At 39.0% G+C, this 113,197-nt stretch overlaps 7 protein-coding genes across 8 annotated transcripts; 3 read left to right on the top strand and 4 right to left on the bottom strand.

Moving 5' to 3' along the window:
- Window positions 1-3,156: 3,156 nt before the first annotated feature.
- Window positions 3,157-4,091, bottom strand: purbb (purine-rich element binding protein Bb). The gene has a single exon (NM_001315545.1). The coding sequence runs from the start codon at window positions 4,089-4,091 to the stop codon at window positions 3,201-3,203; it is 891 nt and encodes a 296-aa protein (NP_001302474.1). The 3' UTR covers window positions 3,157-3,200.
- Window positions 4,092-7,029: 2,938 nt separating this feature from the next.
- On the bottom strand, window positions 7,030-8,900 carry ved (ventrally expressed dharma/bozozok antagonist). Its single transcript, XM_005929033.1, has 3 exons — window positions 8,657-8,900; window positions 7,737-7,990; window positions 7,030-7,401 (listed from the first exon to the last, which is right to left on the bottom strand). The coding sequence occupies exons 1-3, from the start codon at window positions 8,898-8,900 to the stop codon at window positions 7,030-7,032; spliced, it is 870 nt and encodes a 289-aa protein (XP_005929095.1).
- Window positions 8,901-19,207: 10,307 nt separating this feature from the next.
- Window positions 19,208-32,354, bottom strand: polm (polymerase (DNA directed), mu). The gene is made up of 11 exons (XM_005928961.2): window positions 31,837-32,354; window positions 31,480-31,654; window positions 29,623-29,721; window positions 29,355-29,525; window positions 29,202-29,273; window positions 26,751-26,871; window positions 24,956-25,088; window positions 24,632-24,734; window positions 23,346-23,696; window positions 23,156-23,239; window positions 19,208-22,593 (listed from the first exon to the last, which is right to left on the bottom strand). Exons 1-11 carry the CDS (start codon window positions 32,031-32,033, stop codon window positions 22,507-22,509), a joined length of 1,593 nt encoding a protein of 530 aa, XP_005929023.1. The 5' UTR covers window positions 32,034-32,354; the 3' UTR covers window positions 19,208-22,506.
- A 1,818-nt stretch (window positions 32,355-34,172) lies between these two features.
- gnsb (glucosamine (N-acetyl)-6-sulfatase (Sanfilippo disease IIID), b) lies at window positions 34,173-47,152 on the top strand. The gene is made up of 13 exons (XM_005928960.3): window positions 34,173-34,515; window positions 35,861-35,920; window positions 36,511-36,714; window positions 37,096-37,161; window positions 37,238-37,336; window positions 39,623-39,790; window positions 40,605-40,687; window positions 41,849-41,967; window positions 43,770-43,873; window positions 43,992-44,093; window positions 44,167-44,277; window positions 44,854-44,964; window positions 45,073-47,152. The coding sequence occupies exons 1-13, from the start codon at window positions 34,324-34,326 to the stop codon at window positions 45,226-45,228; spliced, it is 1,575 nt and encodes a 524-aa protein (XP_005929022.1). The 5' UTR covers window positions 34,173-34,323; the 3' UTR covers window positions 45,229-47,152.
- Window positions 47,153-48,567: 1,415 nt separating this feature from the next.
- Window positions 48,568-52,570, bottom strand: mrps24 (mitochondrial ribosomal protein S24). Its single transcript, XM_005928959.3, has 4 exons — window positions 52,315-52,570; window positions 50,894-50,971; window positions 50,500-50,611; window positions 48,568-49,097 (listed from the first exon to the last, which is right to left on the bottom strand). The coding sequence occupies exons 1-4, from the start codon at window positions 52,354-52,356 to the stop codon at window positions 48,814-48,816; spliced, it is 516 nt and encodes a 171-aa protein (XP_005929021.1). The 5' UTR covers window positions 52,357-52,570; the 3' UTR covers window positions 48,568-48,813.
- Window positions 52,571-53,381: 811 nt separating this feature from the next.
- Window positions 53,382-58,413, top strand: nudcd3 (NudC domain containing 3). The gene is made up of 6 exons (XM_005928958.3): window positions 53,382-53,736; window positions 54,098-54,405; window positions 56,224-56,356; window positions 56,445-56,588; window positions 57,412-57,600; window positions 57,882-58,413. The coding sequence occupies exons 1-6, from the start codon at window positions 53,539-53,541 to the stop codon at window positions 57,990-57,992; spliced, it is 1,083 nt and encodes a 360-aa protein (XP_005929020.1). The 5' UTR covers window positions 53,382-53,538; the 3' UTR covers window positions 57,993-58,413.
- A 3,283-nt stretch (window positions 58,414-61,696) lies between these two features.
- LOC102297714 (calcium/calmodulin-dependent protein kinase type II subunit beta) lies at window positions 61,697-113,186 on the top strand. Of its 2 annotated transcripts, XM_005928955.3 has the most exons (17): window positions 61,697-62,036; window positions 70,622-70,716; window positions 72,125-72,184; window positions 73,637-73,691; window positions 74,235-74,300; window positions 84,327-84,399; window positions 91,213-91,315; window positions 94,486-94,569; window positions 94,655-94,749; window positions 94,850-94,972; window positions 96,315-96,398; window positions 98,156-98,198; window positions 101,215-101,286; window positions 102,435-102,472; window positions 108,432-108,500; window positions 111,655-111,699; window positions 112,309-113,186. In XM_005928955.3, exons 1-17 carry the CDS (start codon window positions 61,975-61,977, stop codon window positions 112,381-112,383), a joined length of 1,242 nt encoding a protein of 413 aa, XP_005929017.1. In that variant the 5' UTR covers window positions 61,697-61,974; the 3' UTR covers window positions 112,384-113,186. The 2 variants fall into 2 exon arrangements, with proteins under 2 accessions (XP_005929017.1, XP_042079431.1); XM_042223497.1 differs by lacking the exons at window positions 108,432-108,500; window positions 111,655-111,699 and having other exon boundaries at window positions 61,698-62,036.
- Window positions 113,187-113,197: the final 11 nt, after the last annotated feature.

Here is a 113,197-nt window from a genome sequence, read left to right as displayed (position 1 = left end):
AAAAAAGAAAGAAAGTTGTGTTTTTGAAATTGGAGTTCAAGTTATTTTTACTTCCAATAGTCTTAACATGTCAATGACTAGATTTTTTTTTACATTTTCATTGTACGTGGGCTAAAGTAGTTAAATAAAGGTATTCTAACATAAATGTAACTGCTGTGATTTGATTTGATTTTAATAAACCATTTAACTTGGATGGATTCGATGCTGGCATCACCACAGTGCACACGTCTGATGTCGCTCACAGTGGTCCAAGGGATTGCTCAGGGAGTTTGTGTGTTCGCTCAGACACATGAAAAATTAGAGGGAACATTGGCTCTCTCCCTGGATTTGTTGGATTCCCAAGGCTGTATTCACAACTCTTTTCTTTCTTGTCTGAAAGGCAGCAAAGTTTAAGTTTTGAACATCCAAGAACAAAATAGTTGATATGATTTGTTTAAAAAAGAAAGCTTCAGTGACTGTGTTTTAACCAGTCAGAAGTGCTAAATGTTTTAACCCTTTGCATTTATGACAAAGGAAACCACAGTGTCACATCAGCAGCTTGAACCAGAAGATATTTTTGATGAATTATTCATCAGTGATCAAACCTAAATGCCAATGAGTAGTAGGTCATCCAACTCCTACAAAGGTTTATGTCTGTAAAATAGCAAATGGGAACTAGTTGTATAATTACATTGTTCATGTTGTATGTTAGTTTGTAACTTAAGGGACTGAAGTAAAGGTTTTAAGTTCGCCAAAGTAAATATGGATTTCAAAAGTACTCTTAAATGTCAAATGTGGTTTTAGCCAAATCAAACCAAATGTATGAAATGAAGCTCAAAGTGGTGCCAAGTAGTACAGTTTAAAAGTGAAACTCATCGACAGAACATTAATCAGATATTTACAGAGCTGTTTCTTTTTTAAAATAGATACTTCTGTTTAATAATAATATAATAAATGCCAGTAAATAATGAGAGTAAACATTACCTGCACATGTGAACTAAGTCCTAATAAGTAAAGAACTAATAAGTGTCATCACTTTAATAGTCACATGAACCTCTTAAATGAATGCAAACTGTATCTTGCTGGACTGATAAATCACTAGCAATATCACATCTGCATTAGGTGATATTGCTGGAATGAATTATACTCTTTAAGGTCAATATATCAGACAAAAGGTTTTATTTTGGCATTTTTCTGTTTTAAATCACGTTTTCATTATTTTGAATATTGACAGTATTGACCAGAAATTGCATTCTAAATAATAAAGCAATTTCTAAACAATAAAACAAAATCTTATTTGATTTAGAATTACTTAAAATTATAAATAACTAAATAAAAAGACGGGGAAATTTAATGTTTTACTAGTATTAAAATGATTCATTTTGGGGGGTGAATCAGACCTGGATTTGTGGAAAGATTCTTCACCATTGTGACATAAGGCAAAAGTGGGCATTTTCTGCCATATACAAAAAATATCCAGCAGAACTAGCTGAGTGGGTAGACCGGTGTGGCACTGGAAGAGAAACTGCATAGTGTAGTCACAGCCTGGTGGCCTGGTCTCTAGATGGACATCTGCTGCGCATGGACTCTTACGCTGGTCTGGGACATCTTTATATAATTCTACAGTAACTACACTTACATAACTTGAAAAGGTAAAATGTTGCAGGAAGTTGTATGCAGTCTCAGACTGTTCTTGTACATATTTAACCAAGAAAATAAACAATTCACCCAATTAGTCTGCAAAATGAATAACCTGATTTCAAGTACATAGTCACAACATCGAGTCTTTCATTTCAAATTGTTTAATAAATGAAGTGTTATACTTTCACTCTAAGAACATGAAAAAATTACCTTGAGATCGAGTCACAATTCTCTTTTAAGAAATTAACTTTTTATTTTTAGGATTGAAATATGTTTTCCTTAATAAGTATCTGAAAATATCTTTTGCTGGTTTGTTTGGTAATATCTTTCCTACAAGTTGAATCTCATTTCAATATAGCTCTTTTTGTGGGGGGGAAAAGAAACAAAAAAAGGAAAAACAAAAGAAAACATCCATCAATGTGTTTCTGTCCAGGGTCTTCATAATGTGTTGGAAGGTGCTGTCAGAGAATGGCCTGTGGCTGAATAGGACAGCTGTCCAGTTCTGAACATGAGGCTGATGAGAAAACTTGTCGCTACATGTAATGCAGCACTCCTCCTCCAACTGCAAGACATTTGGACCCCTGTTAGCAAATTATCGTCTGAAAAGTCCCATAAAACCATATCTGTGTTTCCTCCGGTGGCATCTGCTCCCCAGTTCCAAGCGGTTGTTCTCAAACACCAAGGATGCTCTGGTGTGAGAAGAGTCACCACCCTTCCTCACAGAGTGAATCTTCTTCAAAACAATAAGAAGTACGCTTTGCTAAGATTATATGTATAACATAAAACCCAGCTGTTCTGCACTGTAACTGACTACTGGAGTCAAAGCATTTAATTTAGTCCACCAGGCCCTTTTTGTTTGGGCTTACAGATAATCCTCTTAGTAACAACCCCCCCCCCCCGGACATTTTGGGTAATCTTTTCGATTAACAGCCTGCAGATGCTGCAGCAGCAGTTGTGCGGTTGTTTGACAGCTCTCCAGCTGCTGACATATCTAACAAATAAAATCCATAGAGTGACAGCAGTTCTGTCTCTGCATTGCTCTCAGCTTTTCCTGTCTGACTTGCAAAAATCCCGCAAACTTCCCACAGAGGAGAGTCCTGGACTGGAACAGGATGGATGCTAGCTCTCTCCTTTGACCAAGAAGGGAAAAACATCTTGAACAGGTCTTCACTCTTTAAATAGAAACTATGTTGCACATAGGAAAGCATTCAATGGCTTCACCTCTAGTTATGAAAAACCAACTTGCTCCTCTTATTTTTTCCAACGATAAAGCATAACTCACTTTTTTTTTTTTTCAGCCAATGAGATACATCTCATTCATACATTTTCACTTTCAGAAATTCAAACCACCACTTCAACCTCAAGCCCAACAAACTTTAGGATAATACACCAAAAATTCCCTGCACATGTACTTCTTTTTTTAAAACTCCACAATACTTTAGTAGGCTATTACAGCACGATTTGTCATGCACTTTATCTGTCATTTCTGCTTCTTTTTTGTTTTGTTTTTGTTTTTTCGCAAAATAACCCTATAGTGTAGATCTGCCATCATGTAACTTGGCTGATAGCTTTTTCTTTTCTCAGTCGTCATCCACATCGTCCCCCTCGGACTCGTCTCTCTTCTCGTACATTTTATCCCTCTGCCTTTCCTGGATCTCCTTCATCTCCTCTGCATATCTGCAGAAAGCTCCTCCAAATTTGCTCCAGGCTTTGAACGGGATGGTGATAGAGTTCCTGTAGCTCGGCTTAACCTCGCTCACGCGCAGGAACACGCCGTATTTGTTGGACCCAACGTCGAAAAAGAACCGTTTAGAGTCCACCATGATGGAGGTGCCCTCGGGAAGCTCGCCGTAGCCCCCGGCGGCCATGCCCCCGGTCATCTCCTCGTCGTCTCCCCCGTAATCATCTATGAGCTTAGCAAGGGCGTCTCTAAACTCTATTAACCCCTGTGCCGGAAGGGCTATGGTCTGGCCGGCCAGCATGCCGCCCACTGGGCCCCCCACTCCAAAGCTAGGTCCGCGGTTTACGGTTTGCCGTATCCGGAGGAACCTCCCCCGCTGGTTCTCTTTCAAGTCCAGGTAGTACTTGCGATTTTCCCGGACAAGAAACTCGCTCTTAAGAGCTCGCCTCGGCCCACCGTCTTCACCCGCGGTAGCTTGTGCTATTTGCTCCGGACTGCTAGGGCCCAGCTGGGCGTAGTGCTCGATGAAATCCCCGAGATAGTCACGGAACTCCGCCGCAACTGACAGCGAGAGGGTCAGGCGACTTTTAGAGCCCCCAGCCCCGACCTCGGCGATTTTAATGAACCTGCCCTTGTTGTTCTGCTTGACGTCCAGATAGAAGCGCTTGTTCTGGATGTCCAGACGCTTTGACGCCAGTTCTTGGGTTTCCTGGTCCCTCTGGAAGTGTTGGAAGCCACCTCCTCCCCCGCTACTACCTCCGCGCTCACTCCCGCTGTCGCCATCCGCCATCTTCAGCTCCACCATTCGGCTTCTGCCCCTCTCTCCTGCGTAGCTGCTTTCTGCGTGCACTCAGCCAGCGCGGGCCTCCTTCCCGTGCATCATGGGTGCCCTTCGGGGGACGTTGTGATTGGTCCAGCTAACTGCCTGTTTCACTAGTTCACACGATTACGGCATTCCTATTGGTCCGCCGGTATTGTAAGCCGTGCCCACCTGTAATATTTTTCTCTAGCTATTGGTTCAGACTGAAGTTCCGTTTACGTCTTGTAAAACTTTTTTAATCCCGATTGTGAAATCGTCTTGGTTAGAACATGATGAAATCTGGGTTGTTGTTTTTTTCACAATTATACTTTTGCATTTTAGTTAAATTTCGAAATGGACATTTCCAAGCTATTTATATATGTGAAAAATAGCTAGATAAACTAGTACAGTACACCACATAATAATAATCGTTCTTTGTTGAGATGGATCTCATGTTGTTTCACAAGTCTGTGAAAATACACTACCCTTGATAAGTAGATTACATGTTTTGTGTGCACAATTTTACATAAAATGAACAATACCTCATTACAACTGTTCAACATCCACATTCTTACTTATGTACACCAACAAAATAAAATAGCAAAGAATGACTTTGGAAAACAAGGGGGGAAGAAAGAAGAAACAAGGGGTGAAGAGGAATAAACGGAAGGCTGGGGAACAAGAGAAAAGAATATGAAGGGGAGAATTAAGAGGAGGGAGGTGAGAGTGAAAAGAAAAGAAAACAGAGAGAAGATGGAGAATAAGAAGAAAATAATAATGGTGAATTCTACTCTACAGCAGCTTGTCACGTCTGAATGTTTCATTTACTCCATTGTTATTGCATTTCCCGGACCTGCCAGAAGATGTCAGTATAAATCCTAAACAAAGACTCTAATCCACCCCACTGGAAAGCTTTAGAAAATGGTAACGGATGCAAAGATTTTGAAACTTTTAACTGTATTTTCGTAAGTTTTACGGCGTTTTCTATAGATAAAAACTGTTCACCGCATTGCCATTCATACTTTGCCAAAGTTATTGATTAAGAGATGTTTGATGTTTGTTGTTGTAAATAACAGTTTGTTTTTTGGTGAATTCTCAATAAATGAACTTCATATTTTATAATCACGGGACGGCCTGTGCAAGCACTATCATAACTTTTTCTGCAATCTTACATATTTGTCATATCATTTCACGACACGATCAAAGTTGGCTGTATGTGGCCCATTATGTAAAATGTGTTTGACATCCCTGTTGTAACTGGGTCTCAGTCATCCAAGTCGTGGCAGTCTTAAGCATTTGAAATAAGTAAACCATAGTTTGTTTGTTTGTTTGTTTTTATGTCACCTCAATCTTTACTTATAAAATAACAGTTGTGCCAGTGGAGCCTGTCAGAAAAGGATTATAGCAAGATAGCAATCAAGATGTCAAGGACGATAGGTTTTTAAAAATGCGGCCACCAGGGAGCATCATTAGAATGTTAAACCCTTTGCGAAAATAAATGCATCTGATCTTGTTTCTATATAGGTGTCTGAGGTCCTTTAACAAGAAATAAATGACATATAATGTGCTGTTGTCTGCTATATAAACATGCAGCGTAGCACATCTAGACATTAACTTATCTTTCTGTCAGCTAATTGCTTAAACACAATGCTCAGAAATCAATACTTTTGGCAAAAAAATCCAAAAGCATAAGGTATCCAAGGGAATATTGTGCTGTCAGGCACGCGAAAAGAATGTTTTTCTTATGAATAACTCAAAACAGTCCAGTTCTGTGGAAAAGAAGGAGGGCTTCAGTAATCTCAGTCGGGTGGGAGGTCTGCCATTTTGGGTACAGTAGGAGTGGCCCTACTCTGACAGTCTGGGTAGGAATTCTGGTGGTGTCTTTAAATTTTGCCAAAGCATATAGTTAAGGCTCCATCAAGTGACCCTGAATCCTCTCTTAAAATATCTATAGGCTATAAAATAGTTATAGGCTATAGGCTAGGACTATTTTAGCCATGGTCTGCTCAGAAATCAATACTTAAAAAGAGCAAAAAATCCAAAGGGCTCAGTATTTTACAACTCTTAACATATTGCTCTTGCCTGCTATACATTTTGTATACGATTCAAAACAAACTCACAAAAGACATGTACTTATTCTTTAACTCCCACTACACGATGAAACACAAACCTGGAGTTATCAGGAACTTAACCCACAGAGCAGAGAATGTTCCCTCTAAGGCAGAGGGTAAAAATAGGGGGAACACGCACACAAATAGATACCACTTAATAATCAGCTGAGATCCATAGGAAAGAACCTCAAAGATTAACCAGGGAGAAACAGCCAGGATGTCTTTCCTATTGTCCCCAAGTCACTGTTGGTCATCAAATAGTTCTAATATTATAGGATGTTACCCTACAATATAAAGTGCCTCGAAGGTCACTGTTGGTGCTTATAATGAAAGTCCTCCTCGTTACTTAGGTCTGCTTTGAGTCTTTTATTTTAATCTAGCCACTGCATGCCATCCTATTTAAATAAAACTGAATGAAAATGAAATGGTTGGTGTGAAGTGGCTTTGTATACACAAAATTAAACTGAATTAAATGTTTGACTGTTAGATGAGAAAAAAAGATCAGATAATCTGATAAGAATCTAATCATTATTATTTATTTGAATAATATTTACACTGACATAAATCCAACAGTGACATAACAACAGAAATTTAAAAAATGAAATTTAATTACATTCAAACTATACATGAATTACAAACAGACGTTATTGCACACTGCCCTGTTTGATTGTTGATTCAAGCTTCAAAGCAGTATTTTTGCCATGTTTCTAATAACGCATTTTATTTTATTCAAAAATCAAATCAAAAACTTCTCCCTTTGTCTAAGTCAAAATATCACAGCTGAGATTACATTACAGAAGAATGTCTGCATGTGATTTTCAGTAATATGGAGGATAAGTTGGGTAGGACTCTCTGAGGTGAGATGTGGCAGAGGGCACCATGACTCCTGAGAGGCTGCTGTACTGGTAGAAAGAGTCCATGGGCAGAGTGGCGACGCTGGGCAGAGGGGAACTGAACTGCACATGACTGCGTGGATAGATGTAGGAGGTGGCAGCCGGGCCCTCAGGTGCTACTGCTGCTGCTGAGTGGTATCTTGGGTATGGCCCTGGCCTGTATGCCTGTAGCTCAGGGTAATGAATGAACTGTGGGGCAACACTGGCCTGGCAGACATTAGCCTGGCATGCCTGAGCCAGAGCATCCTGCATGGTTCTCTTTACCTTCATCCGTCTGTTCTGGAACCAGTTTCTGATCTGTGATGAAAACAGAAAATTTAAGATATAAGAAACATTTTTAAAATACAAGACATAATGAAATAAAACATAAGTAATGTTAATTTTCTGTTAGTGAACAGTAGAGCATGATTATTTTAGAGTACTAATTATTTTTTTAACTGCTAAAAGTAGTACATGGTTTTGAAGGTCAGTAGCTGCTATCATATAGGTGCTCATGAGAGCTGATCTCTTGGCAGTTTCTTTTTGAAATTTGCTGCTGTTTCTGATTATTATAGATTTATCATAAATTGAATATCCAGCAGCACCAGGTTCATGAATTCATGATGTCAAGTATTGATACTGGGGGTGGTTACCTGTTTATCAGACAGGTGGAGTTTTTTGCGGAGTTCTGCCTTAGATTGCGTCCCCAGATAAGCACTTATGCTGAAAGCCTTCTCCAGGCTACTGATCTGCTCTGCTGTGAAAGCTGTCCGGGGCCTCCGACCCACTAGAGGAGATGGAGGTGATTTTGAGATGGCTTGAGCTGAAGGGGAGAGAGACTGTCCACCTTCGCTCTCATATCCTGAGGTCTCCTCCTCTGTCCCACTGCTGAAACCAACCTCAGTCACTGGAAACAGAAAGTGAGAAAGAAAGAAACTTAAAATCTGTTCTTCTCATTACGTCGATTTAGACATATTCTGGTATTTTACTTGAGTAGTTTACAAAGCACTTTATTAATTTCAGAGTATTTAACCACATACTGTTAACTGGATGGAAATTCAGCTATAAAAATGTCCAAGTTTTTATTGCAGTTTATTTATAGGTTACGAAACACATCTGCATTGCATCACTGATACATTTATCAACTTATATTCTTCTAATTAATACACGAATATTAGTTAGGTAAAAAGTACTCTAATAACAATAAAGCTGCATAAATGGTTTTTTTCTACTAAAGTAAATAAGATTTTAAAAAAAAAAAAAAAAGATCAAATAATTAAGACAACTAAAGTAACTGTGTACCCAGGAGCGCTAATATGCAATGAAAACGTAAAAAATTAAAATTAAGAAAAATATTTTAAAAAATGATCGATGTTCTCTGAGATGTTCATATTTGCATTCAGCTGAAATGTAGTTAAATGTGAAGTTATGTTTAGGAAAAAAATTCAAAATGCACATTTACACAGAACTAATAGCTGTTTTAATGTAAATGCACTTTTTTCTGTAATTCACTTTTAAATAGACTTTACATTGAAATTGGAGTCTGGGATTTTGGCTCATTATGAACTCTTACCTTGGCTATTGGGAGCGGTTTGTTGCTGGAGAATACTCTGGCTGTATGCTTCAAGGGCCTGACTCCTGTTTTCTTGCTTTTTCTGCTTAGGGATATTCTCTGACTTCTGCCTGCAATAAAAACCAGGCAGACTCTCAGAAAGCGTCCCACAGGCTGTAGGTCCGGAGACAGTTATGGTGCTGGTCTCTGATCCTTCTTGCTGGCTGCTCTGGGCCATCCACTCAATAGAAAAATGTCCATTCATGGCTGCTGAGGAGGAATCCGTTTGTCCTGAAGCTTGGAGAATTATGACTACCTCATCTACAACCTGCTTGTATTTATAGAAGACATCCCACCTCATATCAACCTCCCTCAACCCGAAGATCAAAGCACACATCCTCCCCTCCCTGCAGTCCAGCCCTCCTTTAGTTTTCACAACTTGAGTAATTAAGACGTCCCATTCAGTCTCAATGAGGCTGTTACAACAAGGCTCCAGTGAGTCTGGAAAGGACCCCCTACCCACCCTCTTTCCCACTCTTCACATAGATAATACAGTCACTTCGCCCCAAACTGTCTCCATCTCTTCCACAACCATATCCACCCTATTAAAAAATTAACCTTCTGCAGTTTTTTAGGGAGTCGTTTTTTTCCACTTGGGGTGAGTGAAGAACTTTAAAATACTAGTGTCAGCCCTCATTTCTTTATATTTTTCCCCAAGAAGCAAGATATTGTTGTAAATCTTTACAGTGGTCTTGATCAAAGATTACCTAGGCTTTCTGAAGGCTTTTAAACATTAAAAAGACACCTACTTCAAGGGATGAACCAGTGTTCTGTCTACATATAAAAGACAACTTTGCAATAGACAACTTTGTCTTTAGGCACTTTGTTACTGGCAGCTTGTCACAAAAATACACCATTTGTTCCCATTTCTTTAGCTGAATTCCCAAAACAACATAATTTGACAGACATAAAACAATATTTTTGCAACAAGGCAAATCCAAAGATTTAGCAGCTGTAAATTTGACACATTTGGCAATGGTGTGCAGTGTAACAATTGAAGGATTTTCTGCTTTCTGAATATCTTGATTTATTGTGTAAAACAGTCTGTCTCAGCCAATCTCAGTCTAAAAATAAAGGATGTAGGCTGGATTAAAATTCAAACAATTGTATACATATGCTTGTATCTCCAAATATTACCCATTCCTGCATTTACCATTTGCAGAGCACCTTCCTTACACATATAAACGTAGTGAAAGAAATTACTGCCTAACAACTTATCATAAGATAAAAGAACAAAAAAACAAGAAAATTGGATCAAAGCTGAATAAAAACAAGAAGAATACAATTGCCAAATGTAACAAAATATTTGAGCATTATTAATATCCCGTTTTTGCTGATAATTTTGTAATCTTTGCTTCTTTCTTTCTTTCTTTCTTTCTTTCTTTCTTTCTTTCTTTCTTTCTTTCTTTCTTTCTTTCTTTTCGAAGAAACGTTCATGGCCTTTAATCTCCTCAAAGGTTGTATGCTAAACTGCTCATCGTGTCCAGTAATTTCAGATGAAGCACCAACAATTTAACTTCTTTGTTTAAAAAGCAGCTTTTCGGGTTTCAGGTTAATAATCATGACAATGAGCTGTGAGTGACTGAAAACGGGGACAATGGCTTTTTCTGGGATGATCCCAAGATAAAAGAGTGTTCACACAGCGCACTAACAGTGATCCTTTTATAGCTTATTTCATCATGACTTATCTGTAGTTGATAAAGAACTGATGTTGTAATGTTTTTAGACCATTTTAAAAGTTTAATTTAAAAATATTCGCTCTTTCAACTGTCAAATGATGAGTGAAAAATAAGCTCTCATATAAAAAGAGAGTAGCTAAAAGTTGGGGATATATCCCACTGAAATGTCTCGTAAAGTCACCAAACAAGAAAATACTTGCAAATATTTGAGGAAATGCACGTATTTGACAAAGCATAATATGCAGATACGCAGAGTGTAACTTTCCACCCCTGCTGATAGAAACTGGTTGGTCATCTCTTTTGTACCTCCTTAAATCACATCAAACTATGTGGGGATCAGTTAAGGTGGCTGATAATGAGTTGAAAATTATGATCCCAGCTGTGAAGTGGCTGTTAACATCAGCCCCGCCGCCCTGATAGACCCCGAGACTGACTGAGAGGAAGAGGTGTGTGTTGGGGGCGGGGGGATGTTTTATGTGTAAATGTTAAGTATTTTGTGTTGTTTAGAGGTTTTAGTCGATAACGTAGCACTCCCATTGATAAGATAATGACAGTGAGCTCTGGTGGTGATCACAGAATGGATTCGAGGCTGTGCGCTCAAGCTGACCCTCCGTCTGTGCGCGCAGTGGAGGGGAGAGCCGTGCTAATAGTTCATTACCTACTGAAACTGGAACACTTCAAAGGCTCTCAATGCTTTGATACCAACACACCCAACATGAAACAAAAGAGAACTAACACCTTAAAGCCTGTTAATATCTTCTGGAGGCTTTTCAAACCCAATAAAGTCATACTCGGGTAATGGTGCTGTCAGTGGCGCTAACAAGCACGAATATGCCTTCACTTTAACTCTTTAACTTCTCTGTAATGACTGTGGTCGTGTAAAGGTATTCGAATGGAGGACTTTTATTAGTAGTAAAACGATTTCCATGTGCACTTTTACTTATCTGAATAATGTGAGTAATTCTTCCGACACTACTGCAACAGTATAATGTACTGTTGTATTTTGCAGTGCTGTAAAGTAATGCCGGTGTTCCATGTACTCAAATACTTCTACATTACTTTTTTTAAGTGATACTGTGTTTTTTAATCCTTTATATGTATCGTAGTTTTCATATTCGGATTAATAATAATGGTTATAATTAAAAATGTCGTCTTAAATTTGCACACGCGATAATGTAAATACCTGTTAAAGCTGTCATGGTCGCACTCTGCCATAACCTCCCTTACATTCTTGAAGTTTTACTCATTTAAAAAAAAGAACCAAAACCCATATTATACAAAGGTTAACAAACAATTGGTTCTAGTGTCAAACAATAGTAAAATTGGTCAGTCTGATTAATTCACATTGATTATTTAATTTGCAGTAATATAGAGATCAATTGGAACTACCTCCCTGCATTAAGCACTTTTACTTTCATATCCCAAGTGCTTCTTGCTTATAGAGGTCTGAGTAAGTCTGATTATTGTTTAATGGTTGATTATATAGTCAGGTTTGTTTTTTTAAGGACTTTAAATGTGCATGTTATTTTACATTAAAAGCACAGGATCAACTCTTTATGAGCCTGATCACATCATTTAAAAACTAATCACTGTTAAAGCTCCATCTATGGCCTTCAACTTCAAAGAGTATCATTGTCCAAAGAGTAATTTACTATATTATAAAGATTTACTTTTTGTTCCTTAATCATCAGACATTAAATTTTTGAAGCTGAAAAATGTGTGGCCAAGAGAGAGCTGGAGTCTATCTAGGCTGCCACAAGGCAAGAGGGAGGAGACACCCTGTGAAGGTGCAGTGTAAAAATTAAAAAATCATTAATGGGAAAAAATGTTATAGTACTCACAAAAAAATGGGACTATGCACATGGTTCTGAGAACATGAAGCTCATTACATCATTTCAAACTTAGTTCAAAGAACAATCCAGTCATATGTCAGAACAGAAACGCCAGATTGAGGTGCATTTATTTATTGTCAGTTCAGCTAAACACTGTTTTACAGTTACATATATTTCTTTTGTTACATGTATCTGTGCGCTGATTTTCTCTGCAGTGTAAATTTGTTTAGTTTTGCTACATATGAAGCAAAATAAATAATATTTGTTATTGTGTACACATGTAGAACTATAAATGTTTAAGTACAGAACAGTTGTATGCATTTAAATATGTAACATGACCCCATAAAGTCAAAACATACAGTGTTTTGTATTTATTACATTAATATTTCTCCGACGCACCATCAATCCTGAGATTAAAACTGTGTGTGTTGTTTTTGTGAAGAGGTTTTGAGAAAAAATCTTTTGGGGAAATTACAACAACAACAACAACAACAGAAAAACTGTAGCTGGCTGATTGGTATTGTTAGGAGTTCAAAGGGGAGCTGGTCATTTGTTTTCTCCACTGCTGCCCGTCTGTCTGTCTGGATGCTATATGACCGGGTATCAGTGTCAGCTTGCTCCACCTCGTCACCTCCCTCCTGATCTGTCACAGGACGCAGTGCTTGACTTCTTTGATGTGAGGCCTGCTGAGGCAGACAGACCAGAAGCAGATGAGAGGCTAGGAGACGGGATGAAAACACAGCTGCAAGCAGAGACAGCGAGACATGTCAACAGTCTGTGTTTCTGTGACTCCAGCACTTAGAAACTCATTACATGATTCATAGGACTGTCAGAACAATGACAGACACACCTGTCTGACTACATAGTTACTTATGAGATATTAACTATGCAGTCAATGGGAGAGAACTTTGAGCACTTTAAAGTCAGTAAAGTAGCAGGAACACATCAGACTGTGTCCTGTTTACAGCCGGCTTTAGTTTTGGCTTAATGTTTGTATGTTTTATGTTTTGTTTTGTTGTTGTTGTTTTTGGTCAGATTAGAAATTAGAAAAAGATTAGAGGGACAGCTCCGGTTGTGTGGTTTGGAGTCACAAGGCTGAGATGTTTGGCAGATGTGCAGGGGACGGGTAATAATAAATAATAATAATGGATTGGATTTATATAGCGCTTTTCTAGGCACCCAAAGCGCTTTACAATACCACTATTCACTCATTCTCACATTCATACACTGGTGGAGGCAGCTACAGTTGTAGCCACAGCTGCCCTGGGGCAGACTGACAGAAGCGAGGCTGCCATATCACGCCATCGGCCCCTCTGGCCAACACCAGTAGGCAAGTAGGGTATATACTGAACAAAAGATGAATGTGGAGCTGCCAGGAAGGAGGGGAGGGTGAAGGAAGACATCAGTGAAGGTTCATGGATGTAGTGGAGGAGGCCATGCAGAGGGCTGATGTGACAGTGGGATAGGGTGGGTTACGGGTGTTCTAATATTTCAGTGAAGTCACTCATCTTTATTATCTGTTCAAACTTCAGCTGGGCCTGTTTTTTCCCTACTTGTTTCTTTAACAGGTAACATTAGTTTATTCAATGAAAGCATCTTCCTGCTCTCTGAACTTTAAGACCACTGGTCTCTGTTTGCTCACTTTAATCAAAACTTCACTGGTGTTGAGTCAGGTCCCAGCTTATTTTAACAAGATTATTATCTACCCAATTAAAAAATGACACAACAATACAAAATCAATTCTCTTCTTTCCTACTCTTTCCCAACTAATCAAAAGAAAAAAGGAACAACATATATATCTGCATATATGATTTGGAAAACTTTTACAGTAAATAACCTTTGGATTCTTGATCATTTTCGCTCTGACTTTCACAGATCTCGTTCTATGAAACAGCCCTTCTTGGAGTCTTCAGTCCATCTTAATATGAAGTGATGCAGGAAAATATTCTGTTCTGCTGATGTTGGACTCAACATCTGCCTTTGATGATGCTGACCAATCACTGGGTGTGATTGGTCAGAGACTGGGTGTTTGAAATGTTTCTTGTCATATCTGAGCAAACAATTCTTTTCTCTGGCAGGATTTTACAAGGTTTCCGACTGAGTATTCATATTTCACACTAAGAGTCTGAAACCTAAAGGAGAAAGTACCTTAGCAAACAGTGGCCCCGAGTCTCTGGAAGCCTCTGCTTGAGCTTGAGATCCATAGACTCAGAGGGAAAAGAAGGAAAGAACTCTTGGGTAACATTTTGTTTCAATCTTTTAGCATTTTTGTTGTAAATGTAACTTTTTGATATTTATGGCAAAGTATTTGTCATAAATATGGTAAATAGAGTTTTACTTATTTCTTCTTTTACTTTGGCTCCATGGGGTTTTACATGATCTCATCAGTCTCTGTTTACCTGTTCATGCTTTTTGTCCTGAAACACAGGTGGCAGCATGTTTATGAGGAGCATCACTAACTGAATAAAATGTTAAACAAACTGAAACAGATAGTAAGTTTTATTGTCTGTCAGTGTTCCTTATCCACGATGAAGGACTTGGTTATCCTTGCTGGCCCCAGTCTCAGACCACTGATGTCTGCTGGGGAACAGTCTCCTGCTGGCCCTGTCTTTGATTGACTCCATTCAGACCCTTTCATCTCTAATGGGCCTGTTTGCTGCTCTGTTATGGAAACAAACACACCTCGACCCACCTTCCCACTCCCATCCTCTCCTCCCCCGCAGTACCAGAGGGAGACTCATGTCCCAACAGAGCTGTTGTTCAGATCTCTATAATAAATATATGAGTCTTCATCATCCCCGGCCAAATCTCCAGTAAACTCATCTTCAGGACCAAGGCTTTGAAGATTCAAACTTCAAATCAAAAACTACAACACAGGTGTAAAGATCATAGGCATCACAACAGAGAATAAAGAGCTTTATGCACACACAGCATACTTACTGAATAATAATTTTGATAGTTTCTTGGAAATTACTGATAAGCCATAACTGATTGTTCTTTATAACAGATAGAGTGCAGCAGAAAATGGCTCATTATATTTCTGCCTCTTGTAGTAATTGGATTCTTCAAGGCTGTGATGACACCTAATAATCACTGAACTCTATTTCTGCCAGTCTCCAGTTGTTCCCCGCCCTGTCTGTAGCACAGTCAGCTAAAGTGTCCTTCCCTGTTCCATTGATCCCTATCAACCCCATCAAAGGCTCTGTGAGCTTTGAAGGGACCAGCAGGACTGGTCCTGGTGGATGAGCAGGCACTGCAACTTTTCTTATCAAACGGGGGATGCAGGGCAGCGTGGCTGACAAGTTTTCATTTCTCCCAAAAATCTATGAGCTGGAGCCAGTGTTCCGATGAAGCACACTTGAGACTTTTATGCAATGCTAGTGGGGAACATCCCTGCAACCATGAAATGTAAAAGAGAACAATGTGAGCCCTTTGAAATAAACTCCGTACTGAGTGGTGAAACAAACAACAAAAGTGACTGTCATAGGTTTAAGCCAAAAATACACAAAATAATATTTTTCAAGTCTGTGATAAGGTCTCATTATAGACCAGCAGCACAGGTGGAAATGTTTTAGAAGTGCTTCCCATAACTGCAGATCAGAGGAGTGCAGTGTTCCGCGGGAACTTTAAACACTGTCTGAGACAGTATTGTTTCAGATCAGCCACATTCTCATGAGGTCCACTGTTAATTCACTGGGCATTTCTGCTACATGTGAAATACTTGTGTGACAAAGTGAAGAAATGTGAGTAACTAAATAAATGCATTTTTTCTTTAAAAGATAACTTTCACCCCTCATTCCCAATTTTTCCCTGTACATGTTATTATCTAAATCCCAGCTAGGATGAGGATTCCATGTGTATACAACAATTTAATCCAGAGACAGCTGCTGTTACAAATTCTTTGTCATAATGCCTAAAATCATAAAGCCTATCATTAGGTGGCTTATGCTGCTGTGATATCACCGTCACTCATAGAAAAGTTTAAAAAAAAGATAAATATATAGATAGAGCAGACTACAACTAACAGTGGTTTACACAGTTCTAACATTGTCTTGCTGATCGCCCAAAATTAAGCTTATAGTACAAAAGCATAACTAATAATATGAACAGCTGACCATTTCTTTATCTTGATTAAATAAGTAATTTTACTAGTGGAAACAATGTTTACATAATGAGAAATGATCACTTTTAATGAGTCACTATTAAAAAGATCATTTAAATCTGCAACTAATAATTGATGTGTTGGAATACTTTCATGGTTTTAGTAATTTGTTGTAGTAACAGTAACAATTAATACGTTTTAGTAATTGTTTCAGTGACTTTATCACAAATTGTGTTAAATTGGATATTTAAAGGATGCTTTTTTTTAAAAATTCACAGACAAATAGATTCGTAACTGAGAAAGAGTCTGAAACAGAACTGTTGTTCTAGCTTTTTCCTAGTCACAACTCCTGCTGTTCCTACATCCACAGTTTCATTCATTTACATTCACAAATGCATGAACTCATCTGTTCTCACAGCAGCCCAGACTTGTAGTCTCCTCAGTGCAGGACAAAGTCATATCTCCTTTTGGTTCACACATACGGTGTCAGCAGTCACATGTTAACGAGGATTTATGGGAACATAAACTAAACCTGCTCCTCCCCATCTCTCTTTCTGCCTTTTCTTGCTTGCAGTAGCAAAGCTGTAAAGAACTGTGTTTGTATTTCATACTTCTCATGGGTCCCTTGTTTTAAAATTTATTTTTTTTGCATAAAATGTCCGTTCCTGGAGAAGTGTGCACATGTGGAGAGATGGACTTGAGAGAGATAGAGGTGTGAGCAATGACACGGCCTTTGATGTTAAAATGGTATTTAGAGGTTAATGAGGCTGTGAAGGAAATGCCACATATTCGCTTTTTTTGTTGCTGCCTCTTTCACTCACAGACACAGACAACAGACACACACACACACACACACACACACACACACACACACACACACACACACACACACACACACACACACACCTCTGTAGCTCATAAAAGGGTTGGATTAAAAAAAAAATCTCTATGTAACAATTAGAAAGTAGCAACAAATTTAAGTATACAGGTATGTGGGCACATATATGAATACTTCTCTGTTCCACGAAAGGAAGAAAGGAACGTTGAGGCAATAAATGATGAACGGACTGGTTTTTATATAACGCTTCTCTGCTCAAGCAGTCAAAGAACTTTACACAACATCTCTTATATACAAACATTTTTTACCTTTTTTTTCTGTGTCCCAGCGCTTTCTAACATTCATACCCTTATGCTAGAACATCAAATACTAGTTGGCCTTCTCTACCTCCTGAATTACAGCCACCCAGGAAATACATTTTAAAAGACCAAAAAAAAAAAAAAGTAAAGTAAACTAGGGCCCATCAGATCATATGTATTGCAGTGTTGCAGAGAGGTGCAGAGACTGAAGTTGTAGTAGAACGGGCAATATCCTTATAATTCTGTTTAGAACCACAAGATGGTGTAGTGAGTCAGTGTGGCTTCCAATCTGCCACAAGTCCAACATAAGTACTACTACTACTACTACTGATACTACCATTACTACTACTACTACTGATACTACCACTACTACTACTACTACTGATACTACCACTACTACTACTACTACTAATAATAATAATAATAATAATGCATTTTATTTAATGGCACCTTTTAAGGCACTCAAGGCACTGATCTTGTAAGCAACCCTTACAACAAATTAAATGCCCAAATCAGACCATGCATAAAATAACAGTTGAAAAAAATGTCAATACTGAGGAGGCTGAGGCCCGTGGTTCATGGTGTCATGGTCACAAATACCTACTTAAAGTAGGTTTAGGTCTTGCCACAGCGGCCATTGTTGTTCCTGCAGCTTGCTGGGCCATCTCAAAGCTTTTCGGCTGAAGTGAATGTCCTGCTGTTCTCTGTGGGATCATGCTTATTATCTACTTCAGCCCTACTGTAATTGTGGATGTGGACCAGTTACCTTTTAAAAGCAGTAATAATGTTTCCAGTTTTCCACCTGTCTTAAATATGCTGCGCTTTCCTTTATATTCAATTTTATTTTGCCCCTCACCCCCCAACCAGTCATGGCAGAAGACTGCCCCTTCCTGAGCCTGGTTCTGTCGTAGGTTTCTTCCTGTTAAAAGGGAATTTTTCCTTTCCATTGTTGCCTGGTGCTTGCTCATAGGAGATCACTTGATTTTTTTTTTTCGGATTTAATTTAATTGACTTGAAATTAAAAACCTAAAAATTCAGGTCATGGGTTCACATAGTAGAGAGCACTACATTTGTTAACTGCACTTTAAAAAAAAAGAAAATTGCAGTTTTTTTTAGTTCTCCCTACTACAAAAACCACAAATAAAAGCAAGGCAGTTAGCGGCAAATCAAAATAAAGATAAAATATACAAATGTGTGTTTATTTTATATATAAATATAAAATAAACACATTTTTAAAAAATCCACTACTACGCTGTGTATTTACTTCAGTGAACACTTGTATGTTTTTGTGGTAGAAGAATATAAATTGTCTAAATATGCGAGTTTTTTTTTTCTTTTGGCAGCACGGTGGCATGGTGGTTAGCACTGTTGCCGCACAGCAAGAAGGTCCTGAGTTCAATTCCACCATCAGGCCGGGGTCTTTCTGTGTGGAGTTTGCATGTGTTTGTGTGGGTTCCCTCCGGGTACTCCGGCTTCCTCCCACCGTCCAAAGACATGCAGCTTGTGGGGATAGGTTAATTGGATAAACCAAATTGCCACTAGGTGTGAATGTGCGAGTGAATGTGAGTGTGAATGGTTGTCTGTCCCTGCCTGTTGGCCCTGCGACAGACTGGCAACCTGTCCAGGGTGTACCCCGCCTCTCGCCCTATGACAGCTGGGATAGGCTCCAGCGCCCCCCGCGACCCTGAAAAGGATAAGCGGAAGCGAATGGATGGATGGATGTGAGTTTTTAAATTAGCACTGAAATAATAATACTGTGTACTGTGAAAAAAAAAAGAGACTCAAGTTGTTCAAATGCAAAAACGACTGACGGGTATGATGTAAGGTGAGAGTGAATTTGTAAATTTGTACTGCAACTGTTTGTTTTTCTAGAAAGACAAAGCCAGAGATTAGGGAAGACTGTATAATGTTAATTATTAAAGGAGCGAGAGAGAATAAGCAGAACTTAACCACATGAAAGTGGGTCAGGGTTACATGCAGCAGAAGGTTTAGATTTCTTAATAAATCCAGATCGTTCATCACACAGTGAATATTATTAAAACCCTAAAATTGTTACACTGCTCAGGGCAGTAAAACAGAGGTGGAAAAAATGTCAGGTAGTTGAAGGATGCTGTTTAGAGAAAAGGGTGATTTCCTTTTCTTTATGTTGGTGCAATTCTGAAGTAAAACAGTGAGAAGTTTTCAAAGGTGCAAAAGCATCCAGCAGACTGTTTATTCCATTCTAGTAGTAAAACCCTGTGATGGAGAATCATTTATCTATTCCTGTCTATCATCAGGAAGACTGTCAACTTCACTGAAGAAGCCAGTTATATCAGTGTTCTTAATGTTGAGGAATAACGCTAGAACAACAGATAAGATCGAGAACATTAGAGTTTCTCATTAGAGTTATCAAGACATGATGCAAGGACCCTTGTATAGTATTATAGTATTAGTATTAGTGATAGTGTCCATATGTATATTAATCACTCATCAAAATAACATTTGGGGACAAAGGATAAACTGAGTTAGCAAACTCAGGGGGTTCAGTCAAAGTCCTTATTTAGCTACCTACTGTAGCAAGTACAGTGGGTGGTGCTATTATTATAAATGAGTAATTTCACTGAAGTATTGATCATTTTTATTCCACCCCGGTCTACATAAAAGTCACATTATTTGGATTTTTGCAGAAAGTCTTCACATAAATTGCTCCATAGTGTTGCGTCTCATTTTAGTTAAGGCAGGGGTGGGGAACTCCGGGCCTCGAGGGCCGGTGTTATCCAAAATAACAGATGATTCAAATGGCTAAATTACCTCCACAGCATTTCTTGTAGTTCTGCAGAGGCCTGGTAATGAACTAATCATTTGATTCAGTTGTGTTGACCCACGGTGATATCTAAAACCCGCAGGACACTGGCCCTCAAGGCCTGGAGTTGCCCACCCCTGGGTTAGGGTGTAGGTTACAGAGTACCTGTGTAAAGAGGTTCCACAACACACTTACTGTGGGTGACATTACCTTGGTTTGCAAGAACACTGAGAAAGTTTGGAGTAACTTTTGACCGGGATATGACTTTCAGCATGCTCATTAAACAAATACCCAGGATTTCCTTCTTTAAGAGGAATTTTTTTTTTAATGAGAAACATCCTGCCTCAGTGTGATGCTGAAAATCTGGTTCTTAGATTTAAAACAACTTTATTTTTTTTATTGCAGGACTCTAAAAAATACAGGCTTAATTGTCGTTCCGGGAGTTTCAAAAAGTAGAAATAGAAACAAAGCCTGCTGTCAAACCCTTCTCCACTCCCATCTCATCCATTATCCAGAAAGAGCTCTGTTAGCTCCTCTTTAAGCCAACCTTCTTATGATTCCTCACAAACATGTGGTTTCAAACAGCAGGTGGGTGGGACTTTCCTGCTCACAGTTAGAGATATGTTTCTGAGATTACAATACTGGAGATAACCGTTGTCAGTGACATCTGGAACAGCTTCCCATAGTATGAGAGGCAGGGTACAACCTGGACAGACCACAAGTATGTCGCAGAGAAATTTCGCACCTATGGGTGATTTAGAATCACCAATTAACCAAACCCCACTAAGCGCACGTCAGGACCTTTTTGCTGTGAGGCAACAGTGCTAATCAAACGTTTCGAACAGAGTTGGAATTTCTTTACCTGAATGATTGAAAATGCATCAAGACATATTTATCATGAGAAGCATTACTGCAACAGTATATATTGTATATCAGAAAATAAAAACAAGCAGGTCTTCCTGAACCTTTTCTATCAGTAGTGCACAATGTATTGCACTAAAAACTGCAGTCTATCTTTAGTGTGGTTGAACAGAAGAAGAACTGATATGGAAACACTCCAACGCAAATGTTTAATTCACATGCGAGATCTCACACTGTATATTCTCAGAACAGCTGAGTGGGTTTCTTTTCAGCTATATGTACAGATAAGGTGATAAGGATGCTGCTGAATGTAGGTCATCGTGACACAGGTGTGGATGTGGTGAAATAAACCTAACAGCCATCTTGTCTTTACATAAAACATAACAGTTTTCAATCCTCTGAGTAAGGTTTATGTAAGCGGCACAAAAATACAAGATGTGTGATAAAATGCAGCATTATTGCATATCGTTATTATTATTATTGCCCCCCCCCAAAAAAGTCCAGGGAGGTAGCCAATAAGATCAGCTGTTAGCATTGATTAGGCCCCTATTGCCCTGTTGTAAAAGCTTCTTCACCCTGCTGCCATGTGGCAAGAGGTACCGGAGCATTTGGTCCCTCACTGCCAGACTGCAAAAAAGTTTCCTCCCCCAAGCCGTCAGACTCCTAAAAAATCAGTGACTGGACTGACACACACACACATACGTTTATACATGTCACTACCTCAAGCATTTATCTGTACAGTGTCATGTACACACAGACTTTCATACATCAAGGTTTTTTTGCACAACCTACTGTCATTGTTGCACCTTTCTATTGCACTGTTGTGTCTGCAATGTGTTGTATCTGGTGTTGCACGTTATGTAGTCCTGTGTTGATTGTGCCTTATAAGTTATATGTAGCAGCATAGTGTTGGAGGCGCACTGTCTCGTTTCACTGTGTACTGTACCACTGCACATGGTTGAAATAACTATAAAGCCACTTGATGGCTCCTGCACTCATAAAATCTATAAAATTCTATAATCATATGTTCCTTATCGCATATCAGTTGTTTGTGTGCGTTTTGTGGCCCAAAAATTCATAAATTATATGTAAATAGGAAGTCTGTAAAATTTCTGAAATTACACTGTGACTGGAAGCAAGGTTTGTTTTCACTCTTTCAGTTATAAATTTCACATTTATTAAAAAAACTAAACAGGCTCAGTTCTGGTTAGTGGATTTCATTAATAAATAAAATTCTGTATTCATGTAATAAGAAGATTTCAGTCAGCTGAGTGGGTGTCATCGTTGAGTTCAATCACATAATATTTCTTTAGTAGTTACACAGCAACTCCATGCCATGAGGCCGCCCTTCCAACAGACGCATTTATTCTGCCCTCCAGCTCTTGCTTGCATGCAGTATAGCAGCTGATCAGGCCACTTCAAGCATTTCTCTCTGATGGAGGGATGTACTCCAGACCAAGATAAGCAAATATCTCCTCCTCTGATGTAGCTCTCAGATATTTATTCTGTACAAAAGGAAAACAAGTATGATTCCATCACGCCATCTTCATTTAATTAAGCTGAAATATGGCAGGTATAATATGCACTTAAAGGAAGAAGTAGAAGTAGTTGGCATGGGGAAAAAAAAGGGGGGGGGGCGCTATTCTTTTCTCAAGGGTTCACATGAGAAACTGGAAGTGTAGTGAAGGGTTAATGCGTTTAAGAGAAAAGAGAAAATTAATACTGAACAGAACTGAGTCCCACTTATTGTTGTGGCCCTCCACAACAGACCCAATCACTCACGCAGCCACTTTTAACTTAAAAGACTTTCCTGTTAGAAGCAAAATATCTGTTGCTTCTAACAGTTTGTGGAGTGATTTCTATGTAAAGAGCATGGGACAAACTTCCTGCTGAAATCCAAATGTGTTTCTTAGTGCTCAGAGTACTGCCTTGCCTCAACAGTACCTCAAGAGCACTTCTGCTCCCGGCTTCAACAGTGAGCAAAACTAATAAAGTATATCTTAAAAATAGACTCTCTAATCGCTAACACTACAAAAAAAAGGCTTTATTTTTCTTTTTTCGATTTACCTGTGTATTATCAAATAGGGCGTGACTGCTCAGAGACATGTTCTTCTCGTGCCCAGCCCAACGTCGCAGCTCCCTCTCAAACAACTGCACAGACAGAAGGAACATTAAACAATATAACATAGAAAAGCAGGGGAAAAGAAGGAGGCAATAGATTTTTGAAAGAGGACAAAGGTCAGGCGTGAGCGATCACCTTGGATCCGGTCCAGCCCAGCACAGCAAAAGCAAATTGACTGATCGGAGAGACCACCAGGTCCACCCTCACAGCTCTCCATATTTTGTGTGATGCAGCTTCCATCTGGTAATTCTTACTGAGCTCACATAATTGTTGATCTGTGTCCGCCTGCATGTGAGGTCTGAGAACGTCCTTGGTTTTCAGATCATTTTGCTCCTCTGGCTGCGTGCTTTCTTGTTCCTTCCCTTTGGTCAGTTTAAAGATGGAGAAACACCTTTCAAAGCGGTCCATGTTGGAGGCAGGCCGAGCAGGGCCATCCTTCGACTCCAGGTATGAGTTTCTGGTAGTTTTCTGGTACAACAGAAATCCCTGAATAGACAACAACCAGTTCAGATCAGAAACATATGTCATATAGAGTTGTGAGGAAAGTTTATATGAACTCATCATGGACCTGAATTCACTGCAATTTAGAGCTTTCAATTACTGCTTTGAAATATTCTTTTTCCAGGGTGAATGATTGCATAGCATGCATTGGATGCACAAGTTTAAATGCATTTTGAATTTTCTAAAATCCAGAGGGACAGAAATTACATATACAGACTCAATATATACACACATACAGTCACTTAAAGCTTTAAATAAGTGGCGCTGAAGGTTATACAATTTCTTTTCATGACTTAACTACAACTGATACTTTCTCTTTGGAAGCATAAAAAAAGTTCTTGTTTAACATTATTTATTGGACTGAAAACAGTGAGAACAACCTGAAAGTAATATAAATTCTGAATGGAGAGTGTAGATTTCCACAGATTGTGAAGGTCTTTTAGAGCCATTTCTGAATAATGGCAGATTCCAAGATCATCAGTTCAAACAACTGTATGCAAGTACAAATTTTCAGGCGTGTCACCACTTTTCCAAGATCTGGAAAAGACAAAAAACTGTCACCAGGAAACTGTTTAGGATGATTAGGAACAATCCAGAAACCACTAAGGCTCAAGCCTGTCATTCACTGGAAACAGCTGACCTCTGACCTTGGGTTCAAGGTCACCAGGATTCAAACATGTCCCAGATATTTAGCAGATGCACCTTTAACATCAATTTGATACTCATATGTCACCTCATTATCAAGTTATCACATTCAGACTTGGGTGTGTACGCCGCCTGCACACCAGGGTGACAACAATATCCCAACAGCCCTTTACCACTGAGAAGTAAAAATCTGAATCAGAATAGTTTAACCCCAGAGGAAACTGTGTTGATTTGTTTCAAAGGATTTAATAAATATCAATTGTCTCAAAAGTTACCTGTGATTCCAACCAGGCGACCACTTTAGGCATCAGTCCCACCTCTTTGCCTTCCTCTGGGTGCGTTATCAGAAAGTCAACATCGTGGCCCGTCAGCTTCCCTCTGTGAAAATACCACAGTTCATATTTCTATTAAATTGCAGAGGGCAAGTTTAAAATTTGATTTGGTTCAAGAAGTGTTTACTTGTTGCTCATGTAAACTTTTCTTTAAACCGCATGTATAAACAATAATTTTGACAATATAGAGCTCATTGAGATATTTTAGGCTGTGAAGATTTTGAATGTGCTATCAGATGTACTGTGTGTGAATATTTGTGCTTTCACCTCCTGAATCCTCCGGTCAGAGCAACCTGTGATCCTGTTAGCACAGAATCGACGGCTTTCTGCACAATCTCCCCGATGGCATCTGCTTCTGCTTTAGTGACCGGCTCGTTGAGGTCATCGTAGTGCTCAAGACCTTGATGATGAGAGTGTATTTATTATTTTTTAACAATTTTATTTTATATAGGACACGAGGAAAGGCGAATTACCAAGCAACCAAGTGAACACATTATTTTTTTTAATGCTACACAATGTCATTAAAAAGTATTTCCCAACTTCCACACTTTCTCAGATATCTTTTTTTCATATTTATCATTAACAGGTGATTGCGACTGTCAAAAATCTTTAATATTAGACCCATCTCATTTTGTCAATTTTGATGATCCCCAAGACTTTTAAGACAATATTATGTGGACTGATGAGCTGAACTGTTTGGGGGTTTTCATAAAAAGATCAGTCAAACATGGAGGTGGTAGTGTGACGGTATGGGGCTGCTTTGCTTCTCCAGGACCTGGACTGACCAAAATTGATGGAACATGAATTCTGCTCTCTACCAGAAAACCCTTAAAGATAATTATGACAGCAAGTCTGTGAACTCTAAGCATGCTGCAGTGCCTTCAATCCAACTATTGTGTAAATTGCTACCAGATTATTTAAAAAAAAAAAAAAATCATGCAAAGAATTGCTTTTTGTTTTAAGATTAATGTTTAATTTGTTTCTCACCTCTCCTCCAGATTGCACCAAGCCTCCAGCTGGCCAGACAGGAACTTCCAAACAAGTCTGGCTCTTTTTGGCCTCCTTTTATGGTAAAGTTCCTGGGAGGGAATGTGCCAGGTGTAGTGTGAAGTGGGGGTGGGGTTTCGTGAGGTTAAAGAATCTGTTGATGTTGAACGTTTACGGAGTTGGGGAATTTTCTAAATATATTTGTGTTAATGTTCTCACTGTTAACTTATCATCATTATATTTGAATGACAGATTGAGCATTGTTATTAATTTGTTTAATTCTTAATTGCTATTTAATTCAAGGAGTGGGAGGAGCCACTGGTTATTTAGTCAGGGGTTGCAACTCCTCTTGAGGACTAGTGTGTGCCGAGTCACGATGGAGAGTGGACCATAGTGGCTTACATCAGGGGCCGTCGTTACAGTAGTTTAGCCCACTGCAGAGTTGTTTCTATTTAGATTAGGATCATATTTCAGGTGTTATTTGTTTCTCAGTAAAGTCTTTCTAGTTTGAGTTTTTATTTAGTTGGCTGTACTGTATTTGTGACACATTAGATCACGGATGTGAAAGAAAGAATAAAAAGACTGGACTGTCAGCTTTCAGAACAACATATTGCTGCCTCCACCACTCGGTCAACCCTCGGAAGAATGTCTAGCCACACATAGTGTCATGCCCTGCAGCTCAAGGTCAGTTGGGTTATGCAGCTGGATAAAAATTTTAAAAAAAAGGAGTGTCCTAGTCAAAGTCTGGACTCAAGTCAGATTGAGAAATTCTGGCTTGACCTTAAAACAGGCTGCACATGCTTGCAAACCCTCCAATGAGGCTAAATTGTTTTTTATTTTGAAAAGACATGTGACCCAAAATCCCCCCCCTCATGTGTCAAAAGAATTACACATGATGACTTTTTTAAGGCCCATTCAAAAGAGAGACAGACACACAAAGACACAAGAACTCACCTGACATGCTTTAACTTGGACACCAGTTAAATAGGAGACAGCATACATACGCCTGCTCTGATCATTATAGTAAGAAAATTATCCCCATTCAAGAATGCCAAGAAAAACAAAGCTAACAAACCTGATTTTTGTGCTCGATTCAGTGTTTGTCCTGAATCTCGTAACTGCTCAAGGTTGTATATTCCCTCTCTAATCCATCGGTCAGCAGTTTTGGCTCCAACTCCAAAAATACCAGTCAAAATCTGAAATACATTTATTTAAAAACATTAAGGACAACAGTACATTTGTACCACTTTGGCGCAGGGCCTAAATCGCCCTCCACCTATGTGTTTGCACATGACCCATAGCACACTGATGAGCTAAACACAGTTTTATAGTAAACGTTATTCTTATTTACAGCCCCTCCAAAGAACAACAGAAGGCTCTGTCACCATCTTGCACGTAAGAGATTCAAAGTTTACATGGTTTCAGGACGTACTTATGGTGTGTGTCATATCATTGCTAACTCCTGATCATAGAACAGTGATAAGAGCAGGAAAGTTTAGAGCAAATCAGTATTTCCTAGATTTGAGTTGCTTGATACAAAATCTTTAAATAGTGGATAACATGTTGTGTTACAGGTTGCATAAATAATACTAAGAATGTTAGCCATTAGATTTTTGCTTGCGATTACAAGCCAAATTCACGATCTGTGTACATTAAGCAAAACTGTACAGTGAAAGCAGTAAAACAGTTGATATCATAACAGAAAGTAGCTAAATGCATTCCATTAGAAAATGAAATAACTATATTTTCCTTCAAAGTGGGGTCTATTAAGCTTTTCCTTTTCTGTCATAAAAGCATACAATTACAGTAACAAATTCCATAATATTGTCATCTCAAGCACACAGCTCTGGCTATGAGCACTGCTGAAGCCCCATCCTCCTGCTGTTCAAACCTTCTTTGTGAGGGATAGCCAATAAGAAGAAAGTTGGTCTACAGGAGATAAAACTGGGGTTTTTTTGGCAGAGAATCAAGTATAAAACATTCAATGATAAGTGAGAAATCTGAATTATTCAAAGCTACTCCGGTAAAGTAAGAAAAAAAAAAAAACCCCAAACAAACAAGTTTGCAGCAAAGCAACTGCCGATGCCTGCCCCCAGCATCCAACATCAGCATGGCAGGGATGAAGGCACTTATATTGCTTAGTTATGACAACAGCATTATCATCCTTCCAGTAGAAAAGGGTGCATGCATGGTTTTGCTGAACCAGAAAGACTATCATGAGAAACTTATGAGCCTCTGAAACAAGACCCAGGAAGTGGTTACAGGAAGAGGGTGATAGACTGTCTGAAGCGGTTAGAACAAGAGAATGCTTTTGACCAGACATCATACCACAGGTTGCCAAGGGTAAGCTATGCAGTCTGTATGGTTTACTGAAGATACTAAACAGGATATACATTTAAGATCAATTGTCTGTATGATCAACTCGGTCACTTGTAACATCTCAAATTTTCTGGTCTCAATCCTCAACCCATTGGTAGGCAGACCACCGGGTAGGATATGAAAAATGACAGGTTAGCCTTCTTAGACTGTAAGATTTCCATCAGTAATGGGGGACATTTAAAAGTTGATGTGTATCATAAACCAACGCAAACAGATCAGTATTTAAGGTTTGACTCTCATCATGAACTGGAGCACCTAGTTGGTGCTCCAGTTGATGATGTTATTATTAGTAGTATTATTAGTATTAGTATTATTATTACAGGACGCTAAAACACAGAGCGAACGCCATCACCACAGACAAGCAGCCAGGGAAGCAGAAGAACATCATACCAAGAAAGCCCTGATTAAATGTGGTTATCCCAGCTGGACATTTATCAAAGCTGGAATGTTGTCTAAAGAAAGCTCCTGCCTGCGCCAGAAACTGGTCCACCCCAAGGATTGGGTCCCCCGACACAAACACAGTAAAGTAGTCTACACTGTTAAGTGCCAGAAAGGTTTGCCATGATTCTGAGAAACCAAACAACTTCTGGCTAAGCAGATGACACAAACAGAAGAGCTAACTCGTCAGGCCAGGACTCTGCAGTCTATTCACACCTACAGACCAGTGGACATTGTTTCAATGATGAGGATGTACACATCCTGGACAGGGAGGAATGCTGGTTTGAGCGGGGAGTCAAGGAGGCCATTTACGTGAAAAGGGAAGAACCATCTCTGAATCGAGGAGGGGGGCTAAGGGTCCATCTTTAACCATCTTGCAATCAATGACTTTGATCAGTGTTTGTTGATCAATGGTCATGACAGTTTGAATAATAATTATCAAGAGAGCCCATTGTTTGCCAGTGGTGCTAGTTTCAGGTACTGTGCAAATGTATTGTTTGTAAGGTTGACTTTTTGAGTCAATTGGATGAGTCCGAATGAACAGAAACAACCTTTTGGGAGCTTGAGTTAAAAAGTATTAAGTTAGAAAGGAGAAGAATAATTTTATTTCCTAGTGATAGCTAAGGTGGACCTATTCCCTTTAGATTTTTAACAGCTGCTTTTGAACAAGGGGACACACCTGCAGCAGATTTTAAAATGCCTGAGATACCTTTAGTGCTTTGTACCGCTTTGACTGCTTGGTGGATTCAACCTCACTTGACACTCCATTCTCCAAAACATCCTGCAAGACCAGAGAATTTAAATGAATTTAAACTACATCTTGTTAGGGGGTGAACATGGAATGCTAAAAATTTTCACTTACTTTTATAACTCTAAGCGAGTGTTCTCCAAGACAAGGCAGACCCCTGAGCTGTGACATGCTTATCACCTGTGTGGGGAGCGCCTTCATCAAGGCAGCAGCTCGTCGAAAGGCAACGCCTCGTCCGTCCTCATTATTGAGCTCAGCGTTTTCAGCTAAAAGCGACAAGGCATCCTGAGGCAGAAAATGCAGTTCTGACATATGTGTTAGCTAACATGGCACCTAAAATCAGACTTCTGTGTTTGCTTGGGGTGGGGGGTAGAGGGCTTACAGTCAAGTTGCTGTTATGGTTGTCCAGAGTGGTTCGTCTCTGACAGGCATAGCTGGATACTGAGAACAAAGCAACCTCTGCTTCACTGATCTGCTGCTCCTGGAAGACAAACATAAGGACTTAAAGTCTTCAGTATAACATGAAACCAATGCCTATTTGGTTTAAAATACATGTTGGTTAACTTAAAGCTAGCTTTGGAATGGATAGAGCAGGAATGATTACAGCAGGGTGATGTTAAACTTTTGCAAAAGCCGAACCTCAAATCTGTGGTATGTGCTAGGCTTCATGTCAGGAAAAGCCAGCTTCATGTTTAAACCAAGCCTAAAATGTCAAACTCTTACCAAAAATACATTTTAGGATTATACCAAAAACTCATTGGCTAATAAACCAAATTATCAAACCAAATTGGTGAGGGACATTTAACCAAGTATAGGGTTTTCTGACAGACCATTTTCTTGCTCCATTATTCACTGTTGTCTGAGTGTAAAAATTCTTTGTGGTTCCGAGCTATTGTTCCCATTGCGCTCCCAGAACACTCACAACTTTGGAAATTCTCACCTTGACCTGAGCCTCCCCTGGCTGAGGCCTACAGAGTTTCTCAAACATGCACACTTGCCCAATTTCTTCTTACCATCATACGTGGAAGAAACAAAAATGAGTGAGTGCATCAGAGACATACAAAGTTAAGAGGCTTGTACTCTGTTAGGAAACGCAATTGCCTGCCTGCACTGCTAAACCAGAAAGCATTGCAATTTCTGACTGAGGAAACTTACAACAGTTTCTGAGGAGGAAACCAGGGAAGTCCCCAGGAGTGACAAAGAAAGCAAGAAAAGCAAGAAACAGTTGATTCAATTTTCCTTCAATTCAATTCAGTTTTATTTAGCATCACAACAGTAGTTGCCTCGAGTTAGTGAATGAGTAAAAGAGAATGCCAGATGATAGGCATAAGTGGAGGACAAGAAAAAACACATCTGTCAGTCTGAGACGGGAAACTCGCTACAGTTATTTTTTAACAAATAAGTGTAATAGTAAACTTCAATGCAGATGGAAGCCTTTTTAATGAATGCGGTTTATTAAAAGTAGCTTTGTCAGGAGTAGTCACTAGATGTACCAGTTTCTGCTCATTTTGAATTTGATGGCAGCAACATATGTCAAAAAAATTTGGACAGGGCTGTGTTAACCTCTTCCAGCAAAAGACCAGCCGATGGACTTTTGTAAGAGGAGTGTTGTTGTATTGTTGTGTGACATAGGATTCTACCGACTCAACAGTCTCAGGTTTTAGATTCGTTTCATGTGAAAATGTTTTCAACCGGTGAAAGGTCTTGACTGCAGGCAGATCAGTTCATAGCCATGCTGCTGTAACTGATGCAGTATGTTGTTTAGCAGTCGAATGTGAACTATGCAAGACCTTCACTGAAAGTAATTTTACCATCTCACTGCTTTTTGTCCTGACATAAAAAATAGATGTGAGCCTTTCTAAATTCTATTTATAACTTACCATCTTCTAGGAGTTCACTCAGCTAATGATGAAAAGCTTAATAGACCTCATAGTTACTGATCACAGACCAATGAAACAAAAAGTCATTTTTGGCAATTTAGTGCCAATAGACAAATAAAGCTGTATAAAGACTGATGGTGTCAGTGTGCAATTACTCCCTAATGGCAAGTAAAAGCATTTTACGCATGATATGTGATTTGTCACTTTATCATCAGAGAGTTGCTCTATAGGTTACTATTACTATAAACTGCTTGTATTTATTTAGTACATATTTACATTCAGTGAAAACGCTTATTACTACAAAACAAAGCCTCAGATTTTCGGTTTTGATATCATGGATGTGTAAAATGAAAATGTACCTGTAGTTTATGTCTATGTGTTATCGCCACAGGATGACCAGCACGCATGCTCTCTGTGTACCAGCTGACGTCCAGGAGGTGAACTCTAAGGCTCTGACCCCTTCCCTGAGACTCTAGCCACGTCCTGACCTCAGTGCCACAGTTATTCTCAGAAATAACATGTGTGACGCTTTCACTGTGGAGAAACAGCAGATTAAAAGTAAAATGACTCATACACTTTGGATTCTGTGAAGGAGGGTTTGAAGACAGATATTTACCTTAATACATTTCATTTTAGGCTTCCGCGAAACCTACATTTTCCAAGTTATACTTGCTTTCCCATGACATTTGTATCAGTGGATTAGTGACACTTCTCACCTGAACACGTCCGCCACCTGAAAGCCTTTATTTCGTCCGAGTTGAGAGAGGAAAAATCTTCGGCTGGCTCCCATTTTTCTTTCCAACAGGAACAAAACAACTTGAGAGAACTTGTTTGGTACCTTATGTCCACTGCTGTCACTCACAGTATTCCCAGCATCCGAGGGGAGAGTTTTTCTTCGTTTTAGTGGCACCATGATACACAACAAAACTATTTAATAGAACTCACTGGGTAGTTTGACACCAGGTCCGGTTCACTTTAGTCACAAGTTCATGACGTTTGTTCTCCTAGCTTGTCTTTTTCTTTAACTATTTTTGATAAAATTACAATTTCAAAACATACGACACTGTAACCTACATGAATGAACCTGACTCACTGGGTGAGGTTTAAGCTGTGAGGTAGGTTTGTGGGGAAAGAACCCCAATTTCAGTAACAAACGTGAATGACTGCGACCGGATGCAGCTGTGTAGCTGCTGCACCGGTGTCTCGTCACTCCTCCTGTGCACTACCAAAATAATTCCGACTGGAAATGATCGGAAGGTTTTATTTTATTTATAAGACCTCCACGTCAATTATTATTATTATTATTATTATTATTATTATTATTATTATTATTATTGTTGTTGTTGTTGTTGTTGTTGTTGTTGTTGTTGTTATTATTATTATTATTATTATTATTATTATTACTTGGTTACGCAGTGTGTATCCATCTCACCCTATCTGTTCTATATTCTTCTATTACACCAGCTCTTTCCATATCCTCCTTTACTACATCCATAAACCTTAGTGGTGTACGATACTAAAAAATTTGGTATCAGTCCAGTATCAAATAAGTACAGGTACAGCATTGTTGATACTTACCGGCGCTTTTAACGCATAAAGGCTGTTTATATAGGAGACATCAGTTTGATATGATTTATGAAGTGAGTCTTCAACAATTTGCAACTTCTGAATCCATTTTAATGACTGCTAAATAAACTAAACTGTTTTGTTTTGTTGTGCCTCCATAGTCCTAAGAAATCTAGAGTAAAAGTCTGAAAATAAAAGTCTGAAAATTTCACTGGTCTTTATTACCATCAGAATGAATCTGAATCTGTAATTTTTGACATATACTGGCTAGTCAGAATATGAAAATAAATAAATAAATCAAGCAGTCCTGTCCCATAATTGAGCACACACTAATAAAAAAAATTGCAGTAACAAAATAGTGGGTTGAATTTCTCTATTAAATGAATTTTCACAGTTCTTTTAAATTTCACAATACTTCAAAATAACGTACATTTATATAGTTCGTATGAAATTAGAGAAGGTTTAACTGAAAATGCTCTAAAAGACTTATTTGATTATTTGAGATAGAGTGGCCTAAGTCTCGAAAATGAAAAATATGCATCAATTTATCAATATTATTTTCTCCCTTCCCTCTAGTACCTTCTACAAACTTCAGAATTGTGTTTTATTTGGATTAAACTATATCTACTGATATTTTTTTTATTTTGTGATACTATTGTTGTATTTGCTCAATCCAGTGTGAAAACAAAAAAGTAAAACCAACCAAAAGAAATAAAAACTACAATTAGCTGCTGAATCATTTCGTTTATCAGTTGTAGCTCAGGCTAGGGCAAAAGGAAGCGCAAAGATTTGATTGATTATACATAGAGCAATCAGTAGAGAAATCTCTTTTCATAAGTAAAACAAAAACAAAAACAGAGGAACGTAGATTGGGTTACTATATGAGTTTATTTGATCATGTCACCATTTTATGGGATTTTAATGTGACATAGCGTGATTTTGCACATAGATACGAATACCAGTGTTTAGGTTTAGGTTAGTTGTTACAACTGTTAGCTGTTAGTTCTGAAAGCATAGCACTCATTTTATTCATATTTCTGGACTGTCTTTGTTGTATGTTTTAGTTTCATAATCCACCTAAAAAAAGTTCAGGAGGGAGGCCAGTTGCACACCTGGATCCTCATCCTGTTGTTATGTCTGCTGAACATGGATCACTCTGCTGTTTTGTTTAAGGGAAATGGCGTCCCTGTCATGGCAAAGATAATAAAAATAATTTAGATTTTTGAATAGAAATCCTTAATACTTAAATAGCTTAACGGTGCAAACATGTTAGCATCAAAATATTTTCAAGATGCGGGATTAGTAAAGGATATTTTATCTCGTAATATTTCAGGATTGGTTTTGTTATGCTTGGTGACTTAATGTCACTATTAAACTTAAATAAATGCAAACTAAAGTAATAAAAGCACTCTGAAGCCGTGCTGTACACGGTGTTCTCAGTCCTCTCTCCTCCCACTCAGTGTGATCATATGATCGCAGACTCTTAATCCACTTCCTCAAACTTTAAAACTACCAGTGTGTCCGGTCCAGCCGGATCACGCTCATTTTCCAGCAAGCCTCCCCTGTGCAGGAAAGCAAAGCTGTTGAACGGCAGCGGTGGCTTCGTGTAGCACCAGGCCCGGCGCTGTGGTGTCTCAATGGCAGACCTGAGGATCAGAGCTGGTGCGACCAGAAGCCCACAGAGAGGAGGCGGACACTTCGCTGCCTTGTCCCTGGTCACGCTGCTGTCTGCGCTGCTCACCTGCGGCGTCAGGTGTGCAGAAAGCGACAAACCGAGCAACATTATCCTCGTGCTTGTCGACGACCAGGATGTTCAGATAGGTGGGATGGTGAGTGAATTCACTCTAGAAATATACAGCCTGTCATTCGTGTCGGTTCCTCAGAGACTTGACAGTTTCTGTAGTGAGGTCATGCAGTGCGCATACTGTTTGAAACGTCCCGTTTATGGTCACCTGATACTGAGTTTAGACAAACACACGCTCTATTTTCTTTCTGTTTTGCGGGCTAGCTCTCAGATTTAACCTCCTCGGTGCTTTGAACCTGTTAATCAGTTAGTTGAATAGCTGAACTGTCTTAGATGATGAAAGAATTACAAGAATTGTGGGAAGTTTATGACTTTTGAGAAAGACGGGCTGGATATATAAAAAAATAATAAAATTGAGCAAATAAAACTAACAATTAAAAAATGCAATATATGCGAATTTATTAAAGATACAAATGTGCGGTCACAGTATTGATCTGAGACTGAACTTAAAGGTCATTTTTGTGATTAGTTTGTACATATGTGTTAACTAAAAGTTTCATCAAAGGTGCTTGCTGGGCTGGTGTGAGGCGACAGTGCACGAGTGTGCCACCCACGCTCTTCATACATTTTTTTTTCATTTGTCAGGCGTCATTGGAAAAAACAACGTGTTTTTATGAGTTGCAGCGTTAAATTGTGGCTACAGTATCTTGTGGTACAAGTTTGTATTACACGAAACTACAGCCAGGCCCGAGGGCCTAGGACCTTCAGTTGATATCTATTCTACACAACATGCGGATGTTTTCTACATGAAATAATAGCATTTTTTTATGAAATTTTGTTAGGACCTACTTGGTTTTGGAATTAATCTATTTGAAACTCTGGAAGTTACGACAAGTGTTTTTAACCTAAATGTTAAGTTCAGCTTCTAACATGCTTGGAAAGCAGATGGGTTCTGAAACAATTGCTCAGTTAACTCTATTGCTGTTTCAAGTCCTACATCTGTTCCTGTGTGTATTTTTGCTTATAAGTGACGTGCAACCTTAAAGGTCCCTCCAGTATAAGCACATTTATGTTTGCAATATTTTGCTCAGAATTGAAAGCATATTTGGGTTTTTTTTAAAAAGGAGAAATCTGGAATGCACTTAATGTATTTTCAAAAGCTGGTACCTGTTCTTATTAGGTCCTGTGAAATTCTTTACCAGATGTTTGGAACCACCAGATATTTGAATAATCCACAAAGATCCATTCACAGAAAAATGGTCAGCTGATCAAGTGTTTAGCTAAAAGAGATTACTTTATGTGCCTTTCTAGTAGATGTTTCGACAATAGCTAATACTGTCATAATGTTTTGAGTTTGTGCTTGTAGCATCTATTACTTCTCCAGTACTGTCATTATGGTGTGAGTCACTTTGTCTGTTTCTATTGCACAGACACCAATGAAGAAGGCAAAAGCCTATATAGGAGACGAAGGAGCAACATTTGTGAATTCTGTGAGTATCTTATGCAGTACATATACTTTTACTAGACTACATTTCACAGGGAGACATTTATTTTATTACATTATATTTTCCGACAGTTGTAATTACTTGTAGATTGAAGTGTCACACAATAAATCACATTACAAGTTTATGAAACAATATATGTTGGTGAAAATTAAACCACTGGTTCCCAAACGTACTTATTATGACTTCCTTTTACAAGTGTCTATTTGGGGAATCCTGTCATTTTTCAGATGTGAGCAGTTTGACTAAGAAAGAAAAATTCTTTTCTTGAAGTGTCAGAACAATTGGTGGGAATCACAGACAAATACAATATATAATATTCTGATATGTTGCCCATGGTAACGAAGATATTATGATAATAATGAATCAGATACATCAAATCTGCAAAACCACATACATTGCAAGACAATAATCAAAGATGTGGCACAAGATGTGTGTATGAAAGCAAAACTCAAATGTTCTTGAAGCACTGTTTGCACCAGTGATTACACAATAAATGAGTCGCATATCCTCCTTTCTGCTGTCACGCTTCTCTCCCTCCCCCTTTCCCCCTGTTCTCACTTCCTCCTCCTGCGAAGTTCACAGTCACGCCACTGTGCTGCCCCAGCAGGAGCAGTATTTTGACAGGTCGATACCCTCACAATCACGAGGTGAGAAACAACTCCCTCAATGGGAACTGCTCCAGCCTTCAGTGGCAGAAAGGCCCCGAGGCAGAGGCCTTCCCCACCTACCTCAACAAACTGAAATACCAGACATTCTTTTCTGGGAAATATCTTAACCAGGTTTGTACATGTATATACTTTTATAAGCATTATACACGTCCAAATGCTTCCAAACTTCAAAACACACAGGCAGTACAATGAATACACCGTGCTTACGACTGATTTTTTTTCTGTTCTAAATGTTGAAATATTGTTGGGAGCCCAACAGTGTTTGTGTTGTGTTTTCATTTTATTCACTCACGTATTTGGCAGAGACTGTGACATATCACAGTCAGCAGATACAGCTAATGGAGATACACACGTCCCACAAGGTGACTCGGCAGTGATCGCTGACTCATTACAAAACAGTATTCTGCAGGACTGTCAGTATGAAGCCCTGAAGATGCTTGTTACAGCATTTCTCTTGAAGCCGACTGAGCTAACTGCACCTTCTACTTTCAGTATGGTAGCAAAGCAGCAGGAAGTGTTGGCCATATTCCACCTGGCTGGGACCAGTGGCATGCACTGGTGAGTCACAAGTAACATGTACATGCACAATTTCTCCTAAGTACTTCTGTCATGACACCTTTTGCTGCACTTACAGGTGGGAAACTCTCAGTACTACAACTACACTCTGTCAGTCAATGGGAAAGAAGAAAAGCACGGTGACAGTTACGAGGACGACTACCTCACAGACCTCATAGTGAGTAGTAATCAGACCCTCAGATTTGAAGTGGAGGGAGTTCATTACGTGGTTTATGTGGTTGATTTATCTTTGGTGGTTGATTTACCTGACTCTTATTTTGAGCATTCAGTGCTTTCCAGCTAGGTGCTGTCCTTGACATCATGTGTGATATTACTTGATATCATTCAGCCGTCTTGAGTCTCTTGTCATTGGAGACCTTGTTTTGTCCAGAGATTATCTTTGAGCTGGAGGACATGGAGCAGACTGAGATCTGCCTTGATCTCGCCATGAGGCGACTTTTGTTGGGATTTGGCGCTATATAAATAAAATTGAATTGAATTGAATCTGTTGCCTCATACTTCAGCTGGCTTTGCTGTGCTGAACATGAAGCTGATTGCATTTTAATTAGTGTCATAATGTACTTATGGAATAGTTTAAGGAAGTGTGGATAGCTCCCTACTTTACAACAATTGTATGGCGGTGAATTTTGGTGGAACTTCTAAGTATTGGCAGTAGGGTCATGGTTGCTTTAACAACTTGTTGGCTATAGCTGCCAGCCATCAGCTCAGCTTCACATATACTGATTCATGTCACTAAACTGGACCTCATTTTTAATTAAATTATCTGAAAATAATATGAACTGCTGTCTGGTAAAGACTATCCAAGAAGTTTTGGTGGCTGAAATTCTAATATTTTATTACTGATACTTTACAAAATTGAGCAGGTATGGCTCTGTGCGGTTTGTTGAAGTCATTGGTGCCTGTGTGTTTTGTTTTTGTTTTTTTTATATATGGTGAACACACATGCTTGTGCATGCACATGGATATGCTTTCTATTTATTACTGCCACACTGTGGAAATGTGGCAGTAACAGTATGTGGGAAATATTGTGTGTTTTGGGACATTTGAGGGTGAATTTACAAAAGAGGGTATGGTTGTTCACCTCTGCAGTCAGTCAGCTGCTGGCATAGAAACATAAAATGTGACAGCATTGTGACAGGTTAATCATCAGCTAATGCAGTAGCTGGCGATAAAAGGGTTGCAAGAAAGAAGCTAATATTAGAAAGGGCTATTTAGTTTCTGTGGGACGCATTACATTACATTCAAGTTTTGGTAAAAATGTTTGGTTTCTTTGTGTTTATATTTAAGGTTTAAATTTCACGCACTTGCTGCTTATCAGGTGACTCAAAGAATTTGTTTATCTTACTCTAGATTTAGTTTATGAGAGCTGAATGATCTTTGTCACATGTGCTGTTGTCATGATTGCTTGCAACAAAGAATAACGGTGGAGAGAAAGAATTGGTCCAAGGTGTGGCTTCATTTCATGAAGAAAGATGATAGTAGTCCTAGTTTTAATGTCTGTAAGCCATCAAGGCAGGTTCGAAATGTCAGTGATTTGCTGACACATTCATCCACACAACAGGGAAAAGCTGAGATTCAGCATGAGAACTTCTGTTTTCCAATCAAGTTTCATGTCTGTGACCGAACATAAATGGCTCTTATTATAAAAATACTCCCACATAGATAGGCTTGGTGTCTTTTTTTTCTTTATAAAATTCTATTCTGTAAAACAGGGAGGGAGCATTTTTTTTAGCCTTGCTAACCACCGCTGCCCCACTAGCTAGTAAGCTGACATGTGAGTGATATTTGACATTCAGCTTTTGTTGATGTGTTACATCAGTTTTGTGCTTCTGTTTAAAGATGATGAGATGGAAGTCTTGAAAACAGTTTTCTTTTATGGCACAAAAGGGAAAACGTAAATGAAACTTAATTAACAGGAAAAGATGTCATTGAAATTGACTGTTATCCTTGAATTTTACAGTTTGTCCATATTTTATATGGTTAACAAAATAAGTCATTTGCACCCTTAGAGTCATTTGAATTTTTGCAAACCCTTGCTGGTTAATATTTCACTTTCATTTTGACTCAAAGTTGGTTCTGTTGTGCAGCTGCTGTCCCACTGGCCAAAGAAAGCAGTAGTTTATGTGTATATATGGGCTCTCATACTAACTGATCTATAAATCTTAAACTTAGATGGCAAAAACTAAAATCAAAATTACACTTCAAATTGGGAAAAAGAGAGTAAGAGACTAGAATGGTCCACTGTGGCTTTTGACCAACTGTATTTTTACATCCCTGGGTGATAATGACTTTCAGATGCCACTTTTGTAGCTTACATCATGCATTTATACAGTTGGTGTTCATTTCTTTACAAGTCTGCTTGTTTTTGCCTAAGCTAAGCTTTTAAAGAAATGTAAGTTTTGCAGCAGTCATGTAATAAGTCTGTGCCTGTTTGTCAATCCAGCTGAACCGGTCTCTTCACTTCCTGGATGACAGGAGCCCTCAACATCCGTTCTTCCTGATGCTGTCCCCTCCAGCTTGTCACTCCCCCTGGACTGCAGCGCCTCAGTACCAGAAAGAGTTCAAGGATGTCCAGGCCCCTCGAGATGGCAGCTTTAACAAGCCAGGGAAGGTATGCCTTTTCAAGAATGTTATGCTATGTGTCTGGTGAAGTCCAGTTTTAATCATTTAAGGCGACTGGCAAGAGTAAAATCTTTTTTTTCGAGGCAGCACCTTGAAACAGTGATCCATGCTTTTATTTCTTCCCGCCTGGACTACTGTAACTCACTTTATGTGGGGGTCAGTCAGTTGTTGCTCTCACGTCTGCAGCTGGTTCAAAATGCGGCTGCACGACTCCTAACAGGAACTCGAAAAAGAGAGCATATAACCCCCGTGCTAGCCTCTCTGCACTGGCTGCCTGTGTCTTTTAGAGTTAATTTTAAAATTCTTATGTTTGTTTTTAAATGCCTTCACAGTCTTGCCCCGCCTTACCTCTCTGAGCTTCTTCATCCCCACATACCCTGTCGGTCTCTCATGTCAGCTGACCAGCTGCTCCTGGAGGTACCGAGATCCAGGAGGAAGCTCAGAGGGGACGGGGCCTTCTCTATTGTGGCTCCAAAATTATGGAATAATTTGCCCATTCATGTTAGAGAGGCCCCTTCACTGTCCACTTTTAAATCATGTCTTAAAACCCACTTTTATTCCTTGTCTTTTAACCTCAGTGAGACTTAGTTTCTCTTTTAATTGAAGTAGTTATTTAATTAATGATTTCACTCTTCTTTTATTTGTGTTTTATTTATATCTCATGTAATTTTATTTTACAGTTCCAATGTACAGCACTTTGTGTCAGCTGTGGTTGTTTTAAAGTGCTTTATAAATAAAGTTGATGATGATGGTGGTTTTTAATTTTGTTTCTAATGAATCTTTTATTTTTGTGAATGCTTTAGGAAAAACACTGGCTGCTGCGCCAACCTCCTAACCCGATGCCAAACAGCTCAATCACTTTCCTGGATAATGCATACAGGAAAAGGTACAATTGTTAAGCGTACGTCTCTTTTTGCATGAAAGCGCATAGTTCGTAGAAGACAAAGTCAGAATAGTGTCACCACTGTCAAACAAGAAAATGTAAAAAAAAAAAAAAAATGGTAAAACTAGTTTTGTTTTTGTTTATTTTCTTCTGTCTTCCTCCTCCCCTCACCGCAGCCTTGTTCTGCCAGAGGTTTCTTCCTGTTAAAAGGGAGTTTTTCCTTTCCACTGTTGCCAAAGTGCTTGTTCATAGAGGATCATCTGATTGTTAGGGTTTTCTCTCTGTTTCCTTTGCATTATTGTAGAGTCTGTACCTTACAATATAAAGCACCTTGAGGCAAGCGTTGTTGTAATTTGACACAGAATTGAATCGAATTGTAGTTTTAACCTCATGAGCCAGCAGGGATAAAGCATTAATACATTTTAGCTGTTAGAATTCTGGAAATCACTCTTTGCTGCATCCTCTGATTTACAAAGTTCTTTTTTTTTTTTTAATCAATTATTTATTCAACTACCTCAGAGTTTTCTGCATGATGCTTTTGAATTTTATGGTATTGTATTTTTAAAAATACGGAAAGGATCCTGTGATCATCCTCCCTATTTGTCTTCATTGGGGTTGTTGAGGTCAACACCAGAGCTTTTTTTTTTTTTCCCCCATAGATAAGAAATATTAGAAATTGACTTAGGAAGGACAAAGCCTTTCTTGAAACTGAAGTAAAATAGAAGAAATTAGAATGGGTACTCATTGTTTGGTCCTTTTTGGTCTGAAATTACGTAACAAATAAACAATTAATTGTAATTGCTTGAAAAAAAAAATTGCAAATGACTAAAAGTTATGAATAAAATTTGTTCCAATGGGTTCAGGAAAGCAAAATTCCACACTTGCAAACAACTGGAGATATTAAACCAGTCTAAAGAATTTAGAAAACAAAATCCCTGAATCATAGGAGTAATTGCAGTTATCTGCAGTTCCTCAGTGGTAAAATCAGTATTTGTGTTCAGCCTGACATATTAAAGCCTATGTCTGCACTTTAACTGCATCTTTATTGATTTCTTTAAAATCCATTTTGTTTGTGTATAGATCCAAAATTATGAAAATCATATCAACATCCAAATATTTCTCCACCTAGCATGTACATCCAAAAACTTCTGATGTCTCTGGCAGGTGGCAGACCCTGTTATCTGTGGATGACATGGTGGAGAAGCTAGTGAAGAAACTTGACAGTATAAAGGAGCTAAACAACACCTACATCTTCTACACTTCAGATAACGGCTACCACACAGGTCTGTTTTTGATAAACTCCTCCATGTAATCTTAGATTAGTTCATGCTCTGTACCTTCTGTCTGTGTCATCTTGAGCTGGATTTATACTGCTGGGTTACAGAAGACAGTTTAATTTTTAATTTTTAGCCCCCTGGCTGCATTGCATAAATGCAAGTTACCAAAACATTTTAAGTTACTTTTAGGCCCTTTTTTATGGTTTGTTTTCTTCAAGAAATACCATGGGTAATAGAAAATAATTCAATTTAATTCAATTCAGTCTATTGATATAGCCCCAAATTACAACAGCAGTCACTTCAAAGTGATTGCTGGGTGAACGTCCTACAATAATACAGAGAAAACCAGAACAAAAGAACAACACCCTGTTGGCAATGTTGGCAAAGGAAGAACTCAGGAAAAAATTTCAGGCAGAACCAGGCTTAGGGAGGGGCATCTATCTACCACAACCAGTTGGGGGTAAGGGGAGTGAGACAGGGAAAAAAGACACACTGTGGAAGCAAACCAGAGATCAATAGTAATTGATGACTAAGTGCAGAGTGATGTATTAAAATATAGTGAGTTAAGAAGAAATGAGGGAAAATTCAGGTCAACTGATCCATCCCTAACTAAATGCTTTATCAAAAGACCCTCTCCCTCTTAAAGAGGGTGTGTGTTTCCTAAATCCAAGGTGGGAGCTGATTCCACTGGAGAGAGGCACGAAAACTGAGGCTCTGTCTCCGTTCTACTTTTAAAATAAATGATAGGAACCACGAAAACCAGCAGTCTGAGAGTGAAGTGCTCTATTGAGGTGATATGGTACTATGTGGTCTTTAAGATGGGCCCTGATTATTCAACATCTTGTATGTGAGGAGAAGGATTTTAAAATTGAGTCTGGATATAACGGGGAGTCAATAAAGAGAAGCCAGTACAGGAAAAATAAATCACTTACTGTAAAGACACCATCCGACTCCAGATCATTGTCATGTACATGCGCTTCTAATAATGCTGAGAGATTTGTGTAAAAAAAAAAAAAAAAACAGAATCTGAGGCACTCTGCTGAACATATGTAATTGCAACATTTCTGTATCTTTTATGTTTAAAAAAGAAAAAACCTTCAGATTGGTTTGTCTTATATGAATGATAAATATAATAAACCCATATTGACCAATGACTGACCTGTCTGTATGGGATTAGTTCAGTAATAAAAATGTGCAAAAACCTGTAAATAAACAGTAATGACAGCAACAAATAATCACCCAACTGAATGAAATAATTATTTTAAACCATCTGATGCTGTTTTAAAAGCAATAGCGGGTAAATTGTTTGTTACAGGTTACATTTGTCTGACCTGAGAGCTTATAGGTATTTGCACAGTCACCTGCCAGTTTACTGTGTACACCTTTCTTTGCATTGAAACCCCTTTTAACTGCAGTACTGCCCTAATTATTTATGGCCTAGATTCAACGAGATCCTGGAAACATTTCTCACAGTTTGCTCCATACTGACACGATTGTATCATACAATTGCTGCAGATTTTCATTCACAATGCAAATCCTCAATTCCACCACATCCCAAAGGCACTCAATTATGTGGCAAATGGAGGGCATCTGAATACACTGAACCCATTGTCTGTAAACCAGTTTGAGATGATTGAGCTTCGTGTAGATCAGCAATATCTCAAATACTCAAACCACTCCATCTGTCACCAACAACCATGCCACGTTCAAAGTCACAGAAATCACCTTTCATCCTCATTCTGATGCCTTGAGTTGCTGCCTAGTGATTGATTAGATCTAGGTGTAATCAGCTGTACTTGCTGTTCCAGGTCAGTTCTCACTGCCCATTGATAAGAGGCAGCTCTATGAATTTGACATCAGGATTCCGCTAATGGTCCGCGGTCCTGGCATAAAAGCCAAGCAGGTGCTGCAGGTCAGAACAATACTCCACTAAAACACACACTCCAGCTGCTTAAAAGCATATTAATGTCTCTGGAACTGTTTTTTGTTTTTTACCTTTTTTTTCCCCCCTCATGTCTTTTTTCTTCCAGGCTCCAGTACTGAATATAGACCTGGCTCCCACCATACTGGACATAGCTGGAGTCAATCTGTCGTCTGTGAATGTGGACGGGCAGTCTTTCCTCGCTCAGATGGTCAGCTGCTTCTTTACATTGACTCTCACTTATTTTTCCCTCATGCTAAATCTTAACCCAAATTTTATCTTAGGCTCCTTCATTGCGTAATGGCACTGCACGACCATACTTCCTTGTTGAGTACACTGGAGAAGGACAGCCAACGTCAGATCCTACTTGCCCTAAATTAGGTCCAGGAGTATCTGTGAGTACCTACAAAAGCAGGCTTCCTATTCTGGTCACCACTGAAAGTAACATGCTTCCAGTAATATTATAGTCTCTGATTGAAAAAGGGGGGAAAAAGTTATTTAAAATAATTCCTTTTTTCTCTTCAGTGTCAAAGTATTATGATACCAAAAAAGGGAGCTGAATACAGTAGAAGTATTTTCTCAGCCTTTCCACTGTTTTCCTCTTTGCTTTTTTGATAATGCACTGAGGGAAGACTGGATGCTACTCACTACTTGACTTATAATAGAAACTAAACTATAGCCTGGCTCTATTGAGCTTCATGATGTCAGTACACAGTAACTGAAGTCAGTTAATTGTTCAGATTCTATTAATGGCTTGAGTTAATGGTGCAAATTTGTAAGGAAATTTCCAATAAGTGCCTTTTAATAGCAAATTCTGAATAGATGGCAATTTTCCTAATTGGAAACAACTGTGGACTAAAGCCTAAAAATAGGGTTCATGTTGCCACAAAACATATTGCTCCTGCTGATTCTGAAAGTTTGTTGTTCTGTTCCCAAGAAACCTTCACTGTAACATTTTTCACTGTCTTTAGCAATGTTTCCCAGACTGTGTTTGTGAAGACGCCTACAACAACACGTACGCCTGTGTCAGAACTCTGGACAGCAAAATGAACATGCAGTACTGTGAATTTGCAGACAGTGAGGTACACCCGGGACTTTTTTGTGTGGGGGTTTTGTTTTTTTGGACACATTTTAGTGAAAGTAGATGTGAAGCTTCTCAGTGTTTTGTTTTGTTTTTTTTACCCCCCAAGTCGTATGTAGAAGTCTATAACCTGACGTCGGACCCGCATCAGCTGGAGAACATCGTGAAGAAGGTGGATCCCTCCATCCTGCAGATCATGAACCAGCGGCTCATAAAGCTCCAGTCCTGCGTGAGTGACAGCTGCCGGGATTACAAGCAAAAATAAGACCGCCAAAGAAGCTGCCAAACGATGACCACACCAAAGTCTGAAAGGAGGGTGGGATCAGTCTGTCCAAATTTTTACATATATGAGATGAGATTCTGACAGGAAAAAAAAACATGGTTGACAAATAAAGTGACTGGTGGCTGTATTCCACTTAACTGTGTCAGTTTCAGGGGCCCAGAGTCATTACTTTCTTTGGAAATTTGCTCTTTTGATGACAGGGACACAAATTATGCAACTTGTTTATATATACAGATATATATGAAGCCACCACTAGAAGTTTGGTTAGCTTAGCCTGTATATGGGGGAAGACGGCTTGCCAGCGTGCAATGATAACGCAATCAACATTTCGTACTATATACCAGTAAATAGAGATGGATTGACATATCTGGTAAACACTGATATCAGCCAGTATCGACCTTGTTGATTGTTATCAGCGTGTGCACGCATTTGCACTAAATGTTCAAACATTTAAAAATCTAAAGGACTTGTCAATTTTTTTTTATATGATGTCGATAAAAGCAAGAAAAAAGACAACAAAGTAAACATTACCCAATCGTTATCAGATATCGGTCAAAATGTTGGATTAAACATCAGTACTGGAAAAGGGTTCACAGTTGGTGTATTATCAGTATACTTTTCCTTTTACGAGTCAAAATTTCTGCCGTCTTTCTGAGCCACACTCGTCTAGCTTCTCTTGTAAGTTTACTTTTGTTTTTCAAAGGCGCTACATGTAAGCTCAGTGTTATGGCATTCCTCTACCTCTCCATCAAGTCTCTGCAGTGAAATGGTAGACCTTATTCTGCACTCTTGGTGATCTGTTGGAAGTTGGAGGAACATCCTTACCAAAATTGGCAGCTGGTGGAGAACTGGCTCATCTACTGCTATGCCAGGCTCACCAAGACTGCAGAGTGCAAGAACTAAGTCCAGGTTTTGGAGGGACTCAGTGGCCAGTCTTCAATTTGAAAAACGTTAGATGGGAAAGAGTTAGCTGCTTAGCAGTGTCTGAAATTCCCACATAAAATACTTGCGTAAAGCACCTCTAAGATAACCTGCTTTCCCCATGCTGTCGTGTGTTTGTGTATAAACTGCAATTTTCAGGCATAGTCAGTGTCTTCTGAACATTTCACCATTCTCAGAAACACAAAATGTTTGATTCTTCTTCTTACTTTGATTGTGAGCAGTTAAGAGAAAGGTTTACTGCTACACTGAAACTGTGACTCATCATCATCGTCTTTGAAGAGTTGGTTTAACATTCTAGGGTTTCATTTAAATGCTTTCCATGAGTTGGATGAAGGGATTAATATGACTTAACTTTTTTTTTCATTCAGTATAAACATACCACCAATTATTAGTTAGCCAGCACAGAAAATTTAAGCAACTGCGTGTAAGTAGGTTTACACATGGTTATGCTAATCTGACCAAACCAAAAGCTGCTTCTAACTGTATAATGTGGAGATGTATTGTGTCAATATTCTTTTTTGTTTTTGTTCATTTTGCTTTTTTTTTTTTTGTGGCAAAAGCTTAGTTTCCATAAAAGATCTTTGTACTCTCATAACTATCTCTGCAACCCTTTCAATGAAAGACAACAAAGTCTGAAATGTTCACCATGTCCTGTATCCAGTATAACAGTTTATTTTCAGTATTGTGCCTCAGATTTGAAGAAGGAACTCGGCTTTTAAAAAACTGAACTCTTTATTACTAAGAGCCTTTTTTTAATTGGTAGCAGGAACACATGCTGATATTTTTCATATGTTTTCTTACTGCAAGGAATATATTAAGGGAACTTTTGCACAGGGATGTTTAAGATGAACACTTTAATCCTGTCAGCCTTATGTTCGCACTGATGAGGTGCATGTGCCTTTAAAATGTGAACAAATCTGCACTGTGATGAAACTGATTAAATTAAATGAAACATTTAAATGCACTTTTTTGTAGGTTTCCTTCTTAATGTGACGTTATGGTGGGTTCAAGTCAATTTCCTTGGGGGGGGGAGTGTACATTTTATAGCTGGCCTAGGTGGCCAGCTGAAATTCCCCTCCAAGATTATCAGGTAATTTCTAAAACCTGACAAAGTGTTTTGATCAGCTCGTCAAAGGTGTGTCAGGTAGAGTTACCTGTGCTTACACCAAGATTGACATTTGGCATAACTGAGCTCTGATTCTTTTCTTAGCCTGGCTACAGAGCTGAAAAGAAACCTGGGGCCATTCTCCCTTTACTTATGTTAGTTTCCTTTATCACTGATGAATAGTAAGATGTCTTAGTTTTGCAGAGGACTTTTTAAAAAGACTTTAACATTACACCTTAAATGCACATTTGAGTAATACAACTCAGTCAAGCATCTCTGATGCGTTGCCTTCTTTCACACAGTGAAGATGGAACGCCATTATCAAGATAATCAACCTTTGAGATTTAAGTTCAGGTAGTGTTGTGTTAGCATGTGGCTTTGGAGATCATAATAGAAGAGGAATCAATTAAAGACTCTGGATTGAAAACTAATGAGACATGTTTCTAAAGACTGTAGTCTAAAACAAGACAACCACTAGAACCCTGCAGAGGACTGGACTATGAAGCTGCAGACCAAGAAAAACTTCACCACAGAGGAGACATCGTGAAGCCAGATGGAAGTATGCCAAATACAAACTGAGAAATATTATACATACTGGAAGCACATCCTTTGGTCAGATGAGAAAAAACTAGAGCTCTGACCTATTTTTTTGTTTTTTGTGAAATAATTTTGTTTCTGTGTGCAAAGTAAAATAATTTAATCATCCAAAAAAAAAAAAAAGGTCAGGTCGCTTTGTCGTCTGCCAACATCACATTCCACAGAGGCTCCTGCCTGACCTCATCTGTCAACCTGTCATTCAGCATTGCAAACATGAAGGGACTCAGAGCCATCCCTGATATCTCTGTCATCTCACCCCGACTATGAACCCCTCTGTCACTCCTACTCCACACCTCATCTAACGAGCTTGAAAAGAAAGCAAAAAATGCAACATCATTCTTTAAAAAGATATGGATGGATTGGGGCTTTTCCATTGCTGAAAAAAACCCACTCAGGGTAGAAATGTTTCTTCATAGGATAAAGGTGATCAGATCCACACTCTCCTTTAAAAGGAGAGGTGAATCCAAATCACGACAACAAAATTGCCACACAGCATCCCAGAGCTCTGGATCTTCTTCCGGGAGGGGTTAGAGGTTCAAGTATTTCTTTTGTCACCTGTCTGTAAATCTGCTGATGACACAGTGTTTGATGTGTTTTCACATTTTAAATACTCAATAAATATGTGCAGTTATGTCAATTTCCTTTGCAAACCAGCACTATAAAGTTATCTCTTAGAATTCAAGGTTTTGATCATTTATTTAACTTCAGGAACAGACATTGATGAGCATTTTGTAGAAAATGCAACAGGTTTCACCAGCTAATTTTATAACAACAGTGATCTCCTCTCTCCTAACTTAAAACCCTTTTGAGGACATAAATAAAACAAATATTTGAAATCTGCTCATTCATTTTTCAAAAATCAAAAAGGTAGAAACTGGTAGCACATCTACTATCTACAGAGAAAATGGTTATGGACAGTTTAATCAGAGGTACTTGTACACAATCTTATCCTGCAGGGTCTGAATCTCTAACTTGACAGGGCATTTGTAAAAGTGTGACAGCAGTGACTCTGTATAGCCAATCAGGAAGTAAAACTTCTGTGGTGGTAACTTCTGTAGCATCACTGCGCACACATTCAGCAAATTGCCACGCCTTTTGATGACAATCTCATTGGCCAGGCACCCGTGGAACGTCCCAAACATGAACCTCCGAATGAAGACATCTTCTACAGTGCGTTCAGCTGCCCCATCCTCTCCTTTGAGGTTACCTATCAGCAAGAGAGAGAAAAAACTGGAGCTGTCGTGAAAGATTAAGAGGAATTTGGACTGAATTACACATTAGCTGCGGCTGATGGACAAAGATGTGCAAATGAAAAGATTACTGCCTCTTCAGCAAAATATTTATTAATAAGGCTCACAGTCACATTAGACAACATAAATCTTATTTTAAGTTTCTTTACCATGTTTAATATTATGTTTAGAGATATAGTTGAAAAGTTTAATATTTATCTTTAGGTCTTAATTTTGCTTAAATTATCCATTTTCTGTAATAAACTGCAAATACCATATGGAGACACTGAAAAGTATCAAAAGACAGAGCAGAGTTTGATGAAGTCTAAAAAGATTATAAAATGAAACCACTAGTTGCTGCTGTCTGGCCGTGGAGAGCACAATCATCATGACTCTATAAATTGTTTCCGACAGAAACAAGTGCACTGACGTGCAGCAGATAAAAGCTGTGTGCTCGGCCTCACTTCAATAATCTGAGACACTGAACTGGACCTGTCCTGTTTGTGCTGCAGTTTTGATGAGTGAAATTCTATTATTTTATTGCTCTGTTGTTTAGCATGTGTATGGTAATTAACAGACTAATACGATAAATTCTGGTTCCAAAAAGCCAACTGGGCTGCAAGCAAAATACTAACAGGGAGGCTTCAAAATGCACAGTGTAGAACCAACAGGTGATGTCACAGCGGCTACATCCATTGGTTTGCTTTATAGACCATCAAGTCAAAAAGAGTTTTGATAAGTCAAAAATCAGCTGTCTCTCCAGCAAGTCTCTCATCTCATGGTCAGACAGACCCAAACCTCATAGTTTGAGAACAGTTAGAGATGGTGGTTCTCGTTCTTCTACGCAGCCTAATCAGTTCTCCACTTGCTGCAAATTCTAGTTCAAGCTTCCAGCAAATCTCCACAGAAGAACAAGGACTGCTGATCTCCCCATTGTATCCAACTGCAGGATGAGAGACTAACTGGAGAGCCTCAGCAGTGGGTGAAGCACTGGGTCTTGCCAGCTTTTCTCTTTGAAGGTGCTTGATTGCTGTGGTTCTCTTGAACAGATAAAAATATTTAATCAAATGCTAAAATGAGTTTCGACTTGGAAAATGTGTTGGACACACTTTGAAAACATGGAAATGTTTCCCAGTATCAGTGTGTGGATGGCCTGTGCACAACACTTTAAGTCTGTGGCACAGGACCATTCAAGCTAAAGTGCATAGTTTGGTTGGACTCAGTGATGATTGGTATGTTGTCTGAGAGCTATCCGCACCAATGACTGCTTCCATAAAAATCACTGAGTTAACTAATTCATGACCAAACATGTGAGAGGACAGTGTGCATAAAATCAAATGTGCCTAGTGAGAGTATATTCTCAATCTCAGTCATGCTTACTGGTGTGCTGTGACAGCCATCCTTTGCGGTGGCCAATGTGGTGAGGGTGATGCGCTTGCTCATAGGTCACAGGTTTGTCTCCTTTCCCTACTCGGATACGAGCGGCTCGATTCTGTAAAAGAGAAAGACAAAAGAGCACCACCTCTTGGGTATATTTGGAGAAAACACTATCAGACCCATTGAAAGTTAATAATCTATAACAACCTAACAGCCTTTGTAAAAGCAACAAAAAACCTCAAATTACTATTTTTTTAAAAATGGTTGTGACCTCTGAACTACTCTGACTGTGGCTCCGGTAAAGTATCAGAATACTGTGAAAGTTAAAAAGATAAACACTATGTTAAACAGTTAGTGTTGCTGATACAACAGCCCTGAGACGGTCAAGGCCGCTTACCTTGCAGCACGACACAGTAACATGGAGGCCCCTGCTTCCAGAGAAGCTGCACAATGAGCTGGACCAAGCTAAGGCGCTCTGCAAAACAGGTAATGTGGTGAGAGTTTAAACCAGTAAGTAAATATTGAATTGATGGTCAGAAATCATTTCAAAAGCAAAACGGTACATCTGGCTTCTCCCTTATTTCCCAATGGGGATGTCAAAGCATGTGGCTCAGCATGTTTGACTTAGCAAAGATAAGCTGGAAGTCCTTGCTGATGCAACACTCCTACTTAGCAGGAAGAGGTGTTGGGCAAGACAAGGCTTTGTAAAACACTGAAATGTCTGAAGCAATTGTGCTTGAATTGTAATACCTACTGACCACTCTGGCAGTCATTACATCTGCTAATGCTAGTCTGTGAAACAATCATGCATGCTAGCATTGGACAAACAAGAATACTTATTAAAACTAATAACTTATTACTACACATAATTATAATCAAGACATCTTTTGGAGTATTATCTGTACAAACATTAATATTTGGATCATGACAGCAAGCTGTGACTGTAGTGAACAGTGGGTTTCAGCGAATTTTATTTTCTTCCTGTGTTAACATGCAGAGGCTGTTTCAGTTGCTTAATAATGTAGCGCAAAATATTTCAAACCAAGTTAAGAAAGGAAAATACAAGGAATGGAGATTTTCACTCAGGCCCTCGGGTCTAACATCAGTGTCTGATCTCATTAATGCTCTTCTTGATAAATGGACAATTATTTCCACAGACAGCCTCATAAGTCTTGTAGGAAGCTAATTTTGCTGCAGAGGTGGAGCAGCTCCCCACTAATGCTTATGGATTTAGCGTGGGATATCATGGAAGCTCCTGTGGGTGTAATGTGCAGGTGGCAAAACACTTTTGTCCATATAATGCATCTCTGCAACACAGTGCACAGATGTCTTGGACATAGTGTCAGAGATGTTGTATCGTTAAATCACAGCTAGTCTAAACTGTCTTGTGAATCATTCCTATTGCAAATTGTTTTAAAGTTGTGTAGTAACGAGTTGTTAAAGGGTATTTGTCGACATCTTAGTTGCCGTTCTTAGTATTCATAATGCAGTATCAGATATTTTGATAAGGCAAATGTTTCCATGTTTGATAATTCAGGTTCGTAGTGCCACAAACAAACACGCTTGGCTTCTGTGGTCATACAACGCAGTAGTAACAAACTGACACAAACGTTTGTTACATGTCTGAAATTTTTGCTATTTATCATAGAAACCTAGGCAGCCAAGAGCAAGTTAGCTAACCCCTAGCTTAAAATTGTTTATATATATAAAGCCTTACCAAACGTAGCGCTAAATTAATGGGTGCACGCCGATAGCTACACGGTCAACAAGACTTCATGGAAATTAAGTAAATGTTACGGTTTAAAATGACTTTCTTACCAGCACCCTCACGTTTCCTATGCTGCTCAAGGACGCCGCCATGTTTTATTCAAATAATTAACTCGTGGTACTAAACTACAACACAGCAGTCACTCTGTTTATTACTGTATAAATAGCCGAAGATTTACGAAAGCTCGGTAATAATTATAACACGTAAAAATAACAAAATTAACGTTTCTATACTGAACTTGAGCTGTATACTGGAACTGTTTTTTCCACAGGCAGTTTCCACAAGTTTCCACCGGACAACTATTAACCTGAACCAACCGGAAAGAGGGAAAATAAAAGTTTTAAGTTAAAGATGAGTGATATTTTAGAATCAGAATCAGAATCTTTATTGACATTGAACGAAAATTGTATGCAAACACACAGTTTAATTTACAGTTTAATTGCAAAGTTTTTCCTCACAACATGTTCTCGTACGAATTGTTTTTAAAGCAAGTTAAAATTCCTATTTTTAACAGATGCATTTTAAAATATAAATTTTGTTACCTAATATGTACTCTTTAGTTTTTTACCATAGTCGTTATTTTAATTATTAATGATTAATTTGCTTTAAACATTAATATTATTATTGTGTATAATATACATTAGTACAAATTTTTTTTCTTGCATACTTGAGTAATTTTATAGTTATTATTGTGTTTCTGTTATGTATTAACTGTGCTTTATTTAAAAAGAGGTTCTTTGAAACCATATACCCTATTTGAAAACATATGTCACTTTTCTTGCGATTATTTGTGTTCGTTTATACTTTTACTTTATTTGTAGTGGGTCCACACTGCAGTGGTTCGCCTAACAAGTGAAGGTAAGTCTAAAGTTGCTTAGCCTATCTGTGCTATTAAAGAATAAATACATAAATATAAGTCAAGAACTGAAAAGGTGGTGGGGGGGGGGGTTCTAAATGCGTGATTGTTTCAATTTATATGTATTAAAAAATAAATAAATACACAAAAACACTACAAATAGCCATAGCTTGTGGTTTTGTTTTGTTTTGTTTGTTTTGATACCCGGTATCCGATATTTGTCAAAGACTGCACACTTATTTTGAAAACGTTGCACCGGAAGTATTTGTATTGTTCTGGAAAGAGGAAAGTAGTTGCTAAGTAGCGTTATCCTACTCGTCCCACTTGTTTCTTGGCAAACTGTCATTATTTTGGTGGGATAAGTATTGGCTGGAATCATTTGAAGACTTGTTGAGAGGAATAAAGATTGAAAGCTGCGATGGCGTCGCCGCTGGAGATGACAGAGATGTACGATAATGCTCTTCTGGGGATCCTGCAGCATGTTGGGAACATTCAGGACTTTCTGCAGGTCTATTTTGGGTTCTTGTACCGCAAGACGGACTTTTATCGCCTGCTGTCGAGTCCCAATGATAAGATGGGTTTCCCTCCAGGTGTGGCAGAGAAGATGGTGCTTAAGGTGAAATTTCTCAACATTTTAACCTGCTAAATGTAAATACCTTGGCAACACACATGACTAAGTGTACAGTTTATGCACATGCATATTATTTACAATCACAGGTTAAAAATGAAGCTGTTATAATGTTACGTACACTTTTGTGGTCCTCGAGTTTTTTAGACTGCAGTGATTCGTCGATGAATTAACACCTACATAATACAAAATAACTCCTGTGCTTGGTGATAGCCTTGCTGTCTATATGAGCCACAGACCTATAGCAATACATTTGTTATTGTCCTAAGACTGGTGAAGGTTATATCCTAATCTAGAGTTGTCTGCCTCTCAAATGATGATAAGCGATAACCTTTAAATCTTTCCTCAGACATATAAGTCATTCGAGAAGCTGGCGGAGCACGACAGAGAGAGAGCAGTGAGCAATCTGAAGAAGAGAGAGGAGACTAGGTATGTTCCTCCTGCAGTTCAGGAGCTGGAGGTTGCCTCTGAGCCTTGTGATGAAACCAAGCAGCAGAGTACAGAGGCGGTGCAGATGGAGAACTCCCCCTCACGTTCTGGGGATGTTTCAGCTCCAGCAGCCTCAGGCACATCCGTCTGCTCTCAGCAGGATAGCAGCAGCAGTCCAGCAATTTGTGGAGATCAGGCAGCTGCAGCCAACTCGAAATCCAAAGCAGGGTGAGTAGCTACTAGCGTTTTTTAACCTTTGAAGCATCTGTTGTTTTAAATATGGTCCAACATAAACATTACTCTGCACATTACAGTGTTTCAGGAAATGCACTTGTCAAGGTCAATTTTAGGCCTTAAAATGACTTTGTGACGGGATGCAGACTTTGGTGAAGGTTAGTTGCAGGTTCTGTTGCAGGGCTAACGCAGAGAGACAGACAACCACTGCACTAACATTCACACCTAAAGGCAATTTAGAATCACTAGTTAACCTAACCCTAACCCTGTCCCTGTCTCTGGGCTGTGGGAGGAAGCCAGAGTACCTGGAGAGAACCCAGGCAGAAACAAGGAGAACATGGAAAATATTTATATTTATAAACTAAGACAGAAAATGTTCACTGCTAACCAACTTAGTTCTGCTGTACTTTGCTGTACTATATTGCCAGAAGTATTCACTCACCCATCTAAATAATTGAATTCAGGTACTCCAATCACTTCCATGGCGACCAGTGTATAAAGTTAAGCACCTATGCATGCAGACTGCTTCTACAAACATTTAGGAGCTCAGTGAATTCCAGCATGGTTCCATGATAGGATGTCTCCTGTTCAACAAGTCCAGTTGTGAATTTTCATCCCTACTAAATATTCCACTGTCAACTGTTAGTGATATTATAACAAAGTGGAAGCAATTGGAAATGACAGTAACTCAGCCACAAAGTGGTAGGCCATGTAAAATCACAGGAACAGGGATCAGCAGATGCTGAGGTGCATAGTGTGCTGAGGTGGAGTCAATCGCTGCAGAACTCGAAACTTTACGTGACCTTCAGTTTAGCTCAAGAACAGTGCATAAACACACTCCTAAATCTTGTGTTATAGCTGCACCGGATGGACCAATATCATACTCATACATATGAAGGGTGACAAGTGAATATTTCTGGAAATATAATGTATAACCACTCTGCACTGTGTGCGAGCAATGCTATGTGCAGGCTAAAGTGCCTCAAATTTCAGCAATTTTGAAAAAGACAGAGGAGAAGGAATATGTGCCTCGATATTGGATGAAGTGATGTGTATAGGATATGGAATGGACAACTGTGTGATGTACTATATGAAAACAGTGAGATGGGAAAACAGAAAAAACATGTGTGAACTCTCTATTGTATTTGCAAAGTTTACATGTACTAGACTTGAGGCCTAGCAGAAAGCCATTAGCCGCAGCTTCCTGTGTAGCCACAAGACTCCAAAATATTTTAACTCCTCCATTTGTGGCAGCAACTTGTACACAACCTGTAGGGGCTACTCTACCCTTTTCTAGTCAAGGGCTGTGGCCTTGGACTTCAAGTTGCTAAATTTCATCCCATCCACTTCATACTTGGACTGGAAGCTGGTTCATTGCAACCTTAAGGTCATCTTGATGAAATCAACAGAAAGACAGCTTTCAAAAGAAGTAGAAGTAGTGACAACAAGTGACACTGGATCTCAGCCTCTGCTTCACTCTTAGGTGGAATCTTCCTGTGAAATTATAGTTTGAAGGTGTTTATTTTTTGTTTGTTTTGTTTTCGGGGAGACAACAAAACTAAAATTGCTATTTTGGATTTGTTAGACTTGTATTAAATTTATTAAATTAAATTTTGTATGGGTGTGCAGAGTTCCCACCAGCTTAACAGTGGTTCTTATTTAACTTTGGTAGCTTCAAAACATTTTAAATAATGAGGCTTTGCACTAACGAATGATTTCTAATTTGATTCTGAAATGGCTCATGCATTTCAAAATGTAGTGTCAGTATTTAAGACGTTTATATAAAAATTGTGTTTGAATTTTGTGTTTTAGACGTCAAGAAAACTTCCAGTCCAATCCCGACAGTTACAATGGGGCAGTGAGGGAAAATTACAGCTGGTCTCAGGATTACATGGATGTGGAGGTCCGCGTGTTTGTGCCCAAGACGGTTGTTAAAGGCAGACAGGTGAATGCAGGTCTATTTAACTATGTGAGACACCAGTAATACTTTTTTATAACACTTTACTTATTGTAACTGCGTTCACGGCCCACAGGTCAGTGTTAGTCTGCAGACCAGTGGCGTGAGAGTATGTGTGAGGGATGGAGCCGAAGACAAGACACTGATGGAGGGTGAATTCACTTACAAGATCAACACTGAAAACTCTCTGTGGAGTCTGGAACCTGGACACTGTGTGGTTGTGAGTACACATAAGCATTATCTAATTTTTGTAATAACAACAAGAACACTCCTGAAGAAAATGTGGCAATGAGTGCACCTTCTGCTATTTGAGTAATCAGAATATGAACTAACAAGAGGGATTAACACCTATCAGGAGCTAACATCTGGTTTTATGGTAGTAAAAAGAAGAAAGAAGGTCACTGGCACTGGCTTGACTGGCCTGACTACTGGCTCATAAGAGGCTGTCATAGCTGTTCCAGAACCAGAACTTGCTTCAAAGCTGATCAGCGAAATCTTAAAATCAATTGTAAAACACGAAGCCAAGCCAGGAGAGAGGAGTCGAGAGTGGCGAAGAAGGAATTGCACTAATGTAGTATGGAGAAATTAAAGATTGACTTTTCCATTTCAGAGTTTGAAAGCTCCGATTTAATTTGGAAAATTCAATTCTCTATGAATAAAAAGTAAAACAGGAGCTACAGTCCAACCTTTCTGTACACCGAAGGTGACAAGGGCTGTAGATGATGAATAATGTGGTGATCGAAGACAAAAATCAAATTTTGTTCATGTTAATGACTATTAAATTGCTTATCTTTGTGTAAGATATTGTTCTTTCCCTGTGGGGATATTAAGTTAATGTCATGTACAGGAACACTAGACTCTACAGAGACTCTGCATTGCATAATGAGATGTTTTCATTTAATGTTCAGTTTAGAAAGAGTTAATGCTCCCTAGTGCTTGGAATAACAGGATAAGTGTAAAAATAATTTTATTAAAAAGCCAGTGTTGGCTTTTCAAAGATTGTCTAACATATTTGAATTGAACATCCTGTCTCTGAATTACAGTTGTCACTGAACAAGACATCAGAGGTTTGGTGGAATGCGGTGCTCAAAGGCGAAAAGGAGATTGATATAAACCAAATTAACCGTGAGCGTTCCATGGCAACAGTGGATGAGGAGGAGCATGCTGTTCTGGACAGGCTCACATTTGACTACCACCAGAAGCTGCAGGGAAAGCCACAAAGTCACGAATTGGTAAGGAGCAAATTAAAAAATAACACAAACTATTCATTACACACGCACACAGGCTATATCTATATTATCTATATCTATATTATTTCTGTAAAATAAAAACGTTTATCTTATAAATCGGCTTAAATGATATTCAGTTATTGAGTCAAGTCCTTAAAACCTATTCTGACAAATATAGTTGGAAGTCACTGCTGTAGTGCACCTGGATTGTGTGTGAATTGTGAGGAGGTTTGTTAGCATGAAAGATACATACATAACATATCTGTGTCCATGTTTCTTTGCAGAAAGTGCATGAGATGCTGAAGAAGGGATGGGATGCTGAAGGGTCACCTTTCAAAGGGCAGGACTTTGACCCATCTATGTTTGACATCCCACCGAGTGCCGTGCAGTTCTGACATGCCACAAAACCTCAGCCAAACATGAACTGAAGCATCTCCATTTAAAGAGCTCATGGCAGCAGAGGCAACACTTATTAACACCTTTGAAATGCTGGAATGATGGAAGTTTGTCCCTAATAAAAGAAGCTGCAAATTTTGTTTGTTGAGATTGGTGGGAAGGGAATATTTCCGTATTCTGACCGGGATGAGTCATTAAATTGAAGCTGATATGTACTATTGTACACTGTTTGACTCTTGATTGAACTCTGCCGTCCCTATGTGTTATCTGCCCTACTGATTCTGTTTTTATTTCAAACTGTGATGATTACCTGCTGGTTCGGCTTCCTTGCTCTGCTGTTAATGACTACACAAAACAAAAAAAAACAAGAATAAAAAAAAACATCTAACAATTTACAAATAAATATGAAAAAGGGTTTTCTGAACTCCTCGAGTCCACGCCAATCTTTGGATAAGATAATTTTTTTTATTTATACATATACAGTACACATCAAAATCATACAGTGTTGTTAAAATACATCATACGTTTTACAGTTTTATTACATTTAACTTACATATGTGAAAGCATAATCATAACTATTATAATCTTTAAAATAAATGTCAAATAAAATCAGACAGCTTCATTTAAACTTAACTTATTTAAATGATTTAACTACTACTTCAATAGGTAGGACTGCCTTGGATTTTAAACCCTGATGGTGGTGATGAAGATGGAGGCTTGGCTGAAACTCTGAGCAACGTGGGAGATGTGGAGAAGGTGGATTGTGCACAGGAGTCTGAAGGGGACAGTGAGCAGTGAGAGTTAAAATAAGTGGCATGGAGGCTGATTGGTTTAAAGATGGCGGCAGAAAGACGATTGGACTAGATTCTAGTCACTAGAACAATGACATCAGCATTGCTTTTCACAGCATGGGGAAAGTGGAAGTGTTGAAAAGCAAAGACTAGCAGACAGTGTGATTACAGATGTATTGAACGCACACATTAAGCTTAGGAATGCATTACTTTAACTTGAGTCTTAAAGGTTCATAGGCTCATAATAACATTCACAGATATTAAGGCATTTTATCTTACTGATGTTTCAGTTTTCTGAAATTACTGACCAGGGTTACCTGAGATAGCTAACGTTAATACATGACTTCAACTGATATCTATACCTGCAACGTAGACATCAACTGTGTGATGCTATCATGTCAACATGGACTAAAATCTCTGAGGATTGCTTCCAGCATGTTCAGTCTATGATGAAGAGTTAAGGCTGCTCTCCAGGCAAAATGTGGTCCAAACTGGTACTAGCACGCTGCATCTGTAAAGTATACTAATGTTGTGGCCAGCTTCAGCTGGAGGTGATTTTACCTATTCTGTACAATCCTGTGCAGCAAAAGTCTTAAGCCACCCCCTATTTCTTTACATTTTGATAGAACGGTGGGAAATAGCTGCAGCAATTTATTGAAATGAGCAAATATATATATTAAATAGGGGGAAAAAACAGAGTTTTTAGAATTCCGATGTGCTTGAAAATCAATATTTAGTATGATCATCTTTATTTTTCAATTCTCTCTGCATGGCACATCCAAATCTGACTCTGACAGTACTTTTCTGTGTTCAAAATTCTATTAATTTTGACAAAATCTCCAACACCACCAGTTGATATGAAGCCCAAAGAGGCTGAAAGAGTCTCCACTGTGTTATACAGAGTACTCAGTGTTATACCTCTCTCCTGACCTTCATACATAATCTGTATGTATTATTGTTAGGTCTGCTCTGAGCACCTTGAGGCAACTGTTGTTGTGATTTGGCACTGTATAAATAAAATTAAAATTTAATTGAATAATAATTCAGATTATTATTCCTATTCAAGACCTATTACAACTGATTTTCAGTCCAGTTCTTGTGTAATGTCAGATATGCAATAGCTCAGCCTTTACTCCCCATTTCCCTTTCTTAAAAATTGCTCTTTGATAGCCGCCCTTCCATTGAAACCATTTCTAATAAGACTTCAGTAAACAGCAGATGGATTAGCAGATATGCCAGAAGGATCTAAAATGTCCTGTATCTGGTCAATGCTATAATCTTTCCTATTTATTAATGTTATGACTTAAAGGTATTGTCCATCTGCTGCGTCCTTTTCTCCTATAATTTTTTTAAAGAGACATTGCACACCACATCAACATATGCAAGGGTTTAGGCTAATCATATATACATTGGTGAAAACAATGGTCCACTGCATACATTTTTCCATAAATAGCAAAACAGAAAATATTAAAAATTATAATAAAGAGGTCATAATTACAGTCCTTCCCTTCTAAAGCATGTCTAATTAAAAACTGTTGATGTATGTAAATCAAACAGACTAAAAACTTAAATACATTAATAAGTTCCTAATTACTTAGGAAACGTCAGTGTTGTTTTAATGCATTGGCTCCATATACTTTCATACATCATCTTGTATACAGCTGGATAATCTGTAAGTATCATATACATCACACTCATTTTCAGTTATCTGTCTTTTTACTGTGTAAATGGAAATAATACGGTTATAATATCTTGAAGAGAAGAATAGAATATGAAACCTACAAAGCAAAATGTAATAAGCCTTAATAGTATTTTCTCAGCTTAAGGCAAGAGTCGATACTTGATCTGCCTAATGAACCCAGACCACAGCTAGTTTAGTGAATTTTTCCTCTCCCCATTTTTTAAAGACACCATTTGATATTTTGGGCTTTCTTGTTTCACTTATGGCAGTATAATTGATATAAATAGTGTCAACAGTATTTCCATTGGTTGCTTTAAGAGTAAAGTTGAGAGTAGTCCTCTGTACCCACCCACAAATGATTATTTTGTCTGTCCCTGAGTTTTAATTTAACATTCCTCTGGTTGTTTCACTACTACTCTTCCTGTGTATATCAGAGAGCCTTATGTGTTAATCTTACATATTATACAAGCTATGAAGCTCTAGCTTCATTAGCATATTTGACATGAGAATAAAAAATAAAAAAAACAATTCCTCGCAACCGCTACCATCTCCTCCACCACCACATGATTACGCAGCCAGTCAGTGTTGAATCTAGTCTTTCTTAGCTCAACATTTGTACAGAATTCATGTTACTACCATACTTGATGTGATTTAAATTTGGCAGAAGAGGACAAATATAGAAACATTAGCTGGAAATTGTCTTTCAAGATAGCAATTAAAAATAATTATGCAAATATGGTCGGAATGTATAACAACAGTAAGACTTATGCAACCTTGTAAAAGTTTTCATTTAATTAAAAAAAAAAACACCTCTGAAATAAACGGTATTGAGTAGAAAGTGCAATGTTTGGACTTTGAGGCAGAAGCAGAAAGCCATATAACACGGACATACTAATTTCTACTCATAAATGCATCTTTTGCGGGGGGTTCCCCGTGCCCCATCTCTGAACACGCCCATAATCCCTTTACAAAATTGTAATAAAATTATTATGCTTATTGATTATTACTTTCTTAGGTTTTGTGATAAACTGAGGGACTCCTCACCGAATCCCAAAAATAGATCCACACTGCGCCCTTACTGAGTTCCAAGTGCAGTAATGTCATTGTATGCTGCAGGCTTCTCTTCGCTTTATGATGTATTAAGTGTAATCAAATTTTGCGCTCCTCCGCACTCTTGGGTCAGCTCACTATCGGCTTTTGATTTTTCTTTTTCTTTCTTTCTTTTCCTTTTTTCTCTCTCTCTCCGGAGAGACACGTCATATAGTGAGCTCACATTACTGTTTCGTGTGGTATTTAAAGAGTGCGTCCTCATTGCTTGGCAGAGCGGAGAGCCTACTGACATCCGAGCCGGGAGCGTGCGTGTGTGTACCGGCCTGCAATTGAAGCACTCCGCCGTCCGGAGGTCTAAGGTGGGCGGAGACTTGAGATCGAGGTCCTCCTGTGTGCAGATAGAGACACACCGTACATTTGTGAGACGGCACCCGCACACCGGTCCGAGGAGGAAAGATCATGGCAACGACTACTTGCACACGTTTTACAGATGAATACCAGCTGTACGAGGAGCTTGGCAAGTAAGCCGCTGTTATATTAATTATCCAGAGTCTCCTGCATGCAGCCTGACCCCGTCCTGTAACCGTACAGAGCATGAGGAATCAAGGTCTGCACATCTGCGGTGATGATTGCAGCTCCATCCTTCCAAAACAAACGCACGCTGGTCTGGAGCAACTAAAATTAGCTCTAAACCTAAATCCTCAGTGCAGATGGTGTTTAAGATTGTCAGATTCTGTGTGAAGAAATACTTTAAGGGCACCCCCGCCCCAGGCTAATTAGGGACAAAGCGGTCCAATATGAGGGACAGATTGGAATCATCATCAGCTGTCTTTAATCACAGTGGCAGAAAGCTCAACAGAGATGTCAAAGAATAATGCTGCTACTGCCCTTGATCTACTGCAAATCTAATGAGGTGTGTCTTGTGATTAATAAGGAAAAAAGATGAGGGAGTGAGGATGTGTGGCCCTTAATAGGATTCAGACAAATTGAAACTGAAGAGGCTATGGGTGCCCCAGTGGGTAGAGGCAAAGTGGACTCAATGTCTCTGTCAGGTTGTGCGTGGGTAGAAAGGATCTCTCTGCAATGTTTGCCTCACAGGAACATTTATTCAATAGCCAGGCACAGTGAGAAAAAAAGCTTATTGTGATTGCTGTGGTTGGTTACAGTATGAGCATTTTATGAGCATTTTAAGTTCAGTTGTTTTTTGGTGATCTTTTGTGTGTGTGTGTGTGTGTGTGTGTGTGTGTGCGTGCGTGCGTGTGTGTGTGTGTGTGTGTGTGTGTGTGTGTGTGTGCGTGCGTGCGTGAAGTGATAACTTAAAGACAATAGTCACACCAGCAGCAGCTGCCCTTGCTGATAATAGAGGCTTTATTTTGCTTGTGTTGTCATGTCTGCTGTGTTCCAGGTTTATGAATTTGGTTTTGAATGTGCGATGCAGATGTAAAATCAAGATTTGCTGATTAGTATTCCCTGACTCACACCAAGTGACCTTGGTCACCCAATCAAACCCAACTCTGGTATAAGTAAAGGTACTGCATTGAATATTCAATGACCAGACAAATATGTATTTAGAGTAAAAGTATTGAATGCAGTCAGTGACATAAGGCTTATTTCTAAGTAGCATATTGGATTAAAGCTAACAATGAATTTGATTTTCAGTGCTAATTATTTTTAGGTGTTTTGCAGTTAAGTACAGTTCTGATGTACTTCAACTTTCTAATTTCAGAGTTTAGAGAAAAGTACTTAAATATTATCCAGCATTTCTTTTGAAGCCTTTAACAACTATAAAATATAACCATGGCTAAAATGTGATTTTGGAGGTTGGATAACCCTAAATTCAGACACAGGCACATTTGAACCCTTGGATATAATGCATTATTATGCTGTAATTAAAACTCACCAATGTTAGGACTATACGGTACAGTCACGAGTCATCCCTTATGTCTTTATATTTTGCTTGAAAGGAGCCAGCCTCGGAAGCACTAGTTCTCTACATATTTTGAAGCTCTTTCAGACTTTTTCTTTTGGACATTGGCTGCTTTTTTTACCGAATTTTGGTTCAGTCCTTGTACCTGATCCTTTTCAGAAAATGTTTCTTTTGTTTGTGAAACCACTTGACACTAATACATTATGAATTCAAGTATAAAAAGGCAGACAAGATTAACCAGAGTGTCATCTACATAACAGAAACTTAAAGAAAGAACCAATTTTAGATGGAATCTTAGGCACTTTATTGCTAGGAGCCTGTTGCAAAAGCATAGTTCAAGTTTCTTTAGTTGAATCTATGGAAAATATCACAGCAGAGTAAGTAGGTATGGAGTAAGAAAAGTGGCAGGCTTAAAAACACTACCTACAGCAGATGAACAGTGTCTGAAAATCATGTCCTTAAGAAATACAAAAACCAGCAATGACACATCAGACAGCTGTTACAGATTTGCCAGCTGCACATCCATGATGCTAATCCCCCATTTTTCCACTTCCCAAAAAGTGCTATACTGGATTGAGATCTGGTGACTATGGAGATCATTTGAGTACAGTGAACTCATTGTTATCTTGAAGAAACCAGTTTGAGATGATTTGAACTTTGTGGGGAAGATAAATGAGGCTACAAAAGAGAGAGCATATTTCTGCCATATTGGCTTAAAATTCTTCTCCTGGCGTATGAGGTCTTGAATAATCAGGCTCCATCTTATCCAAATATAGCACATCCCCCAAAGACTGCTGGCTTACACATGGTTCCCAGGGTATTTAAAAGTAGAATGAGAGGCCTTGAGCTTTTAGGCCCTTCTTGTGTGGAACCAGTTCCCAGTTTGGATTTGGGAGACAGTTTTAAAATTAGACCTAAAACTTATTATAACTTATTAAAACTTATTTTTGATCAAATTTATAGTCAGGACTAGATCAGGTGACCCTGAATCCTCCCATACTTATGCATGAATAGGTCTAGGCTGCTGGACGCTTCCCATGATGCATTGAGGGTTTCTTGTTCACTCACTTTCTTCATTCACTGTGTGTTTACACACCACTCTGCATTTAGTCATTAGTTATTATTAATCTCCGCCTCTCTTTTACAGAGTGTTTTTGTCGTGTCTTTCCCCCATCATTCCCAACCATTCAATTCAATTCAATTCAATTCAATTTCATTTATATAGCGCCAAATCACAACAAAAGTCGCCTCAAGGCGCTTCATGTCACAGCAGATGGCCCCTCTCCCTGAGCCTGGTTCTGCCGGAGGTTTATTCTTGTTAAAAGGGAGTTTTTCTTTCCCACAGTCACCAATTGTTTGGTCAAAGGGGGTCATCTGATTATTGAGGTTTTCCCTGTATTAGTGTAGGGTCTTTACCTCACATTATCAAGTGCCTTGAGATGACTGCTGCTGTGATTTGGTGGTATATAAATAAAGTTGAATTGAAAAAAGTGGTTCAGTAATACACTAATGCTTTAATGGTGTAAGAAATTTTTTAGCACTAATTAAATATTATTTCAATTTTTTATTTTTACTTTACTTAAATTTTTACTTAAATTCATCTGATACATACAGTCCGTGATTCCATGTTTAACTTTAACTCATTCACTGCCATTGACGTCTATAGCCGTCAATTGCAGTGCATGAGTCAATGGGTTTAACTCATTCACTGCCAATGGCTGGCAGTGAATGAGTTAATTGTCAGGCCATTGTGATGCCCCTAATGTATATGCAGTAGTTCAAAGAATTCCAAGCCAGTAACATTTACATTACCGTGTTTCTCAATGACTATCAAGTTCTTCTCCTGAAAAGCTGGTTTTGTTCTATGCCAAATGCATCTACTGTGGCCAAACAACCCAACATGAGTGACTATGAATGGCTAATTTTGCATATTTGTAGATTACAAGATGCCAATAATTTTTAGAGCTACATTTATTGGAAATGGACTTTAGTTTTGGCAAATTAGCAGCTTGCTTCATGTGTAAACAAACTGTAGACTCCAGTATCCAAACACTGTAGAAATTAGCATTATTAATGACCAAAATTGTTAACCCCATGTCAGATTCTTGATTACCACATGGAATTTCCAGGAAGATTGCCATTATGTTATTATTATATGAAGGAATAGACTTACTACTAAAAGTTTTCTATCTGGCTATATGACATCCATTTTTATTATATGACAAAAGGGAAAAGATAGCAGATTAGGTAAGAGACCTTACACTCACATTAATCCAGGTTTTAGACCCAGATCCAGCACTCCAGCTGATTCCCACCTGCCCTGCAGATAACCTGTCATGTTTAAGCTCTGCTGCCTTTCCCACCAACCAGCGGGATGTCAGCAAGTGTCATGCTTAGTCACCCTGTCTCCCCATAATATATTCATGTTGGAGAGCTTGTGAGATGCATGGGCTCTGAGGGGAGTGTGAGTGTTTCATTGCATAACAATACTGAGGTGAGATAAAATTAGCTCTGAGAAATGACAGAGGAGGTTATTTCTGTTGGTCTCTATTGAGTTTGAAGAGCAAATGTGGCCCCCAAAAACTCTAAAATGCACACACTTAGGATACTTCAAATTGATGGCTTTTCTTTCCTGTTTGATGCCGCTGAAATTACTGAAATTATTCAAGTTGTAAAGGAGACACGACTGTAAATAATAATAGAAACAAACCCAAAGTTATTGTGTATAAATGCTGTGACCACAAGATACACTGTTGTTCCATTTGGGAATATGTCTAGATTCTCAATGGTGTAGATCATGTTTTAGCTTCACTAAAAGGTGTTTTACGTCTAAAACAGTGGGTAGTACGGTTAGTAGCTCTGTGGGTGAGCAGACAACCATATGCTAGATGGTCAGAGAACAGTGGACGGGGTTCGAGTCTAACCTGTGGCCGTTTGCACTTTGTCACTCCTTTCCTATCAATCGTCAGCTCTGTCATCAAATGAATACAATCTTTAAAAACAAAGGGTTAACTTATGAGAGGGTAAAACGTCAAAAACAATGAGAAGTACATTTTCCTTCATTATACATTATTTCCTTAGGGATTAATAAAGTATTCTGCTGAGCCCTTTTGGTCTGTCTGTCTGTCTGTTTGACAGTGCAGTGACAGACAGACAGACAGACAGACAGACAATATAAGAGCCCTTACTTTTTAAGAGTTGTTGAGGCTAGGTTAAGAAGAGAGAGGTGACAATGAATGAGTAGCAGTATGAAGAAGTCTGAAGTGGCAGAGAAGTGTGTGAGGATGGTGTAAGACATGTATGAGGACAGTGAGTGATCTTTGGAATATGTAGGTGGAAAAGAGCATGGAGAGGTGGAGATATGCACTGGAAAGAAGAGGAATGAAAGTCAATAGAATCAAAAAGGAATACAGGTGACAGGTAACAGTGAAGACGAAGATGTAGAGATAGTGAATGTATATGGAAAAGAGGACCAAAGAGAATTATGAATGTGGAAGACATCCAGAAGGTAGATGTAACAGAAGAGAGTGCAAGGACGAGTGGATGATGGCGGCAAATGATCTGCTGTGCTGACCATTAAAGGGAGTAGCCGAAAGAAGAAGAACACATTTTGAGTGTTGGTGCTGGAGTAGCACCAACACTGAAAAAGAAGCCTATCAATCCTGAACATAATGATATTTCATGCCAGTGTCATTGTAGTAGACCATATTAGAACTTGCCTTAATCAGCCAGGCTATCCTAAGCCTAGGCTTAATTTCCACACTGGATGTTATGTGATCTGATGATAGAATGTGTAAAGTATAAAAAACGGACACGTCTTCTGGGTCTGAAAAGTGAAGCCGGTGTGAAAATGTCATAAATCTCCATTGTTTCCAATGGCCAGCAGGGAAGGAGGCTCCTCTGTTTGCAAAAAGAACCTATGTTGTATAGAAGTCTATACGAAAACTGCTTACTATATTTAGGCCCTCACTAAACACTTACCTGATCAGTTTATGTTGTCAGTCACTATAAGTTAAAATATTTTTACAGCACTGTGCTCTTATTGTAATTTATGCTCCTGTTTAGCAAATAAAGCAATAAAGGAGAGTATACTTCAGAGAGGGCCTATGTTGTTATCCACAGTAGATACTAAATAATAGTACCGTGTCCCTTGGTTCCGCAGTCAGATCCATTACCTGCTAATTACAGAAAAATCTAAGTAATATAAATTTGAAGCACTTAATTGGGTAAGAGAGGAACTAATCTAGAATAGTTAAGAGAAAACATGAAATATACTCTGGGGTGGCTGTAGCTCAGGTGGTAGAGGAGATCATCTACTGGTCGGAAGGTTGGTGGTTTGATTCTTGGCTTCCCCTAGTCTGCATGCCAAATATCCTTAGGCAAGATACTAACCCCAAATTGCTCTCCAATGCATCCATCGGAGTGCGAATGCGTGTGAATGTTAGCTATAAAGCACTTAAAAAAATGTGCTTGTGTGAATGCACAAGTTGTGTAAAGCGCTTTGAGTGCTCAGATGAGTAGAAAAGCGCTTTATATAAGAACCAGTCCATTACTATACTCCCTGTGTGAGGGGATAGTGATGTTTTTAATGATTTGTGGTTGACCACTGACCAGGACACCCAACCGAATGTGATCAAAATATGAGACCTAAATAAAATTTAGGCTTGTGATTTTAATTTATTCTCTTCTCAACATATTCACAGTTTGTTTTTGGAAAAGAATAGATAAACAAATAGAGCTGCAACAAAGGCTACATTGTATAGGGTTTGATTGTATAACTAATTTCACTCTATCTAGTAGATACATTTCTTGGATTAAAAAATTGCTTAAACTAATCTGACATCAAATTAAAATTAGTAATTAAAAGTGAGTTACTACTGCAGGAAAAGGCATCTTTGCACTGTTTCTCTTGGACACAACGTTTATGTCTTAAATAATGCTTTTATGTGGCTGTGGTTGGATTTAGGAATAGGTTAGGTAATAGTGCTCACTGAGATACATGGTTATGTCGGAAATGATGGGTGGTTTGTATTAGAGCAGGGCGATATGGCCAAAAATATTTATCACGATATATATTTGAAAATTTGCGATAACGATATAACTGACGATATAATTGATGCGAGACAAAATACAACTCCACAACATTACTAGCGCAAAAAGACAACCTATCATTTATTTTCACTTAAACAAGAAGCTGGTTTTTATGTACATTAAAGCTTTATAAAAATGTAACAGTGCAAATGCAAATTCCTTGCTGAAAGTTTAACCAAAAGGCATTTCCAGTAGAAATGGGCTGACATATCCTGAGCATAACCATGTATAATATCCACTGAAGTTAAAAAGAGGTGCTTTGCAACATTAAACTGCAGTGTGCAGTACGTATTTTTCGGACCATAAGGTGCACGGGATTATAAGGCACATTAAGCGAAACAAAGCAGTCAGATAAATCAAACTTTATTAAACTCATTCTTCTTGCTTCCTCCACTTCTGTACCATTGATTCATTAATGTTGAATTCTCTGGCAGCTGCTCTATTCCCATGTTGTTGCAGTATATTAATGACTAACCTCGTATTGTGGATGGATTATCTCAGTTGTTCTCCTGACTGAAGTTGGTCCTTTTACAGCATCCTGCCATGCGATTGCATTTGTCTCTAACCATGAGGAACCTTAACGTTAACTTTTATAAGTGGAAAAGTGTTAGTGTTTGTCCTCCAGCTTCACTGTTTATGTTATGCTAACATAGCTGTGTCGCTAGCGATCACGTAGCACATCATTATATACCAGCTAGCCCAACTTCAGTAACCCTACAAACGTCACTGCTGTTTAGTTTCCTGTCTTCATTTATGTTGGAAGTGATAGCAGAGCTGTACGTTTGATTTTTTTCAGAAATCTCTCAGTCAGAACATGCAATATCATGCTTAGGTAACTAGCGAAACTAGCGAGCTAACTTCCGCTAGCTTCCTGCTACTTCTAACTCCGTTAAATGTAATACATTTTGTTTTCATGGATGCCTGGAAGTTAAACTTCATAGTTACACCTGGTAAAGCAGCAATGCTGATCGTTTTATTAAAGATGAAAGAATTTAGACAGTTTTTAACTCTTAGTGATGCTGCAGTGTTCGTTTGACCTGAAGCATACGGAGTTTAGGACCCAGATTTAAGGGCATCTTAGTCCAACGGCCGCTTGCATGTTCTGCAAAAAAATGTGCTTTGTCGTGTATCTGACGGACAAACACCAAACCAGTTCCACATCACTGAAGTTGCACCATTTTTACAAACCAATTCTGGTTCATCTGTTTCACTCAACAATCGGCCATGTGCGTATGAAAACAAAGGCACTGCGCATGCGCGTTTTACTCATATTCTATCGCGATATTTCATTTTCCTATCGTTGCCTAACATTATACCGGTATTACCGTGAACGGTATAATATGGCCCAGCCCTAATCCAATTATTTGCAGTTCACCTTCGACCTCTCCCCCCCTCCCCCTTCCTCCCTCCTTCTCCCCCCTCTTTCCCCCCCTTCTCCCATCCCTCCTTTCTTCCTCTCCCCTGCTCTCTTCTCCCCTCTCCTTCCTTTTTCCCTTTTCTCTCCTCCTTCTCTCTTCCCCCACACCCCTTCCTCCCTTCCTCCCCTTTTCCCCTCCCCCTCCCCCCCCCTCCCCCCCCTCCCCTCCCTTTTCCCTCTCACCCCCTCCTCTCCCCTCCATCCCCGTCTCTCTCCTCCCACTCCCCGCCCTCCCTTTCATTCCTTCCCAGTCCTCCCCCCACCCCCCTCCCCCCCCCTCTCCTCCCCCACCCCCTTTTCCCCCCCTCCCACTCCCTCCCCCCCTCCCCCCCCCCTCTCCCACCCTAGTTTGTATGCTTGCCTAACAGCAAGAAGGTCCAGGATTCAAATCTACCATCTGAGGCCTTTCTGTAAGTTTGCACGTCCTTCCTGTGTCTGCATGGATTTTCTGGTTTCTTCATACAGTACAAAGACATGGCATCAGGTTAACACAGCTGTGATTGATTTTCTACCTTTCTGCTTCAGTACCTAAAACCTTTGGATAATACTCTGTATTAGATTAGACAGAAAAGAGTCCAGAATGACAGACAGCTATGATGTCCCTATTGATGCTGACCAAGCTTATACAGCAGCCTCTCACCCCCTGTTTCCTGTCTTTTTTTTTTCCCCAGGGGGGCCTTTTCAGTGGTGCGTCGCTGTGTCAAACTTTGTACAGGCCAAGAGTATGCAGCCAAAATCATCAATACCAAAAAGCTCTCGGCCAGAGGTGAGAGTGAAAAACAAAGCAATCAAATACTCTCTGCATTTTCAGGAATTTGAAGAAGCAGAGACATCATGTCATCATCATGTGTATGTCCCAGATTTGAAAGGCTCACATTAGCATATTTTAGCGCTTGTTTGATTCCAGAGTGTGAAGCCTTCACGTCTGTTTCTCGGAGAGAGGCAGATGATAGGCTCAGTCATAATCCACAGCACGAGAACTAATCTGTGCTTTGAAAATCATTTCCCCAAAAAATACTTACAAGGAGAGTCCAACTATGAGACAGCTGCATTATGTTTTTTTTTTTTTACTTTTCCCAACATAACACTGACAGAAAAGGAAAGACAATACAAAACACCTCTGAAAGCAGCTAAAAATACAGTGGTGTTATTGCTGTTCAGAAATTAGCTCATCGGTGGGACTGTGGGAGTGTCAGCCTCACACAACCTTTATTAAAAATACAACCAGTTCTGTCTCAGGTTCAGGAATGTTTCCGCTGAAATTGTTTGTTCCTCTGTGTGCAGAACTGATACAGATGCTTGTGTCTGAACTGTAGGGCAACACTAGCTGCCTACAGCACAGAGACTTACTTGGATCTCTTACACTAACCTCCAAGAAAAACATTCAGTTGAACCAAAGCTCTTCTTGTTTCCTTCTCTACTTTCCTTGGTTACTTTTTTCACCTTTTGGTCATTTCCTTACCTGTATTTTTTCTCCTCTATTTTATCCCTTGTTATGCCTGTCTTGGTTTTTTCTTGTCTACCTATTTCTATTTTCTATTCTTTCTGCAGTGTCATTCCTGATATGTTTCTCCTGTAGTCTCTTTCCTCTGATGTTGTTTTTCTGCTTTTGCTGCTGGTTCTTCCTTCTTTTCTGTCTACTTCTCTCTTCACCATTCCTCTTCCTTTCCCTTTTTCCTCTCTTCTTTCTTCCCTTGTATCTTCTGTCTTTTCTGTCCCTGTTTTTTCCTCTCCTTTGCACTGATGTTTTCTTCACTTCTATAATTGTTTAACTCGACTTTTCTCTCTCGTTTCCCCTTCTATCACTTCTCTTGTTTTACTTCTTGCTTTTTCTTGTCATATCACATCCTCTCCAGTTGTTTTTGGTATCGTTTTCTTTTTCTGCCTTGTTTTTTGTCCTCTCCTTTTCTATTTTCTCCCTGTTTTCTTTTTGTTTTTCATTCCATGTTTCCTCTCTTCTCATTTTTCCCCTCCTTTTCTTTCTTGTGTGCTTACTTTCTTGTTTTCGCACCCCATTCTGTTCCCTGTTCTTCATTTCTCAACGCGTTTTATTCACCGTCACACCATCCCCCTTTTTCTCATGTTTCTTCTCCTTGCCATTCGTTTTGACCACAGTGGCGTTTTCTTGCTTTGCTTGTTTTGTTGCAAACTAACATAGCCTTACTTCCTTGTAGACCATCAGAAACTGGAGCGGGAAGCCAGGATCTGCAGATTGCTAAAGCATCCCAACATTGGTGAGACTTTTTTTCAGATTTCTGTTTATTACATTTTTAAAGATAACTCATCCAAGTGACTTCTTTAGTCTCAGCTGACTGCAGGTTTCCCCAACCTTATAAACAGTACAATAACGGAAACCACCCCGGTGAATGAACAATGGGCTGTGAGGTCAGTTCCTTGATTATTAATATGCAAATTCTAATGAGAACTTAAGGTTGGGGAAACCTGCAGTCAGCTGAGACTGAAGAAGTCACTTGGATGAGTGACGAAACATTTCTCCCATTGAAAACACAGGTGTCTGAGGTGGAGTTGGGGAGGAGGTGGGTTGCACGAACGAAAGTCTGAAAGGGGGATAGACGAAGAGCACAGATTCAAATCATGCGAAGCGGAGGCTGATTGGCTCAAAGAAGGCAGATGAGAAAATAATTGGGCAAGAGTGAGAGTCTGAATAATACAAAGACAGGAGAGTATGTAAAATGCACGGAATTGAGCATAAGTAGTTTGTAGACAGCAGGCAAGAATATTATTGGACAGAGTAATGATATCAGAATTGAGTTTAACAGTGTGGGGAAATGAGATAAGAGATTACAGATCTTCCTCACTGAATTTACGCATAAGCTTCATTGGAACTGAGCAATACTTATGAATTTAGTTTTGCTTTTCTTATTTCTATTGTACAGCTGTCTATTTTGTATATGTATCTGACAACATCATGTTAGTGGGCGTGATGAGGCTTAATCAGAATGTGTTAATGTAAGCCCTTTGCATTAGGAATCTTACTGAGTTAGCTAAACTATTGAATTATATATACAGTCATACTAAGTTGTTCTTTGTTAATATTAATTGTTTAAAATCTGTGACCCTGAGTGAAGTGAGTTGTGGGGTTGATGACTATCATCAGAAAAATCAGAAGAGTGCACAATGATCCTCTTAACAATGCACAAAGAAAGACGTGCAATGTGAACTTCAAAGTCTTTGCACTGAAGTTTTGCAAGTCAAACAGTAATGCTGTGCATGTTTCTAAAAATTAAAAAAACAAACAAACCTATGGCTTTAACACTATGCAAGAGAAATGATGCATCATTTGAAAGATAAACCTATAACACTCCAAAAGACACTCTAAATCTGCATCTCATTTTATATTGGCCTAAATTAACAGCCTAATTCATATCAGTGAATAAGCAATGTCCTTTGCTACCCAGAGTAGCACTAGTGTTGACTGATCAGCTGATCAGCTGTTTAGCAATATGAAATATCAGTTCTTGTGGAAAAATATTCGTCAGTTAAAAAAAATAGAAATAGAAAAAGCTAAAGCAATATCTATTGTTTGTTCTTACCAGTATGTCTTAAATATATGGGCTCATTTGGTCTATAATAGTGCCGAAAGGCCTTAATAAATGTGCTTTATAGCAGCCTGAATAAAAAAATGTCCTAAAACAGACCTAATTAGTCTGATATCCCTCTTGCAGTTCGTCTTCATGACAGTATCTCTGAGGAAGGCTTCCACTATCTCCTCTTTGACCTGTGAGTTGCTTCCTTTCTTTTTTACTTCTCCTGTTTTTCTCCTTCCATCCTCTACTTCTTTTTTCCCTTCTCCCCTCCCTTGTCCTCTGCCTCCTCTTTCCTCTCCAATGGTGCTTCATTTTCCACTCCCTTCCTTCAGTCCTTATGGCATCTGTCTCCTCAGTGATGCCACTGCTTTACATGATTTCTTTCTTTATACCTGCATCTCTTCATTCCTTCTTCTCTTCTTCTTTTTTCTCTTCTGTCTCCATCCCCCTTCTTGGTTCCAAGGCAGTTCCCCCATTGCATAACAGCACCCCCACCCCCTTCCTTGCGGCTCCCGCTTTAGTGCACACACAGATAGATCTACACTCCCCCGCACTGGAGCCAGTCTCCATGGCAACACAGTCAGAGTGAATCCTGCAACCGGGGTTTCCCCCTAATGAGGACATCCCCCTCCTGCATGTGTGTGTGTGTGTGTGTGTGTATACATTTGTGCTGTCTGGGTAAAGAATAAAAATTTATATAATTTGCCATTTTAACCTCCATCTTTCTATTTCTCAGAGTGACAGGAGGGGAGTTGTTTGAGGATATTGTGGCTCGAGAATACTACAGTGAAGCAGATGCGAGGTAAACCCCTGGTGAATATTATCTTTGACCCCTTTTTCTTCATCTTTTCTTCATCCTCTGCCTATGTCAGTCCTCCAGCCTCTGCAGTCCTCCAGCAGCAACTTGGAGAGTTGTGTTCCTCTCATTAGCACGCAGATAATTTTGACACATTGTTTTTTCTTTTTTTCTTTTTTTTTTGGCAGAACAGGCTGTGGCTCTGACGGATTATACCTCTGCGCAATTTTCTGTGCACTGAATTGCAAATTGAGGGCGAGGAGCTTTCTCCAGAGTCCAAATTTACAGACAGATTGAAACATACAAGAAAACTGTACAGAAGGCACACATGCCCATGCCATAACCCCCTTAGGAGGCAGACTTAAATCAATTTGACTGCGGAGGCGGTTTGTGAAGGCGTGAGAGAGAAGAGAAGAAGGGGACAGAAATGTTAAAGGGAGGATGGGAAGAGGTAGAATGAGAGATGCAGTAAACTGATTTTTTAAGCTATTTATTATTTTCCATAAACAGATTTATCCCTCAATCCTCGTCCTAACTCTGGCTTATTCATCTGTTATCCAATTCAGGACAATGAGTGATCTTTTTCACATTCGGTTTGGACTGTTATACTTCCAACATAAAATATGAAGTATTAGTCAACTATAGCGTGAGAGCCATCAAGTTTTCAAGTGAAGCAGGGTTTGTTTTGTGTCTATGCAGCAACAGTAAAACTGGAGTTTTGTATTATGTTGCCAAAAGCATTATATAAATGTTTTATCTGTGGTAATTCCTCAAATTGTAATTTAGGTAAAGTAATAAAGTACAATATAATCATCAATCAAATCATGATGTTTATGCTGTCAGAAAATAAATTACCATACCTTATTGTCAATTTATTTTATATTTAAACAGTGCCAAATCACAACATCAGTCACTTCAAGGGGCTTTATATTGTATAGTAGACCCTACAATAATACAGAGAAGAACCCAACAATCATATCACCCCCTATGAGCAAGCACTTTGGCAACAATGGGAAGGAAAAAAACCCTTTTAACCGGAAGAAACCTCCAGCAGGGAGGGGTGGCCATCTGGGTGAGAGAATTGAAGACAGGACAAAAGACATGCTGTGAAAGAGAGCCAGGGATTAATAACAAGAATGAGTCAATGCAGAGAAGTCTATTAACACATAGTGAGTGAGAAAGGTGACTGTATCTTTAGAGTTGCCTTACCTTTAAGTTCTGTTATGGAAATCTTTGCAATCTTTGCAAAGGGGGTCAAATACAGGTAATGGTAGAGAGTGTGATGAGGAGGTGCTTGATATAGAACAGAAATGAAGGACAGACAGTATTAAATTTGAAGGAGATCGGAAACTGCAAGGTGGTAGCAGGGTAGAATGTAACAGGAGGGCTTTCGGTAATCAGTAGGATGGCTTTGGAGAGTAAGAAGAGGAAGTGGGTGAAGGCAGAGGCAAGGATTAAATGGTGGAAGTTGGAGAAAGCAGAATGTTGGTCAGAGTTCAGGGAAGAGTTATGAAAAGCTCTGGGTGGTAAGAGAGTTATCAGATAGTACTGAGGCATTTGGTTTAGCCTTTTGACAAACTAAAGAGGACAAGGACACTTGGTGGTGGAATAAGGAAGTACAGGAAGTACAGGAAAGTATTCAAAGGCAGAGGATAGCAAAGAGTAAAAAGTAAGTCAGGGAGATGACGAAAGTAAACAGGAGTACTGGAAGGCTGGGGTACATCAAAGAAAGAGCCTGCAAAGGAAAAGGCTTTTAGTGAATTGTTGTATGTGAGATAGACACAAGGGAAAGAGAAAATTACTGTTGCTGATTGGCTAAGCAGAAAGATTTAGCTGCAAGTGATGCACAGCAGGTTAAGGTGATTAAGGAGAGAAACGGAAATGTGCTAACAAGAGAAGAGAGTGTGTTGAGAGATTGAAAGATGATAAACCTGTTGAGTTATGGAGATGTATATAGAAGAGTACAGTGGACTGTTTGGCCAGTTTTTTTTAAACACAGTTTTAAAGAATGAGAGGATGACTGAGGAATGGTAATAAAGTATACTGGCTCCAGATTTCCAGAACAACAGTAATGTGCAGAGGTATAGTAAGTACAGGGGGATAGAGTTGATTTGCCTCACCATGCAGCTATGGGAAAAAGTTGTGGAAGCTAGGTTAAGAAGAGACGTGATGAGTAGTGATTGTTTGGATACTTTTACCATTTTGTCTTATTGTAGCTGCTAGTGGTTCAATAAACACAGCAAAGAGAGGTGGCGAGAGAGGACATCTTTACCTGTCCTGTTGTGTAGAATGAAGTTTTGTGAACTCAATTAATTGGTGGTGGCTGCGGTCTTTAGTGAAGTGTAAAGTGTCTTTATTCAGTCATTTAATTAATTTTCTCCAAGTGTTGGAAACAGTAATTTCTACTTAACTCTATCAAATGTTTTTTCTCTGTCTAATAATAAAATTATGGTGTTTATTGTTGTTTGAAAGCTGTATTGTATTGAATTGAAAAGTTTTTGGGAATTAGTGGATGAATATCTACTTTTAGTAAAACCTTTCAGATCAAGATGAATTAGAAATTGTATGATTTTATCTAGTTCATTTTAATAACCTAACCATATTAATAAGAGATAGTGGTTGATAGTTCTCTGGATCAAGGATCTTTTGCTTCAAGAGTAATGTCATCAGGTGTTGTATTCATACTTTGGAGGACTCTTTGAAATCATTCTTATAAATAATAGAGTTAAATTGTCTAAAATGTCTTTCAAAGTGACTGGAGAAACCTTCAGTTACAGGCATTTTATTATTGGGCATTTGATTGAGTACATTAGAGATAGGGTTTTTATCTAGTGTGTTCATTTGATCTTGTGGGAGGTTTAAGGATGTCGAGCAATTTAATGATGTATTCAATATTCAGATCATAATCTGAGGTTTATAATTACAAAATAAATCCTGAAAACATTAGTTATATCTATAGAGCTGTAAAAAAACACCTGATAAGTCCCAGGTAACTGTAATTATTGCTTTAACTGTGTTTTGTTTAACTAGATGTGGGATTTTACAAGGTATTCACTTGAATTATTAATACACTGGACTTTGTTGAATTGAAGTCATTGAGAGAAACTGTTGGTGTGTGTGTGTTTTCTTTCTGTTTTTGTTTACTAGATCATTTAGTTCTGAAGTGAAGTTATTATTAATCTCAGGCTCTCATCCACAGCATCTCTTTTGTCCTGTCTCCCTCCCATCAAACCCAAACAGTTGTGGCAGATAGTTACCCGTCTGTGAGCCTGGTCCTCCCGAAGGTTTCTTCCTGTTAAAAGGGAGTTTTGCCATTCCACTGTCACCAAGTGCTTGCTCACAGAGGGGTTGTCTGATTTTTTGGATTTTCACTTTATTATTGTAGACTTGTTGTTTTACAACATAAAGCACATTGAGGCAATTGTTTTTTGGCACTATAAAAATAAAACTGAGTTAAATTGAAAAAATCTTCAAACTCTAAGGACAAAAAAAACTGCTCTGGGTCCTAACTCTGGAATTACACTAAATGTGACCAAATTTCAAAAAAGAAAGGTATTATAGAAAGGGGCTACATGAACTTGCCTCTAATGAACAAATGCTATACTAATGCTTTGCCAGTTTGAAAAGTCTCTCAACCAATTAAAGGAGATCTGAAGATCAAAAGATATTTAAAAAAAGATAGGAATTTGTGTTAAACTATAAGGAAAGTTATTCCTCTAATTTTAACCTTTACTTTCCCTGTTATTCTCTGTTCTTTCCTTCAGCTGTCTTCAATCTCCCCTGTTCTCTTTGCATAAATTATGTGTGTGTCTGTGTGTGTGTGGCACTCTGTGTGTTCATGTGTGGGTGTGTGACTAGCAGGTCTTGATTTCTGTCCAACAGTATCTCACTAATGGTTTCCTCTCTGTACTCCATCTGTACGCAGAATCACTCAGTCTCTCCCTTCTTTCTCTACCCTGTTCATGTCTCACTCACTCTAGATGACCAAAAAACAGATTTCCTGTTACTTAACCTCTTCTGGTGTCCAACCATATGGATTCATTTGGTTTTATGTGTCAGCTTTTCACATACTGTAGTTGTTACTTGAATTTCTGTCCACCACAAATCAGTGTGTAAAATAATTCCACAGAAAACTGATAATGAGTCCTCTGGATCAGTGGTCTCCAACTTTTTTTGCGACACTGACCGGCTTATGTCCAACAATATTTTCACGGACCAATCTTTAAGGTGTCGTGGATAAATACAACAAAGTAAAACCAGTACCGGTACCAAAAATAAGAAGATTTATTCATAACACACGGGAAAAGACCCAGGGTAACCGAGTTAATGATAAAAATGATTAAAAAATAATGATAAAAACCCTGAAAACCATAAATTTCACACCCGAGCCTCAACTCTTGCGGCCCGGTACCAAACGACTCACAGACCAGTCCGTGGCCTGGGGGTCCATCCCCAGAGGTTCAATCCTAATGACTCTGTCACAGTCTTGTATATTTTTTTTCCTCCAGCACTATCGTCAGGTCTGCATTTTAATTTTTCTTTGTTAGTCTGCACCATGGGTAAAGACTTGCAGAACTGGCATTTTTTTTTTATCTCCCTCACAGGAAGAAACTAGCAATGATACAAGAACCACTAATATAATTCTTGGCGAGTCAAAATGGGTGGGTATCCCATTAAAATGATCTCAACTTTGAAGCGATGTGTCACGTTGGCTGTGTAGAAGGCAGGTTAGGACCCAAATGCAGGACTTCAAAAGAACAATGCAAAACTCAAAACAGCTTTATTGCTGAGCAAAAGACAATAAAATACATTATACAAAATAAATCTGACCAAGCAGAAAACAGGAACTCATGAGATAGGCATAAACGAGGGAACATGGACAACATGGAGCGTACAGCAAGATAAACACAGCCTAGAAGGAGAACATGGCAAAGGGCAAGGGAAGACTGAGACAATATAAACACACAGAGAATACTGAGGGAACAGACCACAGGTGGGAACACAGCGGACACTAATCACAGACTAATGAGACATGGAGAGCAAAACTGAACATACTGGAGACGAGACACAGGCAACCAAAGTAAAACAGGAAGCAACAGAGAATGGGAACGGAAATGCAGGTAAACAAATATAGCAACCCAGATTAAGACATGAGAACGGACAAGGACAAGAGATATACACGGAGACATGACTGACACGGAGCCCTGGACAAAGATACACTAGCTTGATGCAGACAGAAGATAAAACACAGACAAGATAGAGTTTACGCAGAAGACGAAGCAGAGGAGACTGGGACACAATGAAGAAAGGAGGGAGCGGACTTCACAATGAAACAGTGGACTAGAACCACAAAGACTTAATATAATACTCAATACAAAATAATAAAGACTAGAACATAAATAACATCACAACCCCAAAAGAAAACATAAAGATTCTACAAAACTAAGACCCATAACTGAAGAAACAACCAAAGGGAGTGAAGTGTGGTAAATACATTTGAGGGTTATCTATGCAGCCAGGTACACTAGTGACCAAAGTTCAGCTACAAATGATGTGCTGGAAGCATCTAAGCTTTACAGTCCAATATTTCAGTTCAGTTTTATTTATACAGCAGAGTCGCAGGGTTAACAGAGAGCCACTCACACCTATGGCCAAATTTAGAATCAGCAATTAACCTAACCTTACTAACTGCATATCTTTGGACTGTGGGAGATCCAGATTACCCAGCGAAAACCAAAACAGCTACAGATTAGAACAAGCAAACCCCACAAAGGCTGTGGCCAGATGGTGGATTCAAACCTTGCTCTGAGGCAACAGTGCTAACCAACACACCACCATGCTACCAGCATTTTAAAGCTGACCGCACAGCTGGCTATAACAAAGTTCAAAAATAACAATTAATATCTTATGTTTCTTAAGAAGAATAGGAAATGAATTATTACTAAAGTCCTCCAGTATCTCTCTTTTCCAGTATACATGCTGCTCTGCCTCAGTCTTCAGCCTTTCACCTCCTCAGCTCTGCTCCTCTGTGGTGCTCTGCTCCAGATTTCACTCTTTCTTTAGTTCTTCATATTCTGGACATCTCTGTTTAGTGCAGTTATTATTCCTCTGCTGCTCTGCGTAGCCAGCAACATCTCCATGTGTCCATGCATCCATTATCCCTGCTGATCACAGCTCAATATCCTATTCGCAACCTGTTCAGCCCTGTTCAGAATCTTCTATCTAACTAGCTGCTATAGCTAATTTGACTATTGGGTAATTAAGAGCTAACTTTACTGTGTGCACCAACAAGTCAAGAAGTGAAGCTGATGTTGATTCATAGCTCTATCACTGCATCGTTTTTCCTTGAAGCTGAGTCAAATTGACGTAAAGAAATATTTCAACCAGCACTGAAGAATACATGCCAGGGCATGTATTCCTCAGTGCTGGTTATTACTTGTCTTCAATTTGGATATGCACCTTGACAACACTGGACAACAGCTAGATTGCTTACACTTTACTGTATACAAGCATTGCAAAAGTGTCTCTACATTCTTTCTGAAAGCCACAAAGGGGCGATTGCTGTGGTTTCAAAAAGAAATATGGTTGTACATGTAAGAAATCTGTGGGAAAATGGCGCTCTGATCCCTTGATCTGTTATTTGCACTAAACTGATGAGTGTACAGTCTCAATAAGTAGTTTCAAGTATTACTGACTATAAAAAGGACATTTATTTTAAAAAGAAGAACTGAACATGCTTTTTGAAATGCAGAGTTAGAATCGAATCACCAAATAATTTCTATGAAGCTACATAGCAAAGGAAAGTCTAGTGAATGTAGCCTAGATGCTGGTGGTGGCCAGGATAAGGTGGATATGGGGAGGAGGAATGTGCTTCTTAAAGGCAGAGTGATAAAACAGCAATGACGTTTAAAGCGCATGGAAAACAGAATGATTGGCTCACAGAGGGCAGGCAAAAAAAAACAAAAAAAGAATGGGCCAGAGTGATGACAGAATTGAGTTTGTTTATCGTGGGAAAGCAGACGTGTTGCAAAGGATACACTACCAGCTCAAACACACAGGAATGGAAACAGATGGATGAATATAGATCTTCCTTACTGATCTTGTGTTCGACCTTAACCCTCTCAGGCCCAAATTACGTTTTGTGTTGCTAATGCACAACCAAGTCCTGCAGTGGTACTTCTGAGTAAAAAAAACTCATAAAATATGTATGTGGGGTAATCAGGTTGTTAGGTCTTAACTGTTGCAAATCTGCAACGTCTGCCTGGAGAGGGTTAATTTCATGAATTATGTTTTAGACTCCATTAGATTCCATCGTGTATTAGTGCAAGCCTACTTAGGTAAATGGCAGAATGCTCTCCGTCAGAGTCCCCCTTTGCTCATCACATTGGATATCAAAAATCCAAGATGGTTCTGGTGAAAATGTTGAGTTTCTGGCTTTGTAATGGGACTAATCTTTCTTAAATCCTGATAATACTTTCCACACTCACAAGTCCACTAGGGTATGCTTGCTTCTGAGTGATGTAAATGTCATCATCACACAGTGAGCAAATGCTTAGTTTTTTGTGTCCACAGAAAATTTATATTACAATGCATGTGCCCTTGATAGTGGACTTTAAAGAAATGTCACAAGAATGACTACTTGACTATCAGGTCTCCAGCTCAGCTGTCCATGTCCTTGTTTGCAATAGACTATAATCAAGTCATTTCATATGCTAAGTGTGTTAGTGGTCTTAGTCTACCCAAAGCCTGTTTTATTGATAATTACTCAATAAAATTACTCATTTTAAACCATTTTTAAACCATTTTATATGCTTTGACAAATGGCAAAGCTACTTTGGGATCGACACATATGGATGTGTTGTTTACTTCTTATTCAAGTCCATACCTAATCTGGGATATTCAGCTAGAAAAAAAACACAAGAAGGCAACAGTAAAAATACTGCAAACATGAGGCTTCAGAATTTCCTTCTGTCCATTTTTTCAGTCACTTACCAGTTGAGAGTCAGCGGGCTTATCACAGCTTTCATAGGTGACATTTCTAACCACTGCACAACTGTTCCATCCAACTTCAAAAAAGTAATGAGTAATGTTACTGTAGCTTTGTCTGTCTTTTGCCATGGTGTGAAAAAGTGTTTGCACCTTCCTTATTTCCTATTTTTTTGTATGTTTGTCACACTTAAATGTTTCAGATCAAACAAATTTAAATATTAGACAAAGATAACACAAATAAACACAAAATGCTGTTTTGAATAAAGGTTGTTTTTTTTTATTTATTATTAAGGGGAATAAATTCCAACCCTACATGGCCCTGTGTGAAAAGCAATTGCCCCCTAAACCTAATAACTGGTTGGGCCACCCTTTAGCAGCAACAACTGCAAATAAGCATTTGTGATAACTGGCAATCTTTTCCAGTCTTTTCTAGTGCTGTGGAGGACTTTTGGCCCACTCATTTTTGCAGAGTTGTTCTAATTCAGCCACATTAAAGGGTTTTAGAACATAAACCATCTTTTTAAGGTTATGTGTGTGTGGGTGTGACTAAAGAAAGTGAACTCCGCTTTCCAAAGATATAAAACACCACAGTTAATTTATGTTATAAAGCATAAATTTACTGGGGGCAATCACTTTTTCGCAGAGGGCCATGTAGGCATGGATTCCCCCCCCCCCCCCCCCCCCCCCCCTTGATAATAAACAGCTTTATTTAGAAAGTGCATTTTGTGTTATATTTGTTTAATGTTTAAATTTGTTTGTGACAAAAAAACAGGAAAACTGTTTTTTCACACCACTGTACACACAGTCTGTTTTAGCAACAATTGTAAAGTACACAGTTTCATGTTCGGTTTTATTAGCAATATGATGACAGGTCTACAAAGCTCCTTTTCTCTCATTGTCACATAGTGCAGCTGTGTTTTCAGGTTTACACACTCTGGAGGCCATTTTAGAAAAGCTCCATGTACATGGATTAAAAGTTCACTTTTCATTTGAACAGAATAGCAAGACGAAGAAACAAAGATATGTTTATGAACTGAATGAAATCTTAGCAATGGAGATTTAAAATAACTCTATATGTCTAGTCTAGTCAAATCAGGAAATATGTAAAGTGCTTCTCACATCAACTCCCTCGCTTCCTCGCCCTGCAACAGCCTCTGTGCCTCAGATCTTCCCGTTCTCTTCTCTGTCCACTTCTCTTTCTTACTATGTTTTTGGTCCCTTTCCTTCTCGTGTTGCTTCCTTTATCTGGTCTTCACTGTGTTGTTCTGTCTCCACAGTCACTGTATTCATCAGATTCTAGACAGTGTCTCTTACACCCACCACCATGACATAGTGCACAGGGACCTCAAGGTGTGTGTGTGTGTGTCTCACTGTGTTGCATTGCTGTGCACCCGCTGTACAAGAGCTGCTTGTATTTTATAGTCCTGTTTTTTAATTTTTGCCTGTGATTTGATACAAGTTTTGTCTGTGCCTGCTGCCTGTTTGTTTGTCTCCCCTTGCCTGTCTTGCCTGTCTTCTGGTTCTGCTTTTGCAGCTCTTGTTGTACTATTTTAGAAGTCTGAAATATATTTACAATTCCTGTGGGTCCTAGGACTGTCATACTTTGAGCAAGAGTGACTGAGTGAGTGAGAAAACCTGAGAACGGGTGAAGGAGTAGAGGTCAATAGAGTGGCAGCAGTGACAACTTTAAATACTTGCAGAATCCTTTCCTCAAAGGCTTTGTTATCACTGCTGCTAAATAAATTACACACAAAAATATACAGGTTAGACAGAGTGTCTCCCACACGGAGCTGCAGAGCCCTCCTACGCTGCCTGACTAATATTTGGCACTTTCTTTAAAGCAGAAAATAGCAAACTGCACGCATTCTCTCTGTGTAGCTCACAGACAGGTTCACACTTTTTTATATGTGTGTGCAAACGTGTTGAGTGTGGAAGAGAGAGCTGGTTCCTACACTGAAAACATGTATGTGTGCCTGTGACAGTTGGGGATCAATGTGCTAAATGTGTTCAGACTAACCTGCTCCCCCTGCTGTCTGCATGCAGTCATTGCATCCAGCAGATCCTGGAGGCCGTGCTCCACTGCCATCAGATGGGTGTGGTTCACAGAGATCTCAAGGTGAGTCACGAGCAGGTCATGTGTCTGTGTCCATGTAGGTGTGTGAATTTTAGCTGCACAGCTATAAAATCAGTATAAGGAACATTCTGTACTATGTTCAGGTCAGGTTTAGCTCAGGGACAAGAGTCCATGAAGGAAAAATATAGAGCTTCCACAAAAAGAATGATACCTTCCAAATGTTAATACAAATGATTAATTATGAACAGTGCCGGTTTTTCGAAAAGTGTTCCAAATTTTTAAAAAAAGGTTCTATGTGGAATTCCCACTGTCATATGTGAGTGGTGTAGCAGATTACGTTTTGTTGAGTTTTGTCATCTGTATTGCAGTTTGGTCTGGATATCATCTTCTGATGTCATGTTGCCTGTCTGTTTGCCTGATGAAGGCCCAGTATGGCTGTGGTCTCACTTTTTTGTAAATCAGTAAGCGGTTCTCCATAGTTCTGTGTTTTGTCTGACTGTTGTAATTGACAGCTGGTAAGTGCAGTGAAAATATTTATATCCAGCATGTCTGTGCATGTCTATGGGCTGGACTTATCAAAACGTGCATGAGTGTTTGTGCACATATGTTGAAGTTCTGTCTTGTGCATGCACTTGAGTGGACTACAACTGAAAGAGAAATTTCATAGCAGGTGGAAACCTTGTGTCTGCTCACCTCCAGTGCTGCAGTGATGTATACCACGCAGCTGACGTTCTTTTGATTAAGTTCCTTTGGACTTTCATTGACCTGCTTCATGTTTAAGCAGGATATGTATGTATATCTGAACAGGTAACAATGAATCCCTGTTCACAGATGAAAGTAACTAATCCTTCACAGAGGAATGTTTGAATATTTTTTGTGTATATCAAGCGTTCCTCTTATTATCATATGCTGTTTCTTACAGCATAGATACATACTGCAGCTGTATAAAACAATATCTGCTGTACTGAATTACATACATTTTTTAGTGATTTGTGCAGTATGTATGAGTAGCAAATAAACAAATTAAAAAAAAACAATGTTAATAACCAACCAACATATAATTAAACAACAACCTAAAGCTCTATAAAGAACAAAAAAAACCCAAATAATCTTTTGTAATGATGCAGTCAAGACAAAATATTGTCAAGAATGTATGTTAACATTAATATAGCAATTTATATTACATTTATAGCAGAAATCTGTGTGATGGCTTTTTATTGATTTTAAGACTATATAAACTTAGTACAAAAAGTAAAAAAAAATTGTGTTTGGTCATTAATTAATAAATAATAATTAATAAATTACCAAATAAAATTAATAAATCTTGTGCTGTTGGAAAGCCTGTTTATTTCCCCTTAAATGGTCTTGAAAAGCTTGCCAAATGTTTTATTCCATGACCGTGTACTTCATGGGGCAGGATCAAAGGACAAAGGACAGAGGCCTTGGCAGAGATGATTCAGCTCAGGGAGCTGGTGAGGTGGCCAGTGGCGGAGACTAAGTAGCTGTGGGGGCTAGTTGGACCCCACAGCTACTGGCCAATGGAGTAGATAAATCCTACCCTGAGGTTCAGGATACTCAGAAGACTCTGTCAACTCTTGTGGGAGCTGAGTAGGGTGCACTTTTCTGATGTCTGGGTCCACAGCAGCTCCAGTGCAGGATACAGTGGAAGCTCCAAGTTGGCTAGACTAGTTTGTTCAGAATTCACTGGGTTCACTTGCTGAGACACAGATTCAGGGAAGGCCTTGGGTAGATCAGCACTCTCTCTGACCCAGGAAATATAGAAACTAAGGCAGCCTGTACAACCTGAGGAGCCCTCTCTTCTGTGGAAACAGCTCCCAATTTGGATTTGGGAGACAGACACACTGTCTGCTTTTAAGATTAGGCTTAAAATTTTCCTTTTTGACAAAGCATTTTCTTAGGTCTGGATTAGGTGACCCTGAATTAGTGCAATAACCTTAGGCTCCTCGGGGTGTAATGCACTAGTGCACTAATGCACAAGTGTTCACTCACCTTTCTTTCACTCACTATGTTTTTAAACACTACTCTGCACGTAATTATTATTATTATTCATTCCTGGCTCTCTTCCAGAGTGTGTCTTTTGTTCTGTTCTCCTCCCCTTGAAACCAACCAGTTTTGGCACATGGCTGCTGGGGAAGTTCTTCTGGTTAAAAAAGGACTTTTTCCTTCCCACTGTCCCCAAAGTGCTTGCTAATAGGGGGCCATCTAATTGTTGTTGTTGTTTTTTATTTTCTCTGTGTTATTGTAGGGTCTTTACCTAACAATATAAAACCCCTTAGGGAACTGTTGTTGTGATTTGGTGCTACATAAATAAGATTAAATTGAACTGAATTGAATTGAATTGTCCTATAATAGTCTATTACTGTGAAGTAACTGGGAGTAAGAAGTGGGAATAACCAGCTAGTGAAGCAGTTGAGGTTTGTGAGATTTTATACCTTCGAATGCTGAGATAGCAGCTGGCCAAGCCCTCATATCAGCTGTTTCTCTCAGTCTTTGTGAGTAGACTAGAAACCTAGAACAGTCTAAGTCATTTTCTTCCATGTAGATTGTTGTGCCCTCTGGGTGCTTTGTGCGGTCAACTTGCTCTGTGACTATTAACTGTGTGGAATTTGGTTAATTGTTTTCCAACCCAAGTGCAGAATGCAGGAGACCAAAGTGAGCATAAGGTGAATATTTAATGCTGGATTGATCAAAGGAAAACATGATCCCAAAACAGAAAGCAAAAGGAGGCACAAAGAGTAATTATACAAGGAGTGTAATACTAGGACGCACTAGGAAATCTAGAAAGCATACTGTGGGTGACTCAACAGAGGGGCAAGAGGAGACTGAGACAATAATGACAGTAATGAGGCTAGGGGAAACGGTGGGGGAAAACAGCTAGAACAAATCAAAGACAGATGGGCACAATGGGGCACAAAGGGAAGACTGTACACATTTAATAAAAAATCATTATAAAAAAATGTAATATATAAATTGTAAATTATAAAATAACTGTACAAAACCAAAGGCAGAATAGCCAGAAACTGAAACAAAGATATATGAAATAAGATACTTAGAAATGTGGCAAATAAGAATAAATAATAACAGCCAAACTGAGAACCCAAAAACATTGAACTAAGGTGTTTATTACTAATAACTGACCCAACCAGTTATTTGATTTAAGGGGCTTTTTCACACAAGACCATGTAGGTTTAGATTTTCCCCCCGGTGCACTGGTGCACAGTCATGTTGGAACAGGAGAGGGTCATCCTCAAACTGTTCCCACAAAGTTGGGAGCATGAAATTCTCCAAAATGTCTTGGTATGCTGAAGCATTAAGAGTTCTTTTCATTGGAACTAAGGGGCTGAGCCCAACTACTGAAAATGACCCCGCATCATGATTCCCCCTCAACCAAATGTTATCCTTTGCACAGTGCAATCAGACAAGTACTGTTCTCCTGGCAATAGCCAAATCCAGACTTGTTGATCAGATTGCCAGACAAAGAAGCATGATGCATCACTCCAGAGAACACTTCTCTACTGCTCTAGAGTCCAGTGGCGGCATGCTTTACTTCACTGCATTTGGAACTTGGTCATGAAGTGGCCATTCCATGAAGCTCTCTATGTAATCTTCTTGAGCTAATGTGAAGGCCCAATTTGGAGATCTGTAGTGATTGCCAACCTCAGCACACTATGCAGTTTACCTGGCCTACTAGTTCATGGCATAGTTGCTGTCATTCTCAATGACTTCTACTTTGTTATATTTCCCCCCAACAGTTTACTATGGAATATTTAATAGCAAGGAAGTTTCACAGCTGGACTTGTTTGGAGGTGGCATCCTATCACGGCATCACACTAGAATTCACTGAACTCCTGAGAGCGACCCAATCTTTCCCAAATGTTTACAGAAGCAGTGTGTATGACTAGTTGCTTGAGTTTATATACCTGTGGCCATGGAAGTGATTGGATTACCTGAATTTAAGGATTTAGATGGATAAGTAATACTTTTGTCAATATTCTGTACATAAATAAATAAATATTTCATTTAATAAATACTTAATAAATACTGATTGCAATGTTTTTTTCAGCAATACTTATTAAATCTGCCATATTTCATCATGGTATTAGTTAATGCTTTGATGCACTGCTCTCTTTATTTTCATCTCTCACTTTAATACAATGCATGATTGGATACAATGCTTGAGTAGCGACCATCAGATGTACACTACTTTTCGTAAAACATTGAAGAATTCTTTGAGTGCACTATATAGTCTGTACTCACTATATTTTAGACGGTACTACATTTTCATTGAACCAGTTAGTGGCCCCTTGCATCCTGTGATTCGTGACAGTGTCATCATGGAGAGAACACTCCCATCTTCAAAGAAATACTACATTATATACAACATCATTTTATGTTGATTTGCAGTGACCCTTTTCTTTAAGAGGACAGTATAAAACCCCCACACCACCCCCACTGTTGGAGTTAACAATGAATTCACTTTCATAGTCACTTAGATTGTTTTTTGTTTTTTTTGCTGTCTAGACACAGAAATAGAAACAACGATAATTCTCAGCCTGAGCCTGCTCTAATCAGACTATGGTTGGATGCTTATTTCAGTACCAACATCACTGTACGGTGCATTTGTGTGGAATCCTCTGCATGTGTTCTGTTAGGATTTTATAAATTTTATGCAAATATCAAATGTGAATTTTTTTTTCCAGGTATAAACATGGAAACTACAGTTACCTACTGATTATTTTCTAAAGCAAATTTCTGATTTTTATCTCTTTATCATGATTATGATATAGTGTCAAAAAGTACAAAAACATCATCTGTTCATTTTGACTAAGTAAAAAAGTACAACAATTAATTCCCCGATTAGTCTGAAGTTCAAATCTTGACTTAGAAAGTGTTTTGTTTTGTTTTGGGTTATTTTAAGTTGTCCAAATGAACTAGAACTAGAACATTTTATTAATAAAGTGTAGTAGTATTTCCTAAAATATCAAACAACTGAGTCTGTTCTTTGTGGAATGAAAAATACATTTGTCCAACAGTTGTGGAATATTTCTGAATAAGATTGATCTACTGGGCACAGTAAGTTAAGGCCTTTATTGTATGCACCTTCTGTGTTTTTAAATCAACCAGCAGAGGGTGACATGATGACTGTCCTTCAGCTGGATTACAGCATACAGCTGTTTCTATCACTGTGGTGAAATGATTGCTGCTTCTGTGACACAGATCTGTCACTCTTAGCATAAACTAGTCAGACAGCAAAGAGCTGTCATTCCTGTGTAGTTATTTGTCACATTTGCTTTTTACATCAGCGTCTGAGCAGCAAAGACACGACTATTGCAGACAGACAAGATGTGTTTGGTCGTCCTCAAGTAAACAAAGGCAAAAAAGGCTTATACACATTTTCCAGTCCCATCTGTGTGTCTCAACCTCAAAATGAGAGAGTACATTTTATTTGCTGGAAAATGTATGACTGTATCTCTGAATATGTCTGTAGCCATAACTATTTTTAGCGTTCTGATCTGGGTATAACTGGTCTGCCTCATTCTCCTGTTTTCCCTTTAAAATTATGTATAGGAAAAGAAGTAAGAGAAGAAACTTGTTCCTAATGCCCCATTTTCCACAACCAGTTGACTACCCCCCCTCCCCCCAAATGCATTTATTGATTTTCTAAATGTTTGCATATACACACACAGCTGAGCATGATATCAGCAGAAGCAGGACACTACCTCAGGCCAACAGGACTCAAGTTGCGGACAGTGCAAAGGTGCCCCGGAGACTATCCAACATATAGTAGCAGGGTGCAAGATGCAAGCTTGGACAGAGTACACCGAGCGGCGCAACCAAGTAGCTCTATAGAAACATCTGCGCCACATGTGGACTAGAACTCCCCAAGTCACTAAAGGAGACACCATCAAAGATGGTTGAGAACAAATGGGGCTAAATTCTTGTGGGAGTTAGGAAGCTGCTGTCCAAGCAACCAGTCATAGTGGTGATTGACAGGGAACAGAGGACTGCAGTTGTGATAGATGTGTCAATCCCAGCAAATAGCAACATTATGAAAAAGTTCTGTATGAATGCCTCACACATGCTTATGCTGCATAGTCATAAACATCATCATCATCAGTCATCAGGTGCTCTGCTAGGATAATAAGCTGGCCAAAATATGAAATATAAGCCACTGACACCAAGACAAGAAAGCTCCTTACCATACGTGGAGGGTTCCATCCCAAGCCTAGTGCCACTGTACACTGAGGGGGAGGAAAGAGACTGATTAGTCAGTGTCAGAAATACTATCCAAGATGAAACAACAAAGATCCATCAGTACATCAGGAAGATGTAGCAATGATGTAGCACTGAGCATGTGCTTAGGGAATACCCCAGGCAGCAGAAACTCAAGAAAAAAAGAACAGGGACCATCTTGGAAGGACAGGTCCTTCCAGTTGCTAAAAAATAAAATGTCACAGAAAGACCACTGCCTTAAAATAAAATAAAATAAAATATCACCCACAAAGAAACCAAATTAAAGCGCAATTTTTTTTTTTTTAAACTTAAGCTTGCTGAATGTGATACTAAACTTTTATCTGGCTCAACTCTGCAAGATTACTGTTGAGATCTTTGCATAGTGATTATAGTACTTGTTGCGAGTGTGTAAGATAGGTTAGATGGAGTTACAAATGACTTAACATGAAATAAAAACGTCCCTAGATTTTGCCACCCCTTCTGAAGTAATTTAAGAAAAGCCTTTCAGTAACAATGTCGTAACAACCTTGAGACATAAATTAATAAGGTCATAAAATGTAACACTAACATGACACGACTGTGCTTGTGTTACACCTTCAGCCAGAAAACCTGCTGCTGGCCAGCAAATGTAAGAACGCAGCAGTCAAGTTGGCTGATTTTGGACTGGCCATTGAAGTACAAGGAGACCAACAGGCTTGGTTTGGTAAGACACACACACACACACACGCGCACACACACACACACAGAAGTGTGCATGTGTCTGTAGGTGTTATTAAAAATAACACAATTAGAAAAGCATCTCCATTAATTTCAAAACATATGTACAATTAGAAAGAATGCTACAGACAAAGTTTCATGCTCAAAAAATTAAGGAAGCATTTAGAAGACAAAGATGATCTAATTCTAAATAAGAGATTATCTAAAAGATAAGACAACCCCCAAAACACAAAGGGTTATACAAGTTGAAGCCACAGATATTTGTCCTTCTTTGGGTTTTCTCATTGTTTTTTCAACACTTTTGACTAAGGTCAGTCTCATACAGGGAGTGCAGAATTATTAGGCAAGTTGTATTTTTGAGGAATAATTTTATTATTGAACAACAACCATGTTCTCAATGAACCCAAAAAACTCATTAATATCAAAGCTGAATGTTTTTGGAAGTAGTTTTTAGTTTGTTTTTAGTTTTAGCTATTTTAGGGGGATATCTGTGTGTGCAGGTGACTATTACTGTGCATAATTATTAGGCAACTTAACAAAAAACAAATATATACCCATTTCAATTATTTATTTTTACCAGTGAAACCAATATAACATCTCCACATTCACAAATATACATTTCTGACATTCAAAAACAAATCAGCGACCAATATAGCCACCTTTCTTTGCAAGGACACTCAAAAGCCTGCCATCCATGGATTCTGTCAGTGTTTTGATCTGTTCACCATCAACATTGCGTGCAGCAGCAACCACAGCCTCCCAGACACTGTTCAGAGAGGTGTACTGTTTTCCCTCCTTGTAAATCTCACATTTGATGATGGACCACAGGTTCTCAATGGGGTTCAGATCAGGTGAACAAGGGGCCATGTCATTAGTTTTTCTTCTTTTATACCCTTTCTTGCCAGCCACGCTGTGGAGTACTTGGACGCGTGTGATGGAGCATTGTCCTGCATGAAAATCATGTTTTTCTTGAAGGATGCAGACTTCTTCCTGTACCACTGCTTGAAGAAGGTGTCTTCCAGAAACTGGCAGTAGGACTGGGAGTTGAGCTTGACTCCATCCTCAACCCGAAAAGGCCCCACAAGCTCATCTTTGATGATACCAGCCCAAACCAGTACTCCACCTCCACCTTGCTGGCGTCTGAGTCGGACTGGAGCTCTCTGCCCTTTACCAATCCAGCCACGGGCCCATCCATCTGGCCCATCAAGACTCACTCTCATTTCATCAGTCCATAAAACCTTAGAAAAACCAGTCTTGAGATATTTCTTGGCCCAGTCTTGACGTTTCAGCTTGTGTGTCTTGTTCAGTGGTGGTCGTCTTTCAGCCTTTCTTACCTTGGCCATGTCTCTGAGTATTGCACACCTTGTGCTTTTGGGCACTCCAGTGATGTTGCAGCTCTGAAATATGGCCAAACTGGTGGCAAGTGGCATCTTGGCAGCTGCACGCTTGACTTTTCTCAGTTCATGGGCAGTTATTTGCGCCTTGGTTTTTCCACACGCTTCTTGCGACCCTGTTGACTATTTTGAATGAAACGCTTGATTGTTCGATGATCACGCTTCAGAAGCTTTGCAATTTTGAGACTGCTGCATCCCTCTGCAAGATATCTCACTATTTTTGACTTTTCTGAGCCTGTCAAGTCCTTCTTTTGACCCATTTTGCCAAAGGAAAGGACGTTGCCTAATAATTATGCACACCTGATATAGGGTGTTGATGTCATTAGACCACACCCCTTCTCATTACAGAGATGCACATCACCTAATATGCTTAATTGGTAGAAGGCTATACAGCTTGGAGTAAGACAACATGCATGAAGAGGATGGACAAAATACTCATTTGCCTAATAATTCTGCACTCCCTGTACTGATGCAACACTTGGACCCTACAGAGGTTGTACATGTAGTCGAACTCCTTCAGGATGGCACATCAATACATGCCATTGACAGAACGTTTGCTGTGTCTCCCATTCCAGTGGTAAGTGCATGGAGGAAATTCCAGAATTTCCAAGCAGTTACTCTAGGAAAGCTGGACAGGACCATAGAAGGTCCTTAAGTGGCATGCGTGTCCTTTGTGCTGGAAGAAACAGTATGGCCACTGCCAGAACCCTACAAAATGATCTCAAGCAAGCCACTGGTGTGAATGTCTCTGACCAAATAATCAGAAACAGACTTGTATTATTGTAGGATCTTTACCTTTTAATATAAAAACGGCTTGAGGCAGCTGTTTTGTTTTTGTTTTTTTTAAATTTGGCACTATATAATATAATAATTTGATTTGAGGGTGACCTGAGGTGTCAGCATCCTCTAGTGAGCCCTATGATCACTGCCCAGTATTGTGGAGCCCAAATGGCATTCATCATAGAATATCCAAATTGGCAAGTTCACCACTGCCACCCTACGCTTTTCAGAGATGAGAGCAGATTCATCTTGAGCACATGACAGACGTGAAAGAAGCTATGGAGAATGTTATGCTGCCTGTAAGATCATTTAGCATGGCTGTTGTGTTGGTGTGTCAATTATGGTGTGGAAAAACATATCCATGGAGTGATACACAGTCCACTATAAGCTAGGCAATGCGACACTGACTGCCAGAAGATATTGGGATCCTTCAACCAATTGGCAGATCCTGTGCTGGTGCAGTGGGTCCTTGGTTCCTTGGTTCCTCCTGATGAACAATAATGTCCAGCCTCCTGTTGACAGAGTATGCATGCAGTTCCTGTAGTACAAAGGAATTGATACCACTTGACTGGCCGTAACTTGGAGCTCAGCCCAGGGATAACGTTTCCCCTGACGTTCTGATTAGTAGACAACCCATTTGAACCACAGCTGCCCCACCACCTTTTAAAGGTATCACAAAAGACAAATCAAACTATAAAAGTTAAGCACCAAAATAAGAGGTTATCTAAAGCATAGGAGCAGAACCTTTTAACCCTCTCAGGCTCAAATTAAACTTTTTGTTGCTAATGCACAACCAAGTCCTGCAGTGGTACTTCTGAGTAAAAAAAACTCATAAAATATGTATGTGGGGTAATCAGGTTGTTAGTTTTTAACTGTTGCAAATCTGCAACGCCTGCCTTGAGAGGGTTAAAATGCATTCTTTTCTGTACTTTCGCCAAGAAACAGGGCCTTCATTTGTGTTGCTTTTTGTTTTCGTGTGTAGGCTTTGCGGGTACTCCCGGCTACTTGTCTCCAGAAGTGCTGAGGAAAGAAGCATATGGTAAACCTGTAGACATCTGGGCATGTGGTAGGTGTTTTTTTTTTTCTATTTTCAGCACCACCTCTGCCAATTTTGTTCTTGGCACTCAAACAATGGCTGTTTATGTGTGTAGGTGTGATCCTCTACATCCTTTTGGTTGGGTACCCTCCGTTCTGGGACGAGGACCAACACAAACTCTACCAACAGATCAAAGCTGGAGCATATGATGTTAGTCAGCTTCTCATCTCTGTTTCTCTTTAAGTTAAATAAGATGTGGTACATATTTTTATTGTATATGTGGGCATGCTTAGGTGTGCGTTTGGTTTAGTTTCCCTCCCCAGAGTGGGACACAGTGACTCCCGAGGCTAAAAATCTGATCAACCAGATGCTTACTATTAATCCAGCCAAGAGAATCACTGCCCAGGAGGCTCTGAAGCACCCATGGGTCTGCGTAAGTAGCATATACACATCCAGCATCCTATTAAAACAGACAGGAAACAATATTTCACAGCTCCTGATTTGACTATCAAGCAATTTGTAATTTGCAAATCCTCTCTCAGCAACTATGAGAACATGTGCTTAAAACTGCCAAATATGACATGTGCAAATATGTGCTGACATGTCAGCTTATCTTGAATATGGTTTTTTCCATAGACAGGCAAAAGTTCAGCCTATTAACCTTCAGCAACCAAGAACTGAGTTCCACATGATAAGTTAAATTCCTGCAGAAATCTCTAGACTCTCCAAAGAAGTCTAGAAAATTACAATTATGTTTAAAGTAGTAGTAGTAAATTGACATCTTAAACAGTGTGTTAGTGTGTATAATAAAAATACACTGAAATGTTCAATTTGTTTGGCAATAAATCACAGCTTGATGCTCTGTAAATAAATGTCATCTTACAAGGGCCTTTGATTAATGTAACAATTCAAGAGACTCTGGATTCTGAACTAAAAACACAAGCTTGAGCCCAATGGAACACTTTTCTTTCAGGAAAAGTACTTTTTGATAAACGTGTTTTTTGATACAAGATTCAGAAGGAAAATGCAGTTAAATGAATTAAATGACTTGTTTTGACTGTAATAAAATAATCAGAAACACAGTTGCTATCTAAATGAGCTTTGGTGCTACCATGTTTTGTTGGTAATTTTTTGGGGTATAAAAATGTCAGTTTAATTCAATGAATTCAGTACTTTTCAGTTTAAAACTAGTTTATGTCAAATGTATTATTTGTATTATTTTAATATTCCCTTAGGCAATTGTATTCACTGGAGTTTTAAGTGAACATTTGCCAGTTTCTGCAATAAAACTTTGGCACAATATCTTTAAAAATATGATCATAGCAACAAGAAAAAAAAGTTACATTTACAGTATTTTCCATTTATAATTTGTAAAACAATATTTTCTTGACTGTCTTCATCAGTTTAAGTCACAAACCCAGTACCTGTGATGTTTGCAGGAATAGTTAGTAAGAATGACTAATGTAAAATTTGAGAGAAATTGGCCCAAAAACGCAACAAAATCACTAGCTAAGTCAAAGATCTAAATCCTTAACATAACAACATATCATTATCTCTGTAAGGAAACAGAATGTATTGTGGGGATACTGTAAAGCCAAGTTGAATCTCTTTATCCTGAAGTTTTGCTGAAATTTTGTTACCTAAGGGGCCTCAGAATTAACACATTTCACCAATGCAGAATCTCACTGGCAGCTCCTGCCCACATAAACCTATCACTGTCACAGCTGCTCTTGTAACATTTTATTTTCAGCATCTCTTTCTCTGTCTCCCCACAGCAACGCTCAACGGTGGCCTCAATGATGCACAGACAGGAGACCGTCGAGTGCCTGAAGAAATTTAATGCCAGGAGGAAACTCAAGGTGTGAAAATATTTGATGGTTCAAAAAGAAGTTGTATCTCTGATTTCAGGAGAAAGGAGGAAACCCTTACTCTAGCTTAATGTCTACCAGTTTTGAACTGATTTCAGATTTTTTAAAAGGAGCTACAGTAGCTATAAAAACAATTTGCCCTTCCCTGCTGTAGTCTTCCTTTTTAAACACAGCTTAAGAAGTTTGTAGTGTAGTAAAATGATAAGGGAGGCATGGGGGATGCTTACTGTTATCACACAGACATTATGTAGGAGTAGGTAATGGATAATAGGTATTGATTTTTAAATAACTGGACATTAATAACTTGAGCTTATTATATAATAGTATACCATAGGATATTTGTTAATAGGCCGCTCAGTCTATTTCTCTTGGCAAAACTTAGGGTCAACAAAAAAAGGCAAATATGAAATTTAAACGTGAGCTCAGTGGTCAAACGCGACATATTATTTGGAAACTGTTGCGTGATATTTAGACTCAACATGTACCAGTATCTTTTCCTAAATGTTTCCAATATAAACAAAGGCAGTTCAATTCGGAGATATCATTAGAAACAATTGAACATGATTTATTGATATACAGAATACAATTATGTTATTTGGAGATTAGACTCTGATGAGTCACTGAATGACTTGGGTAAGGCGGAGATGTGGAGGGTGTGGGTTGCTAGAAGGCACCTGGAAGGGCAAATGATGGATGAGCAGTGAGATTTAAAGCCTGAAGACTAGATCACAAATGTCGCAATAAGCTTGACAGTGTGGGAGTGATGTAAGGCTTCGATTAGCCACCAAACACAATGCTATCCTTTTTGTCTTCCTTGGTGAACTTTATGTTTCTATCCACTAAGTTGAAGAGAGCAGTGAAGGATTGTAATTCTTGGATTTAGATTTTGACCCAGGTGTCATCAGTTTATGTGTACCAGTGGCTAGGTGCTGTCCTGGTGCTTTCCACTTCCTCCATGGAAAGGCTGGCTACAATAGGTGACACCGGAGACCCATGGCACATCCATGTTTTTGTCTGTAAAACCCTCACTGTATTTAAAATATGTGGTGGTAAAGCAGTCTAACAGTGTGCAAATCTGATCTGGGGTGAAGCTTGTTCTGTTTTCCAAGGAGCTGTCTTGTTGTAGTTGTTTTCTGAGAGTTTCCACTGCCTCAATTGTAGGTATGCAAGTGAAGAGAGAGACCGCAATAAAAGACACTATGGTTTCATCTGGATCAAGTTTTTGGTCCTTGTTGGTGAAGTCAGTGGAGTTTTCGATGTGATTGGGGGTGTTCCAACAACGGGTGCTAGCATGGTGGCAAGGTGTTTGGAAATGTTGTAGGTGGCTGAGTTTATACTGATAACACTGGGTCTGAGTGAGACCCGTTCTTTGTGGATCTTTGGAAGTCTTTAAATACAGGGTATAGCTTCCCCTTGGTGTAGCCGATAGGTATTGGTATAGTGTCAGCGTAGTTATTTTCGTGTGATAATCCATTGTGTTTTGAACAACAGTGCACCTGCCCTTGTAGCCTGGTAACATGGTGATGTTATGGTCTTTGCTCAGAGATTTTCTTCTTTTCTTGTATTGTGAGGTTAGACAGGGGAACATTTGCACTGGAGAGTGTGAAGCCTCCTGATTTGCTCTGTTTCTGTTTGTGTTAATTTATTAATCCTTAACATACAGGTTAAAAGTTAATTCACGACACCAGCATATTAAATAGGTTTCAGGGTGGATTCTTATAATGCTTTTCTGTGTTCTTCCTCATCAGGGTGCCATTCTTACTACCATGCTTGTCTCCAGGAACTTCTCTGGTGAGTGTTGCTCTTTAAAAAGACAGAGGTGATGAGGAGAGGTGACATGCCATCTCTTCAAAACTTTACACCTACACACACACAGACACACACAAAACACACATTAACACATAACAGGCTCATGGGAGATGCTATGGTAGAGATTTGTCTTATTTAAAAGCTCACCCAACATAGCTGTACTTATATTGTGTCAGTGTCACATATAACTAAATCTTGTTTATTTGTCACTTTGTTCTTTTATGATAAATGACAAAAGCTAAGTCACTGAAATCCATAAAGAGGCTAATAGTAGTGTTAAGAAAATGAAATGAACACTGACTGGCCTGACCCGATTTGCTTGACTAGCAAATCTAGAGAAAGCCAAATATTTTTTGCAACATGTTTTGTATTTGTTGTGTATCAGATTTCCATTAAAATGAAAGGATTACTGGCTAAAAACTATAATTCTTTTTTTTTAACCAATCGCATTTTGACTTACAGTTGGTAGGACTAGAACCATTTAACAAATTTAACATCGTAAGCCCTCCTGTATATTAAAAAAAACTATAAAACTAAGAACAACTGATATACCAGTATTTATTTTTACATTTTCCCCAAACATACAAAATTAGAACTCTTAACACAATAGTTTATTTCTAGTGCTACAACGTGCATTTTCTGGAGCTCATCAAATTGCAAGCAAATTAATTACAAACAGTGTTCATCAACCTGCACAAGTAGGTCGATGAATCCTGTTGAATACTTTCAACACCTGAAAAAAAGTCTCAGCATGTCAAGTATCCTTGGGCAAGATACTAACCCCAAGATGCATCCATCGGAGTATGAATGTGTGTGACTGTAGTTAGAAAGCCCTCAGTATAGAGGTAGTGCTAGTGAGAATGGGTGTGACTGGGTGAATGTGGCGTGTTGTATAGAGCGCTTTGAGTACTCCGGGAGAGTAGAAAAGCGCTATATAAGAATCAGTCTTTTTAGCTACATTTAAATCTTATTGAATTCACTACAATGCTTATTTTCTTAATTATATCACCATTAGAGTTAAAAAGAAGGATAAAACAGTTTTTTTTTACCATGCAATTGACAAGTGACTAGTCTGTGAGCAAGCAGTGTCCTTCTGTTTCTCTGTCAGATAACCGTATTGAATGTCACATCCAGTTGCATAAGACCAAGATAGCTCAGCTTGAGGCTTTGCAGTAGCACTTCACTAACCAATGGGTAATGTCACAATGTCATGGTTCATCTGGGATGACAACATCATATGGGTTTGTAGACTCTTTGAGTTATATTTGTACCAGTTATCCCTATAGTGTTGTGGACTGGCTCTTCATTTAAAGGATCAAAGCTTCTGATTCCAAAGGATATTGACCAACATGTAATGCCAGACTACCGAGCCGGAGTTGAGAAGATTCACCTGGTTCTAACTGATAACCTCTGGATGTCGATCCTGCTATCTACTGATGAAATACTTTGAGTAGCCCTGCAGGTCAATTATGAGATTCTGCCTGTTAACAGCAGCTCTTCACTATGGTCCATGCACATGGCAAATTTAACCAGGTTATTCTTTAGTGGCCAGGAAAAGAACTGGCAAAAGTTTAATCAAATAGTAACAGTCACTTGATGAATTCACCAGACTTTTATCCTAATTTAACTAACCTATTCTATGCTAATGCTGATTTCTTGTACAAGTGTTGAGAGGAATGAGAGTAAGGAGAAGGGGTATGCACTGATCAGGAAAGAGATCCGCTCTATCCTGTGCCCAGTAAAGTTCAAATGGGGAAGCTGTGACTCAGTACAAAGGCCTCCAGCTCATTTGAGACTATAATCCAACGTGACAAAAATGAGTAGAAAAAAAAAAGAGCCAAAAATTTGAATTCCGGTTCCTAAGTTCACAATGGTTGGGCAACGGTTATCTTCTGGTGCTTCCTGTTGAAATTTCCAAAGTCCTTTCCTGGGGCACCAGATACTCAAAACAAGAATCACTAGTAGAATAAGCTGTTTACATACAGTTCTTATGAAATGGGGAGACATAATTATTTTTATAATAGCCTGCAAATATGTTCATTTATCTTGTAAAGTTGGACATTATAACATGGAAGTCTGTGGGGATTGGCTCACTTTTGAAGTCAGCCTCAAGTGTCCATATGAAGCAATGCAATTTCTCCAGTCTGTAGACAGATTCGTGGCTGGCATAAGTACCATAACATCCTGCAGTAACACAACATCCCCTCTTGTTTATGGATAGAACGAACATCATTTTTTTCAGTAGCACCATGAGTAAAGTCACACCAAGACGCCCCGTGGGAGCTGTGTGAACAATAACAAGGATAATGGAGGGCTGTATCAGATGATGGGGGCGATCGTGGCTCAAGAGTTAGGCGTTCGCCTTGTAATCGGAAGGTTGCTGGTTCGAGCCCCGGCTTGGACAGTCTCGGTCGTTGTGTCCTTGGGCAAGACACTTCACCCATTGCCTACTGGTGGTGGTCAGAGGGCCCGGTGGCGCCAGTGTCCGGCAGCCTCGCCTCTGTCAGTGCGCCCCAGGGTGGCTGTGGCTACAATGTAGCTTGCCATCACCAGTGTGTGAATGGGTGGATGACTGGATATGTAAAGCGCTTTGGGGTCCTTAGGGACTAGTAAAGCGCTATATAAATACAGGCCATTTACCATTTACCATGATCTGACTTCCACAATGCCTGACCGACAGTCAAGTGAGATTATGATAAATTAGAGCACAGATTGAAGGAAAAACAGCCAACAAGTGATCAGCAATTGGGAATTTCTTCAAGGTTGTTGCTTAAACTCAGGGGATGATCTCATGAAGCTAGTTGAAGACTGAAGAATATTCAAAGCTGTTCTTGAAACAGATTTGGCATTAAAATACAATATCACCCATATATAAAGTCGTTTTGGTTATGCTTTCTTTCTACACAAACCCATACGTGTTATTTTTTAGTTTTGATCCATTCACATAGTAGTATTAAAGTTTTGACTGGTACTGTTAATGATACTCTGTATTTTTCAGTGGGCCGTCAGACTACGGCCCCTGCTGCTGTCAGCGCTGTAGCAGGAACCACAGCTGGCATCGTGGAACAAGGTAAACACATCTCGCAAGCACATCTTTTAGCATTTTCTCCCTGCAGCTTTTAAAACTTTACATCCTTTCCCCTCATTGAGGCAGGAGCAGATGTGATTAAACGGAAATCTCCCAGGGTCACAACATCACACACTCCTTTAGCTCTATCCCTCAGCTTGTTTTAATCTCTCTTCCTAAATCTTTCTCTCCTCTTCCTCACCCTTATTGCTTCTTTAACTTTTTGCCAAGGTAAGCAATCTCATTTCTCATCTGAAGGGAAGAGTATTACAGACTTTTCTTTCCTTGTACAGACAAATAGCATGCACTGTGGTGTATAAGTGGGAGTTTAGTTATCACATTTTAAATGTGGAGTGCAGTAACTGTTCAGTGCTGCTTTTAGGTTGGGGATCACACATCCACTCAGAGCTCCAACATGATAAAAGATTAATGTCAGCAGAACTGGAGTGTTTTAAGCTGTTTCTTCCTTTTTTTTTTATCAGCATTTAAGCAGCAAAACACATACTTTATTTTTTCCACATCATCCCAGACTAATTCCTGCCCATCAGTGAACTCTGTGAATTAATCCAGCCTACTCTTCAGATTAACAAACCCATTATCATATACCTGCATCTCTGTTCCTCTTCCCTCATGCTTTCGCTCCTAATCCCCCTTCTATCTATGCCTGTGCGTGCAACGGTGCGAGAGAGTGTATTTGGATTATACAGAGAATTAGTTTGACTTCTCCCCCCTCCCTCGTGTTTGATGCCCTCTGCTTATCTAATGCTTTGGGCAATGGATCAGGGTCAGGAAGTGCTAGCAGGATGGAGAATTCTTTTTAATATATGTGTGAGTTTTTGCACATTTTATTCATTTGCTTTTTAAGACGCAGGGAAAGAATTTTCCATTTTTTCAGAGGGAGGGGTAAATTCCTTTCCCCCCTCCTCCTAGTGGTAGTGGATGGGAGGATAGGCATTGTAACTCTTCACATTTATTTGTGCACTTTGACAAGCAGGTGATTTTTTTTTTTCTTTTAAGCCAGTGCCTGCATGCATGCATGAATGACCGCGGATGTGGATCTGCATTTGTGTGAGCAGATTACAAAGTCGTCATCTGAAGGTAAATAATGTGTACTCTACCATCTGAGGGTGTGTCGTTCTGCCTCTCTGCAGCAGCCAAGAGTCTCCTCAACAAGAAGGCTGATGTCAAGGTAAGCTAGGTCATCCTCTTCATTTTCATCTGCAGTGTTTCCTCTTTATATTCTTGGCTGCCCTTCCATACTTCTACTACTTTTATTAATCCGTAAATGTTTTGGTCAAAGGCAGATGCAAACTATTCGGGGTGATCTTTTTAAACCACGATTGCGTTCACTTTAATTTTTTGGAAGATATTGTTTTTGGGTGTCTGTGATGGCTATATTGTTTTCTTTCCTAGGCTTTTCTATTATCCTTTCACATTATCCTTTTAATTTAATTAGAAATATTAAAACAGGGGAAGACATGTTTGGGAAGGTATCCAAAGTTGTTTTAAATTGGATTCCAAAAAACATGTCAGGAAACATATTAAAAAAGATGGAATTGGTGGAACATCCAACAACTTTTTTAGTTTAACTGACAATGGGCCAATATAATGATTAAACGTAAAAACACAAACACCCTACTGAGTGTCAGACCTTCAGAATGATCATAATGATGATGAGGGGTTCAACCATTTAAGAACAGGTTTCTCACAAAGAATTTGGTGACTGTATTATTACTATTCAAAAGCAAATGCAAGGAACAAGGCTGAAAACCCAGTATAAATGGCTGTGATATTCACAACCTTAAATGACCCTGCATTAAGAATGCACTTTTGGCTATTGGAAAGTATGTGGAAATCTGAAAACCGTTGTCAGTAAATATAGTTCATTGCTGATAAAGCAAGTTAAAATTTTAATGTGCCAACAGTCAAAATGTAAAATTCTTTAAGAAAATTATGGTTAGCACATCCACTGTGCTAGAGCAGAGGGATGATCCAGCTTGTTTTAAGTTTAAAAGCCAGTATCTCTAATGTATAGGAGTGCATTAATACACATGACATAGATAAAGTGGATATCTGTGAAGGCACCATTCATTTTGAATGCATGAAGCACTCAGAATATAGACACAGTCACATGTAATGCACTCAAACACAGCTGTGGCTCAGCAGGTAGTTTGGGTTATTCGCAGTCATACGGTTGGTGGTTCAGTATGCAGCTCCACCACTGTTAATGTTGAAGTGCACCTGGCAAGAACTCCACTTTGCCCCCAGTATCCATTGTGTGTGTGTGAATGGGTAAATGAGGCTTGTAGTAAACTGTGAGTGGTCAGTTTAGGTCACACTTCTGCACAGCGACCTCTGATGTTGTTCCTGGAATCTGCTGGAGCCATTCTTCCAGTTTTGGGGTTGCAGTTCCTAGTGTTCATATTACCACTGGGACCACTTTGTAGTTTACTTTCCACGTCTGCTCCAGCTGTTCCTTCAGCCCCTGATAGTCCTCTGTTTTCGGATACTCCTTCTTCCTCATGTTGCTGTCTTTTGTTCCTTGTCAGCTACCACTATGTGTTGTTGGTTGGCAAACAGGTGCTTTTCTGTCTGGAACCCAAAGTCCCACAAGATCTCAGTGCTGTTGTTTCCACCTTTGGTGGTGTCTCTCATTACGACGGGCAGACTGCTAGTCTGTATGTGGCACAGATGTTCCTGTACACTGTCCCAGCGACCTGGTTGTGCATCTGGTGCTTAGGGCCTGTTGCTGTACTGCCATGATCAGAGTGTCATATCAGCATGTGAGGCATGCAACGATGTGCACAGGACAACTGACTGTCAGGATAAAACAGAAAACAGATGGACCAGACACAGGAAGACAGAGAAAACAAACACTGACATCAAACTGACTAAATACAGAGAATGAGTGAGAGAGCTAGAGTGCGGGACAGAGAGAAAGGGCAAGAGAAACATGGAGGCAAGACAGAGACAAAAACTTTACATTTGCAACCAGATACAACTGACTACACACAGGGGGTGCTGGGGAGGACACACAGAGGACACATAAACTAGGGCAAACAGAGCACGCAAGGGAACAAAATTCAATGAACTAAGGACTAGTACCAGGGCACGCAAACTGAATACAAGAATTGCACAATTCCCTAAAGAATGAACAAGACCAAACCAAAACAAACTCAAACTCCTTTAAACTGGCCTTTTCTAGTCACTGGTAGGATGTCTTGATATCATCTACTTCTTTTATTTGTCGATGGTACTTTCCATGCAGCGGCTTGGTCATCCATGACAGCTCCTCCTCCTGTACCTCCTCATACTTTTGATAAATGCTGGATACACTCAGTTATTCAACCAAATAGATCTGATTTTATTTAAGTAGGGTGAAATTTGTAGTGTAATTACCTATAATGTGTCTCACACAGCTCATAGTTTAACTTTATTTATTTATTTATTTATTTATTTATTTTTCTTTGTTTGTTTGTACCAAAATAACAGAGGATAATGTCTTGTTAAATTAAATGCTTTGTCGATATAAAATATCAGCAGATATTATCTCCTCCTTACAAAAAGTACAAGTCCAGACAAAAAAACTCAAACTCTGGGTCACCTAGGAATCAGCTATGCCTTTGAATGATAATGGTAAATGGTCTGTATTTGTATAGCGCTTTACACATCCAGTCATGCACCCATTCATACACTGGTGATGGCAGCTACATTGTAGCCACAGCCACCCTGGGACGCACTGACAGAGGCGAGTCTGTCGGACACTGGTGCCACCGGGCCCTCTGACCACCACCAGTAGACAACGGGTGAAGTGTCTTGCCCAAGGACACAACGACCGAGACTGTCCAAGCCGGGGCTCGAACCGGCAACCTTCCGATTACAAGGCGAACTCCCAACTCTTGAGCCACGATCGCCCGATGACTTAGAGAAGCATGTATAATGTGCTTTCTTGTGAGATGTATCTCTATCACACAGAAAGAAAACTTGCTTAGATGATGGAGTAACTTTGTCAGTTTTTAAATTTCACACAACATCATAAAAATTTGGTATCAAAATCCACATTTTTATTTAAGTGTCTGATAACTGGAATATATGTCTTGAATTTGTAACAAATGAATACATTTAAAAATAAGTAAAACATTTAGCAGTTATGTTTTTGATTTCGATAGATCTCTGTGTCAACTGACTTGCATGTGCTTGGATGGGAAGCTTCCCCTGTCCAATGTGGCAGAGCAATTCTGTATTTATGTGTAGCAAAACATAATGATTTTCTTCATGCACAATGTATTTTAAAGATCTGTCACAAGTGCCTAAAACACTTGAATCGTACAGTGGTTCTGATTGGAAAAAAATCACTGCAACTTAATAAATCACTAACAAATAGGAAAGTGTTGCCACCGACAACGAAGCATCAGACAGAAGCCCTTCTTCTTCCATTCCTCCTGACCTGTTTCCTTATGTCACTCTTCATATCCTACATTTCTTCATTTTCCTTCAGCTTCTCTTCCCTTTTTCATCCTCCGCACAACCCCTCCTCTCCCTTCTTAAGGGTTTAGATTGGTAATCTCAGATTATTTCCCACCAGATGATTAATCTATCATTACACAACCACAGCTTGTCCTTTGCTGGACCATGATGTAAAATGTACATAAACAACCATGGAGCTATTTTAGCATTCTGGCATTGGCACAGGCACTATCTCTCATTAGAACTTCCACATCTCCTCTTTGTTTCCAGCTTTTTTTTGTAAATATGCTTTTTTTTAAAGCTTCACACGTAAGTGTCGTAACTAACCCTAATGACAAGATATTTACAGTATTTTAAGGTTGCATGTACTGTTCAGTATTATTTTTGGTAATTGTTTCTTATAACTTTGGAAAGAAATAAACAGTAAACTTCACAACAAGCAATTTTGTGAGTTGCTGGGCAAAAGACATCCCGACAATTACAATATCTTTAAATTAATGTATTTTAAGTGTTCCTTCTGCCTGATGTTGCTATCACTTGGTATAGCGACGTCTATCACTGTGTCCTTTTTCTGCTTATTATCTACTATTATTATAGCCGGTTGGTGAGCCATCACCAGCTTGAATGATAAATGAGGAATTTTGTACAAAGCCCTTTCAGTGCTCAAGTAGAGTAGAAAGGTGCTCCATAAGAACCAATCCATTTACCTGTATATAAGTTTGTGTAAGCAATCTATTCAGGTTTAAGTTAAATGCACTTTATGCACTTTAAGTGCAAATGTGTTATTATTCTGAGCCTTGTCCTGTCCAGGTGGCTCTTCTGTGTTGTGCCATGCTTTTATGGAGTGGCTGTTTGGTTTCTCCAGTCTAGAGGTCTGAGCACTCCTCACTGCACTGCACTGCATATACTATGTTGTTTGTTCTGTTTGTCATTTTGTTTCTTTCTACTTGGTGTTGTGACGTTCTTTTTTGTGCATCTGTGCTGATTTGAAAGCTCAAACTGAAAGCTCAGTTGGGATAAGTTGGATATTTTAAGAGCTTTCTTAATGTATGTGTTCTTTTTCTTTCCCTTTTGGCTTAAAGGCAATGTTTTCTGCCAAAAGGGAAAGGATGTTACAGGATACTGATTACTCCAAGCTTTTGTTGCAGAGGGTGGTACAAGTCAAAGAGTAGGTACTGGTCTATGTGTATAAGTTTCCAGCAAAGTTCAATGCTGAGGTTGAGGCCCAGCCTGGAGACCAGTGGCAGAGATGAAGCAGTTGTGGAGACTGACTAGAAGGCTATGCTCCGGTAGTGTGGCTGGAAGCCAGCATCAGTGACCCTCAACAGGCTGGTGACAAAGGAAACAGGGACCTTCAAGGTGGTTTTAAAATGGCCTGGTAATGAAAGAGGCAGAGGCCTTCAGGAGGCTGGGAACAAAGGAGTCCCTCTGGAGGCATTAGAGCTTTAAATAAAAAGGCGGATTGGGAGAAAGGAGAGTTCCTTTATGAACCTTAAAGTAACCTCGAGTTGATCTCAAAGCTTTGGTTATGTGTGGTGGGTGCTTAATTTGTTTTAGTGTTGTAACCCTCTCTTGGGATACGAGGATATGCAATAGTTAATGTGAGAAAATATAATAGCATTCAAGAACACTCTTAATGCTTCTCTCATAAGTACATTACAAATTTGTTGAAATATAACTATGTTGTGTTTAACAAAGTTTACCCTTTTTTCAGTGATAGAATTGTGAATATAAGCTTTTTGGATTTCCCCATCAGCTAGAAAAGCCCCATGGATGTTGCAACCAACTAGCCTTTTTTTAAACAGCATAGTATGCAAAGCATTGACTCCACAAGTTGATAGCTGAGAGTATTTTTAGCATTTTTACGAAACGTTGCTGTTAGTATTTGGCAACAGTGGTGAGATCAGCTTCAGCCCCTGAGCACACTGAATTTCCATATGGACTTTTTTTCTTGTCCTTTTGCCTAACACAACATCAATTGTACCGTGGAAAAATATGAACAGAAAATATAGAATTCCAGTGATTCAAGCATGAAGTCTGTGAATAATTCCTGTTTTTGCATGTTTCTTCTGATGTAATTGAAATAGAAAAGTTATGCCTGTGATTCTTTTTGCTGTACATTTAACATGTTACTAGTGGCTGGCTGTGTTTTCTGTGTTTGTTTTGTTTCATAAGTTTTGCATCTCTGTTACGTTTTGACCTCATTTTCTCTATTTGAATGTCAGGAAGACACATTAGAGATACTAATGCAGTGAGTCAAAATAGATGCTTGTTTTTCATGTTTGACAGATATTGTGGAGTTGATCAGCTGTTATTTATTTAATTTACCATTTGCCAGGTTACATCCACAGCCAGTGGGCAGTAATGAAAAAGAAAAATGCTGTGATTGGTGTTTGGATTTTCCTGCATAGAGAAATGAGTCAGCATGAAAGATTGTTGAAAACTTTTTTACCTGATTAATAATATAGCAAAAAAAAAAGTGTGGAAACTGTTTTGGATCCATAGTTGAACGACTACACTCTTGATTCTAGACACTACTTTTGTCTTAGGAGAATTTTGCTGCCGTCAGCTATTATTAACTGTATACTTTTACACAGTTACCACCCACTTCACTACCAGCAAAGGTCACATCTCAGAATGGTTGCTGAGTACTAATATAATACTTTTTGTTTCCTGCACAGCCTCAAACAAACAGCACGAGAAACAGCATAGTCACCAGTCCCAAAGGCAACATCCCCTCTGCTGCACTGGTATGCAGCTCTATGTGTTTCTGTCTGTCCAAAACATTTCTAGCAGTGTGTGTGTGTGTGTGTGTGTGTGTGTGTGTGTGTGTGTGTGTGCGTGTGTGTGTCTGTGTGTGTGTGTGTGTGTGTGTGTGTGTGTGTGTGTGTGCTGTGTGTGTGTGTGTGTGTGTGTGTGTGTGTGGGCGAGAGAGAGACAGTCAAAGAGAGACTGAGAAAGGGGGAGACATGTATGGTTTTGGTAAAAAAAAGAAAAAAAAGGAAAAGCTCTATGGGTTGTTGCTATGATTTTGTGCTATGAAGTTTTCAATCGCTTTTAAAGTAACAGCTCAATAATTTTGCTTTTTAACTCATTTCCCTTTCTTACCAAGAGAGTACAGTTAGGTCCAATCCCAGTAACAAACCCCTTAAAATAAAACAAATACTGACACAGGTTGTACTTATTGGAATTATTCTTTGTGTTCATTCTTTGTAAAGGTGTCCATGCATGTGCTGCTGTAAAAACATGATTCTAGGAGGATCCAGATACAAGCATACATAACCCAAAAGGCACAAAAAGAAACAGTGAGAGTCACTACCCACTGGGGTGCTCGCTTGAGAACTACTAATGGATCCATTTAGGGTTTTTATTTTCTTTTTTAACTGGCTGGTTAATGCATAATAAAATAACCTTGTTGCTGTGGTTGTAGCCACACATCAAGAAGCTTTGTATTGGGTTGTTTCTTGATTTGCAAACCTCTGGGATGGGTCTATACAAGTCAAAAACTTTTCCAGGCATAAATTTGGCAAATCATCCTTTCAAGATGATATGCTTCTATGTGTTTGGACCATTTTCAGAGCATTTGCTGTTAAGCAGTCATCTATGGTTGATGAAAACATAGCCGGTGGCAAGTGAAGATTTTTGTTTTTATGCTTGCAGTCACAGCTCAAGAAGTTTCTGCATTCCATCAGTTCTACTTTAATGTCCCCAGGACAGTAGAACTGAGAGTCCCGCTGGGGAACCAATGCATGGTCCACATCTCTGTAATTGTTTAAAAATCTAAAAACACTAGGAGAATGCACCTGGTCTCACTTCCAATCAAAACCACTTTAAAAGGCTTACAGCCAGGAGGCTGTGAAACATTGCACTTTTCAATCAAAAACTGAAGAAAACTGATTAAAATTTGCATCAATTTGAAACAAAAGTTGACATTTATGGTACCTATGTCAACTTGTTAAGGCTGTGTGTGCGAGCAGGCAGGGATGAGGACCCAAACGCAGGACTCGTGGAGACAAAATTGCAACTCGAAACCACAGATTTATTGCTGGCAAAGAACAAAAACCAAACCATGAAAGCACTAACTGGAACACACAGGCAAAATCTGAGGGTACAACGCAACAGAGAACAAAGGAAAACATAGGGCTTATATACACAGAGGCGTAATCAGGGAATGGGAAACAGGAGGGAGACACAGCTGGGAGAGATTAGGGCTAACGAGACAGAGGGAACTAAAACTAGATTCACTGCACATAAGACATAGACCTTCAAAGTAAAACAGGAAACAAGAGAAAATCACCAAGACGCAAACTCGACACTAAACCAAACCTATAATACTAATAATAATAATAATAATAATAAAGATAAATCATAATACAGAAGAATACCAAAACATAAGGAACTGAAAATGCTGGGTCAAAATGACCCAGAACCATGACAACACTTTTCTATGCTACTAAAAGTGATATGTTGTGTTTATTTTTAGCTCCATGTTTTAAAACTTCTGTAGATTTGCCTGATTCTCAGTTCACGTATAATTAATCACTACTTATCATTTAGTGGACTTTTGTGAGCCTGAGATTTGGTTCACACACATTACTTGCATTTACACTTTTACACTACACCTATTATTTGAAACATTTAGAGTAGGGGCAATACTTGACATACCATGCATGGTAAATATGGTCCATATCTATCAGGTCTTAGTACTTCAGAACCAAGTGAATTTGTGTAGGCCATTAAAAGATTTTTGCAGTTCCAGTGGGAAAAAAATCCAGTCTTAATTTTGTGAAAATATATATTCAGTTTATCTGAGAAGACATGTCTGTGTTATAATACAGTTAATACAAGGTACAGCTGGGAGGCTAAACTGGTAGAAACTAAATCATGAAACCTGAAAATCCAGATGACATGAACCATGGAAACGTGAGGAGGTAAACAGACTACTCAACAATGAACAAAGGGAGACAGGGATGGATAACGAGGGAAGTGGAAACACATGGGAAACACAGCTGACACAAATGAACATGAGGTCACGGGGGACGCAAAACTAAACACACTGGAACACGGGACTATCAAAATAAAACAGGAAACATAGCGAGACGTACACTGTGACAACACGAGCAAGTGAGCTAGAAGGCACACTTGAGAGAGGGAGTGAGACATGAGGGGCTGAAGAAAAACATACATGGATACACATGACAGAGCAAGGGAAACATGTAAACAGGAAGGAGAGACGAGACACAAGGACACAAACAGAGGAACACAGGACAAAGACACAAGGGGAACCCAATAGAAAAGAAACTAAACTGATCGTAAACAAACTCATTAATGTAATAAGAATGACCTCAGAACTAACCAGTAAACTTAAATTACAAAAATTACTTTTTGACAATAAATGCACCTAACAATAAGTTATAAACAGCTTTGGTAGATAAAATACTTTGGGATGCATTGTTTTGGTCTTTCAAAATTTTCTACACCACTTACTGTATATGTGTGGCAGAATCACATACATGTAGTACACTACCATACATTGAAAGTTATTGTATACAAGATTAGAGAGGGTTACAACACTAACTGCATTTATTTAAATTAGAATAAAATGAATGGGATTAAAGTGATCACTTTGATGAGAGAGAGAATGCATGCGACAGAGAATTTAGTTATCATTCACAATTGTGGATTTATTGGGAATTTAAGGTCATCATTTACCATGAACTCTTTCCAATCTTTAACGTACTATTCAGAATTTTTACCATCTTTCCATGTGTTACTCACATCCTACGCTGTGCTTATCTTTCTCTTATGTCTCTCAACCTTTTTTTGCCATCATGAAACACCTTCACTTGTTTCCACAACTTCTTTCTGTTTTCTCCCCTCTCTTTCTCTCCATTCTTCCTCCAGGAACCTCAGACTACTGTTATCCATAATCCAGTAGATGGGATCAAGGTACATCCTCCTCCCTTTTGTCCACATATTATTTTCTTATACTGGTTTTCATTTGTCATTGTCGTCCCTACATTGTTTCTCTAGCCATGTGGGCTAAACTGTATTTTTCAGGGTTTTTGAAGTTTCTTTAATAAATGTGTGCATCTCTTTGTATATTTATGCATGTGGGAGACAGAGAGAGTGTGAGTTGCTTGAGTCCTGTGAGGTGTTTCTTTGTCTTATGGTCCCCTACTGTGTTTAGATCAGTGGAGCTCAATGGTTCTGCCACTGGCTTAGCAATCTTCATATGTCAACTAGAGTGCTACCAGAGTAACCACCATACCACCACTGTACAACCTATGTGTAACAATGGCTAAGAAATGTGTGTCTCTGTCCATTTATGGTAAGACAGCTCAGTCCATTGTGTCGGAGTGATGCAAAGTCAAATGCTTGGCTTTGTATACTTGGTATACATGGTGTGGAGGTTTTGTAGATTTTAATGAAGAAATTTGAGCGTGTTGTGAATATGTGTGCATGCATTTATGGATGTGTAAAAAAACACATTTATTTTTATTAATTTTATTAATTATTTATGTGAATTTTTTGTAATCAGGTTTCTGTACTTTGCAGGAATCATCTGATAGCAGCAACACAACTATTGAGGATGAAGATGTGAAAGGTAGGCCACATACATGCAAAGACTGACTTTATTAAAAATCTCATAGCAATACAAGACCCCCTTTTACTCTTAAACAGCGTCTTTGTGTAGCACATCACAAAATCTATGTAGTTATTGTATCAAATATTCATTTTATGTTGAAGATTTAAACATCTAAAATTATGGAATTTCCTCACTTATATCATTTCGACTGAAGAAGTGTAGTTCAATTACCTTGGAGAATAAATTAGCAATTAGAGTCACAGGAACCCATGATACAATAATATGTCAATAAGGGATTTTGATACATTAAAAGGCAATGTATCAATCACATAACTCATCACCCTGGTATTTGTGTTTCTATATATATTTGTCATTTGTCTTTTTTTTTATTTGTTTTTTGTTGTGTAGTTGTAGCCTCTCATATTTATATTGTGAAACAAAAAACAAGGAGCACAAGAGTCCAGATCAAACCAAAAACAGGTCAACACAAAACAAGACTATTCATGAGTCCACAGTAAAGTCTGGGGGTTGACCCGAAGGTCGACAACACAAGAGCCAAAACAGTTCAGGGGGCCGACCGTGCATGTTAGGCTCCCCTAACATAGTCATTCCCTAAACTCGTGGTGCTTGACTCAGTAACTCCAGGTTTAGAAACAACAGCGTGAACACAGTCATTAACCCTGAATGTGGGCTCAGTAAAGGCAGTCTTTGGAACAGTGGCCATGGGTGAGACGGAAAAATTATTGTTATATTCAGAAGACACACAAAAAATAGCTCCAGAAAACACAGTCACAGAGTCTGACGCAGCAGAAAAACTGTCCCTTTCACTCACCACAGCCGACTGCTTACATGTCCCTA

Source organism: Haplochromis burtoni, unplaced genomic scaffold (genome assembly GCF_018398535.1).
Source record: "Haplochromis burtoni strain Fernald_Lab_line unplaced genomic scaffold, NCSU_Asbu1 Contig_113, whole genome shotgun sequence".
Lineage (NCBI taxonomy): Eukaryota > Metazoa > Chordata > Actinopteri > Cichliformes > Cichlidae > Haplochromis > Haplochromis burtoni.
The sequence above is the reverse complement of the archived record's forward strand: the minus strand, read 5'-3'. Positions and strand labels throughout refer to the sequence as shown.

Coding starts and splice junctions, on each gene's coding strand:
- mrps24 (XM_005928959.3), bottom strand. CDS start 52,356: ATGGCGGCGTCCTTGAGCAGCATAGGAAACGTGAGGGTGCTG. Junction 50,972..52,314: donor TAGGAAACGTGAGGGTGCTG/GTAAGAAAGTCA, acceptor CCTGTTTTGCAG/AGCGCCTTAGCTTGGTCCAG. Junction 49,098..50,499: donor ATGGCTGTCACAGCACACCA/GTAAGCATGACT, acceptor TCTTGCTGATAG/GTAACCTCAAAGGAGAGGAT.
- polm (XM_005928961.2), bottom strand. CDS start 32,033: ATGGTGCCACTAAAACGAAGAAAAACTCTCCCCTCGGATGCTGGGAAT. Junction 31,655..31,836: donor CAGGTGGCGGACGTGTTCAG/GTGAGAAGTGTC, acceptor GTTTCTCCACAG/TGAAAGCGTCACACATGTTA. Junction 29,274..29,354: donor ACTCGCTTAGAGTTATAAAA/GTAAGTGAAAAT, acceptor CTGGTCTTGCAG/GATGTTTTGGAGAATGGAGT.
- gnsb (XM_005928960.3), top strand. CDS start 34,324: ATGGCAGACCTGAGGATCAGAGCTGGTGCGACCAGAAGCCCACAGAGA. Junction 39,791..40,604: donor GCTTTAACAAGCCAGGGAAG/GTATGCCTTTTC, acceptor TGAATGCTTTAG/GAAAAACACTGGCTGCTGCG. Junction 41,968..43,769: donor AGATAACGGCTACCACACAG/GTCTGTTTTTGA, acceptor TTGCTGTTCCAG/GTCAGTTCTCACTGCCCATT.
- ved (XM_005929033.1), bottom strand. CDS start 8,900: ATGAATGGACATTTTTCTATTGAGTGGATGGCCCAGAGCAGCCAGCAA. Junction 7,991..8,656: donor AACCGCTCCCAATAGCCAAG/GTAAGAGTTCAT, acceptor TTCTGTTTCCAG/TGACTGAGGTTGGTTTCAGC. Junction 7,402..7,736: donor TCCACCTGTCTGATAAACAG/GTAACCACCCCC, acceptor TTTTCATCACAG/ATCAGAAACTGGTTCCAGAA.
- purbb (NM_001315545.1), bottom strand. CDS start 4,091: ATGGCGGATGGCGACAGCGGGAGTGAGCGCGGAGGTAGTAGCGGGGGA.
- LOC102297714 (XM_005928955.3), top strand. CDS start 61,975: ATGGCAACGACTACTTGCACACGTTTTACAGATGAATACCAGCTGTAC. Junction 72,185..73,636: donor GCTAAAGCATCCCAACATTG/GTGAGACTTTTT, acceptor TCCCTCTTGCAG/TTCGTCTTCATGACAGTATC. Junction 94,973..96,314: donor TGAAGCACCCATGGGTCTGC/GTAAGTAGCATA, acceptor GTCTCCCCACAG/CAACGCTCAACGGTGGCCTC.
- nudcd3 (XM_005928958.3), top strand. CDS start 53,539: ATGGCGTCGCCGCTGGAGATGACAGAGATGTACGATAATGCTCTTCTG. Junction 53,737..54,097: donor CAGAGAAGATGGTGCTTAAG/GTGAAATTTCTC, acceptor ATCTTTCCTCAG/ACATATAAGTCATTCGAGAA. Junction 56,589..57,411: donor AACCTGGACACTGTGTGGTT/GTGAGTACACAT, acceptor TCTGAATTACAG/TTGTCACTGAACAAGACATC.